Source organism: Pteronotus mesoamericanus, unplaced genomic scaffold, assembly GCF_021234165.1.
Source record: "Pteronotus mesoamericanus isolate MK-2021 breed Mesoamerican mustached bat unplaced genomic scaffold, CSHL_Meso_final contig_74, whole genome shotgun sequence".
NCBI classification, from domain to species: domain Eukaryota; kingdom Metazoa; phylum Chordata; class Mammalia; order Chiroptera; family Mormoopidae; genus Pteronotus; species Pteronotus mesoamericanus.
Window position 1 is genome coordinate 25,413,999 of NW_026555247.1, and position 144,179 is coordinate 25,558,177.

A 144,179-nucleotide genomic window follows, 5' to 3' on the forward strand; every position below is an offset into this window, starting at 1 on the left:
CATTGCTAGAAAAGAGATAGTCACTTCCCTTAATGAGAAAAATATGTGGGTAAACAACATATCTGTACCATATGTTGGATTTCCTTGACTCTTTTTATCTGAAGTCTTGGATTTTGGTGTATAATTTCATGGATGCATGGAGGTTTGTTAAACTCTGGTGCTTGTAAGGAATAGGCTCAGTCTGGCAAAATACCTCACATTATGGGGAAACTCTAAGGTGGTGAGAAGAAGGACAACAGGAGTCTCCTAGTGCCTGGGGAAAGAGGTAGAGCTGGGATCCTGGAACTTGAGTGGAGAATTGGAAGGAACCAACGTGGTTTCGGCATTCTCGTTAGCAGAGGCCAATGGTCTTCTACACTGAGCTTGGCCATGAACTCATTTCAGAGCTATGTCACTGTTAACTCCAGGCTCTCGAACATACTTGCCAAGTTATCTGGTTCTTATTTCCTGTTTGCTACAAGATCCTTTGCTGTTTTGTCACTGTAACTCTGAGCCATTTAAAACTGCGATTGGAAAGAAAAGAATGACATTTCAAGGCTTGTTGACACTGCCAGCTGAGGCAGCTACAGGGCAAAGACCTTAAATTCTTCTACAAATCTTTTAGTTCTCCCTCGGGAATGTCTAGCCAAGCTGCTGCTCTTGCTCTGAGAATTTACCTGGTCCCTGAGTTTGCACTGGGTTCTGCAGAAAATGACCTCTGCTGTTCCCTGGTGGCTGGTCATGAAACCAGGTCTGTGTCCTCCCAGATAATTTTCTGTCATCTCTAGTATTACTGGCTTCAAGTACAAAGCTAAGGACACTGGGCCTCCACCCTTACATGAAATTTAAAATGTGCACAGGAAAAATGACCCCTCATCAATTTGACTGTCCAGTTACATACCCGTCCATCCCACCCGCCGCCCCTGCCGAACACAGCTGCCAGTTTCAGAAATTTGTGACATATCTGAAGGGCTGTGTGAGCCCCATGCCCAGACCGAGACCCCTCTTGGAGGAATACTTCAAAGAGAACATCCTGCCCTCCATGGTTAGTAAGAGTATCTTCAGATTATTTGCTGCTAGTCATCGCTGAGGACCTATTTTCAGCCTCTAGGAAGTGGTTTATATCCCTTCTCTGACCAGGCTTCCCATTCTTCACAGGCTAGGAAGAAAAGCACCATGAGTATCCCTCTTTTGATTTCTTAATGTGGCAGCTAAGGATAAGAAAATTTATCTCAAGGATAAAATGTGTAGCTTTTTAGGATAATTCATGATAATGGAGATGGTGGGGGAAAAGTATCAAATGTCATGGTAATGCATTTTAAACCTCGTTCGAAATCTGTAGAGGGATGCCATTGGTGAGATGCCTTTTTGGGTAGGGTGGTCTTTGGCCACCTCAGGGTGGAAGGCCATCCACAGCAGACTCTGTGCAACCCGGTGCTCCCCAAACAATCCTGGCCCCAAAGGAGTCACCATTTTGGGCCCTTCTATCTCTTTGAAAGGCAGAAATTCTGAAAGACAGAATTTTGGGCATAAAATGATCTCCTAGATTTTGACTCGACATCACAGTAAGGAGGAAGGCATGATATGGACTCCATCACCAACATGTCAGAAGACCCAGCAGCAAGTTCGAACACCCCCTTACCCATATGGATCCTAATGCGATGGGAGGACTCCCGCTGCTGGCGGTGGCCAAAGGCTAATCTAGGCTTTAATAATCATTTTGGAAGGAATTCTGTTTTAAAAAATAATTTATTCAAATATTTTATGCCAAAATAATTCTAAAAAGTATTAGTTTCTATTAGTTGACCCCAAGCAAATGTTCATTTAACTACATGAACACAACTATTGCTTCATAGTTTTTTTTATTATAGACTTTTTTTTATTCACATGAATGTTAAAGAAACTACAACAGAGTTAAATACCATTTTTGATAACATGATTATATTCTTAATTACACTCAATATTAAACTGTAAAATATTTCCAGAGGAATACAATCTTCATTCATACAGCAGGCAAAGTACCAGAGCGGAAGGGGCCACGTGTAAGTCTGTCCAGTTTGCTATGAAAAGCAGGTTTGTAATAGCTGATGCTATCCTAGCTGTCGAAACATGATCCCCACTCCTAGGACAGGTCTTGTGTTTTCTGCCCACAAAGAATCGCTTCTTCAGAAGTAACAGACAGTCTTTGGAGCTGCCCTCTCCAAGTGTGCAACACTGAGATCACTTGGGACCGTCCACACATTTCCCACCCTGGTTGGCTAACAGCACTCCCAAAGCTCTCTCTGGGTTCAGTTGGCCTTTAAACACACAAAGACTCAAACTTTGGTTCCACCAAAAGATGCGACAAGCATTGACTGCTCTGGTTGGCTCCCCCCTCCCCCCACTAATGCATGGCCGCTACAGTCTATTTTACATGGTTGTCCATGCGGCTTTGAGGTCACTTGTCCCTGGGTTCTCCTGAACCTGATTTTGTATTTGATTCTCAAGCCCTTTCAATCACAGTCTTTATGTGGGTCAGAAGTGCTCAGTGGCAGGCTATATCTTACAGGAGAACAAGAGTAAGTGGTTCTGTGCACCTGCATAAGACAAAAAGTGCAGAATGACAAACTTGGCATGATAAAAGCAGGTAATTTAAAAAAAATTAAAGTAATATGCAGTATTGATATATCCTTAAGGGAAGACATTTTTAGTACAGTTTGGACCAAAAATTTTAACCAGTGACCATGAAATCATCTTCCTTTTTAACATACATTTGTTTATCTTAGGTTATGTATCTCCCTTGACATTGAGCCAAACTAGAACTACCAAATCCGAGTGTGATGGTTTGCTATGCCTTCTTTACAGTAAAGCCATCTTGTTGGGTTCTAGAAGCTCTGATTTGTTTTTGGGAAAACATCAAGACAACCTGTGGTGAAAGGGACAGGCAGAATTTCATGGCCCAGTGCCCTGCTTGCTTTGGATGGATGGCCCAAGTTAAATCTACTTTTTCCGTCCTGGGGTATTTAGAGCAACTGTCAAAGTAACCCTAGAAGTTTTGTGATTAAACACGAATAAAACCATTGGATTGGTTTTTAACTGCATTTTAGTAACTAATACTAGAAAATGTGATTAGGCCACAATTTCAGGCTATAAACAGAGGAGAGCAGATGAAATGTGGACCGCAGAGCTGGGCTCAAATCCTGCCACTTGCTAGCAGGGAAACTACAGACACCTTACTCATCTCTCTACATTCCAGTTTTCTCAGCAGTAGAATGGTGAAGGTAGCAGTACTCTCTCAATGGGTTGTTTTGAAGATTAAATAGGATAATTGACATAAAGTGCTTGGAACAGTGGGTACACATTGTCGTTCTCAATGGAAACTCTTCAAAGAATCTAGTCCTCTTATGTCTGACTACAGATGAGAGAAATGAATATTCCATTCCCCCCTCCGCCCCCTTATCTTTCATCTGTACAAAAAGAAGACACAGAATGTTCCATTGCAATTCCTCAACATCCTCTTAAGACCTTTGTTGTTATTTTTTGTAGCAATCATTCCAGAAGTAAAATAAAAACAACAAAAGTTGACCAAAGAAGTAGATATTGTCAGAACAGATTAAAAAAATCACATTTTCAAACTCTCCAGAAGGATATAAAGTAGTAATTGGTGATGAAGAAAATGCAGACAGAAGGAAATGTAGGTGGGTCATGCCCTTGAGCGTTATATATGATCTTGAGTAGGCTTTCATAAAAGCAGCCCCTTGGTGGGAAAGGAGAGAGGATATGGCAGGAGATCTGCATGCAAGAGTCAAAATTTTAGAGCTGGCAAAGACTTTGATCAGGGTTGGCCACCACATTTTATAGAGTGTGAGACTCAAAGAGATTAAATGATATTACTCAAGATAGCATAAGGAGGTAGAATCAGATTTAGAAGCTAGACTTTCTCAAAACCACCCCAATGATTCTAGTAAGAAAGAGCAGTGGCTTTAGAGTCATATATGCCTGGATTGAATCTTGGCTTTTTCACTGACAGCTAAGTGACCTCTCTCAGCCTCAGTGTTCTCATGCATGAACTAAGGAAAACAATAGCATCTACTTTATGGGGTTCTAAGGATAGAAAAACATAATGTGGCAAAGAGTTTAGTCTATTATCTGGTATAGTTAGTGCTCAATAAATTATAGTTATTATTATTTCCAGCTAGGTCAATAGGTTTCTGTGTGACTATGAATGAGCCATTTCCTGTGATTCACTTATTACTTATATAAAATTATTGAGTTCTCTGTGAAGCACATGGGTGTTTCAGCTAGGTACGTGGATGACATTTGCATAATGTTAAATGGTGCTTGGAAGAGAAAGAATGTAAAATAAAAATTAGTGTTAACATTTATTTGGGGTGCAGATTACACAGATTATACTGGGGTGTCTCTGCAGGACACAGAAATAACCAAGGTAAGGAAGACTCTCAGGAATAACTATGGTATTTAAAGCAGTCCCAGATGATAGAATAATACATACAAAATTTTGAAATATTTTTCAAGTCATTTCCATTGTTCCTGTGAGCTCACAATGAAACAAATATGCAGAGCAGTAGAATGTCTAATCTACTAGGGCTTGTTTTAGGAGGTAGTTTGAGGATAAATAAAATAAACTATACTTTACACAGCTGGTGGCTAAACAAATAGAATTCATTGCCCCAACGGGGACTAAGCCTAGGTTGAAGAAAGGCTTAGATACATCCACAGGTAATGGATCTTTAAGAAGTTATCATGGGAAAATTAAGAGTGTTCAGTGTATGTGCCTAAAATTTGAGGCTGGTATGGTTCAGAATAACAATCTGGCTTTTTTAATAGAATCACACTGTAAGTAATCTGGTCTAGGTGGGCCTTTATTTTGACTCAACATGGAATTTCTTATGTCCTGATGTAGTGCAAAAAAAGATTTGTAGAGCAGTGATATGTGGCAGTACTTGCTCAGCTTATTAAGTGGATTGCCTGTGGTTTTGAAAAGCTTCCTCCTCTTAATAGTCATATTGGAATCCACTGGGTGGCAAGAACACAGCACACTACCTTAAGGGTCACTCTTGCATAAGACATTAATGCATCAATCCCTAATTTGGAAACCTGTGGTCACTCAGCAAGACAGAATTTGTCTCTCTCCCTTGGCGTAATGATTTTTATTTTGTAATCTCTCTTGGGGTAATTCCTTCGCAGGCTCGGCATGTTGAGAATCAAATACTGCCTCTAACAATATGGTCGTGATTCTCTGCTTGGCTGATTTAGCTTACCATTTAAGTAACCACTAATCTTTTGAAAGCACCAGGGTCTACTTAGAGAAATCCCTGTTGTCTGCAAGGATGGAAACAAAAATCAGCATGGAGGAAGCATTAGTTACTAAACACAAATCAATCTTTTTTTCCACCTAGCTGTAGGCTTTGTCACCATCAGAGGCGTGGGTTCTGGGCAGTGAATCTTCATTTTGCAGGTGTAAGAGCAGCTCATGTCTGACAAGCAGGGAAGATGAGTTGGGGAAGTGAAAGAATTAACAAGAGAGTTTATTGAACTTCCTAAATATAAATCAAACTACATTCTAATGGACAAATCTCACAAACATCGAGTAAGAGAAGCCAAATAAGTGATTCATATGACTTTTAATCTTTTGTAGACTTTGCTGACTTTGTTATACTTCAATAAAAGTTTATTAACAAAAACACCCTAATAGAGTCTCTTTGATTTGAAAGAAAATTATTTTGACACTTTGGGTTTATCAGCATTAATTTGGGATGATTCTTGCTTTGTTTTCCTTGATATTACGGATTAAGATTTACTGGAGTCTGAATGTTTTAAAATTATTCACTTCATACCACTGGTGTAAACCTGTCAACTACAATGAGAAAGTGGCTGAAGTCAACTTCTGACTTGAGAAAAAGACTTGGCCCTGGCTGGGTGGCTCAACTGGTCACAGCAGTATCCCATACACTAAAAGCTTGTGGGTTTGATTCCCAGTCAGGGCACATACCTAGGTTTCAGGTTCAGTTCCCAACTGGGGTGCATACAAGAGGCAACTGATTGATGTTTCTCTCTCACATTGATGCTTCTGTTTCTCTCTCTCTCAAATCAATTAAAAAACACATCCTCGGGTGAGGATTAAAAATAAAAAGTCAGTTACATTTATTTTAAAAAAATACTTGAATCTATAGAATGGAGCCAAACTCACAGGCTTATCTGAGTATGACTTCATAGAGATAAAACAAAGTAAGTTACTATTTGACCATCTCAGTTGCAGAAACATCTGCTCACAGGAGACAGGAAGTACGTGCATTAGAAGAAAGTAGGCATTGGATCTAAAGTCAGGAGCCCTAGAATATCTTCCTGGCTTTGCAACATAGCCATAAAACATCACATCTCTTTTCTCTGTGCCTCAGCTCACTGTGCATAAAATTAAGAGAAAGCATATGAATGAGAGCATATCTTGGAAGACGTTTTGAGCTCCTGATGAAATATGTTATAATCATTATGATTTAAGACAAATACTAAAGATTATCACTAATACAGATGATGGCAAGAAGATTGTTATTTGCACATGGTAGAGAAGGCTTTTGTTATGCAGAAGAGAGGCATGAAAGAAAGAAAAGGAACTATGAGCCTACATTGTATGGAATTCTTTTTGCCAGTAATTCCACTGAGTTGAAAATAAGTTCCAGAGGGAAGAAGTGGGAAGATTCATTCTGATGGGAATGGTCAAAGTGACAAATGATCACAATCCTAGTTGGCCATGAACATTTACGAACACTATCTCTGACATTTGAGTTTTATCTTGATTTAGCAATTACATTTGATAAGTTATCCTAACATATTGTTACAGGAACAACAAAATCCTAGTTTTTGCATTCCTTCGATTCCAATAATTATGTATCTTCTTCTATATAATCAAAAAGTTGCTTTTGAAATGCTTAGTTATGTTCTGAATATAATCGTTTAATTTTCACTGTCTTCTTTTCCTTAGGAGTCCAGAGTATTTGTCTTTTAAGTTGTTGCCAGGGATGCGACCTTGAACCTGGCTTCAGCTGTACAGAAACTGTAATTGGCTTAGGGAAAGAATGAATTACTATTGCTAAAGCAGAAGCTCTCAAAGGCCTGTCGTGCCTCTAATTGTTCATATCCCCATCTATCATTAACTCATTCCAAGTCAGATTTCTGGAAGACTTTTTGGAAGCAAAAGCGAGAATAAGGAGATGAAACGCACCAGGCATGACCGCTGACGTTTCATTTGCTTTCAGAGGGCAGTAAACAGGGGTCAGGCAGAAACAGAAGAGTGGAAAACCTCAGAACAGAATGAAGATATTTCCTGTATACTGAATAGAGAATTTCCTTAGTTTTAGAAATTTTCCAAAGAATTTATAAGACCCACTTAGCTGTTCATTTAGGAAAGACTCTGTCCAGATACAATGAAGTTCATCAGTATGCTGGCTTAAACACAGGACACAAATTTACCAGTCCATTGGGCTATTTCAAATACATCAATAAAGAACACAGCCAAGCAAGTATGATGCAGGGAGTTCAGGGAAATCTCTTTCCTCTGGTGAACTCACCTTTTAGCTTTTGCTGAGGTGGGCACCAAGCTTTTCTTTCCTGATCAAGCTTGCTGCATAGGGGATCTGTAAGATAAAAACAAGCAAAACTCTCTAGGTTAAGCTAAATCTGGAGACAGATGTACAATGGAGATCTTTCATCATGCCTAACAATTCGAATACCAATGGATCCTCCCTGAGGAGAAAAGGTCTCCATCTGCTCAGCAGTGCAGAGCTTCTGGGATATAATATTCCTGAGGCCTATTAGAAAGCATGTCAAGGACAGAACAGGTGATCACATTGACTATTGCTATAGCTAGTCTCTTATGTTACTATATGACATTTCACTTACAGAAGTTTTCAAAATTGCATTTGGTAATACGGTATTCTTATTTATTATTTAGGTACGAAAACTAAGTTATGATATTATCACATACGTCCAAGGTCACAAAACAAGAATGTGATTACAAACTAGTTCAATGTAATCTTTCATTTAATTAGAGTGGTGAAATATGCTATCATTATAAATCACAAATAAGATTAACTAAACACAAATTATTACTCTGGGTAATTTCCCAATAACTACTAAGAAGCATCAGAAATAATTGCACTGAATGGAAAACATGACCCTTGAGAATTCTACCTGGATAAACTTGAAAGTACTTTTCACTACTGGGGCATTGAATGAAAGCCTATCACATTTGATATGCTACTTTTCATTAGAAAATTCAAATGGTTGAAATTGGACGACATACATTATTTAAATTTGCCTCGGCACTAACCCCAGTTAAGGTACTCTATCATTATGTTACTTACCTTCATCATTACAAAGTTTAAAGCACAGCTCTAAAGACTCAAATCTATATTTTACATTTAAAGAAATAACTATTCAGCCTTCTAGGATGTAACATGAAATATGGCTATTATGGAAAAGCAATGAGGGAAATAAAATTATTGTCATTCAATTAGGCAATGTTTTTGAATATTGTTATATACATTCCCCTCACTCCCACCATATTTATGTTTTGCTCTCCTGATCTACCGGTCCATAAATAGGAACTTTTATTAATAGAAGGAGCTACAAATCTATAACAGCACTAAGTGACTAAGATTAGCTGGACTGTTTTGCTGTAATAACTGGTCAGTTGAATCAAACGGTCTTTTTAATGGAAAACAAGGGACAAGACTAAAATAACCATCTCGCTATTTTTATATGCAACCACAACATGGATGCATCTGATAGGTGTATAGCTGATAAAGGGCCTGGATAGCAGGATTGAAATTAATGATTCATACAGTACCATAAAAAGTTCAGTGTCCTAATCTCATATTTTAGGACATGAGCTGAGATCAGCTAGATAACTATGACAAGAAGAGTTACATGGGGACCTACTCTAGTTACCTCTTCTTTTCACTCTAGGTCATGCTACACCTGCTATTAACACAGATACACTAATCTTCATTTTCCATTATGCTGCAATATGCCACAACACATGGATCACCTCTCTCTTTAGACGCATGATATAACAGAGACTTGAAAGGAATTCTGTTATTTAGGATAACAAGTAGAAATGATACAAACCTTGGGATAAAAAGAGTTACCTAATAAAATATATTTGTGCCACTCTCACATTTAGAAAAAGTCCTCAACATGAAGATTAGATGCTGTTAAATATTTATTAAGTGTCTGTTCTGTACCAAGCACTTTTTGTATAGGTCAGTCAACATCACCATGGGCTAGCTCATCAAAGCCAGTATACTACTCATCCTAACCAAAGAAAACTGCCTGAAAGGATGTGCTTTCAGATCTAAGTCAGAATGCCTTCTTCCTCCCTCCCTCCCTCCCTCTCTCCCTTCCTTCCTTCCTTCCTTCCTTCCTTTCTTCCTTCCTTCCTTCCGTCCTTCCTGCCTCCCTTCCTCCCTCTTTCCCTCCCTCCCTCCCTTTCTCCCTTCCTCTTATTTTTTTCCTGAAACAATAATGTAGCATTTCATTAAGATGGGAAGCTGAGAAAGAAAAAAGGACTCTGGGGGGGTGGAGGTGGAAAAGGACATTTCCAAGTGAGCATATTTGATCCCAAATCTCCAGACTGGAATTTACACCTGTGCCAAGAACTATCCCCACTCATATATTGACTAGTGCCTTTTTGTTGTTGTTGTTAAAACAAAATGAAATAAAAGCCAAACAAAATGAAGACAAAAAGCAAAGGCTGCAATCTCAAAAGCATGTATTTTTAATTCTAAGTCTTAAGTCATGAATGATAAATAAACAATATATCAGAACATGGCCCAATTGTAATGAGAGCTACCCTATTTCATTGATTCTAGGACGCACTTTTCCCTTTCACATTTTAATATCCCTGAAATTGGGTATTACAACTGATGGTGTTTTAGAACAATAGTTCTAAGCTTCCTTTCCTGTGATCCATCAAGTAATGTTGCCTCTTAAAATTGACAATGCCTAAGATTCCATAAAATGCAATATTGGATTTACAGAGACCTCAGCAAATATTCCCCGGCATGGGAGCTCAGGATCCTAGGAGCTTCACTTAAGCTAATTACTCCACATAAAGTTCCTATAATAGAACTTACAAAAGCTTTCTTTTCATTTTGATCAGCTTAAAAATCACCAAGACTGGCATGTACCAAAAACCCCCTTAAAGTTATAATGTAACTTCTAAAATACCCAGTTTAGTCTGTCAAAATATTGTGGTGTTACCAAAACTGATAACTTCTTAGTTTGTGCCAAGAGAGAGTTAGCCTGAGCTCAGACATTCAAGTGAGTCAACATCTTGAAAGTAGAAAGAGAAGAGGCTATAGAACTACAGAACAGGTAACTGCACTGTCCAGATGCATAGCAATAGGTCAATAATTGGTCCCAAGGTAGCCCAAGTCTGTTGGCTGCTGGAGAATCTTGAGACAGACTCCACAGAAGCTCAGACTTGCTTCTTGTCCACTAAACCAAAATTCCCTAGCAGCCCAGGGATCTTTTTCTAAAAATAGAAAACAAACAAGTAACTATTCTACCTACTTTTTAAAAATGCAAAACATATTTTAAAAATTCTCTGAGTTGAGACGATAGAAATCTGGGCCATTCCCATCCTAATGAACACTGGAGAGTCTCCAAGGAAGGGCCACGTCACTGAAGAGCTGTGCCCTTGCCTGAGGGGGAGTGTCCCTCCAGCACGAACAGAGACCTATCACTCCTTTCCCTGCAAGGAAGCATCAGGAAGTTGCAAGTGGCCTTTTATCACAAGTCCACATGAATGAAGCGTAAGTCCAAAATCCATTGATGAAACATTGTTTTGCCTGAGAATTTACAATTTTTTCTTTTTTCTTTTTATTAACTTTATGGAGGTAACATTGGTTAATAAAATTATATAGGTTCCAGGCATACAATTCTATAACACAATGATTTTCAACTGTTTTCCTCTCACGGTGCACATAAACTAATTACTAAAATTCTGCGGCACCCCAAAGATATGTATGTTTGCCAATCTGACAAAAAAATAGGTATAATTTTTATTCATTCACACTGGACAGCTATTGTGCTGGCTGTTGTCATTTTTAAACTTGGCTGTCTAAGGGAAAAGAGGTCAGTGCCCCTGACTAGTCAGGTACTGCAGGTTTAAAAAATTCTTGTGGCACAGTCGTTGAAAATCGCTGCTATAACACATCATCTGTACCTTGTATTGTGTGTTCACCGCCTCAGGTCAATTCTCCTTCCATCACTGTTTATCCTCCCTTTACCCTCTTCCATCTCCCCACCCACCTTCCCTCTGGTAATTACCATACTGTTGTGTGTCTATGAGGGTTTTTTTCTTAATCCCGTCACCTTTTTTACCCAGCTCCCCAATTCCCCTCCTGTCTGACAGCTGTCAGTCTGTTCTCTGTATCTATAAGTCTGCTTCTATTTTGTTTGTCAGTTTTTGTACATTAGATTCCACATACAAGTGAAACCATAAGGTATTTGTCTTTCTCTGACTGGCTTATTTTACTCAGCATAATATTCTCCAGGTAGAGATGTCCTACCTGTCAGAATGGCTGTCATCGTAAGTCAACAAACAAGTGCTGGTGAGGATATGGAGAAAAGGGAACCCTTGTGCACTGTTGGTGGGAATGCAGACTGGTGCACCACTGTGGAAAGCAGTATGGAGTACCTCAAAAAATTAACAATGGAACTGCCTTATGGCCCAGCAATTCCATTTCTGGGAATATATCTGAAGAAATCCGAAACACTAATTCAAAAGAATATAGGCACCTCTATGTTCATTAATGTACAATAGCCAAGACTTGGAAGCAGGCAAAGTGCCCATCAGCTGATGAGTGGATTAAAAAAAAAGCTGTGGTACATTTACTTGAGGCTTTTTAATGGAGAACTTTGAGCCCTTTTCCCTGGCTGCATGTAAGTGCAGCATTCTGGAAAAACAGCAGGGGGCACTTCAAGACTAGTCCATTCCCTCTGTGCGCTTCTTGATAGCGATCCAGCCAGTTCAGAGGATGTGAATCTGGGTCTAGCCATCATTTATCATGTGCTCTCTGTAGGAGCCTGTCCTCCGAGAACTATGACTGAAAAAGAGCATGTCTTCAGCAAACCTACCGTAGTAGCTTATATTGTACATACATGCACTTGCTTTAAAAAACTGTCAAATTAGCAATGAAAAAAGAAAGTTTATCAAGGAATCATACTGTAATAATCTCAGATCATATAATAAATCATATATTCCAGTCCTTGGAAAAACCGAGTCAAAAGGTTATACGGAATAAAATATCTTCACCATTTTTTTAAAAGTTGAGATATATTTGCCATATAACAACGTATATGTTTATGAAGTTTCTTCGCCTTTTTCTTAGTCCTAAGGGCTGGTTAATTTTGTTTTTAGAGCAGAGCACATTTTTCATAAAATCACAATTCACTTGTGAATGAGAAATCTGTGTCTCTATATTATACTAAGCAGTAGCATCTTCATGAACTCGCTAAATTCTGTAACTTTTGTATTTGGTTCATAGTGAGAGGACTATATTACTTTGCTTGTATAAATAAATTTGGTTTAGTAATGAAACATTTTAAGTATTTGGAAACCTAGGGCAGGAGTGGGGGCCTTTAACACAAACTGTTTTAAGTCCTATAAATCTCTAATTTTAAGCTATTTTTAAAGTTAGCTTGTGGTCATGTATACATGTTAAATATACATATGCTTTAAGTCTGACATTGAAATAAATGCACAGAATCAATCATTTGACACTACAGCCATCATAACTTTGCATTTAAAACACTGGAAAAGGAAGCAATGGTGCAGAAATTATAGTCAGTGGAGAATCTAAAAATGCAGGAGCCAAAGAAATTCATAAGTTTTCTTTTTACAGCAACGATACCCAAGATGTTTTGATATAATCTTTTGAATAAGAACACTGTAACAGCATATAAATGCATTGTGGGTCTATGGGAATCATTACAAAATATGATAATTTTAATATATTTCAATTCTCCATTATTGCAGGATAGAGTGGGTTTTTCTTTCGTCTAAAGGAAAAAAATGTCGATTCTGTAGGCAAATGACTATTCTGTAATATATGTTCTGTAAACTTTAAATATAAAATAATAAAATAATTTTGAGTGAATTGTTGGGTTCTCAGGGAGTAAAGCATGTAACCATATTTACAGATGAATTAGATCATTCAGCTAAAAATATTGAGAAAGTCAATAATTATGGTACTTAGCAACTTTTTGATAATCTTTATATATAATTTTCTGAAGGCATTTCCCCCAGGTACTTTTAGCAAATGAAACAAGCTGAATAAGGGATTAGATACATTTCTGTTCAAATAAACTTGAATCTGCTGCCTCAATTCTAAGGCAGATGGCATACAGTAAACACAGGTTCTTCCTGCACAAAAATATCTCTAGCCACCAGGACTTAAATAATTCTACTATTAAAGTACTACTTTGAGAAGGGATATTACTCATGTTGGCAGAGCATTTCATGACTTGCATGGGCATTTCATGTTTACCACACACTTACACCTTACTGTATCCCTCTCTGGGCACTAGGTTAGACCTTAAAACAGGTCTCTTTGGTTTAAGAACTGACACTTAATGAACTATAGGAAATGAGTGTCAAACTCAGGTTTGCAGATCTTAAAGCTCGTGTCTATTTGTTACAAGGACAGTACAGTAATATATAAGCTTCCTATAATTCAACAGTATGCCTTCCTTTAGTAATTTTGGTAGAAGTAACTTAACACATAAGAACATTTGAGGAACTCAGGACCAAACCATGGAAATTTGGAAAAGAATTAAGAGGACTTGCTCTATGAGAATATCAGAGTTGGGGCAGGGGACACCCGTGGGTAGTGATCCATTCAACAAATGTTTCCTGATAGCTATTTGCTGCTGGGACACAGTGCTGGGTGCTGGAGGCAGCAAGAAGCTCTTGTTATCTTATGGTAGGGGACACTAAAGAAGGAAAAGAAGCAGGAGGGACAAATCATCAAATCATGTCTATTTCACCAATTTTTATGTTGTTAGCCTAGATACACCTTTGTGGATTTCAGGACTTCTACCTAGAGGGCTAAGGGAAAAAATTCTAGCTCCTCCCAAAGAATTTAATTTGCAACAAGAACTAATTTACTATCTAGAGGAACATGAATTAATAACACTATGATAAAATATTTTTCAATACAGAATAATAAAAATGTTTAGTAATGCCAATTGGTATCTTCCATGCACAAACTATCTTAAAAGACATTACACATTTTTTTTTTCTTCCATCAGTACTCCCTATGTGTTACATGGGTGCAATATCATTTCTTCTTTTACTAAAGAAACCAAATGTCAAAGAAAATTAAGACACTTAAGTTACAGAACTAGCCTTGCACAGGGGTTCTGAAATAAATACTTAGGTTTTTTTTCCTTAATGTCCATTTTATTAGATTCATCACCACCTTGAAATCACAAATTTTTGGTTGCATGTGTGACAATTCTTGTTTTAACTGTCTGAAAACAATGTCCTGAATAAAATCAGTAAGGTCTTAAAATTTTATATCACTCTACCTCCAGCTCTGTATTTAATTTCTTCCTTTGGACAAGGAAATCAGTAAGTATATTCACAGTAAGTAATTACCAGTTCTCATTGTCAAAAGCTAAGAATAGTAGGCATATTTTTTTAACCACTGGGACTAGTAGTTGTCCATCAGTGAATCCTTTTGCTCCCAGTGAATTTGGGTGCCAAAAAGATCAAAACAAAAAATAAAACAGAACATGCATAAAGATCCTGTTGAAGAGGCATTTTATGCTGAGGTAGTTTTCGGAACTGAGAGCTGTGAACCAGCACTTGAGATCAAGGAAAACCTCAGCGGGGGTGTCAAGAGTGACAAGCGGCACTTTTAACAGAGCTCAGGGTGGAGAGAGAAACATGAAATCCAAGGTGGCTTTAAAAACGACCCTCAGCAATCTCCATTAGCACAAGCATGGTTTCTTCAATGCAGAAAGAAAAGATTAATAACCATTTTTGTTAAATAGTCCTGACAGAGAGCTAGCTAGCTACCTGCCTCTTTAGACAAGACAAGCTGGTATGCGAAGATAGATAGTTAATGGTATAAAGATAACACAGCCCAGCTCAGAAATGCCTAGCAACGCAAATGACAATAATCATGCTGTGCATAATGCTGAGGACCAGCGTATGACTTCATCCAGGTGATTAAAAATATCTTACAAATACTGAGCAGAAATCATTTCCCCATCATTCCCATGAAAAGGAGGAAGCTGGGGAGACTGCTTTAAAAGCACCAGTGAATCTGCATCTGCAGGGGGACAAAGGTCAAGAATCCAGGAACACAAGAAACAAAACAGAAAGAAAACCCACTACATTTATTTATCAGACATCTTCCTGTTTCCCTGTTTCTTATGAATAGATCTCAATGTCCACTTTTAGATGTGATTAAGATAGAGTAACACACTTCATTTGGAAATAATTCTTTCCTTTTCATCATCCTTCAAGTGAATTTAATTGATTAATCGTGTTTGCACTTAGTTCTCTTGACAGTGGAGGGCCTGGCTCAGGTCTGGGTAGTGAAAGGAGAGGGAAGTTGGGAGACAATGGCCCTTCGCTGGGTTTTTGGTGCCTCCGAGCACTGTGTGAAAGCTTACACGGTGGAAGATGACGCAGGTACCTGTGGTTCGCCCACAGAGACAATTTACACATCTGTCTATTAACACATGGTAGGTAGTTACATTCTGAGGAAACATACTGACACATCTGTTTATCCTGTGCCTAAGTAAATCTCTTGGTAATTAGCATCTAAACCAGTTGAGAAGTAGGTGGACCAAAGGCTTTCACGGCAAAAACATGAACAGTTTCAAAACAGGCCCATCCAGTTGCATTTATTTTTAAATAGAAATGCATCTTACAATTTGTAATTGTTGCACCATTTCTTCACGGTAGGCTAGTTCCCTTTTCATCTGATCCTGAAAATTATCTAGTAGGGGAGAGAAATAGAGAGAGAAATTAATTAATGTGCAAAATCTACTTCTAGCATATTTAGTAAAAATATTACTGTCAGTCCCATAGAAAACCCCTCCCCCTGCTTTTTTTTTTAAAGTAAATAACATGGTTGGTTGAAGAGATGTTTTCAAGATTCTAAGATTTAATCAGAGTAGACAGTAAACTCCAAGAGGGTAAGGTCTATATCTAATATTTCACGTATCTCATAGCCCATGTAGTATAATCCCTTGCATATCATCACTCTCAGGAATGGCTGGTGTGGTCGTGTTCTCTGACCTTTGCACACTTGAGCAAGTCACAATTATAGAGAGCTTCCCTGTCTTCGGAAGTCCAGAGGGAGTGAGGGGGTGAACCTCATACATAGAAAATGTGAAGCCGTGTACATGGAGTGCCTTCTGGGCGATCTAGTTGGGGCCCGGTGAGATGCGGCTGCCCGGCTTCACCGCAGCTCACTTCGTTCCTGAGCATGTTCATTGTGCTCTGGCCTGACCACCGGCCTGCACATTTTCTCCCCCGTATCAGCCTTATTTTATGGTCTTTCTTGGGCCTTGACTCTATGTGAGAAGCAGGGGGTGGGGGGCGAGTTTAAGAGGTATTGTTATGCAAACGGTCGTTGCCATTCTACACATTGATCATTTTTACTGCTTTTATAGAAAGAAATGACTTCCCAATGTATCTATCATGTTGTTGCATCTTCTAGATGTGACCTTTTAAAAAGTGTGGCCGTGGCTAACTGGCTCTTTCTGCTTTGAATGAGAAATTAACACCATTTCACATTGAACCTGTGGTGGACAGTCAGGTTAGCAATTTAAAGGAACACTGTCCTCATCTTTTCCCCTCCTCTTCAGCCAACTGGTGTGTGAGTCCTATACATTCTACCTCCATCCCCTTCTCTCTCTGCCATTGTTGCCTCCCAAAGCAGGAGTTTCCCAGCTGACCATCTGGCCTATCGTCCCTACTCCAAATCCCTCTCATTCTCCTGCTTAAAATCTCTGATGGCTTTCCATTGCTTTCAAGATAATAAATCCTTTACTACTCATGAGATGCTGGGTACTTAGACATTAAAAACATTGTTCTTTTTATTTTATTGACTTCTACCTTTCTATACTATTTGCATTCTGTCCCCCAACCCAACCTCAAACACATTATCTATCTGTCTGTCCGTCTAGCTATTATTTATTTATTTTTAAAGACTTTTAAAAGGACAGTTTTAGGTTCACAACAAAATTAAGAGCAAAGTACAGAAATTGCTCATCTACTCCTGCCCCCACACATACACAGACTCCCCAATTATCAATGTCACTCACCAGAGAGGTACATTTGTTATCAAGGATGGCTCTACATTGACACATCATAACCATCCGAAGTCCAGAGTCTACATTAGGGCTCATTTTTGGTGGTGTACCTTCTATGCGTTTGGACAAGAGTATATGACATGTATCCAGAATTGCAGCACCACTCAGAGAAATTTTACTGCTCTGAAATCCTCTGTGCTCTGCCTACTCATCTCTCTTCTCCACCCCACTTTTGGCAACCATTGGTCTTTTTATTGTCTCCATAGTTCTGCCTTTTATAATTTATTGTTTAAAAAGACTCAATGCCCACTTTCACCTGAGTTTGATGTGAAAGGCACTGTTCTACAGCTAGGTACGTGGTGTAATGCAACAGTTAAGGGAGAAGCCCTCATTCCCTTGAAGTGTTAAGGGGGAGGAAATGCTTGAGTGGAGCTGTGGGGAACAGCATTCCACACAATGAAATGGGAAGACGAATGGGGGACAGCAATTGGTTCAGCTGCCTGCAGCAAAGCAGGTAGAGGGAACTCCCTATATAGCCCATCACCTTCCAAACCCCCCTCCAGTCTCGACACATTGTTCTTCCAGCCCTTCCAGTTCTTCGTTGTGTTGTGTTTGCCACTGCTGTGGTCTTGCCTTTACACCAAACAGCTCCCTTTTCCATAAAGTTCAGCCTAAATGTCATCACTTCCAGAAAATTCTGATTTCCCTGCCCCTTCCTGCCAGAATTAGTCTTCTCTTGTACGGTGCTCTGTACATACCTCTGTTAATGTATCCACAATACATACTGTGATGAGTTGTTCTAGATCTGTCTCCCAGCTAACCAGTGAATTCTGGGAGGGCAGTAAGGTAACTTTTAGACACTTAAAGATTCCAAAGCCTACCTAAGTGCTTGGCACATGGCAGGGGCTAGTTAATGAACGAGGGGTGAAATGAGCACTGAAGTACCCCCCGAAGCCCTGGAGTCTGCCGTGGACAGTAATTACCCCCCTGTGGGGGCTCAGGTCTTTATGTGAACAGACAAGGGTGTGGAACAGTGTTTTCTCTAAGCTCTTTCTGGCTCTTGTGCTTAAAGATTTGGTGACAAGGTAAACTGCTTTGGTTGGGCTCTACGCACGCAGTTCTGTCTTTCCTGTCCTGGGCATGGGGAGTGGGTGATTTCTGCTTACACTGATACAATGTGTGGTGAGGCACTGTATGAGTGACAGGCACCCGTCCCACTGCCTCAGGATGCTGTTGCGGGTTGGGCACATGGGCACAGGCCACAGGGAACCAGCACTCTACAGACTGCCCTGGTTCCAATACCTTTGACCCTGTCCCCAGGCCCAAATGCTTCCAGGAAGAGCAGTATGTTTTCCAGACACCTGAGCACATCCCCAAAGCAGGTCTCCCTGTGAAGGGGAGAACTGTCCTCTGAGTCTCCACAGGTTAGTTTCCCGTGTCCCTCTAGGGTTCTGGGGTGTCTCTGAGCAGGGGGGTAAACTGAGGTGAATGAGGAAGGAGGGGGCCACCTGAAGCTGACCTGGCTGGGCCACCTCCCTGGAGCCGAAAAGAGGAGGAGGGCATTTCAGAGTGAGATGGTGAGAACTGATCCTTATTTAATTGATGCTCTTGCTTTATGAGGGCACACTTAATAGAATTATTTGATTTAAAATTAATAATTTAATTAAAAAAATGAAGACACTAAAGGGTGAGGGGAAAATGGTGAACATTTTATAAGATTGGGGTAGGAAAGGACATTAAAGACAAAAACCAAAAGGGAAAGATTGATATATTTGATTTAAAAAAATAAAACTTTGGTTGACAATAAACTACAAATTAAACTCTCAAAACACTATAGTCAAAATTTGAAAGTAATTGATACAAACAAAAGAATATTTATGGCATGACAAGGAATTAATGTTTTAGTTTATAAAGAGTTCCTGTAAATCAATAGGAAAATGGATACTTCAAAAAAACATAAGGAGAGAATATAATGAAATTTCATAAAAAATACAAGTGGATGATAGACATGTGAAAAGTGTTCCACATCTCTAGAAATGAAAGAAAAAGAAATAATATGAGGTACCATTTTTTTCCCATTTAACAAAAATTAAGAGATACATGGCGTACCAAGGACGGGAGTACAGGCTAGTGCAGCCTTTCTGGAAAGCAACTTGAAATTAAACAAGAGTTTTAAAAAGTTCATATTCTTTCACACAGCAGTTTTTTTAGAAGTTTATGTTAAGGAAATAAGCAAGGATACATGTAAAGATTGAGTTTTAATGTTGTCCATTATCTAACTTTAGATAAACTTTAATGTCCAACATGAATTCATTTCTGACTGCTGTGTAGTAATGCAAGAGGCTCACATTAAGTGAATACAAGAAGGCCAAAAAATGGTGTGTATAACATTTCATTTTGTTAAAGAAAAAGAATTGAACATGCATTCAAAAGGCTGAAGCTCCAAAATATTAACATTGGTTATCTCTAGGTGATGAAACTATAGGTGATTCTTTTTCTTCTCTTTGTAGTTCTGTATAGTTAAGATTTTCTGCAGCAGGCATGTACATACTTTTTGACATAAAGAATGTTAATTTGCAAATTAAAAAAACCTAAAAATTTTGCTATATTCGAAAGGCTGATGAAGGCACAATTTAACTGGAGATGAAAAAATCATTAAGCCAATTTCTCTAATGAGAATCACTTAAAACCCAACTATTTTTAGAAACCAATAGTGTAAAAGGAGGGAGCAGAGAAAAAGCGCTGTAGTGCAGCCTGCCGGCTGGCACAGGGACAAGGGCTGTGCTCTGTTCACACGCACAGTTTGAAAGCTAAAGGGTTTTCCAGACAACGATAAAAAAGCATCCAGCCTATATTCCTGGGACCCGAAATAAGAAAACCCATACAGTACATCTGGTTCACCTAGTAGATCCTACCCATTGAGCAGTAGATTTTGGGGCTCCTTTTGTTTTCATTGTCTTCATTTTGTTACCATTGCTTTTAAACAACTACTGAGACTTGTGATCTGTGCAGTTTGGGGAACTGCGTCCTCTTTCCTCCTTCAGAGGATGCTACAAAAAGGGGGAGGAAGGACGGAAACCGCTGACAATAGAATGAACCCAGTAATAGCCGCAGGTGAAAGTTAGGATAAGCATATTTAAGTAAATGAAGGGTAGTTTGTTTTTAGTATGAAGTAACCTTCTCAGAAACTTGGAAGAGTGATTCTTTATATGAATCTAAGATGATATCATTGTCAAAATCTACTACTTAAGTTTTACCTAAAGCCCAAGTCATGAGGCCATCCCTGTCATGACCAACTGGCCTTTGTACTCAGCTCTCTCCAGTGCCACGAATTTGTCATCAGACCTGCAAATCCAACGACTGAACCCTTGATCCCTCACTAATCTCCTTATACAACAGATTTCTGTGATCCAAGCTCATCCCTCATTGTCAGCTTTAATCTCTTTGAATATGATGCCAGAATTTCTATCAACCATTTACTGAGAGCATGTTCCATACCCACAATATGCCAGGTGTGTGTGGACAGCAACAGAACACCCTTTCCTGAACCTATTTACATGGCAGTGGGGTAGAAGAGGGCAGCATGTGTGAAACAATCAGAGAGAAGTCAACATAAAATAGCCACGGAACTAAGATAAACGAATAGGACTTCAGCAAAGAGTGTCTCCTGCAGAAGTGGGAAGGCTTCCTGGGGGTGGCGGAACTTGAACTGTGTCCCAAATGAAGAGGAACACCTGGACAAGGGGAGGTATTCCAGACTAGAGAAACCCAGCGTGCAGAGGTGGACAGCGAGGGGACCGTGCAGTCTGCGGGCTAACCACAGTTGGGCAGGGGGAGAAGTGGAAATAAGACTGGACAGGCAGGGGGGCCAATTATGGAGGCTTTTGAAAGTCACTCAGGGGTTGAATTAGATACAATATGATCAACAGTAGGGAATCACTATAGTTCTTGAACGGAAGACTTGGAGCCAAAGATAGAGTTTTAGGAAGACTGGGCCAATGGTAGCAAGCAGAAAGGGCTGGAGTGGGTGGGGGAGGTGAGGAGCCAGGGCACCCGAGGCAGTGACATAGGAGAGAGGGGGAGTGAGGGCCTTCTCCATTCATAACCTCATCCAGCAGCCCTTTACCGGGTCCCAGAGTCAGGGCTAGACTCCTAGGTTACGCTGGTGGCTGGTGGGAAGAGAATAAAATGAATGGAAAACTATAGCAAAGGGAAAATGCTGTAATAAAGAAAGGGTGTTGCAGGAGAAAAAAGGAAGAAGAGGCAAATTTGCTAGAGGAGGTGGGCACAATGCGGTGGCAAAAATGGCGTCTGGATTAACAGCTGCAAACATGGCCTGGCCAGTCACTAGCAGGGGAATTGGGATGGTGGCATGTTGGGGGCGGGGTCTCTAATCATTTACTCCTGTCCAACTAAATGGGACTATCATTGCAGGACATGTGACCAACTGTCCTACTGTCATCAGAAAATGACCTTGGTAAGGGTGAACTCTTCCTCTTCCATTTCCTCCGAACACTTATTTCCACGTTTCCAGCCAATTCTCAATTACATTTCTCCCACCTTTCCTTACAACGCCCTCCTACCTCTCTGCTCCTGTTCTACCCAGTTTGTCAACTAAATGCATTGCCTGGTCTCTGACCAAGTTCCAGTGCCTGTTCCAGCCTTGATAACCACAACCCAATAAATCTCTAGAAGTTCTGGCTTCTGATATCAGCTAGTTTACTGTAAAGTTCCCGCAGCATTCTAAGTATCAAACTTGATGTGGTAGCAACAGCTCGCATTACTATGGAGAAGTCACTGTGCTAAACACTTACACATTTCACTCACATAGTCCTCTCAGCAGCCCCATGAAGCAGGGAGTAGCATTGTTTGAGAGTTGGAAAGGAGCCTAAAGTTACTCAGTGGGAGGGTCCGTGTCCAAATCAGGAGCCCTTGCTACTAACCACTGTGTTTCTCTGACTCTGCCTGACTGGGAAATGCTTGCCTGGCGCTGCTGTTTTATCTCCTGCCCTTCTGTCCTCCTCCCTGTATTTCCCCATCAGTGTTTTGCAGAGTATTTATAGAGAGCAGCTCTGGATGCCTCCGTCCTGGCAAATGTAGAGACTTGCTTGTTCTTCCTTCACTTCTCAATTTTGGCCCCCTCCATATACAGAGACTTGCTCTTCTTCCTCCTTCCTCCTTCCTCTAATCTTTATCTTTACCTCTATTTAGCCCCTTAACCCTCAGAACTACAACAAGAATCCCAAGGGAAACTCAGAAATCTGGACTTATTTTTAGAAATGCTTTTCTAGAGCTCAGTGCTCATAATCTCTTCCTCCTCCTGCTTAGTTGTCCCCGCCATCATCACAGGTGACATAACCCCGCACTTACCCTGTGCTAGGGATGTGTGAGGCTCTTCATGTGAGTTCTCTCATTTACCATCTCATCATCCTATGGAACAGGAATTATCTGGCCCATTTTAGTTTCCAAGGGTCCGCAACCAGGGTGTTGCGGAGCTCCTTCCTGAAACCAGCGCAGTTGAATGACTTTGGAGCCTGGATTCCTAACGGTCACATGCAGCAGCTTAGCCCAGGTCCCCCATGTTCTAAGTGAACTGAATTTTAGGTGTTGCGACGGTGAGTGTGTGTCTACCTCCTAGTACAAAGCTCTGCAAAACTCTGGCCAATTTCCCTCTATGGTTTCTCCCCATGCAGCTTAATAAAGTTCTGTTTTCCCTTTTCCATCTAAGTAAATCTAAATCTGTCTGCCATCCTCACAGCCTCTCACATTTAGTTAACCAGCACGTAATGTGCATTTGCTATTTCACTGGTGTGAAATTAACTGCCTCTTTGTGGTGTGTCTAAACCACGCATTATTCAAACTTGGGCACACACACACACCACTTCCTTGGTCAGTGGAGTATACTGCAGATAAAAAAGAGGAAAAAATTTTGTTGTTGTTTAATTAAAGTGTCTCATATATGTAGGTTCATTTTAATTCAGATCAAAAGGCTCAATGACATGCCTGAGTCAAAACTATACCATTAATCTTAAAAAAAAACACTCCAGAAACATGTACATGTTGTATATAACAGAGAAGTTAATAAGGAACATGTATAAATGATTATAAATTAACTTGTTCAAATGATTCATTAGATTTTATTAATGGGATAAATTATGGCTACACTGGCTTCATGGAAGGTAGATGGGCACTTCAGGGATTCAATGGGACGTCAACCTCCTCTGCTGGGTCAGAAAGCAGGGATTTGTAAACTTAATAATCAGATAAACATCAGCTAACAGGGGAAACTAACCATTCAATATCTGCTCAATTCTGCAAGGAATGGTGGAGTCTCACAAGATACAGTTTTAGAAGCTAGAGAACCCTGGATCCTTTGGAGGCATCTGCTTTCTAAGGTTTCAAAGATATTTTTAATGTTTCTCTTTTTCTCAAAGCTCCAAATGTCATGATGTTCCCAATACACTGACAAAAGCTGTTGGCCACTCTCCTCCCTTCAATCTTATTTTAAGCCTCAGCAGAATTCTCCAAATTCAAAAGACTGAAGCACCATGAACTCCAAGCCTCCTGCGAGGATACTAAAGATCGTAAACTTGGCAGACTCTGTTGCTTCTTACAGTCCGAGGTCTTTCTATCATGCAACTGCTTTGCTTCTGCTGCGCTAAGTGTTCTAGTGGAGGTCAATGTGACATGTTACCAGGGACGGAGTGCCATTCAAAAATGCTGCTTGAGAGGGTGTGGCTTTCAGTTGTGCTGATGATGACATTGGAGAAGGCCTGGCAAAGGCAGACCTTCATGCTGACATTAAAATTGTTGCAATTACTAAAAAATCTTTTTCCAGATGCTGGTCTATGGCTCTAGCATAGGAATTGCCACTGTGCACTTTGCGATGCCCGGATTAATAAACAAGGGGCATGCTGACATTCTAAAAAAGTATTCCAGAAAAAATGGTATTAACTTTATATAATATAAAATATAAGTTTACATACTATTTTCTTTTCCAGTTTCTTTGGAGAGAGAGCTATGACTAAGGTTGAAAAAATAGTACTGTTGATGTATGTGTCAAAATGTGACCCAGACCGGGGCTGGTGAATTTTAGAAATCTGTTCGCCTAGGATTTCTAAATTCCAGGATTCCAGCAGTAGAGCCAATCATTTTCATGCTGTAATATCTCCTGCCGCCAAAGTTGGAGTGGAATTTTAACACTACAATGGATGGAGAATCTAAAACTACTAAAAACATACTAATTTCAATTAATAAAACAAATACCTGTAAGTGAATTGTTAAATGTTAAATCTTCATATTTATAAGTATTTCAAGCACCAAGAAGCTCTCCAACCAGCGCAATCTAAGAATAAAAATTAATTGTTCTTTTGTTTTTGTCTATCTTAGAAAATAAAAATACCTGAGTAATTCTTTTTAAAAAATATACAATCTAAATATTTCTGAATACTTAAATACATAGACACAATACATATACACAGATACACATATACCAGTACAATAAATACCAAAGGTTCTTCTAAGAAGATTCATCTGAGAGCTGATTCAAAGAATAAACAACAGACTAAAATTTCCTAATATTTAGACAGAGGTTGCAGGAAGACTGAGTGGTACTTTACACAGTCACTTAATACTCAGAAGCATATTCCTTAGCCTATTAATAGAAATGTTATCAAATATCACAATGCAATGAAATAAAAGTGATTTCTTACTGAATACTGGAAAAGATGTATTTCCCTTTAACACTTGGAATTCTTGTTCTAGTCGTCTTCGTAAATCTATTTGTTCGAATAAAACCTTCTGAAGTTCTTCTAATAAAGGAAAAGAGAAGAGTCATTTTACTAATCTTTACAAATAACTCTCCAGAGAACTGTTATATATGGCAATTTATTATTATAAGACGAAATATTTTACCAGTTTAAAAAGTGTTGCATGGACATAGGATAGATTTTGTGCAGAAATCCATGAATATAAATCAATGTAATATATTATTTTAAAGTATTATATTACAGTGTCATGTATTGATTGATAAGTATGCATTAATCTCAATTATATCCACCCAATGGTCCATATATTATTCATATGTTGCTTGTCAAGCTTAAAATATGGAGTAGAACAGAAATATCCTCCTGTTATCTCTATTGCCTTTTAAAGCTAAGTTCCACAGAGTTAAAACTTTTCTTACCTTTCCCCATATTTTCTACATCCTTTTTGAGTGAATGAGGTGAATTCGTTTCTTGCGTGTGTTCACCTTAAAACAAAAAGAAAGGAGGAAAAAATATTAGTTTCGTGGAGGGCTATTTTCCAAAGGTTTTTCTCTTCACTTTATTTTAATATCTACAAAAGAGCTCATTTTTTACTATAACTAAAGAGTGGAAGTTCTCAGAACTCAATGTCCTCGTTTGCTCGTGTACAACTCCCCAGAGGCATGGCGGGGAGCTAGAGAGAAGGAGGGCACAGTTTTTGGAGCCTGCGATGGCATCTCTGTGGCAGCAGATTCCTGAAGTTAGTCCTTCTCCCAGACCCCACTACTATCCCTCCTTTACAACAAAGATAATTGTTAGAGTGCGCAAGAGAGGAGGTTGAGCAGTCAACATTTCTGGAAGAAATCCGATCAGAGTCCCTCTCCTTTCAGAAGCGAAGAAGTCTGCTGATGACTATTGGAAGGCCCTCAAGACCGTGGAAGCAGGAGCCTTCCACCATCTTGAGCCGCCCAGATCTGGGGCAGTGAAACAGAAGTGGGAGGAGGCTTTAGTTGTCCTTGGGAGAGAATTTCTAAGCCTGGAATAATTTCCTAATAAATGATAGTTTGTTTGTTTTTAAAAACAACCTAAAACAGAGATATGCAATAGTTATATTACTTTTGATATTCACATGCTTGTTGATACTTTCTCAACTACTTGGCTTTAACCAGTAAAAACTATATGGTGGGTAAAGGTCAGATGGTTTTTCTTACCAGTTTTGCTTATGTGCTAACTGGAATGATGGCAAGCTCAGAAAATGTATTTATCTACACTTATAAGGTCAGTCTACATAATCCAGGAAACAAATTAACCAAAGAAATCCAATCATTCAGCTAGTCAGAATTTTTTTGTTTTCAAATTTCAATTTGCTATCTGCAACTAACTACACAATGTAATAAGCTCTCCAAAGAGGTGTGGTGCTACAGACAAAGGTGCTCTGAGCTTCCGTTGTTTCTAACGCCCTCCCCACCAAGTTAGCTCCGGTGGTGTCCCTGGAGCTGTTTGCATACTTGCCTACCTCACCCACTTGGTGGCATGCTACTTGGAGGCAGGGCTCTGTCACTCTTGCATGGCCAGTGCCTGGCAGTGTTGTACCCATAAGAGGTATTCAGTAAAGTGTTATCAGTTGTCACTGAAAGGAACCCTAGGAAGTTGTAAATTCTTATTCTTATTATAGTACAGGCCAGAATGTACCATGTCAATTCTTTCCTCAATGATTATTCATTTCCTTTCCATAGCAAGAAATAGAATGTAATGGCTCCAGGCACTTAGAGGAATACTGGGAGATTTCACTGTCAAGGTAAAAAGTCCTGCAAAGAGGAAGACAGAATTTCTCCCCAAAGCAGCGGAGAGACAGGGCAGTATCAAGGACAGACAGGAAAATCTTTAACATGAAATTATAAACTGTGACTCTGCACTCCACCCGGACATTGTTGGGAATATGTGTGTTCAGGTACGTGTGTGTGTACAGGTGTGTGTCTCTAAATACACATATATAAATATAATACATGCAAATATTCCTGCACATGTGCAGAGTTATGAGAAGTGCTTCGCTGCTCCCCATGAGCAGGACCAGAACATCTCTGGCATCCATGAGTCCTCAGTGGCAGGCACTTCCTCCACTACCCAGGTCATATTTGCACAGCCTCGTTTCCACCCTCACCCTGGACATGGCCTCTCTCTGTAGGCTTTTGAACATTCCTACTTTGGCTTTCTTCTCCATCTAATAAAATAATGGGAAAATATCTGTGAAGCATTGTAAATGTAGACCTCAGTGTAATTCCCATAAAATACTCTTATCCAGAAGAAGAGTAACATGAAGGTGGATAACATCATAAATATATAAACCAAAAATATTGGTATTTTGAAATGAAGATAAAGGCACACTATGTGCAGAATTGACTGTGTTTGCTCTAGTCTCAGGTAACTAATTAAACGCGTAGACGTTTCATACTCGTACAATACTGAGTCTGAACAAGAAAAACAAATGCACATACTTCTACATCCATTTACAGGGCATAATGAAAAGTTTATCATTCTCCTACTTCCCCCACCACTCAAAACTCAATTTTAATGAGACAGTTTGTTTCTGAATAGGCATCTCTAGAAGTCAAGTCCTTTTCACACTTTAGACCAGACTCTGCTGCAATGGTGTATTCTGTGGACTGTTTATCTTATATTACATTTCAATTAGATAATTAAATTTAAAAATTAAACTATGACATATTAAAATGCATTTCTTTTCCGCTTCACAATTAGAAGGCTTACAGAGGTATGAAACCATTAAACAAATAGCTAGTAAATGGAAACTACATTAACCATAGGCGAATCTACTGATGACATTAATAATAAGCTTTTCTTTTCATCAGCTTGTGGAGGTTTTAGTAATATTTTACATCTCTGTCTACTTCAAAGAGACATTTTACTCCAACTTCTGGGTAAAATCTGCCAATTTCGAGCTTAGATCCGAATGTTTCACATATAAAAGGTTTTTAAAAATAGTTAAATGTTAGGTAAATAAGGAGTGCAGACACTTCAGCTGCCTTTTTGTGTATCTGGACCGTTGCCTTTTGTATATTACTAATCTGTAAAAACCAGATTGTTAATGGTGGTTAAAAATGACCTCTGGGAGCCTGGATATGTTTGTTCACTATTACTGCTAATGTTTTCCATCTGGTTAACAAAAAAAAAAAAAAAAGAGGCAGTCTAATACTAGATTAAATAAATGAGATTTCATTGACAATGAGCTTCCAATTTTTATAAATATTCCATCAGGTTAAATGCATTTTACTTTTTTAAAATTAAAGAATGGCTTTGGGGACATCGAAAATTAAAATGCTTTTTTTTCTTCTTACTACTTTCCCCCTTCAAAAAAGTTACAAAAAGGCAGAGTGGAGGGGCACAGTGATCTTCATTGTGCAGAGTTACAGGAGAGAAAATTGTAACTTGGAAGGAACATCTTTCTTGGAAGCGTGGTAGAAATATATTTTAAGCCAGACCGTAAAAGAAAACAGTTGAGTGTCTTACAGTTGGAGAGTGATGGATAATTAGGGCCTGAAATGCTTCCGGGCACTGCTGGGACCAGAAGCTGCTGGGTGCTATGTGTCACAAGTGCACGTTCTCAGGTCCAGCTCAATGGGACCTGCCTCACCCACCGCCCCTCCTGCTCGCACTGGAGGGGAGAGGCAGCAACATGTCACAGCAGAGAAAATGCACCCCTGCCAAGTGTGGTAGAGGCCAGAGAACCAGGAGTCACATGGTTCCTGCTCCCCTGTCCCTCCAGGATCCTCCAGCACCAGGTGGTCCCACTTCCCAGGTGAATGTTCTACCACACCCTCGCTCCAGCCCTCACACAGCCATCAGAAACTGGAAGTACAAGAGGGATGGATGTGAGACTATGCCACAATGAAGCACATATGAGCAGTAAGTATCAGATGAGGAGACTGGGGTATCCAAAGCAGGGGAAACACGCCCCCCCTTCCCCACAGCCAATAGCTTCATTAGCACCATTTCTCAAAGCACAAGGGTAATTACTTTCTCTTAAATAACATGGTACACCTTTGTTCAAGAACCGGTAATGGCTCCCATGGTCTACACCATGGAATCTGCTCTCCATTTCTCCCTTCTAGCCTCTGGCTTCACATATAACCTTGTCCCTCTGGCTGAACTGAACTGTCTTTTTCTGTCACCAACCACAAACCCTTTACTCTAGCTGGATCTTTATTTCTCATTTCTGCTGGCTGTACCTTACATTGTTTCTCCTGCCTAAGGTGCCCACACCCCTCTGCTCCCAGTCCATCCAAAGTCGGAATGCCACCCCAGTCCTTTCGCTTCTGTGAAGCCTTTCCCGACTTCCGCAAATGCTGCTGATTCATTTTTTCCTGGGTTGAAGTTCTACATGCTGATCGTCTCTACTCTACCACTCTGTCCTGTGCCTGATTAACCTGGTGTTTTACAGCAAACACAAGTACAGTCCTGCCCTACAGGTAACCCCCATCACCTCTACCCCACGGAGGGGCACAAATACTTTCCACAAATACCCACTTGCACTTAATTCAATCTGGTTTGTGGAAGAAATGTACACAAATGCTGTTGTAAATCCTCCATTGTCATAAGGGGTTTTTAAGCACTAACTGATTCCTATGAATGAAAAAGCACACTTTCATCCATTTGTATATTCTAAGGCTTACTTTATATTTTCAGCCTATGGGAGAAGTGTGTGATGCTTCCATTTTTATTCCTATCTAACATTCTTAAATTTCTTTCAGAGATAAACAAAACCATAGAACTGAATTTTAACCAAGGTATGAACATATTAACATATATGTCTGTCATTGCCTCCAACAGAAAAAATAGCTGACATTTTTAGAGTTCATTTAATTTTAAGAGCCAAATGAGTAGGTCAGATTACCTGTTCCGTTGGTGGTCACGAGGCAGGAGGAAAAGCTGATTACGTGGGTATTACTGTTCTCAAGCTAAACTCAAATTCAATACAAAAGGTCATTTAAATGTTGTACTGGATGTGTATAGGATATACTAAAAATATAGTGTACAATATGAAATTTGGATGAAGAGTACAAATTTTGGCATTCATCCATCCCTTCTATGGAAATAACACTCTCTCTCTTTCCTTCTCCTTTCATCCCCCCCCCCCCCCCCGCCTTGGTCTCCTACTCCTTGTTTTGGCTGTTTCCCTATTAAATTCTCCCTTGAGCTTACAGCCAGCATTCAGAGGCACTGCCTTAGCCAGCAGCCCCAGGGGCTAGTAAATTGCTTATCCCTGAAAGGTCCTCTGTGTTCCCCGAGGACTGCTGTTGACAACACTTGATGGAAACATTTAGAGAAAATATTTCCTTTTATAGAAAGAAAGCATGCTATTTAATTGCACACTCAGGGATAAATTTAATCAATGAAACTGTTTTGGTTTGGGGCTGTGTCTGTATATGAGATACACATGTACTCTAACATTGGGATCCAGAATAAAAACTTTCAGTCAAGCATCCAGATGTTCCCATAGATGGTGGGGACTCATATGCTACCCATGTATCTGGTGCAGGCGAGCAGACCAGAAAGGAAAGGTACGATCTGCCAGTCATGCTGCAGTCCCCGCCCACAGTCCCCAGGCAGGGCCTTGTCCTGAGGGTCGGGCTGAGTTTCTGCTCCCTCCCCTCCCACAGCCTTTGTACAGGGACTGGTCTCTGTTGAAAGAGATTTCATTTATAATATTGAATTCCTAAATAAACTGTGAATTTTAATAATGAATCTTAGTTTTATAATCTGGCCTTCATTTAGACTTTCTGGTATTTTTCCTTTCTCTTTCCCTAACAATCTATCTTATAATTTGGATGGGGTCAAAGTTAACCTGCAGTTAATATAACTAGAACATTTCACAATAACCAAAATTCAGCACAACATATGGTTTAGAGAGGTTTTTAAGAACCCTTTGCATTAAGCATTTTAAAAAATCAATTATACTGAGAGCCAGGTTAAATAATTTTCTCCTCTATCAGTGGGACTTGGACTTCTGCTAATTCCTTGGCGTTAAATTGTACATTAAATTCTTCCCCTGTGACATTTGGCACTTTAGTGAGGTCACAGAACAGAAGAGAAAAAAAAAATCAATACCACTGGAGAGGATATGCTAGAGAATGAACTAACTAAATATTAACTCCATTAGTGAAAAGAAAAAAAAGGAACGAGAGCAAAATTAATACTGGTGGGGTTAGAGAGAACTAAAAATTACAGCAAACGTTACGGTTCATGGCCAAAATTTATTGCTATTGCATAAGCGTTGCTTCTTGAATAAGTATATAAATATCTTTGATTAGTTAATCTTGAGTTCATTTAGAATTCTCTTGAGTTTTAGAACTTCTGTTGTCAATCCATGCTATTTAATTTTTATTTTCTGGAGAATTTTCCATTGTCTTCCATTTCCTTGAGGTTCATATAAAATTTTGAAAATCATGAGTAAGAAGGGACATTTTTCATAAATAAAAAGAAACCAATATCTGAAATGTGGAGATTATGTAATCATGAATACATATATTGAAAGACCTCAAAATTCATTGTTCATAAAAATGTTAATAGTAGTTTAGTGGTGGGAGGTATTATCAAATTGTCCAGGTGGATAAGCTGAGGCACAAAGTAGTTAAAAAGCTAACCCAAAGTCAACTAGTGAGAGAATTAAAACTTAGAGATCTACTAGTCTGTGCTTTTTAGAATTTTTCTTCTCCTTTACCTTTATTTTTTTAAAAAAAATCATAAGCATGTTCTAAAATAGAATGGGATAATAAATCAGAGTGTCTCATCCGCTATATATTCATGAGAAGTGTAACTGCTTCTTACTCCTCTCAGAAATCCATCCGTAGCATATTAAGTACACTAGAGAATCATGCCAGTGAGAATCAAATTGATTTTAAAACTTCTATGTATATAACAAGATGCAGCGATGCTCAGAGTCCAATGGTGCTGGCATTTCTACAATAAAGGGGATTCAAATCAGGGATGACTCCACTTCACGTGTTTTCCTTGACCTGCAATAGCTTTGAGCTGTCTCACCAGCCTACCTGACTGCATTCAATTTCAAACCACTTAACTTTACTAAAGTGATTCAAAACAGATATGCAAAACTTACCCTGGGATTGCAAGAAAATGCTGCCATTTATATTTTTGAATAGGTAATATTTTGACTGAATTACCATTTACCTAATCCATATTATTTGGCTTTAAGCAATGGGTCTAATTTTAAGAAGACCTAGAGATAAAGTTCTACTGGCTTCTGGGGACTATGGGATGCTGAAAAAAACTTCGTGTTTGGTCCCTTTAATTATGCAGAAGTACAATATCTGCTGTGTGTAAGGTTAATAACCATTAACAGGGAGGTTTTTAAAAAATCATTTAAAATGTAATCTCTTCGAAATTGCTGAAAAGTAACAGTTACCAATAAGGCTGAAAGGTTGAAGAGAGGCTAAACTTAATTAAGATGATGAACTAAAAAAAAATCAACTGGAACTAAGTATGGTTGTTAAACTGATTTTATAGTAGGGATTGATAAAAGCAAGTACCTATCATTTAAAGATATGTCTATAACCTTACCTGTTTAGAGAAAGATGATAGGAATTTCTTCATAAACTACATTTATGATTGCCACGGGAGGGAAAACTTTATATAAAAATCAAAAATTGCATGCTGACTTATTAGTTTGAAAAGACATTTCATTCTTTTAAATTGTATTGCATATGTACCAGAATAAAATACTGATATTTTCCAATAACAATGATTCAATTGAACATTGGCTAAAGCACCCTTGGTCATATCAACCTTATTGGGTATTTTGTGTAGACCAGGATTATAGCGTTCATGTTGCATTACAGCTGATCTGTCCCCTTGTTTTGACTGGAAGCAACTTGAGAGCAGGGACTAGTATTGATTCTATCTCTGAATCACAGAGCTCAGCAGCGTACCTAGCACACAGTAAGCATTCTATAATATTTGGGGAGTAATTGAGTAAATAAACAAATGAATGCAGTTATGTACCCATGGAAGTTAACAGTTGTTACATGGAGAGAAATAACTCCATTCATAAACTGCGTGTTTGGATAAAGCAATCTGCTGCTACCACCCTAAAGCAACTAACCACAGTCTTCATAATATCTTTGGCTCCTCTGGATTTTTGACACTTAGCTAAACAAATGGATTTTTGGAGTCTGACCACAAGTAAATACATTAAACACAGGCCAACTGGGTGCCCACTCTGGGATTTCCTCCAGTGTGCATCCAACATGGAGACGATCAGCTAATCTTTGCTACAAGTAAGGACAGCTGAAGGCACACAAGTCACATAGCAACCCAAACTCCTTAACCATTTTTTAAAAAAATCCTCTTGAGAACATGTTTTTCATTGTTTTTAGAAAGAGAGGAAGGGAGAGAGGGGAAGGGTAAGCGAGAAACATCACCGTGAGAGAGAAACATCAACCGCTGCCTCCTGCACGTGCCCAGACTGGGGATCAAACCTGCAACCTAGGCATGTGCCCTGACCAGGAATCAAACCTGCAACCCTTCGGCTACATGATGACACTCCAACCAACTGATCCACAACAACCAGGGCTCCTTAACAATTTTTGGTGTTTACGCCATCATCTCTACATGTTCAGCAAAGAAACATGGGATGAAGTTCTTGTGACCCAAGATTCCAAGACAAATTTAACAAAAAATATTCTCCACCTGAACATATGTTCATTTCTATAATGTTTTCAGCTCTTTCATGCCCCACCTGTTTCCCATTTAATACTGGATATTAATACAATAACCTACTACCTACATACTTTCATGAATAATGTGAGAATAAAGTTGTAATATGGAAAATCAATATGGAACAAGCATCAATGGGAATTTGTATCAAATTAATTATTGTGACGAAGGGACTAGTAATACATCAATAATATGACTAGGTGTTATTTCCAACATAACTATTGACTGTACTGCCCTGAGCTCCAGGCACTGTGGAAATTTTATGTGAACACCAAACCTGACTCTATTTTCACTTCTTTCTTTTTGGCATTTGTATTCCTCTCTGAATATAAAACAATGGTGGTTTTTATCCACTCTGGCTATCATCCTTGAGGTTCTGATGACTTTTCAGGTTTTATTGAAGTTACTAAGCGTGGGGGAACCAAACCCCATTCAAGGCCAGGAGAAACTGGTTTTCAAGTGAAAACAGCCCAGCTATCCAAATGGGAAGCCAAGGAAGAACAGAAATTCACTTTCTAACAAATCTACAGAGACTATTAATATACACAAAATGAAAAGACTGTAACTCTGTGAAGGAATCAGTATGCTCTAATACATTTACATTTCTAATAGAAAGGCACAGTTGTTGAAATGTTAACTTAAAAATTTTATAAGAATTATAAATGCTAGCTGTTAGTGTAGGAAATTAAAGTTCCTTAAAAGAGATGATTTTGGATTGTGGAATTTGGATTTTCTCATTAAATCTATGGAAACCTTTAAATTGAACAATTTAAACATCAAATTATCCCATCGTTTTGTACAAATCATTGCTTGTTCTCGAAAAGCTATGTATATTTTATATCTTTTATAGAATATTTTACAAAATATTATTTTTATTTCTCTCAAAATTTGCACCCAAATAGAATAAGAGTTATGATGATTTCTGATTTAGCTAAATGAAGTATAAGGTCTGGTGCAAATTATTCTCTAAATGTGTATTTTATATTAAATACATGTATACTATAATCTGAACTTTAATATCACCAATAGCCAACTTCCAAATAAAAACCTCTGAATTTAGGCAGTCAAAAACCACCTTAAAATTTATGCATATAAAAAACAAAGTACTAATTTTAACAAGCAACATTAAGTTAAAACCTGTCTTAAGATTAGTGAATGAAAAGGGGGGCCCCTATACAGCCTCTGAATGGGTTGCATTGTTTAAAAAATACACAGTCACCGCTATATGCCAGTTTTCTTATGTTACAGGACTTTGAGCTTCATGGGGCCTCCTACAAAGTGAGGTCATACCTAAGATAAAAACCAAATAAAAATTTCCCCCAAAGTAAGTTATTGACAGTACCACTAGGATGCAACACTGCGTTCAAGCTCTCTGAGCTTTGTCTTATATTGGTAGGAAGGAATGAGAATTTTCTAAATGTTCACTGGTTGTACGACACAGACCTAGCAAAGGCTCCATCCTCTTCAGCTGTTGAAACAGCCAGTGTTAATTTGCATTCACCAGAGTACATATAGACTCCCATCTGTGGTTTCTAGGCATGGGAGAAATTGGGCTACTTCTAAATCTATTTTTAGCTCGAGAGAGCCACCAAATATCATTTGATCCAGGACTGAGGAATATTCCTAAAATTGTTTTTTCATATTCATGAATGTGCTATTAATTTCTACACATATCAAACAAACAAAAGCAATTGACTATCTAGAAATGTCTGGGAAATAGCTAGATATTACGGAACCAATCGAACAGAATTAGAAACCTTGTGTGTGTGTGCGTGTGTGCAAACCCATTAGAAATTCCTTGGTAACAATCCTTTCCATTTCAGGCCTCAATTTTGTGAGATATCACAGTAGGGAGGTGGAAGTTTCTGGGCAAATCCCACTGCCTTTGTGACTTTACATTGTACACTTTAGATTGTAACAGAAAAATCCATATTTAATAATTTTATCATATTTGACACTTAGACCAAATTTGTGAAAGGTAATTTCATGAATTTTCAAAGGGGCATAAAGCTTTAATGAGTGGAAGTGATGATAATAAAAACATTTAATACATTCTAACAAACTGGTAAAGCCAGAATGCACAAAAAGCCAACGTGTGTATTTTTGTTGACTTGGTGTGGCCACTAACCAATGATATACCACAAAATTATTCTTAGTAACTCAGCATTGTCAACTTAAATTGGATGTTGATCAATATTTATAGAATACATTCATGAAATAATTTAAAAATATGTGACAATATACAAAGCTTTCTTCCCATGATATAAAGCTATTTTCCCCCTTCAAAATAGATATCTCCTTTTAGCCATTTAAGATATTGAAAAGTTTCCTTTATGAGAAAATAAAAACAAAGGTTTGGAGACCTTTTTCATTGTACTTTGCTGTTATATAAGATCCCTTTAAGATCCTATTTTCTTTATTTCTGTTCCCCACACCACTCTTTCTCCCTCTCTCTCACTTCCTAGCTTGCTCTCTCTGTCTCATTTGACAGGCAAATTTGCAGACATTGCCGCAGGATAACAACCTCGTTTGACAGTCAATTAACCGTGAATAGTCAAAGCCAAGGCAGTTTGCATTACATAAATGGAAAATTAGATTCCTTTTTCCCAAGAAACAAAACCCTCTCCTTAAGACACTGCAATAGACAACTTAGTATCAAAACTTCTAATCACGTCTTTCCCAAACCCCTTGGAGACATTTAGCAATCAGTAAAAGGTGGTTTCATTTAATTTGTATAATGTAATTTTTGTAAATGTATTATACATTTTGTGTAGAGATCATTATCATGGAGATAATATAAATGTTGGCATAGATGTCATAAAACACCTTTAATGTCTTTCTGACAGATATTAAAAGCAATAAGCTGTGATCCTTTTTAATGGAAGGTTTCTAAGAGAACATTTCAATTATTGTCATTTTATGCTTTTCCAGCCTGTTTCATTGTGTAACCTGATATATTTCTGAATTTTCTTCTGAAATATGCCCAGCAATTAATAATCTTATTGCTATTAATGTCACTGCTTTCCCATTTGTGCTTTTCTTAGTTATATCTACTAGGAATTGTTTTTCATCTTTACCCTTGTACTAAATATTCACTCTTTTGATTATGAATTTCAGCCCCTCTGCCTGTCATCTGACTATTCATTCCTCCTATTTGTCCCAGCCTACCTGATCTGTCTCTCCAAAAATCTCCTCCAGAAGCGTCAGAGTCTGTGATGAAAAAGCTATGCTCCTTGCTCTTATCTAGAATCAAACAAAACACAAAATCTACAAGTGATCATACTGACAAGTGGGAAACAAAGACATCCAAGAATTTTAACATGTGTTTATGTGTTTGTGTATGAGCAGAGTGTTGGCATCACTTACATGTGAAGAGGAATGTTGAGATTGGGGCAACGACACTGTTATTTGGAAAATTGTCAGTGCTTGGAAACTATAAAAATGCTACCCAATACAATATAAACTGGAACATCCCACCTCCCCCCTCCCCCCAAAAAAATCCCCATTAAATTCAATGGATGAAAACCCACAGAATAGAGATGAGGGGCAGAAGATGCTGGGTATAAATCTCACAGAAATGGTTAAGTGCAGGAAAGAGAACCAGTAGTTTATTTTTCTTTTACCTGAAAAGTTGTCATCTTTTGCCGATAAAATAACTTGGTTATTTTCCTTAGTTTTCTGATTCTGTGTGGAGAAGAATTAGACACACAAATCAATGCCTGGATCAAACCATATGCTAATGTCAACAGTCAGCAGGAAGAAGCATCAATAAAAGTGACTCCACAGGGCCTCAGGAGACTTCATTTTTGATGATTATCTTCTTGAATAGTTGTTGTACTTAAATACATGTGGATCACTACATGCACCTACACTATCCTTTGAAAAGTAACCTGTTAATTAAATACACACCTACTATAGGCTCTGTAACTAAACACACCATGTTATTTATCAAATCCACACTACATTAGGGACAAAGACATGTCACTGAAGTCCTTGAGAGTGTTTGCTGTGCACACCTGAGTGAACATTGAGCCTTTTAAACTTAACTTCGGTCTTTAGGGGTTCCAGATACCACATTCATGTGGGTGGTGGAGGTTGGTTTGGGAGAAGCCGGTCTTGCTGAAAAGTCTATCTTTTGTTTTGCTGGACACAGTCTCTTACAGATGTGTCCATTCAGGGTAGAGAGCTCTGGGGTTCCAACCTTGATTAAAGCAGTCAAATACAACTGAGTTTAATGTGCGAAGTCAATGTATTTTGACTTTTTTTTGAAGTCATGGCAGGGAGAGGCAGCGAACTCTAGAGCAGGAAGGAGAAAGAATTACTCAGACTGCTCCAGTTTTGTGAGCCCACTGCTTCTGGGCGAACAATTGTGGGGAGGCAAAGGAGATTGGTGGGTTAGAGGGAGGATTTGGTCTTTTCCAACTTCTACTAGCAGCTAGCTTAACTATAGGAGGGCACGGAGGCCTCGAAGGGTTGGAAAGACTTTGTAAGAAAGAGACCAGAAACCGCATATTTATGGAGAACCACTGGCAGAAAAGAAGCCCTTCCAAACACATTGAATATTTCATTTCTGTGGGGAAATCTGGTGATTCATCTTTCCTGCGCATATGTAACCAATTCAGCCTAAAGGTGCATTTAAATAATAATAATTAGCTTGAAGGAGCCTAAAGGGGATATTTACATCTTTGTAGGAGGGCTGCTCCTCCAGTGATGGATGGTGGACCGGGCTGCCTGGACTGCTGCTGCTTCCGCCACCGCTCGCTTTCTGGGAGGCTAGGGGCGGGGGCGGGGGCGGGGGCAAGTCCGAGCCGCCGGGGTCACCCAGTTTCCCGTCCTCTGGCAGCAGCCTGGAGGAGTTCAGGGCCAGTGGGAAAGTGCCCGCGGCGGCCGGCGCGCGGTCCCGGCTGCTCCCCTTCTCAGACAGCCCTCGGCCCTGGAGAAACCGGGCGCCCCCGACTAAGGGGTCCCCTAGCAGGACCCCCGTCTCCTCGTCTTCGTCCTCTTCGTCGTCGGGGTCTCGATTTTCCTCCTCCTCCTCGCCGTCGGGGGGTTTGTGGCTCTCCACGTCCACCTCCTGCTCTTCTTCCTCGTCGTCCTCGTCCTCGGAGCTGTCCTCGCTGGGATAGCTGCAGCTGGTGCCCCCAGGGGACAGAAGGCCTCGGTGGTGTGGCTGCGGGGCCAGCGGGGGTGGCGGGGGCGGCGGGGGCGGCGGGGCCGGGTGATGGCGCTCAGAACCCTGCTCGTCGGGCTGCGGAGGCAGCAGCAGCAGCGGTGACGGCGGCTGCGGGGTATGATGGTGGTGGTGATGGTGCGGGTGGTGATGATGATGGTGGTGATGCGCTTGGGCCGAGTGTGGCGCTCCTGCTGATGCCCCGTGCAGCTTGGCCAGGCTCTCTGCGTCGTCCTTGCCACCCACCGGCCGGAAGGCGCTCGAATGATGGTAGCTGCCTCCGCCCGCCTTGCGCCCCTCCAGGAGGTGCGGATGGTGGGGCGCGGGCACTCGGGAGCCCGCGGGGCCTGCTCCAGCCGCTGCGGCCCCTGCGCCGGACACGCCGCCGGGGTCGGCTGGTGGCGTGGAGCCGGCGCTGCAGTCCCCGCCGCTGCCGCCCGGGGGCGACTCGAAGAGCGCTTCTCGAGCGCCCGCAGTCCCCGCAGGAGGCTGAGGGCCGGAGCCCGGGCCGTTGGCTACGACCGGCGGGGGCTGACCCGGCGGGGGCGCAGCATCAGCACTCCCACCCGCGCCACCGGGCTCGGACAGGTCTAGGAAGGCCTGGCGAAGCAGGGCCGGACTTTCTCCAAGCGCGCAGCCAAGTGCCGAAGGCGGCTGCGGCGGAGGCTGTAGGTAGGTGGGCACGGGAAGCCCACCTGGGGTCCGCGGAGGCCAGAACATGCAAAAGGGCGGGTAGAAGGCGTCCTTGCGGCCCGCCGGCCAGAAGAGGCCCGACAGGCCGGCCTTGGGCCCGGTGCCCGCTCCGCCCGCGCCGCCTAGGGCCTCGGCTGCGGCCCCCGTGTCCTCCTTCTTGTGGCACAAGCCAAAGGCAGCGGCTGCGGCCGGGAAGGTGTAAGGGTGCGGAAAGAGCCCCCCGCAGCCCGGGAACTTCTGCAGCACGCCCCCAAAAGAGCCCTTGCTGGGAACCGGGATGACAGGATAGCTGCGTGGGCCTTTGGAGCCGGCCGCCGCGCCCGCGCCCGCGCCGGCGCCAACGCCGGTGACGCAGCCGCCCCCGGCGCCGCCCCCTCCCGCTCCTGCGCCGCCCGAGGCCGCGGCCACCGAGAGGCTGGCGGCGGCGGCCGAAAGACTGGCTGCAGCCACGACGGCCGCCTCCTGCAGCGAGTCGTCCTCGTCGTCGAAGCGCGGCCGCTTGTGATGGGGGTGCGGCGCACCTGCCAGCTCCGCCAGGGGTGGTGGTGGAGGCGGCGGCGGTGGCGCCCCCAGCAGGTGTGGGCCCAGCAGTCCCCCGCCTCCAGCCACCGCGGCAGCCGCTGCCACGGCGGCTGCCTTGACCGAGCTGAGCGGATGGCAGGCGGGGTGCGCGCCCGGCTGAGGCAGCGCGCGCTTGCGGCTACCGCCGTTGAACATGGCCTTAACGTCCTCCCAGGCGAAGACTAGCTCGTCCTGGGGGCTCTTGTCTGTGAGCTTCAGATGACGACGCCACGAGTTGAAGTTGGCTGCGTCCGGCTGTGTGTACTTGGCGTCGGGCGTACGGTGCGAGTGGAAGATGAACTTGTTGGGCGAGAAGTACATGTTGCAGTAGCTGCATTTGATGCACTTGGCGCGGGAGCTGTTGTAGCGCGCAGGGATGAAGCTGCCGCGGCAGCCCCAAGCGCATTCGTGAGACACATCGAAGGCGAAGTTGTCCGGCAGCTTGGGCGGCCTGTTTTCGCCTAGGAACGACTTGCACAAGCGCTCGGCCTCACGTTTAGTGATCATGCCACAGCGGCGCGATGAGATGGGCATGGCCCCTGCGCGCCGCAGGATCTCCAGCTGCACCGGCGTACACTGCACGCACGTGATGCCAAGTGCTACGCGGCGGTTGTGGATCTCGTTGTAGCTGAAGTTCTTGAGGAGCGTGTTGGAGATCTGCGCCAGGCACAGGCGCTCCTGCCCGTCGATCACCAACGACACGATGGGAATGCCATAAAGGATCACCTGGCCCACCTGGTTGGGTTTGAGGTTGGCGTGGCCCGGGCGCTGCTGGCTCAGCGCATCGGGCTGGAAGGCGCTCGAGGGCGATGCCAGCAGGATGTCGTTGGGCCCCGGCAGCGGGCTGGAAGCCATCTCCTCCAGCTGGAAGCCCGGGCCGAGCCCTCGGGGTCTGCCTTGGAGACTGGAAGGGAAAGGAGAAAGCGTTGACAAGAGCCTATTCAGTATAAAACTGAGGGGTAGGTTGAGTCCCTAATTGAGGAATTACAATAACTTCCTTGCGTTGATGAATACATGATTATCACCAGGCAGAGCTGACCAAGTTTCAGACACAAGGAAGTCATCTCTCTTCATTTTCTTCCAGGCCACCCTTCCGAAATGCAGGGACTTGGAAGGACTTTTTCCCCCTCTGTTCTAAGCATCTGAAGTAAATTTGCTACCCCTGATGTATAGAAGCTGTTAGAATAAGTGGCAGGCCCGCTGGAAGTTAGTGAGTAACGAAGACAGTTGTAACTAGTACAGGCTACAAAAGTTATGAGAAACTGGGGCTTGGCCATTCAAACCCAAATTCAAAAATAGACCATTTGCATGAAAATTGATTTTGATTAAAAAATAAATCCAAACCTTTTAAAAAGTGATTCTTGTGGTGTTTGTGGTTCCTTGAGGGAAATTTGCTACTGGTTGAGACACATTATTAAAACGAAATCCCTCCCCCCTCATCTTTGTCATTAGATATTTTCATACTGTAATTAGATTTTTTGGGGAGAAAGATGGGGAAAGTGTACAAAGCTATGTGCGTGATTGCACCAAAATAAGGTGTCACACTTCCAATTTTTCAAAAAGCCACTTGCTGAACTGAGCGGTTCTGGTTCCAGATAAGTAGCTTAAACAGATGAAGTTATTGACTAGTAGATATTTAAAAACTGGGTTTTTTGTCATTTCCATGACAATGAACAAATAAATACAGGAGAGTGTGTTAAGTCCAGAACAGTGCAAAGAAACTAACAATTTTTCAGAACCATTATTGATGGGCTTAAACGGCAAACTTAGGTGTAAGGTGAACCACATTCTGTGACATATCTGTTTCTGATCTGTATAGATATCTCCATGTCTTCAAGGGGAATGTGCTCCACGGTGTCGATAATCTGTGTACTAGGTGATCTGTGGGCACATTGAAAGCGGAAGTTCTGGTTGGGCCTGCGGTAAAATTCCTGTCATTCTGAGATACCATCGTGAGGGAGAATATCCAGTAAATTGAAAATACAGAAAGATCAATGGAAAGAAACGTTTTTGACAACGCTGCAAAGTCAAAACAAGCAAAGTGGCTCGCCATTCCCTAGAAAGTAGACAGCGACCTTTCTCCGCCCAGCCCCACTCCAGATGTAGCGTGGGGCGCCGCGCCTAAGACCATCCTTCGCCCTGGAAAGTCCCTGACGCGGTGGCACGGCCCTCGCGGACAAGTGCACTGGAGTCTGTTACTACAGCAATTTCACAGGTTACAGCAGCTTACTCCCTCGCCCAAGTTGTCACATCCTTTACCTCTCTGCGCCCCTGCGACACCTATCCCACGCCTTTGCCCTTCTGCCCTCTGGATTCTCAGCTCTCATTACCTCCCGCGGCCTCCAGGAAGGCTGAGCAAACCTCGGCGCGATCAAACCAAACGAGAGCCTGGCTTGTCACTTGGGGTGGATGGGAGACAATATTTCTAAGGGACAGGGCGTTAAATGGCAGGTAAAGGCACGGTGATAGCGGGCCTGACACAACCAGCCCTAGCTTCTCCAAACGGTCCTTCAGTGCTCACTTCCCTCCCCACAAAAGATTCTGATTATCTTAACAAGACCCTGGATAATGGGAACACTCGCTTTGGGGCAATGGAGCGCTGCGGGCCTGGCCCTGGCGGAGGACTGGTTTTGCGTTACAAATCCTCATCCTTAGCAGCCGTATATTGAACAGAAGTGTCTGCACTTGCACCCCAAGCCTTCCCAGAAACTCCTGTCACAGCACAGACACAAATAAGAGGGTTTGGGATGGGGGATTTTTAAAAGAGAGTAAGGGGGAGAAGAGACAATTAAAAGTTAGTTGAGCTGCAAAAGGAAGCTGGAGAAGTTCCCTATCCTACTCACGAACCAGCGACCTCCAACATAACTCCCCCGGCTCCCAACCGATCGCCACCAAAACCGACCGCTGCCCGTTTTTTAACACGCAGAACCCCACCTCTGGGAATCTCAAACAGTGAACCCCGCGGGCTGTGTGGCGAGCTAGGGCCGGCCCATTCTGGCAGTACCTGGTGACCCCTCGGTGTCTTTACGAGTGTGGCTGCCGGCCCATCTTTCGAGGGCTCTCGGAAGCGAAGCATCCAAGCGGGTCCTCGAATCCAGATGGCGGGACTCGAGAGGGCTCCGCGTGAAGATCCTGGTGCTCGTTGGCGCTTAATGGCTCTCCAACCCCGGCCAGGGGAGAATGACAGCTTGGATTGCGGCGGGGCGTCCCCTGGACCGCAGAAAGTGTGGGCGCGCGGAAACCCGCGGCAGGCGAGCCCCAGGTGGAGCGCAGTCTGACAGCGCCTTTCTCTGTCTCTGAACTCGTGTCGGACGGAGGGGACGCCACCCAGCGGGCAAGGTGACGTCACCGTCTCCCTGACACTCCACATTAAAGGGCTGGCATGTTATGGGGAAGGAGGGGGAAGGCGAGGAGAGAGAGAGAGAGAGAGAGAGAGAGAGAGAGAGAGAGAGAGAGAGAGATCTAGGTATATTCCGAGCAGGCACGAAAGCTAACACCTAACCAACCCTCAACTGACAACAACCTCCCCAGCTCCGGAGCAAAAGGCACCCAAGGTTCCAGAGCCGCACATCTGATTTAGGAATGGAAAGCCGAATAGCCTGCCTGCATCCGGCGCCGTGGATCCTGGAGGTCCCAGATTCGAGAAGAGCGCCTCTAAAAGTGGCTACCCCTGCCCATTATTGTTGCCTTCCCTCAGTTCCTGGAGTCTCCCTCCTCCAGGAGGGACCCCTCCTGTCCACGGTGCACGTCAGTAGCTTCACTTGTATTTCTGAGAAATAGAAACTACAGTCAGGCAGAGAATAGAAGAGCTTCAGCACGTCATTTGAAACGCTGTGAAATGAGAAAGGGGGAGAAGTTCTGCATAGGGTGCCCAGTCTAAAAACTTGGGAGGAAGCATGGAGAGTGTCCTTACTTTCGAAGAGTTACTTTTTAGAGCAAGATACTGAGAATCAGTGCAGCACTCTCTATTTGAGAAAGTGTGCAATCCAATGAGGACCTCAGATGAGTGCATGTGTGCACAGGTCTATCAACTCCATTCAGAGTATTTCTCTAACCCGTGTTATGAGACCCATGCGAGCCGCCTCAGTAACAGGAAGAGGCGAGGCTGGAAGGCACCGAAGCCTCGAATCCTGACCCTCCCCGAAGCAAGTTACTGGTTTCCCCAGAAAAGTAAATTTCTCATAGAACTGCGTAGGAGCATGCCCCCCCCCCCCCGCAAAGGGACAACTAGCATGAGAAAGAACCATTCCCCATGGCTTTTCCCAAAGTGAGGTGCACCCTAGGTTATAACGAAGAATATAGTCCCTCCTAATTGGTCAGCTGTTAGGAGTAAAAAAATGACCATTCCTGTTTTATCAGAAAGGGAATAAGCTATCTATTCAGAGGACATTCTAAGAGGGGTATGCACAGAGGGATGGGAGTGGGGTGTCCTTTAAGCTTTTCCTTTACAATCCTAGCTGAATTTTCAATTGCTGCCTGCTGAAACACACAGGCTTCAAGGTGGACAGGCACATCGTGGAACTGATCAAACAACATCCACTCACCTGGAAACCCAGCCAGACTCCATCAAAGCATTCACAACAAACCATCACTAAATAAATACAGAGTGAAAGTTCAAAATCATAACATGTCATCAAAGGTCCATAAAACCAAGGAGAGCCAATCAAACAGCAAAGTGAGTAATACAGGATTTTTGGTTGTTTTAAATTCATATGCCAACACCAGTTTCAGAGTCACAAAAATTGTAGCATTTGTTTGGACATAAGTTTCAAATGGCAGCGAAATGATTTTTCATCCATCTCCTAGTTTCTAAAGGCATTAGCAGCACAAAATAGGCTCTGTCCTAAGGGGCTGAAGCCAACCCAGTGCTCCCTCCCCAGTGTCTGCCAAGCCTCCCGTCTGAAAAGGAAAGAAAACTGAAGTGTCCTGCCTGCCCAGCCCATTTTCCAGCAGAGTATCACTGCCGTTCACAGATTCCTTCCCCGGGAAGGCAGAAGGCCTCCACTCTTTGGGAGCTTCCCAGGCCAGACCTGTTTCCCCACCTTCCCTGACTCCCCTTTGGTTTGGGGCTCCACAAAGTGAGGTCCTAACTTGCTCACTGTTAATGGGGTCCAGGCTGCAAGAAGGAAAGCCTTATCCTCAAGGAAAGAAAGCCTGGAAATGGGGCTGATTTTAAGACTGAAAGGGCGAAGAAATGAAAGTCCTATCACTTCATTATAATGTACCCCAGGGAGGTGCCTGGTCGCTGCTGAGGAGGAAGCACCACGGGGTCTTCACTTTTTATCTGGATGTTCTCATCATTGCTCCCCAAAGCCTTCTCTTCCCCTTCGGAATCCCTACCTTTTTAATTTTTAAAACTGTCTTCCACAATATCTTTCTTTGAAAAGAGAAGTAGAATCAGTCTTTGCCTTTCCTCCCATCCCAGGTTACCTAGGAGTGAATCCACACCTGGCGGTACCTGTAGCCACCTGCTTCCCTGATCTTTCAACATTATAACATTTATAATATTTGGGGGTCTTACTGCCACAGAAACCTGTGACTTTAATGCAAAGAGTTTCACTGGAAAGAGAAATGTGTGATGGTAGGTTAAGTACTTTTACACAAATAATTATAAGGCTGACACAATACTCCCCCACCCCGCATGTGCCTGTTTGAGCCATCAGACCAATTCTATTTTTGGAAGATGCAGGGGGAGAACAGTTGCTCAAAGCCAGGCTCTGTGTTCCAGAGAATCCTCACTTTGACTTCTGGAGCTGGACTGCAGAATTTACAGGCTTTTTCTACGTTTTGAGTCTGTGAGCAACTTTCTGTCATCCACTGTCTTCTCGACCCTCTGCTTTCTCCTCAGTTTGAACGAGTCTCCTGATGGTCCTCTGCTGCCCTTCCATTTTCCTCTCCCGGACTAGGGGCGCCTGGCCCTGGCCAGTCCCTGGCCTGGCCGGTAGACCCTGGCAGGCTCTGGGAGGAGCCGGGGGTGGCGGAGGCGGCGCGTCCGGGAGGAGTTAATCAATGCTTTCCTATTCGAGCTGACATGCATTTTACACGTCGGGACTCTCCTCAGCCGGCTAATTGATTCAAATTGTTTTATTGGTTAAACTGGTGTCACCCGTTTGCATGATCTATCACCGCACGGAGGAGAGCATTTCCCCTCTCATCTCCGTTCCGGGCGGCTGCGGTTCACCCAGGCCAGGGACAGGTAAAGGAGCCCAGACACGGGATCCAAAGGAAAACCGCAGACCGAACTGGCCCCCTTGGAACTGGAGAGGCGACGCCTCCGTGCAGGCGCACGCGGCCGACGTGGCAGCTTGGATGGAGGTTTCCAGCTGTAGCTTTTAACAGTTGGTTGAAGCGAACCCACACCTGGCCCGGGAGCCCAGCACTTTGGAAGCAATCCACTTCAGAGCTACGGAGGCGGACTCTGCGCGCTCCAGCCCAAGGCCTCCGCAGGAGCAGGAGCTGGAGCAGGAGCTGTCCGTGGTGCCGAAGCGGATCCTTGGCTCGTACCGTGGTCAGGGCTCTCCCTGAGAAAAGCTCGCAGGCTGTAACCGTGGATGCCCTAGAGTCGACTCCAGGCTCCGCCATGGCCTTGTAGAATTAATAGGCAGTCAAGGGGGCGACACAGAAACACACCCCTTGTTTCTGCACTACCTCCCAGTACTGAACCACTCTCCACTCCCACTTCTGTTTTTCGTGGACCCTAAAGGAAGATAGAGGCCTTAATGCAAAGTCGTCACAACCAGAAACACCAGATATTCTCTCTCCCCGACTCCTAGACTGGGTACTGGAGAATCCATGACAGTTACAGATCAAAGGAACAGGCTTTATACCTCTCACTTGCCCCCTCTTACCCTAGTCCCAGCCTTAGGCAGAAATATTAATTACTGCTTCTGTGCCCCTGCCAGAGGTGTCCCTGACATTGCTGTTTTTGCACCAGGTAGGGCAAAAAAATGGCTTCCCTGTTAGTTCCAATTCTGACAAAGGAGACCTGCATGGCCCAGAAAGAAACCGGAAGGTTGGCAGGACTAGCAGGGATGGGAGAATTCTGGTGTGTCAGAAAGTACAGGAGATTTAGCCAGATGAAGCTGGGTGCCTATTTCCCCTCAACCACTTACTAGATGTAGAGCCTTGCTTTGCTAACTAGCCCCCATGATCTGCTTCTTCATCTGCAAAATGAGGCAACTGATTCATGGTCAACAGGGGTCTTGTGAGAATTAAATAAGAGGGTGTGTGTCAAGTGCTTGGCACACAGTAGTCATTTAATACAAGGTAGCTTTACAAGCACCTTCCTCAGAGAATGAAGAGAAGGACAAGATCTGTACTCTTGCAAGTTATCTCCAAAAGCTCTAGAATAAATGACATCAAAGACATTTTAGCTTAGTGGTGAGCAGAGAGGGAACCAAGTTCTTGGGAGGTGTATACAAGTGGCTAGAACCTCAGCTAGTGTTTGCTTAATCCATTTAAATAAGTTTATAATAAAAATGGCAAATGTAATGGTCATAATGATAATGATTGCTGATGGCCCTCAGTTCCCCTGGGAACCCCAAAGAGTGTTCTGCAGCCTGGCATGCCCAGCTCTGACTCCCTAGGTTCTCCTCCAGTGCCCTAGCTGGTGTCACATGAAGCAAACCAAGGATCAGGAGCAAACCAAAGACTCATCTATGATGGAAGTCATAAAACAAATGAGAAAAGCCTCTGAGTATTCTGAGGGTGGCTCCTAGTCTTTGAACCTCCTCAAAAGTATTGTCTATGAACAGGGACCATTTCCCCCTGGGCCAGAAAAGTACAATAAGAGCAGAAAACTGAAAATCTGAACCAGGAAAATGAACACATTTTGCGGGATCTATATCCCTGCCCTAGTGATTCCTTGAGTTTTCTCATCCACCAATGACTGTGGGAATCAGTAGTGTCCTTCTTACCCTTCAGACACACACCTTTGTAAAAAAAAAAATCAAATAAAGATGATGGAAGAAAGAAGCAAGACTTAATTATCCTTACTCAGAGGAAGCCACTCTCACAAGAAAACTTGCGCTTGGGTAAGAGGCAGAGGAGACGGTTACCCCACCAGTTCACAGAGGCCTGGACTAATGGAAACACTTGCTCTTAAATGTATGTCTATAAAACCAAGGATTCACATTTCTTCATAAGTTCTCACAAACTTGTAAACACAACAAGGTACATACATGTGCACATAGCTTGCATGAAGTAATAAAATCCAGACTGGAACATGAACTTGGTGTGCTTGGTGGTCACTTAGCAAATATCAGTTAACCAAGACAAAATTCAAAGGCATACAAAATACTGGAGGACACACATAAACCCCTAAACACATTAACGTGCATTGAAAAGAGACACTGGCACAAGGAATAGGCTCTCTCCCTTCTCTTCTTTCTCTCTTTCTGTGCTTGCATACACATATGTGCCCTCTACTTCCCTCCTCCCTATATTGGGAAGGAGGGGTCCTTTGAAATGGAGGTGGTCCCAGCTGGAAAACCCCAGAGCTCATTTAGATCACATCACTTCAGGCTTTTGTCTCTGCTCCTGAATAACCTAGGCTGCTACAACAAAAGGATAGGCATCTACATGGAGTTTTCATTGGCAAAGATGCGTCTCAAAGATACTGCTGCTGTAATAATAAATAATGAGGCAAGATGCTTGCCTTTTGATTGCCACTCCTAAAGAAGGGAGAGGAGAAAAGGGGAGAAAAGGAGAGAGAGAGAGTAAAGCAAGAAATAAGATTGTGAGAAAGAAAGCCAAGGCAAGTATTTGTGTGGATTTATGAAAAAGAGCCTTTACTTGTATGAAGACTCCAACTATCACCAAGAATAAGAAATGTGGTTTGGGGTTTTAAAAAAATAACTGGGTATTTTGTTTAAGAAGCAACTGAGGCTGAGGATTCAGAAAGGGTGTGGAGCAGGACTTTTAAAGCTCAGGGAGGGGAGGCAAAGAAGTTGGAGTAAGGGGAAGAGGACATAGATTTGTCCATTGACATGTCTCAAAAGAGAAAATGAGACAGATATACATTTAATATCTCCCTAGCTGACACTGGTGGAAGGAACATTGGTTTCATTTCCTGGGGAAATAAAGGCATTTTTTTCCTTTCCCTGTTCTGTTCTCTCCCACCCTCTTCCCATGTGAAAATTGTCTACTTTGCCATCAAGTTTGATCTTATCAGCTAATACACTGTTAAACTATCATGTGCTCTCTGACTGTCCAATATGCATCATGCCTTCAGCTTTTCTCCTGACTACAATCATTAACTCAGTGGTAACAAAAGGTGAAATTAGATATTAGGAAAATAAATCTCAGGGAATAGGGGGATAAAAATCTGAGTCACTGATTTTTTTCCCTGAAAAAAATAACAACCAGTGAATATCCAGAGGAATTTTTCTATTTTTTTGGTGTATTTAAAAGTACTTTTTAAACAAAAAAAGGCTTTTCTCCATGGGATTAGGGATTCAAAGTGAAAACATAACCGGTCTAAAGGCAATACCAATCCCAAACTTTTCTAAGATGCATTATGATATCATCGACAAACTCTTAATGTTGGCAAATAATTAAATTTTCCATCTTTTAGAACTGTGTAACCTTGGGTGTCTTAGAAACAAATTGTACAAACAAACCGCAGAGATGAGCACTGAGGGTTTCAGAGGAGATATAATGAACCAACTTTAATTACTAACTTGAAATTAAAAATGTAATATACAGATTTAAATTTATTTTCACCTAAATTGTGTATAAAATTATATGGCTTTTGCAGGCTAAGAAATGCTTTGTAACCAGCCATGCTACTAAAAAGTCTGAAGTAGTTTCCAAAACCGAGTTCCCAGACTCACACAGTAATAATGATACATTTATCATTACTGATGACCACCTACTGGGTAATTATTGCTTTGTTACTACTATTACAATCAAGAGATTTCTTTATTTACTGTTAACATTCACTTAAAACTGAATGTTAATGACTGTTCTGAATTCACCAAAGAGAGTTTTCTGTTATATTTCAGAACTACTTACGTTCTGGTTCAGAAATGGGAAACCATATTATAACAGAGTGGAAGGAAGGCTGGTTGAGCGCTAGGCTCTTTCTCTCGAGAATGAAAATGGCATTCTGAGGAAATCTGGAGCAAAATTTTCCAGCTCAGAGTTGCAAAAGGTTAACATAATGCAACCACTTGACTTGTGCTAATTATGTAAGTATTTTATTACAGGACATTCATTCATTATTGATACTTGTTTGCAGTAACTTCCTGCTTGGGGAGTTATATTTTATATGAGAAGTAAACAACCCATGGCTCCAGGGCTGGCCTCCCCCAGCCCCCTAGATCTGATTTCCTCCTACCCCTTTGTCTAGTTTCAGAGTTCTCTTTGGTTGTTATGTCCCTATTGAGGCAGAAGGACAATTTCCTAAAACCTTACCCTCTTTCCATTTCTCTCCCCCTTTCAGAACTTTCCAGTTCTTAAAAAGGCAAGAGCTTGGGTTTTGGAGAGTGGTGAGGTGAGGATGAGGTGGCTAAGAAAATAAACCTGGTTTTAGTGTTTCTTTTTATATCACATGAAAAGAAGAGAGAATTTTCATAAAAATCCAGGCTCCTTGAGGCTTGGTCACCAACTTTCCTCTTTGGGAGCAGCTCTCAGCTCCCATCTCAGAAAAGCCAGGCTAGCCTTTGGCATATCCAGAAGTCAGGAGCTGGTCATTAGGGAAGTGATTGTGGTGAAAGCTATCAGCCAATGGAAGGGCTCAGAAAGAGGCTCCTGGCTAAGTCAGAACCTAACCTCACTGCCAGTGGTTGTTGGTGAGGTTTCCAATGTCCTCTTCCCAGGACCTATTTCAAGTTGCTCAAGGAAGAGCTACAGGTTTGCTTGTGGGATGGCCTCAGTGAGCCCTTGTGAAAGATTGTGCTTGCTGCTTGGCTGAGGGGCCCTTAGAAGTTTCACTACAAAAATATGCACTGGCCATCTGAGGCTGGCTATCTGGTAAGAGACCAGTGTTTCTTAGAAGGACAAAATGGCACTGGCATAGGCCTCCAACCTGAGAGCAAGGGTTTCCTCTTAGGCTTTCTTCCAGGTTCTGAGACCCCCTTCTTAAGAGTGCCATTTCAGAGCTGGGGTGGACACAAGATGCCAGTGGTTACCATGTTGGAGACTCCTAGAGGAAGTCAGGAATTGGAGGTGATGGAGGGGCAGTGGGAGAGCATGGAGCACTGTGTGTGTGTGTGTGTGTGTGTGTGTAAATACCCTGTTCTTTTAAGGTTTTAGTGTGGGCAGATAGGGTAGAACCAGCTGGAAGCTGGAGTCTCAAAACTTTGGACTAGTTTGAAAAGAACGAAGTGGTGTGGCCTGGGATGGAGGGTGGCTTTGGGAAGGTTCTGCAAATTAGTTGAGATTTAGCAGGACTTGCCAGAGGCCTGGGTGGCACTGGCAGAGCTCAAAGTGCATGTTCATCCTGGGCCTCTACTGTCTGGCCTAGGACTTCTGCACTTTGAGTGGGGGTGCGGGGACGCTGGAGGACTAGAGGGTGACTAGGAGCCTGGAGGGCTCTGCGGAGATGAAGCCTGGGAGGAGGGGAGGGGAAAACTGCTGAGAGTGGTCCTGAACGGCGCTCTGGTGTAGGCCAGCACAACTCCCTCTCCACTGGGCGCCCAGCTCCCTTGCTGTTACCCCGCACCTAGGTGGACCCGCTCTTCATGATCTATGGAGGAATGCCGTTCCCAGCAAGGCTTCCTTAATGGTCCTTTAACAAACTCTTCGATCTCTCTTTGGCCGCCCTGGCTCTTGTCAGCCTCCTCCCTCTTCCTTTCTCCACTGCCTCCATCAGTTATTTATGACCAGCGTTAATTATTCACGAACAGAGAAAACTCCAGCTTTGGGAACTTTTCTAGGAGCGTTTGGGGGTTTCTTTCTTTCTCGCCTCCAGGTGGGTTTGAGTATTGGCGACTTACTGGGACTCTTGTTTGGCTGGATCCTGCTTTGAAGTGGAGAAAGGGAGCCGAATGGGTGGTTAGGCTGGGGTCAGAGCGGGGTGAGGGGGTCGGGGTTGTGTATGTGTGTGTACCCCCGTCCTAGTCATGTCTTGCTTCTGCAAGCCGGGTGTACACGTCTGGGACCCGGAAGTTACCAGGTGCGCTCGCGGGAGTCGCTGTCCGGGCGCGGAGGTGCTGAAACCGCGGCGCGGGCCCTCCGCAGCCAGCTGCTGGGAAGTGGGCACAAGCGGTGGCCGCAGTCCCAGCCAGGGTTGCCTCTTCCCGCAGCTTCTCCAAAAAGTCGCATTTGCTTCTCTCTCTCTCTCTTTTTATACCGTCCTCCTACCCCCAACCACCACACGCAAGTGACACCAGAACGCTGTAACCAAAGATTAATTGCCTTAATCAAATCGACCCACCCTCTGCAATTAATCTTTTAGCAACAAATTAGGCAATTTACCTCAACCTCTCGGGTCAGAGGAGGTAGGATGGGGTAGGGGGTGAACAGGGCTAGAGACTTTGACAAAACACACAAACGATGCGGGATGGGGACTTGAGACTGGGTGTGGGTTGAAGGCGTTAGGGGAGGGGAGGTGGAGGTGAGGGTCAGCTGCGGGGCTGTGCCGGGAGCCGGAAGTTCTTGGAGTCCCTTTCAACCCAGTTTTCTCCGAAGAAGGGGAGGCCGAGGGCGGAGGACAAGGCCACTTACCTGCCTGCGCCGCCCTGCCGGTCTTTGACCCTCCGCGCTCAGTACTCCCCGCCCGCCTGGCGCTGGGCGGCTCCGCCGCCTCTCTGCCTCCCGCGGCGCCTGCCACTTCCCCCGCGCGGGTCCGCCACCGCCGCCGCCCGCGGTCCTCCGCACTCCAGCGCACGGTCGGGTCTTCGGCCGCGACTGTCCCGCCCCGCCTCTTTCCCTCTCGGCTGTCCCCCGCAGCCTCCCAGCTCGCCCCACCCCCCTCCGGGGCAAGTTCGTAAGTTTGGGGTGAGGGTCGCTCTCCTCGCGACCAGCTTCTAGGCTTAGCTCGCTAGGATCCGCACCCGGCCCCCCCACCCCAAGCCCAGACCTAGGTCTCTGACGCCGCCTGTTGGTCAGGCAGGGCAGGGCAAGGCGAGGAGCGCAGCGCCAGCTCCAGACCCGCACTACGCACACGTCCACACCCAGCGGTCCAAACGTGAGAGAAAGGAGGCGAGGGTGGGAGGCCTAATAATTGGAGTGGGGCCAGGACAAGAGGGAGCTCTTTTCCTTGGGGGCGTGCAGCCCTACGTGGCAGCTTGGACTCCCTGCTAGTAGAAGGGCTATCCCAGGGAGCGCAGGCGCACCTCTCAGGTGCAGCCCCCGGGTACTAGACGGAGACCCGGCTCCCTACTTCAGAGCCCTGGGGATAGACTACTGGAGGTGAGGTCAGGTCGGGAGGGAGAAGTCCAAGGGGAGCGTTGGTCTTGAGCACCCATTGTGCGTCTCCAAAACACCATCGGGGAGGAAAGCTTATGGCTAAACTCACGCGGCTTAAAAGAAAAGTTAGCCTAATCCGTCTCATTATGAAGTGCCAGACGCGTGGAGGGGCAAGCGCCGGCCAGGGCTTCCGGTTTGAGTGCAGCGCCCCGGGCAGGGATGGTAGGGGATACTGGCCAAGTTCGGGAGGTCTGCGTGGTGGTATAAAAGGCAGCTTTTGAGGCTCCGGCCTGGGTCCTCGCTTAGCAACTTCCCAAGTGCAGGCAGCGCTCACTGGGCCACTTTACCCTTGGAACGTACTGGGAAGCCTGCGTCTAACCCCTGCTCCACCAGGACATCCGCGGAATGGAGGTTGTATCCCCCTCCTCATTCTCATCCTGTCTTTTTCACTGAAGGAATTGATGGACTATTCCTCTCCTACCCCCTCCTTCTCTAATAAACGCTTCTCATAGATTATTCGACGCAGAGAAGGAAGGCGGCTGCTTAAAAAACAAAAAGCCATAGCCCTAATGAGTTCAATTACAATGTGGTAAACACATTGCCTCTACGCTTTAATTAAGCCTGCTGCCCAATTTTAACTCATTAGTAATTCATTAAGAGAACAGCCCCGTGCTGGCGGGTGGAAGGCAAGGCAGACCGATTGTAAGCTGCGGAGTCCACACACTCGCTATCCGCCGCCAGCCCTAAGCGTTGTGTGTGAGCGAGGCAGGTTTGCCACCCAGCGACTTCAGTACCTAAGAATAACAGAGTCCCTTCTCCCAACTTGCACGCGGCTTTGACACTCCAGCCCGGGCGATGGCTTTTCCTGGCCGTAGTTCCTTTGGCTTGAAAGAACATTTGCAAACCTGTTGTGTGGGTGGGGAAGGTGTGGGGCTGGGCCACAGCTGGGGAGAAAGTCCCCGGATTTAACTCGCCTTTCGCCCTCAAGTTCAAATCTAGTTTCCCGGTTCAGCGCATCCTCCCTCCGCGGCTCACTCTGGACTCGTTTCTGGAGAAAATTCTAGGTCCAGACTTAGCGCCCAGCTCCGGCTACCTGCTGCAAGCTTCGGGACCTTCTGCTCTGGAGATGCTGCGATATAAATCAGACTGTGATTTTTTCGGGGTGGGGAGCTGGGAGTTTGGAGGTAGGGGCAGAAAAAGATGGTTGGCTAGAGAAGTGGTGATTTGAACGGGGGTCTGACCTCTTCTTTTTCCTCTTTCGATCTCTACTCTACTACATGGACACATTTGTAACTCTGTCAGTTGACACCAGCCGTCTTTAGAGAAAAGAAATGGAGGCAGAGCTGCAGATTGAATCACGCACAGGCAGTGAGAACCGTTATGGTCTTTCCCTTTAATAATCGAGGAAGAGAGTGCAAGCAGTTCAGCTCGAGTCTTTCCCTTTCTTCCAGTCTCCGTGTGGCGGGTTCTAGGAAGAAAGTCCTTGCGTGGGCTCTGAGCGTCCCATGGCTTAATTAGGAGGACACTCGTGCCAAGGCTTAAATAGGAATATAGTAGGTCCCCAAGTTTCAGCGCCGCGTTTCCAAAGAGAAGGGAGGGGCCAGTGTTAAGGGGTGAGGCTTTGGTTAAGGAAAGGACCTTTCGCTCCCCCTGTGCCCAGCCCTGGGCACATTCCTTTGCCAGGAGAAAGAGTTGGGCACCGCACCGCGGCCCACTGCGCCCCCTAGGTTAAAAAAACATCTTGCGGGGGGTAGTGGCTGGCTCGACTCCGCCTCCGGAAGGCGGGGGGAATACCTAACAATGCGGTGTGGACCCTTTGGCTCTACCCTCTGGACCTCGAGGAACCGCCGGAGGCCGTTTGCCCGCAGCTCCTCCTGAAACTCCTTCTCAGAGTTGTCAGTTGCCTCTGCAGACCCAAGCCGCTCCCTTCCCTCCCGCAAGCGGCACCTCCTCCTGGAAGCCGGTGAATGGACGGGATTTCCTCTCCGCCAAGGGAATTGGATCCCGCAGCCCAACCCCGTCGGCCCCAAGGAGCGCAGGGCATGCTGCCGGGCTTCTCCGACTCCTGCCTTGGTGCGCTTCAGAACCTTAGGAAGGAGGAGGAGGATGTCTTTACATTTCAGTCTATCCCCATCTCTCCCCGCCCGCAGCCTGGAGGCTGGAAATGCTGCGGTATCAGGTTGGGTACACCGAGGACGTGGGTCAAACCGGATTGCCTGGGCTCCCCAGAATCGGCTGGGGAGGCACCGTGGCCCAGCCTGCTCCCCGCGCTCGCTCCTTTAGTAATCCCGCTTGGACCTGTCAGAGGGGGGCGGGGGCTTCCTGGCGGGTGTGGCGCAAAGGGGCGCTGACCCAGCTCCTGGATCCGAGGCTCCCCCGAGAGCTTCGTGGGTGTTGCTTGCAGTTGATTTTGACGGCAACCGCGCTGGCCTCACCCTCCTCCCAAGATGGGCTCTGGGGCAACAGCGCCTCCGGCGCGCCGAGGACTCGCCGCTCGGAACTTGCCTAGAGAAGCCTCTCTCTCCAGCCTAGTGAAAGTATAAGCCCAGTGAAAATATTAAAATTGGATCGCTACCGCAGGCCACTCGGGCGCCTAAAGTGAAGGAGGGCAGCGATAGGGACCAGAAATACATGCCAGTTGACAGACTCTCAGGAAACCGGCTCTTTCTTGGGATTTCCGAGTCTGGAGTGCAGTCTGGCGTTTGCTGGAGAAGTCCAAGGCGCTCATAGACCAGGGCGTTTTTATCCACTCAGGGAAAAAAGTTGCCGGGGCCAACATTTCAGAGAGGTCCCTTGTGCCCCACGTTAATTACAACTGAGATAGATTATCTTCCTTCAGTTTTCCCTCCCCTAACTCAAGGACGGATATTATTTATTTCTGTTGACAGTGGGATAAATAAGTAGATCTTTGCATTGCTAAGAATTGACTGCAGAGGGAGGATCTCTTCTCTACACTAGCAGATGGAGGCCTCAGATCTGGCTCTGGGACAAGGCGACCTATCACTCAAGCTCCACCCTATTTTTTATTCCCCCCTGACCCCAGATATTGACAATTGAGGCCAATTTAGTGGGCACAGCTAGGGATTTGCCTGGTCAACTTAAGCCAGCCTTTTAGTTTCATGCAATTTGCCTTCCTTTTACTTCTTTTGTGAACTTTCATATCACCAGGGAAGATTCACCCTTAGATACTAGCTGTCTGTTAATATGTTAAAAATATTTTTAGCTTCCTTGAAAGGTGACTGTGGTGACAGGCGACTGCCCCGCCATTGGGGTCTGTGCATTGAGAGGGATGTGGAGTGGGAGGGAGTAGAAGAGAATCAACTCTTTGGAACTGTACAAAAGCAAAGATACCCATTTATTCACCCCAAATAAGCAGGCTAATAACAACTTACAAGCCTTAAAGTTTACAGGTTGACAAACTTAAGACCAAGCTGGGGAGTTCTTCAGGAAAAGCATCGGAATTATTTTTTTGTTTGTTTGTTTGTTTTCAAAGAGAGGAGAAGGGTGGGGAGAAAGAGAGGGAGAGAAACATCCGTGTGTAGGTTGCCTCTCATGCATCCCCTACTGGGGACCTGGCCCACAACCCAGGCTTGTGCCCTGACTGGGAATCAAACTGGCAACCCTTTGATTCTCAGGCTGGCACTTAATCCACTGAGTCACACCAGCCAGGAGAATACTCACTTTAGTAGTAAAACAAGAAGGGTATTCTGACTCATGTTTGAGATATTTCTTGAGGAGAAAGAAAACTGTGTCCATGGTTAAAATACTGTCCCTGTGCCAGGCACAGGTTCTAAATTCTTAGAACCCAGAGGCTAAGAATTTCACATACCTGTTTCTATTTAGTCCTTGTGTGATTCCCATGAGCTGGGTACTGTTATCCGCACTTTACAGATTACGAAAACTGAGGCCTGGACAGGATACCTTTTCTCAAGGCCACACAGAGAGTAAGTGGCAAAACCAGGTCTATTTGAATCCCAAATGAGCTCTTATTTTTCATGTGCCACCCCCTTTTGATCGTTTTAAGAATCTCATTAAGTGCGCATTAGTCCCATCTGACAGGTAATAAACCCAGAGTCCTTAGACTGTGGTTCTCAAATGTGAGTGTGGCCCCCTCCTAGAGGTTGTTCCCATCAGCCAGCCTGGAATGGGGCCCAGACCTGCAGCAGGTGATTCTGAATCTGCTACTCTGGGAGTATATTGTGAGGAACATGGCCATAGAGGTTGGTAGCTTGCTCAAGGTCATTAGGAGTGCTCTTAAATAGTAGCAGACCCCTGTTCTCCTTTCTTTTCCATCAAGGTCTCAGTGGAAGGTGATGGGTTGTTTATTAAAATCCTTAGCTAGAACCCAGAGGCTAGGATGGGGTGCGGAAGGAAGGCTGTAGCTATAGCAGCAGGTTGCACCTCTTCTTGACCTCCCACAAGCCACTGGCCTTGGCTTCATCCAAGTCTGTGTCCTGAACTTCCTTGAGATCACACACATCCAGCCTGCCTGGAGAGCCAGACTTGGGCACTCCAAGGAGCAACTCTGCCCTGCTGCTGAGACTCAGCAACGCATTCCGAAGGAAATACTGAATAGAGAGAAATGAACTACAGACACAAGCTTGTCTTCCTCCATCCACAAGAGTGTGGCTTGGAGGAGGGTGGGACACACAGTCAAAGAGGACAAACATCTGGACTGAACTGACACATACAATTTAAGAGAAACTCTGTATCAGGAGCTATAGGAATGTGCATCTGACCTGGGCCATCCTGAAAGGGTCTGAATTTCCCTCTAGGTGTATGAATTTCCCTCTGGGTGCCTGAAATGCACCCAGAACTACATGCATGGAATCAGACAGGCTCTGGCTCTACTAGACGCCAAAAAGTCTGTTGGTTGATGGCCCTTGTCTTCTTCTGTCACACTGAATTCTGTGAACATTTTAACAGAAGTCTTCTAGGAGCAATTCCCCTGTTTAACCTCTGTTTTTAGGCTCATGTATATGTTTATATACTAAGATTAAACCAAATCACTCTCTCAACCCTTGAAAAATGTCAAATCAGACAGTAGGAGATTCCTGTCTGCCAGTTCATTCCTGTGAGGTTATGGCAGAAACCAAAATATTTTAGACCCATAATCCAGCTTGGCTCTTAGGCATTTCAGAACTTCAGAAAGGCATTTCAAAGGATGGTCAGTAAATGTCTTTGTCTGTTCAGGCTGCTATAACAAAGCACCACAGACTGGGTAGCTTATAAACAATAGAAATTTATTTCTTATAGTTCTGAAGCTGGGCAAGATCAAGCTTCCAGCACAGTCAGGTGAGGGTCCTCTTCCTAGTTTATAGCTGGCACTTTTTTTGCTGTGTCCTCTGGTGATAGAAGGGGCTAGGGATCTCTCTGGAGTCTCTTTTATAAGGCACTAATTCCATTCATGAGGATTCTGCTTCCCAAAGACCCCACCTGCTAATACATCATGGTTGAGGGTTAGGATTTCAACATATAAATTTTGGGTGGATATAAACATTCAGACCAGAGCACTGTCACAACTGTGATATATCATATGTTAGCATTTTGCATGAAATAATTTGACACATATAGTTTTAATAGTGCATTGTTAACTCTAAATGGAGCCCTTATCTGCCCTGCCTTTTGGATGACATACATTCTGTATCTGGCTAGCCCAGCCACAGAAATGTATTTAATATAATGAAAATGCCACAGCTTTTCAGCACTCTCCCATTATTATATCATATGGTGTGAACTTATTTGAGAGTTGAGCTATTCCATTGCAATAAGGTACTGAAGGCAGCAGGGGAGGGGGAGTCGGGTGATATAGTTTCCATTTCTTTTTTCTTGCCCAGGAAGACAATAAATACCCCTCAGATTTTTTTTAAAGCTGGCTATAAGGAGGAAGTAGGAAGTGGAAAAAATTTACAGGATTTTACATAAGTCCAAAATGTTGGATGCAGGACCCAGGGGAAATTCTGGAATCAGAGGTTCTACTGAGGCCCCCTGTCCCTCAGAATAATTTGCCTGCCACTTTGCTAATACTTGAAATTCTACTAATGGTGATTTGTTTCTTTGGACATTTCTTTAAACTCAAGCAACCATTTATAAATTAGGAAGAATTAGTTTGTTAGATTTCCCCTGAGGTTATATATTTTGATTTGCTTGAAGCTGTAAAAGTGTGAAGATGCCAGGTACCCGGGACTGGGAATGAAATGGAACAATCTATAGGGAAGAGAGAGCAAAAGAAAAGTGCCCTAGAAGAAGAACCGCTAATTTTACAATTTCACCTAAAGTTCGTACTGCCCAGAACTGGGTGAGGTTATGTGAGTGTTCAAGGACCATGCCAGCAAGACCACTTATATTCTACGAGGGGAGAGAAGACTAGCATTATTGTTACAGAGGACAAGATGGGACAGCATTCAGCCAAGGCTAAGTGGTGTGGTTCAGAATAAAAACAGTATAGGGGTATTTTTATTTATTTATTTTTAGAAAGAAGGGAAGGGAAGGAGGAAGAAAGGGAGAGAAACATGGGTGTGTGAGAGAAACATCAATTGGTTGCCTCTCATATGCTCCTGTCTGGGGACCTGGCCTGCCATCCAGGCATGTGTCCTAACTGAGAATGGAATCTACAATGTTCCAGGTGTGCAGGACGACGCCCAACCGACGAGCCACACCAGTCAGGCCTTCTGGCCTACGTTAGTGGGAGGCTTGACCAACTTCAGAAAAAGACTGGGCCATCTGACCTGAACTCTTACCAGTGTGTGTGTGTGTGTGTGTGTGTGTGTGTGTGTGTGTGTGTGTGTTGAGATTTGGGGCCCTAACTGAGATAGTGATAACATGTTAGTTTGTGGGACATTTTTTTCTGATCCTCTCTATCACATTCCTTGGTAACCTTATGAAGAGAGTAGCTTTGTTCAGGTCCCACATTATGTAAAATTCTTCTGGTTTTCAAGGATAACTGCATTATCATTCACGGTTCAGTTCTATTTCACCCTCCTTCAATATGACTATTTCAGCTCTCTGCAATTTTTTCTTTTTCTGATCTTTTCCTGCATCTGGACTCTACCACTTGCTTTAGGATTTACATACTGCTATGATTTCTTGTGCTTTTGATGTATCTTAAACTGTGAACTGGAGTACAAGTATCTCAGTGGCCCAAGGCTGCCTCCTGGAGAGTGGGGAACAGATCACATCTATCTGTTATATATAAGCTTTTGGGTTAGTCTTTGATTATTTAACATGTTTAGGTCTTGTCTTCCCGACCTTTGAGGTTATCTTAGACTTTGGAATTCACAACAGCGCATAGCAAAGAGATGGTAGCACAAAGGATGGTCAGTAAATGCTTGCAGCCAGTTTGACTTCTCCAAGATACACATCCTAACATTTTTCTGTACTGCAATTTTATAATAGAGAAGAACTCCTTAAATGACAATGAGGAACTTGATGTGTGTGTTGAACACAACAGTAACCTAAGCGCCATGAGACTCTTCATAATAGCTTGGTGTCTTGGGTGTGGGCTCCATAATGTTTCCTAAGTGTCAGTGTTGGTTAACCCTGTTAGCATACCTACAGCATTCTCTGCAATGTCCTTGGAAGCTGATTCCTAGCACTGTATACTATCCAGCTATTTTGTGGTGTCCTACTCTCTTCCTACCCAACTAGTTCATCCTTCAGTAGCATTTCTAATCCTGATCTCTTTTAAAGTACCCTTATAGTGCCAGGGAACATGAACACAGGTGTGGTCATGTAATTTGCTCTGGCCAATCACATATGTGGAAATATGAGTAAAGATCACTTCTGTCTGGAAGCTGGAGGCTCTCCACCATGATCTCTCTTCTTTTTGTCAAGACACTGAAAATATTTGGAGCTCCTTCATCAGTCTGGGTTGAAAACAACATGAAATTGCCCTACAGTGGATATGTTTCATGAATGAGAAAACTTTGTTGAGGTTTCATGCATATGCCATAACATTGACCCATTTTAAGCATAAAATTCAATGAGTTTTTGTGTGTTTACAGTAGTGTGCAATCATCACCCTCATCTGGTTTTAAAACTTTTCCGTAATTCCCCAAAGATGCCTTTGCTCATTTATAGTTATTCAGCATTCCCAGCCCCGGGCAATCAATCACTAGTCTACTTCCTTCTTCTGTAAGTTTGCCTTTTTTGGACATTTCATATATTGAATCACATAATACATGGAGTTTTGTATCTGGACTTTTTCACTTAGTGTAATGTTTTTGAGGTTTATCCACGTTCCTTGGATCATTTAAAATAAAAATCTAATCTTGAAATTTATTGGACAACATAAGTAGCATAAGTTCAGACCAAGACCTTGTGTGAGGGCCAGCTCACAGATATAGAATCTGATAAGAATTTTTTCCCCACCCAATGCTAAGGCTGAACTAGACAAGTTTCCTTGTTGATTGTTTCTGAGCAGCAGATTTATTTGTCCTCTGTCCTGTTACAGAATGTGATCCTACCTGTATGTTGGGGCTCCCTGTTTAGACCGCTTTCCTTACATCCAGTGTCGCCATCAAAGGGGGAACTCAGGGTCTTTGGGTTTCAGAAGAGACCCTTAGGGCAAGGGCAACTGTGGCGCTCATTTCGCCCCCAGAATTCTGCTTTCATTTTGTCTTTGATAGCTTTGTGTTTCTTATAATTGTGCCAGTTCAGTAGTACACTTAAAAATATAAGTTTTACATTTTATCTAGTATTTTAGGTGTTTCCATGGAAAGGGACCTTCAGGATACTTTGTCTCCCACACTGGCAGAAATGGGAGGCTGGCAAGTATTGCTTACAGGAGTCATTTGCACAGCTGCTTGGACCTTGGATAGGTGGATAGCAAGGGGAAATCATTTACATTCTGAGCAGAAGGCCATCCCAGTTCCTGCCTGCTATTTCCCCGCTGTCCTCACTTACTTACGTAGTCTCACTGGGAGTCTCATTTGTGGGTCCATGGTTTTAGCAGTAGTCTGCAGCCACACCTTCATATGACTTCCCTATATACACCTTGGCTACTCCTTTGCCCTTCCGGTGGGTTAGTAAAAGCAGTCATTTCTTAGAATGCATTGGAATTTCCAAGGTCTCTGACCTGCTTCATATACATCAGTATTGATAATTTGGGTGGAAATGTCAGAAATCAGAGACACTGAGGCCCAGAGAGGTGAGGTGACTTGCTCAGTTTCACCGAGAGTTGAACTTGAGCCCAGACTCACGGACACTCCAGGGCAACACTTGTTCACCACCCACTCTGCCCCTCGTTGGTAACTAAGGAAAACGGAGTGGGAGGTGTAGCATTGGTGCATTCATTGACTTAAGAAATCAGGTTTTCAGAGAGAATGTGAATTTTCTTTATCTTCGATTTCTCAGTCTCCATTGCCCCTTCTTATATGACAGTAGCAGTTGAGAAAAACAAACAAACAAATGAAAAACTGCTGCTCAATGCTTCTGTTTTTAAACAATATGAATCATTTGGAAGGGAAATTTCTGGCTTCTCAGCAGGTTAGAGCTGGCTGGCTGGTTCAACCCTTTAAGTGGAGGAGAGGGAAGGAGGAGCCCAGAGTATCAATCCCAGTTTATCACCCCTCCTCAATGAGTTTCTTGCCCGATTTTGGGGGAAGGATAATGTTATTAATGTCCTTTTCAGCAATTTGGAAAAAAAAAATAGACAAGCATGGCTTAGAGGGAAATCCTCGGTGATGGAAAATATCATTATAAACAAGCTCCTGGTGTTCACTCTGTCATTTCCAAGCGTTCTGATGAGTTTCATTGGAGCCCTGCACTGTATGGAGTTGGCTGAAGCCCACGAGCGTGCATGTGTGTGTTTGTGTGTGTGAGTGTGTTGGTGATGGAGGAGGGAAAGGCAGGCAGGTGTCATTTAGTCACCTGCATTTGAAACCGAGAGGAGCCCCAGACAGAATCTGCAGATTGGCGCCTGGTGCAGTTACCAGCCACTGCCTTCAAATCGCCTCCGGCTGTGTCTGCAGAACGCCAAAACAATGCACCGAAGAGTAACAAAACCCAGCCAGGATGGTCATCTGAGTCTTGGAGACAAACAATCACAACAGCAGGAGAAATCGCAACAGAAAAAACCAGCTGCTGGACCAAGTTCAATAGTTAATACAGGAGGGAAAAAAAATAAATGTAGTGAGAATTTCATTTTATTTCTGGCTCTTATTATTATATTTTTAAGGAATATTGCAGGGAAAATCCAATTCTTTGCTATTAAAAAGGGTGCTTGCATAAGTATGAAAAATCCAAGGCAATATCCCAATCCCTTTCTTCATCTGAAAAAAACTTTCTCCTTAGGGTCTTATTTGCATGTAGGTAGATTCGAAATAGTTGAAGTGGTGCACATCTGATTGGATGGAATTCGAGGCCTTCCCTGGAGCTGTAAAAGGAAAAGCCGGCCCAGAGATATGATGAAGTGTTCTTCAGGCGACAAAAATTTGAAACTGCTGCTCTGAGCACTCGCAGGAGAACCGAGCAGCAGCTTTCAAGGCCACACCACCCAGGCAGTGCCGGATCAGCACTTTCTCCTGTCTTATAGACATAAGAAATGCACGAATGAATGTAGGTGCAGCCATGAAAACCACAATGAATAACTTCAGCGCTTGCCAAATCTCGAGACCTGATTTTGTGTGCACTGGACTCCCTTGTTAATAATAGCAGGACAAAAAGCAAGAGGCAGGGATGTACCCAGTTAAATCCCAGGCTGTCACTCATGCTGTAGATGCCCTGACTGTATCTCTTGGGCATTAACTTTTCTAGTACATGCCCCCGGCTTCCAACTGCAGGCATCTGTGACTCTCCTTGCAGGCCGGAAGTGTTGGGGACTTCCTGTCCTTGGGTGCAGCCCCCCAGAGAAAGACTGATGGAACTAGGTGTATTTCCTGCTTAACCTGCCCCTCAGGTAGCATGTTCTACACTGTCTGCCAGCACGACTGAGCTTTGCTCACAATAGTCACCTGGTTGGTGACTTACCCTTTGTCACCTTCCTTCTCTTCTCTGTTGGACTTTCCTATTTCCCTCTGGTGCTTCCTGAGATCATCTCCCAGATAAAACATTTGTGCTCACATCCTTATCTCAGAGTCTATTTCTGGGGAAATCTAACCAAGGCACAGGGGAAAGGTTCTGTTAACTGAGAGTTCTTTGTGACATCAGATTGTTTGTCCTACTGATTTGGCCATAACTCAAAACATATTATAGCCAAGAGTGCAGACTCACCCTGCTTCAGCGATGTGATTCATGGAAGAAGAAATAGAGGCTCAGGTCACGCAACTCAGTGGTTGTAGAAATGAGACTAGAAGCTAGTGGTCCTGGCCCACAGGCTGCTGCTCCCCTGGGCCCTGCAGCTCCCCACCTTGGCATCCTTTTCCTCCCATGTTTGACAGAGTGTCCTTTGTGCCCGGTTGCAGCTTGAGAAAGCACTGATTTCCTCCTTTTTCTACCAGGCAGGACTTTAAGTCAGTATTACTATCTTTTAGTTTTTTGTTTTTTTCCAAATTACTGTGAGTCACATTTTGTTAGATTGGCAGATCATCATGTGATTCCATCTTTCTTTCATTCATTTGCAAATATTTATTGAGGACAGAGTTGGGCACCACGCATCGTGTTAGGTATAGGAGTTACCTCGGGGCGTCATAGTTCCTGCCCTCACAGAGTGCACAGTCTGTGGGGAAGAGGAAACAGAGGAGCAGAAAATTACAATATGGACAGAAAAGGGCAATGCTGAGTGCTCTGAAAACACAGAGAAGGGGGCATATAACCCATCCCAGGGGTTCTTAGGAAGTCTTCCAGGAGGAAGTGACATGTAAGCTGAGACCAGAAGTTAATCTAGGAGACACCAGAAGGGCAAGCATTCCAGGCAAAAAGAAGGGCTTATTGGAAGGCTTGTAGGAAAGAGCACATGGCCTGTTAAAGGGACTGGAAGAGGTTCAGCCTGGCTGAAGCTTAGAATGAGGTTGAACAGATGGGGCTGGAGAGGCAGGCAGGGCCCCGCGTCACCAGGGGCCTTCATAAGGTGTGTAAAGAAACTGGATAATATCTGGAGGACAATAAAGTGTCACGAGGTGCTTTAAGCAGAGGAGCAACATGACCCTAATTTCATCTTAGAAAGACTGCCTTGACCTCTGTGCAGAGTAGATTGGAGGGGTGCACGTTAGGAGGCAGGGAGAGTGCTTTGTCAATATTGACCGTGGGCTGAGGGAACTATGGGAGAATAACTAGTGGGGAGACTCAGGGAGGCTTCGGAAGGTATTGGGGAGGTTGGTGTTAGAGAGCAAGCCCATCTCTAGCTTGGGCAGTTGGGTGGACAGTGGGGCTGTAGATGTGTCAGTTTTGTGGCTAACGTGAAGCTAAGGTCCATAGGGATCCAGAAGAAATAATAGAAGGAAGTCCACTGCCTGTCAGTCTAGTTTGGAGAGAGAGGATTAACACATGAAACACAGAGTTAGGAAAAAATTAAGCACTAAGATTCAGAACACCAAAGTCGTGGAAGAACAGAGAAGAGAGAGAAATATGTTTGTGTTCTATTACGTGAACTTCCAAACACTTACAAAAGGACAGAACACAGTGTAATGGATCCCCATGTGTTCCTTGCCTACCTTCAAGATTTACTGCTCAAGGCCAGTCTTATTTTTATCTAAACCTCTAGTCCCCCCGACCCCAGTTTTTTTAAGCAATACAGCCATCGTAGCATTTTGTCTATAATTATTTTAGGGACTATCTCCAAAATATAAGAACTTTTTAGAGAAAACATGACCATACCTAAAAAAACTGAATAACAGTTCTTTAATATCATCAAATATTCAGCCAGTGTTCATCTTTTCTTGGTATGTAGGTATTTTTACATATATGTAAATACATATATTTGGTATAAATCAATATCTAAATAATGTCCATATGCTGCATTGGATTTGTTTGTCTTTTAACTTAAAAAAATAGATTTTATATTTTAGAACAGTTTTAGGTTCACAGCAAAGTTGACAGGAAGATACAGTAATTTCCCACAAATCCCCTGCCTCTATATATACATAGCCTCCTCCTTTATTAAGATCCCCCCATTTAGCGGTACATCCCCAAAAGTGGTACATTTGTTACAATTGATGAAGCCGCATTAATACATCATAATCACTCAAAGACCACAGTTTACAGTAGGGTTCACTCTTGGTCTTGCACATTCTATGGGTTCGGACAAGTATACAATGGCATATATCCATCCTCATAATATCATACAAAGTAGTTTCACTGTCCTAAAAATCCTGTCCTATACTTATTTATTCTTTTCTCCCACCACCCACTGGCAACCACTATCTTTTTACTGTCTCCATAGTTTGCCTTTTGCAGATGTCATGTAGTTAGAATCACAATATGTAGCCTTTTAAGGCTAGCTTCTTTTACTTAGTAATATTCATTTAAGTTTCTTCTATGTCTATACACTGCTTGATAGCACATTTTTCAGTGCTGAATGATATTCCATTGTTTTGATGTACCACAGTTTATTCATCTATTCACCTCCTGAAGGGCATCTTGGCTGATTCCAAGTTTTAGTAATCATAAACAGAATGGTTTATAAACATGTGGATATTATGTTTTCAACCCCTTTGGGTAAATACTAAGGAGTGTGATTGCTGAAAATTCTTTACCTTTTTGTCTACCACAGATTGCCCTTTTATCTCTCTTTTTATACTTAAAATTTGTTGAAGAAACCAGGTTGGTTGTCCTACAGAACTTCTCAGTTTGGGTTTTCTAACTGTAGCCCTGTGGTGTTATTTAACGTGTTTCCTCTATCTGATACATTTCCTATTATTTTGTCATTAAATCTAGAGGTGTGATCAGATAAAATTGCTTTTTTCCTTTTTTTTTTTTTTAAATCAGAGGACTTCACGGGGTTGTTGTGTTCCTCCAGGATCCTTTTCATCAAGGAGTTCTGAAGATGGAGCGTTGTAAAGTTAGTGCGGGCAATCCTTTTGTGTGGTTTGGGTAGGGGTGATGCTCCTAAGGTCTTAAACTCATGCTGGGTAGGTGGCTATTGACTTTAACTATGCATAAAACCAGTGGCCAGTAGATGTGTGTGCCCGTGTCCATGTGTTTGCTCTCTAGGATGAGATAATAATGTAGAGTTTAGATTGTAGCTTAACCAGAGTATCCTAAATTATCTGGTTTCTCAAGGAAATGGGACCTACTGATAAAAAATAAAACATTCTCATATTGACAGCAAAGACTATGTGATAATTATTGCTATAATAAGCAATTGTGTCCACACAGACCCAGAAAACAGCATTTCGGCTGATGTTACTGTGGAAAGAACTTTCATTTTCTAACCATCTCCCTCTTTAGTTTTCCATCTCTACGTGGCAATTACATTAGCTGTTGTATTTAATACGTAGGATATTTGTTCTTAGACTTTTATGACTACTGCTAATTAACTGTACAGTCTTTTATTAGTGTTTGAAGTTCTAATTACTGCAGTACCAGGAAGTTTTAATATTGTTTAGAACGCATTGTTTCTTTATTGATTCCCAGGTTTTCTAACTCAAGTGATGAGTCTCAGTGAGTTAGCATTTATTAAAAGAGGATACCCAAGTTTAAACCGCTTCTCCTTTGTTACTGAACAAAGGGGTAGAGAAATGATTCCTTGGAACGGAGGTTGCTGTCGAATAGCTGGCAGCACATCCCATGCCAGTGGCTGGCTTTCAAACAGTTGAGGGAGTTTTTGTGATTGGCAAAGAAATACCAATGTAATACACCCCACCTGCTCCCAAAAAGCGTGTCTTCCTCCTCTCCTGCTTATAGCCCACACTCACTGCCCTGCCTTGGCTCCACATGTTTTCTCCATGAGAATGTTTCCTTTTCTTCCTAGCCACACTTGACCACTTTCTCAGGTCTTGCTCAGATATCAGTTTCTCCATGAAGCCTTCTCCAGCTCCCAGCTCCTCAAAGCTCTCTAATCTAAACCTCCATTTAGCATGTACATTTATCTTGCCCCATTCATCAGTGGCCTCTTACATGTTACTAGCATGCCCCCAACTGGAATGTAAATTCCAGGAGGGTCAACAGCACCTCATGATGCTGAAAAAGGAGGACAATTGTCATCCAACCCTAGGAGGAAGAGGGGGATTCAATAAGAAGACTCAGGAGATGGCAGTCGGGTGCATCATGCATGCTCAGTAAATGCTGGCTGTTGTAATATGCCTAGGAAATGCTCCCAACTTCGCTCCCTTTCTTACCCTCCTCCCTACAACTTAAGCCCCTTTCTTCAGCTATCATACATGCCATTCAGCCTCAGAGAAATAGCTCATTGGACTCTAGGGCTTTCCTTTCAGTACCAGGAATACCACTTAGACAGAAGGCAGTGAGGCACAGGAACTTGGAAGTCCCTGGTTCGGAGCTTACTTTCCATCACGCCTGCTGCCTTTGCTGGTCTTACTCTTTACCAAGTGCAGAGCCAAGGGGTGAGGATTTCTGTCTGCCCCGTTGGGACATAGGGGGTGAATGAGTTAACATTTACAAAGTGCTTTGAGCTCCTTGGAGAAAAGGCACAATCTAAGTATTCTCATTAGTGCATGAATAATAGATAAGCATAAAGCACTTTGCAAATATGAAGTTCTTTAGCAATGCTAAATAATACCTCCACCAATCTACCTGTGAGTGGAGGGGCCAGTTCTTGAAACTCTGATGGCTCTAGTCGTGTCTGTCACTAATGCAAAGCAGGATTACAGGCAAAATCATTTTCCCATTCTGGGTCTCAAGAACAGAGGCGTCAGAATGGATAATGTCAAAGGCAGCTCATTTAATTCAGTGATGTTTACCTTATGTATATGTGTACATGTAAAATATATATTTGTTTCATGTGCATACAATTTTCATTCATATAACTGGTAATATTCTGTAGATCTCATTCGGGTTTGTGCTTTTTTCACTTCACACTGTCTTCTCAAGAGTGGTCCATGTTTCTATGTATCTGCTTCCTTTGCCTCTAAAGGCTGTATAATATTCCATGGGGTGGGTCCATCCTGTTTCATCACTCATCTTTGCCCCCTAGTGGAAAACTTGAAGGTCTCCAACTGCACACATTTTTGCCACTGCTGAGGAGCCTGGGTGGGAATTTCTCTAGGATACAAATTCAAGAGAAAGGTTGCTGAGTTATCAGATAGATACTTTGCATAAATAAGTACCACCAAAAAGTCTCTCTGGCAACGTCGCACTAGTGAAGAAGTCTCTCCAGAAAGACTGTAACAGTCTATGCTGCCAGTAATTGTTCACATGTAGCTGGAAACTGGCTCTTGAGGATGCTTAACTTGCTCAAGCTTGCAGAAGCAATGAAAGTGAGTTGGGATTTCAAGAACCCAAATCCAGGTCTTCTGATTCCAGAGCCTTTACATTTTCCAGGGAGTCACTCTATACGTCTGCGGATCATAATACTGAACACTTAGTAAGATTTCTTGGGGCTTTTATTATTTAGAGAATTCCTGAAATGGTTCTGCTGGTATTAATGGCAAGTGGCAGGCAGAAGAAACAGTGAAAGTAGATGGTACCTCCAGTCCTATTATCTGATTCAACCTGGTCTGGGTTGCTTTGGCTACGTTACTACATGCTATTGCATTTTGTTCAGGCAGTATTTGAAAAACAAGAGGAAGTCCTGTGTATCTAAACTCCTGCCCTCTTGCCTACCTCCTAACGGCCAGAATGGTGTTCCTCCTGGTTTGTTTGACTTAAACATAAATGAGAAATCATAATATCAGAGAGTACTCATCTAGTTCACCCTTCTCATTTTGTAGATGGGGAGAGGGAGGCCCAGAAAGGAGAAACCACATGGCTGAGGTCACACAGCTAGAGGTCACCTGAAAACTAGCCCACTTTCCTTTCCACTTCCTTGCACGCAACAACTTTCCACTTCCTATTCAGGAATTCACACTTAGAGTCTCAACAACCTGTGATGTGTGTGCTATGAACAGTGGTAAACAGTGGTTTAACAACCACTTTTTTGGGGGAAAACAATACAAACCGTGTGTATTGCATTTGCCAATTTCTATAGTGTAAATACTCCCACATGGCCATTTCAAGCTGCCAAATGATGCCACTGAATGTGGAGTTGGGCAACATGGGCCACAGCAGGCCGAACGAGGCATTATCACCTTACAGACCCAACAGACATTAATATCTACAAGAGCAGGGGTAATAGTAAAACCTGGTAAAATGATTAAGAAGTGATGAGCTTTGAGTATTTATTATTTTGTTTTCAGTATAGTTGGATTGTAAGTTTACATAATTTAATGTCTAACAATGGCTGTTTTTGACACTAACCCATGAAATTCTTGAAAGCTGAACACTCAGCCCTCCTGAGCCCACGTGACCCAACGCCGGCTGACCATTGGCTGTAAGTTAATGAAGCCAGCTACTTGCTGTGGCAACCTGTCTTCCTAGTTTATAAATTTGTCTTGACTTTTGAATACTCTTTGGTGAAAACATGACATGAATATAGTGAAAGAAAAAAGGCAGAGGATATGAGTTATTCTGGAGGTAAATTTTTGGATAGCTGAAGGCTTGGCTTTTTAAGCTCCTGAACGATGAAAGTTTTATCTCTGATAGATGGACTACTAACAGAGTCCTGTCTCTCCCTTCCCTACTTCATTATACACGAGGTGTTATAGCTTAGTACTCTTTTTTATTGACAACTGGGGGCATGCGGAGATACGGAAAGCTATTTTTTCCCTAGGATACGTGACCCCAGACTGCTGTGTTATTGGGGCTTGCTTTCTGAGGATTTTTTTCTCACTCAATATCCTGAGCTATGACTTCCAATTGTCAGTGTGTGTCTCTAGCTTCTCCCTCCTCTTTCTAATTCACTAGAGATACAGAGAGCCAAACTGATTAGCGTCATATTAGAAATGTCATTAAGCAGTTGGATTACAGTCCTGATGTGTAAAACACGTAAATTTTAGTGTGTGTATCTTGCAATATTTATTTTGGCTGCTCAGAAGCCTTTTGGCTTAACTTTTGGTTCTTGTACAATCTCTGGAGAGGTGGTATTCCCAGATTACTCTGTTCCAGATCTGTGAGTATTGCTACAATTACATCGTTACTATACATAGGTATATACTATCTCACTGTGCATGTATTCCATTAGAGAAGAAAGGAACTTTCATCTCTGGGCCGGGCAATATGTCAGATACAAAGTAGGGAAGTCCTGGCCTGTAGTTTGAGGGAACCCACAGGGCTGTTGGAATAGGTGAGCTTTGTTAAGAAGAGTGAGACTCCAGATGGTGAAGTTTGGGGCATGTCTCCTTGCTCTGAAGGGGACGTTTGGCCTCTTGCAGCACAGGCTGGGGCCACGAAGGGGAAGTGGATCAAGTGTCTGAGTTTCCCCTGCCTGGAGCAGCGGCAGTCCCTCCACACACCTGCCCATCCCTGGCAGTGCTGCATGCTGGGGCTGGGAAGGGGCGTGGACTGTACTCAGCCAGCTGGCACTGCCCTGCAGCCAAGCCCCCTGCTCCCTTTCCCCAGTGTACCCATTCATTTGCAGATACCTGAGAAAGAGGCAACACAAGGTAATTGTCCCTCTGCTTTCAAAGAGGAAGTGGTTATCCACACTTTTACCCTCTTCCCTAACTGCAGGAAAGGCAGCCTCAGGAGCTGATGGAGACGAGCCTTTTCTGTGCAAAAGGGGCCCCCACCCCGTTCCCAGTATTTCCCTCCCAAAGGACCTGTCTCTCATCATTTTGGACCCAGAAAGCCTTTGGGAATCCTCAAGGGCCTCTCCCTCATTATGCTTCCTTTGTTAAGCCCTTATTAACTTCTTGCAGGAGATTCATTCGAGGGGCCCTGGAACAGAAGCAGGATCCAGGACTGAGGGTGCCTGTGGAGGGCAAGGGTGGTGGGTGGGGGACAGTGAGCTTGTCCAAGCGCGCACTTCCTTTCCGGTGCTGGCCCCGGGCTCGCTGCTGTTGACATCACCTGGGCAGCTTGTATGAAGTCTCTGGAGCTGGGGTCACCCCACCTAGGGCAGCGGGGAGCCCAGGAGCCAGGGCTTGCTCGCCACTCCGCCCCCACCCACAGGCCTAATTAACAAGTTGGGTCCTTTCCAGCCCCTTGACCTGGCCCCCAGCTCCCACGCTCTCGTGGGGCCCAGCTCCACTGGGGGCGGGCAGACAGTCTTACTTTAAGCAGCCTATTGATCCTCACATGGTCATGTGCCCCTCTTGGGGGAGCACTCTCATGTTTTAAGTGCATGCAGTTACTCTCTTGACTGGCTTGTAAACAGGTTTTAATGGGGCTATTAGTGTAAGAGGACAGGAAACTTTCAAAAACAGTCTCTTAAATATTCATGAGGATGTTAAATCTGGCGCTTAATCACCAGTGTTTGCACACAGCTAAGGGGGAGAGAGGACAGCTGACAGGCTGCCTTCACTCTGCGCAATTGACAGGACATTAATAAACGCTCTTACAGGCATGATTAATGGCCAAGGGAGTGGGGTATTTTCTCTTTTTTTTTAAAACAAACAGAGCCCCTCTTCTTCAGGGACTCCTGTTCTAAGGAGAGTGTCCACGTGGGGGTGGGAGTGGGACTCAGAGGGAGCTGGAGGCCGGAGGGGTGTCAGGGGTTGGACAAATTATTTCCTTTCAGACAGAGTTAACTGGAATCCGCTCCCCGCTCCCCTGCCCCCGCCCCTGGACACACACATATCTGGCTATTTATTTCCCAGAGCACAGTTTCCTCAGGGGAAACTTTCTAAAAACTTAAACAGGGAATCTCCAGAGCATTCCCTACCTGGAGAATTCTTAACTCAGCCTTGGCTGGGCCATGAGGGAAGCACCAGGACCCTCCTAGCAGGGGCTCCCCGGAGGGTCCCTCCCTATTGCCTCCTCGATAGCTGAGCTCACTGCTTTCAGACCTGAGGTAGACACAGATGAAGAAGGTGGTCTGTGGCTCAGGGGCTCCTGGGAGCTATCCCTGCTCCTCCCCGGCCCCCCTTTCTGCATGTGCATTTTAATTCTTGGAGCGGCTTCTTTTGCTTAGTTCTCTCTGTAAATCTGATGTAGAATCCCCATTGAAAATGTATGGGAAGCGTGCTCTTTAACTAGTAAATGATCGGCCGTGTTCAACTTCTCAAATGGTCCTTGGAGACTGTCTACATACAGCTTCTTCCCTCCTCCTGCTGGATAAAAGAAACGGAGGTGCAGAGAGGTGGAACAACTTGTCCAAGGTCACAGGCTGGGGAAGTGGCAGAGTCCGGACTGGATCCCAGGGACTCTGAGTCCTAGCCCAGTCCCACTCCAGCATGACGAGACCTCCCTGGGGAGAGTCTGAGAACAAACACTCCCCCACGACCCCCAAGTCCCCTTGTAAGAGCTGCATGCTGCAGCGCCCGTTAGCCTCAAGTTTGGCAAGACCTGTGCTGCTAGAACCAGGTGAAGCACGGAGGACTCTGGAAAACATCACAGTAATGTGGCTGGTGGGGAACCCCTGCCTCATTATCTGAGACCAACTCAGAAATTCAAAACTGTTTCCTCCCCGTAAGTGCCAGCTGGGATTTTTGGTTGACAAGTTCCACTTAGATATGAGTCCAAGGTAACCTACCTTCTATGTGTAACATCAGAAATCCATAAAAATCTGTTTTTCATGAGCTAGAAAAACTCTACTAAGCTTTATAATGGTAGATCAGAGCAAAGAACTTTTAACATCTTCCATAAAACCCTTCCCAGCCCCCAGCTCTTGCTGCCAACATTTCACATGTTTCTGTGAAGTCCTTCCTGGGCATAGGCTACCAAATTAGGGGCGAGGTGGGGAGGGTCAACACAAAGATGGATGATAGGTATCCTTGTCCCCGAGTATTCTTCGTCTAGTTAACGATTAAACTTTGGGGTCATGTCAGAAGGCTGAAGGCAGTACCAGGCTGAGCTCTTTGCAAATACCACTTTTATTGTCTTATACTCTTGCTCAGTAATGGAGGTGGCTTCTGCTCTGTGTGGGTCTGACCCAGGAGAGGCTTCTCTGCACAGGCAGTTTTAGCTTCCCCTCCAAGCCAAGCACACCCTTGTCTTTCCAGCCAGAGGACTAGGGGACATTCTACCGGCCACATGGATATGATTCTTAATCATAGATTGGTTCAGAGAATCAGTGCAACATGGTGTGTGCGTGTGTGTGTGTGTGTGTGTGTGTGTGTGTGTGTGTGTAATGCCAACCAGGAATAACAAGTAAGTCTCTCTTGCTAAACAGTTAGCATTAATGACTTCCATAAGAGCCAATCTATTGATTTTTTTTAAAAACAAAACTCCACTTGTCTCTTTCATTTGGATATATAGCTGGTAGGTGCTGTTGGTAAAGCAACCGATTTGAGAAATAATTTCCTTTTCACAATTAGAGTAAATGTATTTTGACAGTTTTTACCAATAGTGGCTGCAGTGTTTGGTGCCAAGTCAAAACACAGATGCTACTTTAAACCCTGGCTGAGTTGGACACTGTTTTCTCCGTGGAAAGCTGGTTGTCAGTTGTGTGAAGTACAGGGAAGAATTCTATGTCTTGTTAAGTCATTGAACTGACACCAAATGTTGGACATTGCAACATTTATTTCATAGAACACAACTTTGGATTGACATTGTGCCTCTTATACAAAAATCTCTTATTCTGTAACATTTTTCTATTGCTTGTTTAATCAGCCAAATGTAGTCGAATTCAGCATGGCTCACTGAAAACACTTGGGTTAAGATGTAAGGAATATAGGCTCTATTTCCAATAGTTCTCCTAAATCATTGGATCTATTAGGCAAACCTCACTCTCCTCACTTGTAAAATGGGCACAGTAAAACCTGTCATATCAATCTGTTGTTTCAAGTGATACAATGTATAATCTTTTGTAGCATTTAACCAAATTGTACTTTAGACATTTTTTTGTGTAGTTATTTGGACTATAAGCTCCGTGAGCATTGCTTTATTTACCCCATGTCCTCAGTGCCCTGACAAAGTGCTTGTCCCATGGTAGACCCAGAAAGATAACACAATAAATGCATGTATGCACACCAAACATCGGCATGATTCCAAGGTTAAGTGGAGAGATGAGGTATATCTCCTGAGTCCGATTTTTTTTTGCTCGTAACTTAGAAACTCATCTTGAACTAGTTTAAATATTAAACAAACTTATTGAACGCTGTAACCTAACTATACAAAGGGCAAGACTGGAGTTGGCCTCAGCTTCTCCATTTCTCTCTGTGCTTTCCCCCTGTCCTTGTGTCTCTCATTCTGATCTGACTTAACTCTTGAATGCAGACAGATTTTTCCATGGGGGGAGAGAACATGGATATGGGGAGCCCTAGATTCACAACTTTTTAGTGTTTCCTGCCAGGAAAACCCCAGGGAGGGATTAGATGGATACTTCCGTGGGTCATAAGCCTATCCCTCGTCACTGTTGCTGCTGTCCTTACTGTGGCCAAGAGGATGGAGACACTGCTAGTCCATCTTAGTGGATAACCCTGCTGAGGATTGGCTTTGTTGCCTGAAGGATGGGGCTGGCATCTTGGTTTGGGGAGAGTCCTGAGCCTGGGAGTTAGAGACAATTGTCACTATACAGTGTGAATTCTTCTAATGACCAAGACTTGAGCCCTGATTTTCTTCTGGCTCCTGGCAGAGCTCAAGTTCATCAGCAACCCCAGCACAGAGGTGGCTTTCCTGGTGCACGTAGCGGGCAGCCAGCCTCTTGGAATTCACTGGAAGGAGCCATTCTTTGGGTTAGGGCAAGAGCCCTCAGGAATCCATATAAAGAGTCAGCCTTATAACTTACAGTGTCAATAGACATCAACACTAACCCAAACATTGTTCTCCCTTATTCCTAAGGTGGAGACTTTGGGCATAAAAAGGATGCTTCCTGGTGGCATTAATTGGATTAATAAGCGAGGTACGGAACATGACATATTTCCGCCCATCTACTATAGCCCAGTTAAATGCCGCTTCTCTGAAGCATTCCACTCTCTACCCATGAGGACTAATAAAGTTCTATTTATAGAAGTATTATGAGGACTTAGTGAGATAATCTATATAAACCATTTAGAACGGCACTAGCCACATTGTAAACATTCAATAAATTTTAGCTATTATTATTGCGATAGGACAAGAGAGAGAATCTAAGTATAGAGGCTATCAAAAACAGATTTCACATTAAGCCCTGGGTTTGTACACATTATTTTACTTGGTCCACGTAATTTTTGCTTCAAGAATTTGCCCATGAACAAACCATACAGTGGGACTTGGGGGTCCCAAATCACTACTGGGGTGGGGTTATTGCATGCATGGCCATTTTTTTTTTTTAAAACATGGGTTTCTAATTGAAATTCAATTAGTGGTTCTAACATTTTGTGCTTAAGGCTTACTGGTAGAGCTCATTGAAAATGTGGTTTTCCTCAGTCTCCTCCTGAGAGGTTCTGACTCGTAGGTCTGAAGAGAGGCCCAGGAATTCCCATTTTAAACCACATCTTTAGTGATTTGCTTGCAGGTGGTGTCATGGACCATGACTTGAGAAACACGGAGCCAGGGATGAGAAAATGGGCAGCAGTTACTCTGCGCTGGGACTTCCCAAAGTCCCCAAGTGCCCTCAGTAGGGAGAGAACTCCAGCATGTTTCCCTAGTGTGCCCACCAACTGGTCACCTAAGTGTGAAGCACCTACTGGGCCAGTGACAGGGTCACAGCTCTGTCAGGCCCCACACTCAGCACGCACTCACCCATTTGAAAGAGGGAATGGCAGTGAGTGAAGGCCTGGGGTGCCCAAAGTCCCGCAGAATGAGTGCCTTTGTGGGCCTTGTGGTGGACACTCCCCCCGGGCCCTTGTCCTCCTGCATAAGATATTCCCAGGAAGGTTCAGGAATAGATTTTGAACGGTCAGATGCAACCCCGAAGATCCTGCCCTTTGGGCAGGAGTTGGCGTGTATTAAGGCAGCCTGTCAGAGGAACATGCATTACCCACTCTTATGCTTTTGTATTAAGCATTATGTCTCATCTTTACCGTCAGATTAATGGAGATTAGTGGTTCCACTTAAGAGTTTAAACATTGTGCTGACCCACATTGTCAGAGCCATCACAACGTGGCGATATATGTTCAAGGGCTGGACCAGTTGGTAGTCGAGTGGGGGAGGGGGAGGTCTACATTTTCAAGAAGTGATTTCATTAATTGTCTTGTGTAAGAAAGCTGGGGTGCCTTTTTTATACATAATGCATGCACGGCACTCCCCCTACTTTCCAAACACTTTAATGCCCAGCAGCCCAGTCTGGTGACGCTCCTCTGCTAAGAGGACATTTGATAATCATGGTCACTCATGCTCGCCTCCTCTTGGCTTCTGTGGGTGGCGTTTAGTCCCTGAAGTCTCAAATGGTTTCATTCATGTCTTTTATCCATGTGGAGCATAAAAATAAATCTCTCAAAAGCTCTTAGAAACCCACCGCCCTTCATGTAGGAGGAAAAAAGGAGAATAGCTGTTAATTAATAAACTTAAACCATCTCCACAGGAGCACGTAGCTGTGATCCAGAGAACACATGAACCAAACCCAGCCTCTCTGTCAGGTCACTTACTTTTTATTCATTGGACCGATTCAGTAACTGAAAATTCTATGTCTCGGTTCAGGCTGCTGTAACAAAACACAATAGACTGATGGCTTAAATAGTAGACATTTATTTTACATAGCTATGAAGACTGCAAAGTCCAAGATCAAGGCAGTGGCAGATTCAGTGTCAGGCGAGGACTCTGTTCCTGGTTTGCAGGTAGAGCTGTCTCCTTGTTCTGTTCTCACATGGCCTTTCTTGGTGCAGGCACATGAGAATGGGGATGGGGAGAAAGATCTTTCTCTTCCTCTTTTTATAAGGGTATCAATCCCATAATGAGGGCCCCAGGCTCATGACCTCATCTCATCCTAATCATTTCCCAAAGGCCGTAGGCTTCCATCACATTGGGGATTTGAATTTCCACATATGAATTGGGGAAGGGGACACAATTTAGTCCCTAGAACTCTGTGGCTATTAAAAAGTTGAAGTAGAAGTCACATATGAATTTTACTTTAAAGTGAAGTGTCTCTTTCTTAATATGCGTACTCAGGGCTGGTAGGCTACTCTTTGGCATATCCTCAAAGTAGAAGAACTTGGTTGGAAACATTTAAAACTTATTTGGAACCCAATCTGGCAGATAAATGAGTGATTAAGCTAGACAAGGGCATGTTTGTCTAAAGTGGCCACAAGACAATGTGACTGATTTTGTTGTGCGGCCAGCTGGAGCCAGAGGCTACCAAGAAAGGAAGCCCCCAAATGCTCAGCCTAATAGTGGCATCAACAGAAAAAAAGATTAGTACGGGGCAGAAGGGATCAGGATTTGGAGGAGGGAGGTGTGTGCTTAAGTTGAAAAGGCTCTGACCATCCCCTCTCCCAAATCACTGGTTTTAACTGTCAAACTGAAGTCCTGGAAGATGAGCATGCATTTTATATTCAGGAATATTTGTTCCAAGAAATTTCCTCCTTACATTTCCTGTCAAGTGAAAACTTTGTGTTTAAATCTTCCTTCATGGTTAAAGATGTTCTTGGGCAGATGCTGATGGGTCTTGGGGGGTCTTGTGGGGTGACCAGTGGGCATGATTCTGGGGTCAGTTGGCCGGGAGGAAAATCTTATGCATAGTTTTGCTCTAAGGCATGTGATTTGAACATTCTTTCTCTTTCTTTTTCATAGTCTGAGGAGTTCTGAAAATCCAGGTGACCTTTGGTTGAAAAATTCGGACACTAAAGTGGCTCAAGAACTGGTCCAGGCTGGGCTTCGTTCCCCATCCTCATCCCATTCTGGGCCCTCCTGGGAGAGCAGACCATTCTCCACCCCCCTTCTGACCACCTGAGGGTCCAGCTCCCAAGAGGATGCTTCCTGACCCACTGTAGCTGGGGAGTCAGGGCGTTTCCAGCCCTAGGTGATACGGCTGCGTCTAGATGTGCTTAACAAATTGCCTGTTCACTCAATTACATTTTATTTAATCATCTGTAATCATATAAATTATGCCTGATGGTAGTAAATGTTCATGTCAGTTCCTAATTACAGATTGATTAATTGGCCGGGGTGATATGTATTACTACTTATATAAGAATATATGAAGATGATGATAAATTAGGGCTGGTGATACTGAGCCCAGGAACATGGAACATTTCCAATTACATCCTACTTTTTGGGGGTGGGGGAACCATCTCCCCTTCCCTGTCTCATCTTTGTCAGATGTCTCCAGGAGGCATCTTGTTGGTTGCTTTTGGCAACATCTGAGTCAAGAAATATTTATTATTATTTAGTTAGTGTGTATGTGTCCGTGACATTTTTACCATGCCATGCTTTTCCTTTTTGGCTCTTGGCAGAGATGAATAATGACAAGCTCATTAAGTTAAGTTGGGCTCATTATAACCTGCTGGGCTCAGGAAGTTCCCAAGGTTGGAATTGGCCTGGAGAGCGGGAATCCAGAGAACCAAGAGGTGAGGAGTTTTATCAGTGTCTATGAAATGATTCCCTATTAGGTGATTTCATATTTGTGTTTCCTTGAAAGTTGGAGTGTCTCATGGTCCAGATGTACCTTATAGTTTTTCTCTAGTGACATTAGACATTGGTGGATGTCTTTAAGGCAACTTGTGCAGGATGTAAAATTATAAGCCCTCAGTTTTTGAAAATATAATTTAATTAGAATGTAGCCAGCTTCCATAACTCTTGCTTCTGCTCCCACTCATACCTGGGACTAAAGATGAGGCAACATGGGGTAAGACATGTGAGGAGGTGGGAGGGAGAATCTCCAGAAGTGGACCATGGCTTTAGAGAAGGGTGTTGAGACTTCATCCCAGGTTCTTTGCCTCCTATGAAGAAATGGGCAAAGAAGCCTGTGGGTGTCACATGCTTGAAGACACAGCATCCCAAGGTGTTGCTGCTGGAGAAGACTATCAGTAGGCCTCTCTCCTTTATGAATGAGATACAATAGCATCTCCTTCCATTTACTTTATTAGCTGAAGTTTCCCAATGGACTTTTTCTTAGGCCCCATTGGCCAAGATTGGCTCAAATGTTCACCCTAAATCAATCATGTCAAAGGGACTGAGACAACTGTGATTGGCCTCCAGGGGTGTCCAAACTTTTGGTGTCTCTGTGCCACACTGGAAGAAGAGTTGTCTTGGGCCACACATTAAATACATTGCCACATGTAATCACACACAAAAAAATCTCATAATGTCTTAAGTAAATTTACGATTTTGTGTTGGGAAGCATTCACAGCCATCCTGGGCTGCATGTAGCCTGCAGACCACAGGTGGGACACACCTGGTTAGACCAATCATGATTGACTCTTTGGTGGCCCCGGGAAGGAGGGTCATCTTTCCTGAATATATGGCCTGGTAGAGGGTGACACTTGAACAAAATTGAGGCTCTCTCAGCCACCAAGAAGTAAGTGTGTGTGGGGGGGGTGTGTCCCTGAGAGAGAATGAGAGAGACAGAGATTGGGAACAATTGGTTTGTTGACTGGACAGCGAGCAGTGTCTGCTTTGGGAAAATCACATGAAGACCCTGAAATGCAGGAACTATGAATATCCCAGATCAGATAGACAGGAATGAAGGTTCAAATGCCTCTGAAGAAAAACACAATCAAGAAGGCGTGTCCTCCAAATGACTTGGCTTTTATTCAGTTCTCATTTTGCTCTTTGTAATAACACCTGGCAGTTACAGATGACTCTCAACTTTATTCTGCGTATCACTTGGGGGTGTCAAGTGGTTGACCTATTAAAGAAGTCATGCTAGTGTGTTTGCGATCTAGATAGGGTGTGTGCAGGGTACTGTTAGTAGTCTACCCAGCATTCATTCCCTCTACTCCTCCTTTCAAACTGAGCCCTGATAGACACAAACCCCAGCTTTGGAGGAAAATCTTCATGATTCTGAGCCACTGGAAACTGGCAGCCCCCTGGCAGTGGTTACAGGTCCAAGGATGGACAAGGTGATGACAGGCCCAATCAGACAGAAGGCAAGGGCTGGAGTCATATTGAGGGAAGAAGTTCTTCATTCTCTCCTGCTGGGTGGAAACAAGGAAGCATGTAGCCTTGGCTGCCATGGGCAGCCACGTGGTGAACATGAGGGGAACAAATGTTACGCTGAATGAGACAGAGCTGAGAGAGGGAAAGAAATGAGGGCCTCAGTGACATCACTGAGCCATACCTGGAACTACCTCCTTTGACTTTGCTAAGTAAGGTGACAACTTTCCTTATGACTTAAGGCAATGAGAATTGAGATTTCTGGTTACTTGCAGCTGAAAGCATTCTTCTTACTGAAACAGGCATCCGTTATTATTTCTTTTTACAAATGAAGAAACTGAACAAGAGAAAGTAAGTGAACTGTCTCAGGTTCTGTAGCCAAGAGAGTGAAGGAAGAATAGAAGCCCAGTCTTTGACCCTGAGATGGCTTGTTTCATTCCATCTAATTACATCCTATGACAAGGACTACTTCTTAGTGATCAAAGCGATCTTGAGTTGATCTGGGGAGGTTGTGAGAAAGGGTAAATTGTTTCCTAGGAGCCCCAGTAAGGTCAGCCTGAGAAATCTAATTCCTCCTGGGTTGACTGCTGGCTGCCATCTGGACAGATAATTATTACCCTGCCCTGTCTTTGTTTAACTGGCTCTGTAGTGGGAACAATGGATTCCAGTGAATTGTGCTGGTAAACAATATCTTCTGCTTCCTAGGGGAAACTTACAAAACAAAGGATGAACGCCCACACCCCCAAGAGGGAAGGAACAGAATGGAGAAGGGAATAGACTCAGGAGCCATGGCAACAGGCACCTCTGAGGTTGGTCATGGGGAAAGGTCAGGCTCATGCAGAACCTGCACTGTTGGAAAGAGGATGAAGGGATTAGTCAAAGAACGTACGTGAAGGACCCATGGACGTGGACAATGGTGTGAGGACTGACTATGGAAGTCAGGGGTGGGCTGGGTGGAGGAAGGTGAGGGGGACAAAGTTGGGACAACTGTAATAGCATAAACAATAAAAAAATACTGACCTAAAAACAAAAACAAACAAACAAAAAGAACCAGCATCCAGGGGCATTGCCAGCCCCTGTCCAGAGAGGCCATACCACTCCATCCCTGACATTCCATCAGTTCCAGATGGGAACTTGCTGGTAGATTCCCTGTCACAGAGATGTCGATCTGTGATGCAACCTGACCACAGCCTGGGTGTGTCCATGGGGGGGCTCTGGAGCAGAAGCAGCTCCTCGGAGCTGTCCTACATTGGGCTGAAATAGCCTGGCCTTCATAGCCTTGCCTTCATTAGTGGATCAGGATGTCCCTGGAAGGCCTGACTTTGGGCAAGGCAGCTCTCTGCAGCTGAGGCAAGCCTGACGGGGCGGGTGGCCTCGGGCTGCCTGTTGACCTCACTCCTGGCGGCTGGGGCCACCAGTCCTTCTTGAAGAGGGATCCGGGTGGTGCGTCTCTGTGCCCTTCACATCTGTATCCTCCTCACAATGCCCAGCATTGAGACCCTACCATCCTTGAATTCTTCTCTGGAGATCAATAGCTCCTCTTTCTTGTCCATTCCTGAGGGTGCCACAGGAGCAGGGGCAGCTCAAACAGAGAGACTCTTGCAGCATCTTGGTCCGTGTTCATACCAACTGTGAGCCCAGGTGGTGTGGGGAATGGTCTGAAACTAACAGCCACACCTTAAGGCTTAGGGACCCCCTCTCAGCTCCAGAAGGAGGGCCTGTCAGTGGGGAGGCAGGTCTGGCCTTTTAAGGATGGATCGTAAGCATGAGGGCAGGCTAGCCCAGCCTGTGATGTGAGTCAGCTGCGGAGCCTGACTTTGCCTCTTTTCCTCCATCTGTAAAACTCACATTATATCTCCTTTTCTGTTGCTTGTATAACACTCTGGGGAAGATGAATATAGTAACTAACGTGAAAACAAAAATTTAAAAGGTCTACAGAATGATAGGATAGTGCTACTATCATGTTTGTCATTAGTAGAAGTGGCTTATGGACTGGGTATAAGCCACACGCCGCATACCATGGCCCCATCCTAGAAAAGGCAAATGCAAAATAAAAAGCACTTGACTCAGGGCAAATGGCCTTTACCCTGTGCACTAATTCTCCCTGGAGAAGAACCCTATGCCTTCTTCCCTAGAAGGCCCAGAACAAATCTCACCTCTCCATGTGCATTCATTCCTGGGGCGTAAACAGCATGTGCAAAGGCCCTGAGGCAGGCCGTTTCCTGGCAGATTTAAGGTATAACAGGAAGACCAGAGGCTGGGGCAAGGTGGGGGAGGATGGTAGATAGGAGATGATTAGAGAGAGAGAGTGGGGACAGGAGGAGCATGGCACATATCAAAAAAGGCCTTGCAGCAGTAGCAAGGACCCTGGCTTTTGCTCTGAGTGATGTGAGGAGCAGAGCTCTGAGCTGAGGGGCGACATGCTCTGACTTGGGTTTCAAAGGATCCCTCTGGCTGACGAGTGAAGAGACTATAGAAGGCAAAGGGTGGAAGCAGGGAGGTCAGTAAGGGTCTGTGGGAATAACCCAGGCAAGAAGTGAGGGTGGCTTGGACCAGGGTGGTGGCCGTAGGGGTGGTGGGAAGTGGCTGGGTTCTGGAAGCACCTGGCAGTAATACTGGTAAGAGTTAATGACAAATGAACAAACTGGTCCAGAGAATGATTTGGATCAAAAAGGAGTGATCCGCCTAAAGCTGTACAGCTAAGTAAGTGGCAGACCAGGACCTGAAAAGCCTGGAATAATCCTGACTTCTGTGCCTGAACCATGCTTTCCTGTGGCTAGGATGTGCCTGTCAGCTCCTGGGTGTGTGCGTGTGCGCGTGTGTGGGACCCTGACGGCGTGTGAATGTGTGCTTGTGCTGGTGTGCGTAGGAGCTAGGTGACCCGGGCCGGGGCAAGTGGAAGCAGCAGGACAGGGGAGCTGCAGGTCACTGGCTGCCTCCCACCCCTGAATAAGTGACCATTTTGTGCCTGTCCCCACGTCCATCCTGCTCATGCCTCCTGGCACCTTCCGAGCCCAGCTCCTTGCAAGCCCGGTCCTGTTGATCCCTGGGTCCAGGTTAATCTGGCTCTCACGAAGCAGCCCTTCCCCCTCTGCTCTGACAAAGGAGAGGGAAGATTGAACCCTTAGGGCATCATTCTGACTCCTCTTTTTTTTTTTAAACATCTAATTGTCTAGGTCCAAGTCCCACCTGACCAGCCCTGTGACTGGGCATCTCTTTGCGGCTTGGAGCCGGGGTGGCAGCTGGGGCGGCAGGAGGGCATGGCTCACAGAAGACAGTGGGCAAGAATGATCTGGCGATGCGTCTTTGTATGTCCCCAGAAGGGAATGGACACTCAGTGATCACTCGTGAGAAACACGTATGACACTAGAAAGGAACAGGAAAAGGCATTCCTGCTAGAAATTGAAAAGACCACGCTGGGCCATCCCCGAGGCCCAGGATTTCTCCTCGTGGTCTTACGGGTGGGCCCCCCGGTGCTGCGCCAGCGAGCTGCGGCGGCTGGTTCGGGCAGTGCTTCCTGTGGTTGGCTGTCCGAGACATGCGGTCCAGGAATGAGCCAGGCCTTTGGTGGGTGCTCTCGTATTTTAGCATGATCTTTATCTTTGGAGGGTCAAAGGCACAAAGACCCAAATGTCAGTTCCCTGTTATTGTCCACCTGTCAGAATGGACAGCACCCTTCCCTTGTTTGCCCCAAACCAGTGCTTCCTAACAAGGCTCATTACAATCATCTGGAGCACTTTTAAAAGTCAATTTTACTTAACATAAAAAATGTAAAAGCTATGCAGTAACAAACCTTTCCCATCCTCCATCAGCACATTTCTCCCCACGGTGTTACCACTGCTGGTGCTTCCATGGTACCCTCTTGGAGGGTCTCATAAAAACACATATTAATACAGACTCTTATTTTTTTCACCCAGTTTTGGTACAAAATACAGCATATGCTATATACATTGTTCCACAGTTCATTTTTTTCACATAGCGTATTCTGGATATTTTTATATCCGCATATGGAGACTTTCACATTCACTTTCTAGTTGCATGGGGTAAAGGTATGGGAGCCCTTCAAGCAATTCACTTTTAGAAAACTCCCCAGATGATTCTACTGTAGGCAGAACTCCAAACTAGTTGTCTAACCTGCATAAATCATAAACCAGGATGGTGTTTGGGATGGCCCAAACAACCGAAAGTCATTTTTTCACAGTTCTGGAAGCTGGAAGTCTATGATCAGGATGCCAGCATGGTCACGTTCTGGTGAGGACTCTCTTCCCGACTTGAAGAGAACCACCTCCTCCACCATTGTGTGTTCACATGGTCTTTCCTTGATGTGTGCTCAGGGAGAGTGAGAGAGAAGGAGAAAGATCTTTCTCTCTTCCTCTTTTTATAAGGCCCCGCTATTATGGCCTCATTTAACCTTAATAATGACCTAAAAATTTTATCTCCAAATACAGTCACATAGGGTTTCAACATGTGAATTTTGAGATGACACAATTCAGTCCATAGAAAATGTCATGCAACAGAGCATTCAGTGAAGCACAAAAGCTGTCATTAGAGAGCGTGGGAGACAAACATGCCAAATGCAAGTTAGTAAGTGGAGAGAAAGAAGAGCTTGCCCAGTGCTGACATGGTAAGGACTACCTTCCTGGAAAAGGAAGCTCTTGAGGACTTAGTGGAAGAGCAGAAAGAGTAGAGGTCCATGTGGGAGGCAAAGACACCCAATGAGGAAGCGCCATATGTGCAGATACCAGGGAGACGGGTACGACAATAGCAGTGTGATTGCCAGAGGTGTCATCTCGTGCTGGGCTACGTATGGAAGGGAGAATGCAGCAGAGGTTACAGGGGAGGCCAGGCCCTGGAAGGAGTGTTGGGGAGAGCAGGTCCAGCTGCCAGCAGGGGAGGGAGTCCTGTTGGATGTGGAGGCAAGGGTCACTGAAAAGTCAAGGAGGTCCTGTGTCAGAAGCTGAATGACTGGCCAGCAGAGTGCATGAGGGGAGAAGGGGCAGCAGCGTCAGAAGGGTCAGGCAGGGAGGATGGCAGGTGTGGAAGGCAGCAGCAACAACAGGCTGGGGCCAGACTGCACACACCGAAAGATTTGATCTTGATCTCATGGGTCATTTTAGGGAAAGGATGAATAGATGGTCAGCTCATAAAAAGGAGGCCTTGTCCACGCCTTGGCTTGCCGCCCTGCTAACACCGCTTTGTTGATGTAGCAATGACTGATTCTGCTGAAAAAGGAATCTTGTGCAATGGCTGAATGCTTATCCAATCATCAGTTAGTCATTTAACCAAGCATTTGTCATAGGCTCTAAGGCTCCCTAAGTTGGAAAAGCCTGAGAGTCACTAACCTTGCACCACCCACTGAAGCCTGTTCTTCCCTCAGAGGTTAAACAGAAATCTGTATTTGAATCTCTGTAGAAGTATTTCTTTTTTAAAAAAAAATTATTTTATTTATTTATTTTTTAGAGAGACGGGAAGAGAGGGCGAGAAACATCGACATGAGAGAGAAACATCAATTGCTTGCCTCTTGCACACCCCCAACCAGGGACTGGGCTCGCAACCCAGGCATGTGCCCTGACAGGGAATCGAACCAGCAGCCTTTGGCTTTGCAGGAGGACATTCAACCAACTGAGCCACACCAGTCAGGGCTCTGTAAAAATATTTCTAATTACACTTGACATGGTTTTTAAAAAGTGGTGTTGGTTGAAGGGTTAAAAAGTGGGTAGTGTTGCAGGGTTTGTTGGGGGAACAGATGCCTGGATGGTTAGACCCCATCCTATTATAGACCATGGCAGGTGTCCACACAGAAGCAACACGGGTGCTACAGAATAGCAGGAGGCAGACTTCCCAGGTCACGGGAGTAGCTCTCTACACAGCCACATCATGGGCTGAGTTTATAATTTTTTTAAATGTTATAAGCATGGCACCTTGAGTTCCCCCTGCCAATCTTATTCGGTTTCCTGGCTCTATCTCCAAGAGGCTAGCCTCAGAAAGGTCAGGAATTGAAGGGCAAAGACCCACTGACATGGCAGGGAACGCCCTCCCAGCAATACTATGTTAATACTGGAGCTCTTTTTTTAATTGAGCTATAATTGACATATAACATTATATTAGTTTCAGGTGTACCATGTAATGATTTGATATTAGTATATTTTGTGAAATGATTACCACAATTAAGTTTAGTTAACATCCATTACCACACAGTTACAATTTTTTTTCTTGTGATGAAAACTTTTAAGACCTACTCTCTTAGCAACTTTCAAATGTTCAGTACAGCATTGTTAACTATAGTCATCATGCTGTATGTACATTACATATCCAGGACTAATATATGTTATAACTGGAAGTTTGTACCTTGAATCCCCTGCTTTAAGGTTTTGATTCCTCTCAAAAGCACTCAGCCCAGAAGACTTTACAACCCAGAAAGAATGAATTCATCAGCAACTTTCCTTGTAGGAAGACAGGACAGGTGAATGTGCTTTTCCTCTTCCAGTTTTTGGTGGCTGCCAGCATCCTTGGCTTGTGGCCCCATCACTCCAATCTCTGCCTCCATCTTCACATGGCCTCCTCTGTGTCTATCTGCAGTCTTCCTCTGCTTCTCTCTTATAAGGATACCTGCAATTGCATTTAGGGCCCACTGCATAATCCAGGATAACCTCTCCATCTTGAAACCCTTAACTCAGTCACATCGTTTGCCTTATAGAGTAGTAGTCACAGGTCCCAGGGACTGGGAAGGGATGGGGGGGGGTGGTGAGAGGAATTTTTTAACCTACCATATCGGGTAGGAAAGTGTGCAGTATTTTGTTGTGAAAGCCTGAGCAGACAAATACACCTTTTAGCCTCTTTCTGTCTAACAAATTGCTATCTCAGGACAGAATGTTTTGTTAAAAGCTTTTTCTTGCTATTAACATAACTTTATTACAGTATGTTGTTATAATTGTTCTATTTCATTGTTAGTAAATTGTGTAAATCTCTTTCTGTGTCTATACTTTATCACAGGTATGTATGTGTAAGAAACAAATGATATAAATAGGGTTCGGTATTGTCCATGGTTTCAGGCATCCACTGAGAGATACATTATCTCCCAAGAATGCAGCTTGCTGGATGATTACAAACTGAGCACACTCCTGTGACCAGTGTTTGGGTCAAGAAAGAGCACCTCCCTAGCATTTTGACAGCCTTCTCTTTGCCCCTTTCCAACCTCTCTGCCAGACCCCAGGGAAGCCACCATCCCGACTATTAAGCCTAGATCCACCTTGCCTGGTTTTGTGCTTTCTGTAAATAGAATCACATGGCATGCACTCCTTTTGTCTGGCTTCTTTTGCTCAGCATCTTGTTTGTGAAATTCACCTCTATTGTTGTGTGTGGTTGTAGATTATTCATTCTCATTGCTGTCCAAAAGTCCACTGCGGGAATACGCCGCAATGTATTTATTTGTTCATTGTACTGCTGATGGGCATTTGGGGAGTTATCTGGTTTTAGCTATTACAAGTGGTACTGCTATGAATATTATAGCACAGGTCTTTTGGTAAACACATGTGTTTCTATAGGGTCTGTGCCTCAGAGTGGAATTACTGAGTGACAGGAGATTCATATGCTTTCGTGGCTACCATGGAACAGTTTTCCAAAGCAACTGAACTTTTTTGCACTCTTACCAGATATGTATGAGAAGAGTTATTTTTTATTCTCCTTTATGCCTCTGGCATAAAAGGATGAGATGATATAGGGTATTCAAGAACTGCTCTCTGAATGAGTAAAGAAATAAGAGTTTTCTTGGTGTTCAGGTGTTAGTGGACCCAAGGGTACATGGGAGAATGAAATAGTTGGGGTTCATCAGAAACTTACCCTCCTTAGTGTCAGAATGTTCAGGAACCCTCCTTTAGCTGTTGACAACATGATCTTTTATGTTTAAGTCCTGGCTGAGGAGTCTCTTGTCCCATTGCTAACTCCGGGGTTTCCTGATTGCTACATTAAACATTTGCAATGGAAGTTCATTGAAGTCAAGATTCTAAGTCCCAGGAAAACAATGGAAAAAAGAATGGGATCCTAGGCTGGGCTGGGAGAATGTTACAAGGGGTGGGTACTCTCACAGGGTCAGATTCAAAATTGGAGTCTTCCCATCAACGATGGGCATCTTAGCTTTGGAAGGCTCTAGCAAAGACTGGATTCTCAGCAACTGGGGATGTGTTTGAGAAGTTCCTGTTCTGCGTGGGGTGCTTGGTCAGTTCCTCTTCCCACTGCAAGATTCTGAGATTCTGCAAAGAGAACCTGATGATCCAACATGGGTTTTTTTAGGAGACTGAGATGTGGCATAATAAATAGATAAGCAAGAAATGGAGTGAGGAAATGGATTTGGAGGATGTGGTGATTATGAACCAAAGAAGTGAGATGTTGGGAGCATGGATTCCAGGGACAAAAGCCTGGATTGAACTAAGGAGGAGATATTAGCCTTGGGAGTCAAAGCCAGAAGTGGGAGAATTCGGTCGAATACCGCTCTCCCTAGAGATTTTGGCAAGTTCCATTGGCTGGTGCTTGGTCTTGGGGGCTTAGAAGCAACTCTGCCTGAGGCAGAGGATTGGACCAGATGATCTCTCAAGATTCCTTCTCTCCTGATGATTCTGGGAAGACATTTCTCATTGTCTTGACAGTCCTGAAATGTCTTTCCTTAATGGGGAATTTATCTGCTGGATTCAATTTAACTGTTGCATTGTATTTTGTACATATACCTGCCCTGGGGCAATGGTTACATTTTAAATAAATCAAATAAATCAATAAATATGATACGCCTCACTTTAATCATTACATAATGCAAAAAATTATGATAATGCCACATTAAGTTGCAAATTAAGACATGCAAAAGTAAGGAAATGTGGAAATGAATGTTCTCCCAGCAACATTAACTCCCCTGCCTTGTGATGTGGTATAATAAAGTCTATATTTATATCTGCCTACCTAGCAGTCTCCCATTCAGCACGGGACAATGTGGGGGATTATTGCCATTAAGAACCTTAACTTTTGTGTCTGATGGCTTGTTGTAAATGTGCCATCTTAAATGAAGCATTAGCCTGTCTCCTGCCAGGAAGATAGAAGGGTGCAGCGGCGGGAGCACAGGCTTTGAGCAAGGATGCCAAGCGGCTATGTAACCTGCCCAATTTATCCGCTTCTTTGGACTTCGGTTTTTTCAATTGTAATGGGCAGTTTTTAAATGCAGATTAAAACCCCTAAGTGCTGCATCTAGACCTTTGCCCTCTCCATGCCCCACACCAGCATCAACCTTTTGTGTTATTGTGTTTCATTTATGATTTCACTTTCAAGTAAATGGTTCTGTTGTTCAATGACTTCCCAGTCATGGCTCTAGTCCTAGTTTTACGGATGAGAAAGATCAGGGAGGAGAAGTCTTGCACCCAAGATCACACAGCTGGTTACATACAAGGAGCCCTTCACCCCAGGCCACGACTCCCTCCCAGGCCAGCAGCCTTCCATTAACTTTGTCCTTGCCCCCAAATGAAAGCTGCCTTCTGGCTAGTGCCTGGCTCCAGGCTGGCGCTGGATGCAGACGGGCAGGCTGGCTGCGTGCATGCCAGGTAGAGCAGCAAGGGCTGATGGGAGTATCAGAGGTGATGGAGTGAGGTGGACACAAATTCTGACCTCACCACCTGCTGCCCTGCAAACTTGAATGATTTTGAATCTGTTTCTTCTGTAAAATGGTGGAAGAGTATCTAACTCTCTAGGGTCCAAAGGAACAATCTCTGTAGAATGTCTGTCAGTGTCCAGCTCCTTGCAGGCCCTAAAGAAATATTAGCTGAGTTTTGAAAACATGCTTTGATTTGAAGAATGACTATGTTTCCCCAATGTCCCTTGAGCTGTCTCAAGATATCACTATTGAAATTCCTTCAAGTGGTATATTATAATAGATTTAGCATTCTTCTTTCCCACCAAATAATCTTACCTCTCTTTTTACTTGCAGACAACCTCAAAGAGAATCACACTTAAAGTCCCCAGCACTTTCAATGGCTCTCTACTACCTATGGGATTAAATAAAAACACTTTACTCTTCACACTTTGCCTGTCTACAAGCCAGGGCAATCCCCTAGGCTCTCAACATGCCTTGGTTGTTGCACCGATCTGCGTTGCCCGTCCTGCTCCCTCCTCCTGGGACAGCCCTCCTCCCTCTCTTCTTTCTTGCACTCCTTTCTATGAAACTGCCCTGTCTCTGCTTATCAAAACCCAGCATGCCGTTCAAGGCCCAGCCTCCTCTATGAAACTTTCTGATTGCCTTCAGAATAATGTACCACCCTCCGGCTTCTCCCCCCAAAGCTCCTTTTATGCTTCCTGAATGCTGTTGCTTTATCCTCCCTTGTTAGGCAGTGCATTCCTGCACCAGGAGGTCCATTGTTTCTCGAGAACGGGGATGACATCCTGTTTATCTTGATTGCTCTTGCGATGATGGTGCATACAGAACCTTCCAGGCAGGATAAATAGTGACTTGAACTAGAACTGAGCGTTACTAGGTCTCTGATCCTTCTATATCACGGGAGAGGCTGGGGTGGGAGGAATGTGCTGGGTGTATGAGGAAGAGGACTAGGCAGCGGGACAAGGAGAGGTTCTTAAAAGCCAAAACAAATGTTGAAGCCCAAGTTTTTGGGCACCACAGTTTTGCCAAAGGTAGGATCTGCACAAGTGGAACCAAGAGCCTCACCAAAATCAACTGGGGTCTGGGAGAAAAGATGCTGGTTGTGTTGTTTACTGCTTCATTACTTCTCTGCGATCTTTTGGAAACCCACCAATGTCATTACCCAAGCCTCCCACCAGGGCGTGGAGTTTTCGCGTTCCAGGGCTGGCATTATTCGGGCTCAAACTGGGAAAAACGTAATTTGTTTTTCCTGTTTGTTTTACTCAAAAAACTACTGAATGGGGTTCATAACCACACTTGGGCTGCACTCCAAGGAGCCTCATGTGCATAGACCCTGCTTCCTGAAAAGGCGGCGGGGGTGCAGACCTGGGGGGTGACTTCCTGCTTCTTATAAGAATCATGGAGAAGGGCAGGAAGTTCACAGCAACACCAAGAAATGAGGCTTTTGGAGGGCAAAGTCAGGGCTGAAGGTGACAACAAAGAAATATAAGATATACAATCTGTTCTGCAGGAACTTACGCTGAGCTGGGACTTGGTTACTCAGCTCTGTAACAGGGACTTATTGGGTGCCAGTTGTGTGCCCTAAAATATATTAGGAAAAAATAGTTTTGGCCAAGTTATGCTGGTATTCAGTCTCCAGTGCTGCCAGCCACCCTCTTGGGTGGTTTTTGCCCTTTTGTCTAGTTCCCAGTACCCAGGAGGCCTTCCCTTGTGTGTGATCCAGGCTGTAGACCAACCATGTACACACCTTCATGGGAGTGAGAGCTGCTGTGTCCCCTTTTCACATCACTTTCAGCTCCATACAGATCTCCTTTGGGGATGACCACAAATATTGATGACCCAGTCTGGGTCATTCATTATGCGAGGAACTTATTCTGCTTTAATTATGAAATATCTCAAAATTTCAGGAAAGGGCAGAGCAGAAAAGCTTTGTACCTAGCCAGAATTAGCCCATGTTAGCACTCGGCACATTGGTTTCAGATCTTTCTTTTGTGAGAAAGAGATCAGAACCTCACAGGTACAGTCCTCTGTTGGGCAGAGCCGCCTGGGTTGTCATCAGATTCCTCTTCCAGGCCTATGACTCTTCTGGTGGCCTCCCCCAGGGCCAGAGCTTTTGGGTGGGTCCCAGGAGATCAAGGTGGACCCTGGGGAGCCCCAGCATCAACACCTCCTCCCGCCAGCCGCTTGTACCATTCCACTAGTTTTACCAAAGAGATCTGAGGCCAAACACCTTTGCTGCCATGATGCGGCTCAGGGGTCCCGCTGCTGTGCTGTTTGTGGGGTGCCCGAGAGACGAGGCTGAGCTGTCGGAATGAGAGAGGCGGAGAGGGAGCAGGGGAGAGCAGGAGTATCAGAATGAGTGATGTGCAATGTTCAGGGGTCAGCGCATTACAAAATGATTCTCGTTAATTATTTAGAGCCGCCATCTATTGCATGGCAGGTGTGGACAGCCAGGAAGGGATGTCTGCCTTTCTCTCTGAGTCACCGAGAGAGGAAATGGCAGGGCGGCCTTGGGTCAGTTCTACATGGTGAGTCTGGGGGTAATCCCGTTGTGGGGGTCCCTGGAAAGGGTGGGAGAAGGCTGAGCAGGACTCGCCCTCTTTGAGACCGCCGGTGTTCAATGCCATGGTGGTACTACTGTCTCTTGGGCTCTGTGTAGACAGAAGCCAAAGAGAAAAATCACTCCGATAATACAATCTAAAACAAGATAATGCCCAGGCAGCCTAAAGCCATGTGTGGGTAGAATAGGCAGAAAGGTGGTAAGAAACAAAGACTATATCTGGAAATATATTCCCTCAGCTTGCAAAGGAATAAGTTTTCCTTCCTCTCCAGCTCTCCCCTTTTTGTGAAATATCCTCCTGTCTCCCACGCCAAGTCTCGCTGTTCCTTCTTGGCTCAGTGTGGGCTGGGCTGCCCCGGCGTGACCTGCTTGCCTGAGGATGGCTGCCCCCTCCGGCACTAGACGCCTGGCTGGGCAGCTCGGCCCTGGGCTTCAACGGTGTCCTCCGGCCGCTCCAGGTTCACAAGGGTCTTCTCGTCTCCCTATTGCCAAGCTAGGCACACTGGTTGCCGAGGGAGTGTTTTTTGTTCGTTGTTTGTTTGTTTGTTTCTTGATTTGAATGAGATTACTGTCAGAAAAGGACCAGAGAAACAGACACAGAGGAGAACATAGAACTGAAAATGTCTAAGTACAAAAAAGCAATCCTGGACTCAAGGCAGCCGAGCTGAGTGGTCAGCAGTATAGCCTGGAGGCGAGTGTACTGGGGCCGGACCCTGCCCTGCCCAGAAAGAGTGGCATCACTTGGGCAGGTCTACTGATCTTGCCCAGCCTCAGTTTTTCCATCAGTGAAATGGGACTACAACTAGTAGCTACTGTGAGGATGGGTTCACATTCCCGCGTACATCTGAAAAAGGGGACAAGTTGTGAATGAACCCTGCGGGTGACCTGGGGACTTACACATAATTCTGACATCACAGAAATGCCCAAAACACACTCCTTTGTCTTCTAACTCCCGAAACAGCACTTGCTCGCCGGGGCAGGGAGACTCTGTCTATTCACAGTTCTTCACCTGCGCAAACGCTCGTGGGCTGCTCGGCCAGTGGTTTCAGCAGTGGCGATGGAGACATCATTGCTTATTTGGAGTGGTTTCCCTTCTCACCCCAGTATTTCTAATCTTCCTTCCTGGATGTGGTACCTCTGGCGAGGGCACCGAGCATGCTCTCACCAACCTGCGTACTGTCCTTCCCTGTTTCTATTCTAATTCTGGGTTCGACTCCCAGGCTGCCACAAGGGATGCCCAAGTGTGGTTCTGGCACATTCCAGTCTTCAGATTCACTGGGAAGAGATGAATGAGTTGTATGAGAGCATCGAATCCTGTGCCAGGTGGTAGGGTTCCTGTGTGAGGAGGGATGCGGAGAAGAAGGGTGAAGTTGAGCCTGTGGGAGTGGGAAGACATGTGAGACAGCCCCAGAAACAGCACACACATGCTGTGTGACCATGGGTCACCGGCTCCCCCTCTCTGGGCTTCAGTGACCTGATCACTGAAATAAGGAGATAGTCTAAACTTGAATGTTAGCTCAGTTCTAAAAATCTAATGGCTGTAAGACTTCTGGGATGGAGAGGTGCTTAAGATTTGTCCCCAGATGAGGAGGTTTGGAATGGAGGAGTAGAGAGCTGATGGACACAGTCTTGAGGTCCCTACTCAGCAACTCCCGGGCTGCCCCCTGGCTGGCCTCCTCATCATGACTGCAGGCTCCTCCCGGTTCCAGGCTGCCTCCCCACATTGGCCATAGTGCTTTCTGCCTCCTTCTTTCCCTTTTCTGAGCCTAGGCTGTTCCAGCGTTTATAATTGGTTCTCTGCCTCGCTCAGATACCACCGCGTTGAGCTCAGCCAATTTCCCTCCCTCTCCAAGCATCTCTTTCATCCCTCTGCTGTTGGACCTGCCTCCCCCTCACCACTGCTTTCTCTCTCCCAGAACCTTGACTCCCGCTCATCCATCTTCCAGGAGCGCGGCTGGTCCTGGCGCTCCCCTTCCAGTGCATCCAGGGGCCAGGTGCTGTCGGGATGCACACATGGAGAGAATGAGATGCGCCCCCCTCCCTGGGTACAGGGAGGATAATGATCTGAGCGCTTCCCTCCCAGGGCATGATGAGAATCAGTGAGTTAATGCCCATAAAGTATTATAATTACTCCATGGAGTCATCTGATGGAGCGACGAGGAACTGGGCATCTGGCTCTAATTTACTTAGAGCTGGAGAATTCAGGCAGAAGCAGCAGCCTCAGTACTTTTTTTTCCTTTTTGTACCAACAATTCACCCCAATGCAGAGCAGTGTTTCCAAGCTGAGATGGACACCGCTTCATGAGAGGTAAACACACCAAAGTCTTGATTCATGAGACCTAGGTCTGGAGTGGTCATTCCAGATATTCATGTTGTCCCCACACCCCACCACCTTTGACAGATCAGGAAGCAGGTTCTGAGCCCTTCAGTGACAGCATCTCTACCACCAGTTGGTTGGCAGGGAGTTAGGAGAAGAAACTTCATCTCTTTATTCCCAACCCTGCGCTGTTTTCTTTCTCCCCTCCTTTCTCCCTCCCTCCTCTGCCCCATCCTCCCTCCCTCCCTCTCTCCCTCTTTTTTCCATCCTTTTTTCCTTCCACACGTGTTTGTTTATGGTACGACCCCACGCTGGACATGACCCCAGGTTTCCTCTTTGGGGGTCCAGCCATCAGGGAAAGGATAAGAAATTGCCAACCTAGAACTCAGTCACATGGAGCCAGGAGGCTCCGTTAGCAGAGTCCCACAGCCCCTGCCCCCACTGTACCCAGCAGCCACCTCTCCACCCAGCTCCCTCCAGCATCTGGCCCTGCCTGGTGCTGCTTTTTCCTCTACCAACCTTTTGGCATCTCTGGGCCACACAGGAAGAAGAAGAGTTGTCTTGGACCACACTTTAAATACATTGTGACACGTAATCACAAAACAATCTCATAATGTTTTAAATAAATTTGTGATTTTGTGTTGGGCCGCAGGCTGGACACCCCCGTTGCACCTGTGGCCCATGTTCTCCTTCCTTCCACAAATCACTTCCTCCTGCTTAGCCACAGAGACACAGCCTTGTCCTTTCCAAAACCTTCCCGAACCATGCCCCAGCTTCCCCCAACACTCGCAGAGAAGCACTTCGTCCTGAACCCTGTTGACACGGCTCCATGCCCTCCAGCTGTGCACAGTCTCCATCCCGCAGGCTCCTTGGGCTCACCAACATTTGGATTTGTGCTGTGGACAGACATGTCCTTTTACCCTTGCTTCCTATGTCTAACTTCTCAAGGCTGGCACCAAACCTCTTCCCCTGGTTCTCCTGGCTCATCAGAGTCTGTTCTCTCCTTTTCCACTGTCTTCCCAGCCATCTCATCCCCACAGCGGAGCCCCGGCCTCTGGCCGTGTTGTTTCTATTGGACCTGTGGGCCCTGTGTCAACGAATGGCTGTCTCTGGGACGGGACACCGGGACGGCTGCTCTGAGCCTGCTCAGTGTCTACCTCCCCTGGAACCCCGCCCCTTCCACAGTGAACCCGAGAGTTACAAATACTGTTGCAGGCCCTGCAGGTGTCTCTCCCCCAGGCTGCTTCAAGCACCCCGGCTTTGTCCCTTTTAAACATGGAGTAAGCCTTATCCCTGTCTTTGGAGTATAACACCTTGAAGAGAGAGACCATGATTACGATAGAATCTCAATAAACCTCATTAAATATTTGTCCATGAATTGATTTGCTGATGTTGCTGGGCTGTTTTTCTCACTTCTGGACTTTGGTGTTGAGCTCATTGTCCATATTAGACAGTCGAGGTCATGGGTTTTTGTCCAGCCCAGACTCAGAGGTGGAAACGTCACGGACTCTGGTTCCAAGAGAGGTGAGCCAAAAGGATCACTAGAAAAAAGGCTTTTGGCACCACCCAGACTGCGTGGACAGACTTGAGTTAATGCCTGTGAATAGTCGACTCTTGTAGCAAATGCGTAATTCCAGTCCTGCAGTAACTCTGATACAAGGAAGGGTCATTTGTAATGTACATGAGCCTTGTGCTTCCTGGGGACTCTCATTCTGCTAAAATATCGAACACACTTATAAACATAAGCACCCTCTCTCTCACTGGCAGGTGTAGTGACTGGAAGAGAAAACAGCTATTTCCAGTTCAAATGAAGAAGGGTTTATCATTGATCACAGAAATGAAAACATGACTTCAATGAATGAAAAGCATCGTCCCTACTTTATGGAATTTGCCCAAATTCCCTCCATCACCTCGCTGCCCTCTGCTCCCTCTCCTACTTCTCTGTCTTATTCTATATGATCATGGGAAACAGTTCCATGGGATTCATACTGGCTGCAATGCTCAGTGACAAGAGGAACCTGCAGATTTATCCAGAAAGATTATACATACGCACAGATCCACCAACAGTGGAAAGTAGATCTTCAAAGACAGAATCCTGGGGCCCAGAAGGGCTTGAATGGACAAGGCCTTTCTCTAAGACGGTCTGATCTCTTCAAGGCCAGGCTTATCGCTAAATAAACTGCTGGCTGGAATGAAAGTCTTCCTGCCACCCTTGACAGAGGTCACTGGTGGGCAGGCCTCTGCCCAGAAGGACAGCTGCCTCCAGCTCCCTGGCCACGGGCTGCCCTTCCTCTGGTTTTCTCCACTAGCCCATCAACTGGGCAGGAAGGGCTTGTGCCCCGTTCTCTGGCCACCCCTACCCCAGCACTGGGGAGAGACGGCGGTCTGCTCTGGGAGCCCTGAGCCACATCCAGCTTCCTGTCTCTTTTTCTTTTGTTAAAGCCAAATGAAACAATGTAATTAGCTTGTTACAATTAAAGTGACTCGACTGGATAAATTGTAATCACCCAGAATCAAGTCAGGCATCCCTGCAGGTCCAGGACATCGCAGCTGAGCTGCCTCATTTGCATAATTAAAATATACAAATGATAATGGATTTTGTACTCAATTTCCAGCGGCTGTGAATTTGAGAAACTCTGAAATTAGAATAACAGAGATGAAGCCCGCCTTGAGGTAATGGGGATGACAAGTTTTGACAGTAGGGGTGTTTATAACACTAGTTTCTCGCTACAAAATAAATAAGTACAAAAAAGATTAGAGAATGATATTAGTTAATAGTTCCACGGGCAGTGGGAAGTGGAGATAGACTATGATTACCTCTGTGAATTTACACTGCTTTTTTTTTTTTCTTCCCTCTGACAAGCTCTCGTCTAACCTTAGGGGATACCTTCCCCCTGATTATGAGAAATTGAGAATGAATTAAATGCATAAAAAGGGCTGTCACAGATCGACTCACCAAAGGAAAAGAAGAGGAATGAAATTAGTCTTGCTGTTCTTGCTTCCAGCGAGGGGTGGATTGAAGGCAAAGTGTACTGAAGGAGGCAGAGAGGGCGAAAGCGTTGGGAAGGGCTAGGATCGTCCGGGAAGAAAGGGGAGCAGAAGGCAGAAACCAGGGGTGCAGGCAGAACTGAACAGTGGGTGAGCCAGACTACAAAGTTACTTATGGAGTGAGATTTGAGATTCTTAGAATATACTCTGCAGAGGGGACCAACATATACCTTCCATATAAACACTGTGTTCTCTGCCAATTCACTGAGTTCCAACATGTGAATAAGGTTATTCCTTTCCATCTTGCAAATTCCACAAGGACAAGAACTGTATTTGGCCTACTCATCTGGTATTCTCAGGACCTAGCACATAGTCGGTCCTTAATGACTATTTAATAAATGAATAAATGAATGGATAGAGACTGAGGACAACATAAGAGTATTGGAAAGGGACGGGTAAAGACCTGAAGCCTCAAAGCACCTACTTTCCCATCTGTCTTGGAGCCGGCAGGGCCCTGGGAAGCAGAGGGCCCTTCCAGAAGGGCTGCCGGGTGCCAGAGCCTGCCTCTCTGGGGCTGGCTTGCTTTCATCTTGTGGTCAGTTGTTGCAGTGGAAGCCAGATGGATCCCCTTGACCAGGAACAGGTCAGGGAGAGCAGCAGGCATCCTGGTGTTTGGGCAAGAAATCCAGACCCAAGGCTCTGGGCCTCTGCCATTCCTGGGTCTCAGCACAGGGCCTGTGCAATGCAGCAAGGAGGGAAACTGCCTGTCCCAACAAAGCCGTTGACTGATGCACCTTCCCCACCTCACTGGGAAGGGTGTGCAGAGTGGGACAATCAGAGATTTGACCGATCAGCCAATCCATTGTATGGTCACAGGCTTGAGCAAGGAGATGTGCCGGGGTGCTGGGGGCTGCTGGCTGAAGTCCAAAGCTGGAGGAGGAAGGGTGTGCAGGTAGGCAGCCCCTCTGGCAGGGGCTCCTGGGAATGAGTATTCCCGGGCGCCCATGAACTGAACACTGATTTTGGGAAAAGTGTGAGTCCCCTTATATAGGAAAGAGAGGAAGGAATGGTCAACATTTATCTTCCAAAGGGCGTTCCTCACCCTGGCCTTCCAGTAAGACAGTAAGTAGCAATCTGTGTCTTCTCTTGAGGGTCCTGGTTCCGGGGGAGGGGTGGCAGGTGGGGGCACCTGCCTAATTCCAGGTTCCAAGGAACAACAGAACAAGATGTCACAGTTCCAAGATGCAAGTCTCCTGGGAGGGTATACACCAACGGAAAGGGCTGGCAACCCCAGGTTTCACGTTAGTGATGGCGGAGGCCAGCCGTGTCCCTGTGGGCCAGGACAGGCTGGGGGGAAACCCCTGGGTATGCCCTGGGTGTCGCCGTCCTATGGGCATCAGCAGTTTCACCAAGGGCTGTCCATTGGTTCATCCAGTCTTGGTTTCTGTCTCTGAAAGAGGGCATTTGACAGACATCACATTAGAGGTTCAACAACTTTGGACATGCCCCCAAACTTCCTTTTAATTAATGCTTAGGAATTTTCCATAAATTTATCCAAATCCTTTTAGAAACCACTTGAATTATGGTCTGCTGCTTCATCTTATCATTTCTACCTCTTGTAGGTGGTTTTATTAATCTGGAACTTCTTTTAAAATTAGGAGGCAGGGGGTGGTTGAATTCTACCGTTTGGGATGTGAGAACGGGGCTGTTTTCATGCTTCTCATAACTTTCTCCCATAATCTCAGCTCTCAAGTCTCCTAATCCCAGCATTTGAGAAGCCCTCTCAGCCTTCCCCCTTACTCCTGGGCCACAGGGCACAGGGTATTTCACAGAGGCTGGGGAAGCTGGCCTTGCAGTCAGGATGTGGCGAAGCCTAGAAATCTGCTCTTGGATGTGGGAGGCCCCTCACTCAGGCCCAGAGGGACTGCCTTGCCCTGCTGGGCTGATCAGACCTCAGGGAAGCTGTATAGAGATGTTGGTCTTGAACTTGGTGACATGCGCCGTCCTGTTGGAGGCTTGGCGTGACTACTCAGGTAGAGGACCTGGTTATTCCTCCCAGGCATGCAGTGCCTTGGAGAGAAGGGCCTGCCAAGGATGTGTTGGGTGAACAATTCCCATGCATGGCCCACTGAGAGAAGTGGAAACAGCAGATGCTCCCCTAGGCTCACTTACTTCACAACCTCCTTCTAATAGGCTCATTCTTCCCCATCGAACTGGAGGGCAGTGGTGGCTGTGCATCTATAGCTTCAAGTACAGTACTGGACAGATAGTGTTGTTCATTACAGACTTTACTTGTTGAATGAACGAATGCATATGGGTGGTAGCTATGGGACTGTGAAGAAAGAAAGGAGTGAAGTGAGGAGGAAGACCTTGAGGGATATTTGCACTCAGATGTCAGATGGAGAAAGAAGCGCTGCAGGGAAACCTCCCTGAGCAGCGGAGGCCAGCAAAGCTCCAAGTCGCTGGTGCCCAAGGAGGGCTGGGCGGGGCTGGGCCACCCTGCCAGCGCTGGACTTTCTGCACAAAGAATGTGATGCACTCTCCTCCTTCTCAAATGGGTCCATTTTGGGTCAGGGGATTGTCCAGGTATTCTATTTTTTCAGTTCCCCATGAGGAAGACCAGATCAGCACCCATGTCCCCACTTGGAATACTTTGGGGCACCCTTTTCTTGGGGCAGAAAAATGCCACCAGGGCTTCTCATGGATTCTCTGGGCACGTGGACTCGGAGGCGTAAAGCTGTGCTCTGGGGCAGCTCCGGCCTTTGGGTGTGTCCCTCCCAGAGGCATCTACATTGTACATGGAACCTCTGGGCAGCCAGTTTGAGCCCTTCTCTGTTAGAGGATTAATTTTTAATGGGTTTCATAGCATGGCAGATAAATCAGTGAGGGAGAGACAAGGAATGGCAATGCCTGATGAATATCGATTGGGCCATTCAAAAGGGCAACCTTGCCAAACGGGGGAGAGCCACCCAGCAGAGTCAGATCAGCTGTGCTGAGTGACTGGGGGCACCCGTGGCTCCTCCCTCTCATCAGTGGCTGAAAAATTTCTCCAGCTTGTTGGCCACCAATGCCAAGAATTGCACCACTCTTTGGGTAAGTGCCATGCCTTCTGCGAATACTCACATACCTTTGAGACAGGATAAGGAAACTCTTACTGATGCATAATCCCTAAAAAATCAAATAGTTGTGTAGGCATTTCCCAAAGGACCTGAGAGAGAAGGGGAGGATTGAGTCAGGGGGACCCTGAAGATTTTCCTGGGCTTGGCTGTGTCAGGGAACCCAGAAGGCAGTGTCTCAAACAGAAGAACAAACAATTTGGGGAGGTACTTAAGGTTTTAGGGGCAGGCGTACCTGAGGAATGGTATGCTATATTTTTTCCATGTTAGTTTTACTTAAAGATATGATGAAAAACATTTTTCATTAAGCTATATTTTCATGGAGGAGAGCAAACAATTGGCCTTGTAATGTCTCCTTGCTGTGTCTCACCTGTTTCTGCTATAAGTGAGACTTTCTTCAGTGATGGAGAAAGAACTAGCCTCAGGACAAAAGCTCTGGGTTCAAGACTTTCTTTCTTTTTTTTTAAAAAAGATTTTATTTATTTATTTTTAGAGAGAGGGGAAGGGAGGGAGAAAGAGAGGGAGATAAACATTGATGTGCTAGAGACACATTGATTGGTTACCTCTCGCACGCCCTCAACTGGGGACCTGACCCAAAACCCAGGCATATGCCCTGATTAAGAATCTAACTGGCAACACTTGAGTTCACAGGCCAGCACTCAACCCACTGAGCCACACCAGCCAGGGCTGGGTTCAAATCTTGATTCCAAGTGTAACCAGCAGGGGTACAACAATAATGGACAAATTGTGCAGTAGCCAATTAAACAGCATACAATTAAGGGCTGAATTTTGCAGCATAGATTGTAACACAAGGGGGTTTGACAGCCTCTGAGGATCCTGCTAGCTCTAACAAGCCATGACTATGCAAATGATTTATTGTAGTTAATATGACATGGTGTCAAGACTTGCTTGTGCATGCCAAATTTCTAAACGAGCATGCCACTGTCCCCTGGAAAGTCCCCTGGTTTTCCATGATGGGGTCTTCAGGCAAAGCATTTCAGAAAGTTCTCTTTGCAGATACCCTTTAGGATCTGTGAACCTCGAACAAACATTCATTTCATTAGCAACAGTTGTAACTCACAGTTGGTGCTGGGGGTGGGGGCGGCCATGGGAGGGCTGGGGATCAGGAAAGGCCAGCTACAGGCACCTCTGGGCATCGTTGTGGATTTGTGCGGGTGTTTTTTTAAAGGCTTCTTTCTCACCTGCTTTCCTTATCAGGTGGAATTTACCTTCCCCCGTTCGGCAGTTCCCTGATATTGCTGAACGAATGATATTCCTCACGGCTCAAGGTTTGGCCATGACGTTCCCTCTGACCAGACCCAGGGGGACTTGTCAACGCCTCTTTCCAGGGATGGGAGCCCACCCTCCGGGGTCCTGGTTGTACAAGAGGGCTGGAACAATGGTTCTCACTGGGTGGGGGACACGTGGGATCCCACAGAAGGGGGAGGGACTTACTCCCCCACCCGCATGCCATTCCCTGTACCCAGAGAGGGTTTGGCTCATGCTGTGAGACCCTGAAGAGGAACTTTAACATCAAAGACCTTGCCATTCCCAGATTCCCAGACCGATTCCCAGAGGGGAATCAACTGGGCAGCCAGCAAGATCTCCTATTGTGTTTCGAATCAGTCTGCTGGTGTGGAACTTCCATGAACAAATGCATTTCCTTCTCATTTCTAGGCTGGTAGATTGGTGTCTGGAATTGGAAGTGACTTTGAGAGATTATCTAAGCCAATTTATCTCCTTATGGATAAAGACACTGGTCCAGAGGGGTTAAGTCTCACCAAGATATTAAAGCTTGTTAGTGACAGAACCAAGTGTATAAATATGAACACCCTAACCAGACTGTAAGCTCCCTGAGAGCAGGTGCCACATACTCTCCTGTATCCTCATAACATGTAGCAGACCTGTAGGCATGTACTAAATGCTAAGGAAAACCCTAACAACCTATAGATAAAGTTCTCAAACTTGAGCAGACATCAGAATCACCTTGTGAAAACAGATAGCCAGGCCCTTCCCCCTGGCAATCTCTGGGTCAGTAGATCTGAATGAGGCTCTGAGAATTCCCATTTCTAACAAGTTCCAAGTGATGCTGATGCTGCTGGTCCGGGGACCACACTCGGAGAACCGCCGATGTATGTACTTTATGGATTTACCCATTTCCATATAATGTGAAACTCTTCATTCCCAGGAAGCCTACTTTATTAGACAGTAAGTGGCTACGTGAGAAATCCCAGACTTAAAAGATACTAGTTTAAAAGTATTTAAAGTGAATAATTACCTTCGGGGTGGTCTAGGTAGAAAGATTAAATAAATTAAGTGGAGTCAATAGGAGTTTAAGCATCATTTGTTAAAGCAGTACTGTTAGTATTTCTTTTCCTAGTGGAAATTCTCTTCTTGTCACATAATCCTAATTAATTATTGTATAAAGACCTGAAAACTTAAATGCACGAGGGAGTAATAATCTTATGTTTCATTAACCAGCAGCTTCGAGAGCCAGAACCAAGTATGTAGAAAGAGCACGAACAACATGCAGTGAGCGGGAGCTCCTTCCCCGCCGGCCTGAGGCCTGCCCTGTGCTTCCATTTGTCACTGAACGTGTTAGCGGGAACACACGCTTACACTCTTAAATATATTGCCTCTGTTCAATAGGATCTTATTGGAGTTAGCCAATCAATATGAATTTTAGGAGTATTTATCATTGATTTTGCAACATGCTTTGTAATTACTGAATCAATATAAAATTCTCAACTCATTAGGAGATTAGCTTTTAAAAAATCATTTATGTTGTGTTTAACCAAAGGCATTGAAGTAACAAAAAAAACCCCAAAAAACCCCACCCACTTGTTTAATTACTTGCTTTAAAAATGAACCAATGCTGTGGACCAAAACTCACTCTCCTGGATGGTCAGAGGGCACTTGCTTTGCGCCTCGTCTTTGACAGGACCTCAACACATTGGTTGCATTGTAGAGGCCAAACCATACTCTAGGACTGTCCATCTGAAGAAAAAAACAAACACCGCCCTCACCCCAGCCCCTAAGCCATTCCTTAGGCCAGATAAATATCACCCCTGGTTTACTAGTTTAATTTGGCGGCTTTGAATTTTGTATTTCACTAGTTGTCTGTGTGAGAAGCCCTCTCCTTTGGACAGAGTGTATAGCCTTTGGTCCACTAAGAGAGAATGAATATTTGGGCACTGAATACACACATGATGGATTAAATTCTGATGCAGATGTTTGGTCGTGGTTGGGCAGGTGTTTGTCCACTTTGTAAATGAAGAAATGAAGTCCTGCAGGATGAAACAGTCAGCCCCAGGTCACCTTACATGTGTGCAGCGGAGATGGATCTAGAACACAGGTTTCCCTGTTGGAATAAAAGCTGAGCAGACAGTCCTCTGAGGGGTACAGCTGTCACTCACAGAGCACATCCCTGCCGGAGACTCTGCTTTAGACATTCACTGAGACCTTAGAGCTCCAAGGAGCCCCTCTTAGCCCCTCCCAGAGGGGCCTGGGTGCCCAGGCTGTTCTGGCTCCAGCTGACAGCTGCCACCTGCATTTCCAGGGCTGGAGGCTCAGCTCTGAGGAGTTCTGAAGGTGTTTCTTCTGCCACCAGGTTTGCATCATCTTGGTTACCATCCCTGGGAGCCATGGTAGTAGCAATGAACCCTTCCTTGTGTACTGAGCCTAAGAGTTAAAAAAACATTTTTTTAACTCTTGATTTCAGAGGGGGGTGAGGGGGGGAGAGAGAGAGAGAGACATTGGTTTGTTGTTCCACTTATTAATGCACCCACTGGCTGATTCTTGTATGTGCCCTGACCAGGGATCAAACCCACAACCTTGGTGTATTTGATGATGCTCTAAGCAACTGAGCTACCTGGCCAGGGCCTGAACCTATGAGTGTACACAGTGCGTCCAAGCGCAAAATCCTACTTGATTCTCACCACCACCCTATGAGATGGGTTAATCCATTTTACAGATGAAGACTAGTAAAGCTTCTGGAGTTAGGTGGATTGCTAGTCATGAGTAAATGACTGGAAATACATTTTCCTCCCCTCCACTACATCACCAAGCCATCTTCCTGGGAGAGGAAAGAGCCCTAAACACTGAACAAGGAGGCCGGGCTCTGGAATTCACTCAGTGGGCCCTTCACTTCTTTGGGTCTCAGTTCCCATCTTGGGGAGGTGGGGAGGGATCTTCTGCTCTTCTCTTCTGGTGCAATTGATTTCCAACAGCCAGCACATATTTATTGGGTTCTGCATTGACTATTGGGGGCGACTTGTTGCACGAGAGGTCCCATGAAGCAGACCTATTCTCTGGCTTCAAGGACCGTATTCTGAGTTGAAAACAACATTCACCCAAGAACACTCTCTTAAGATCAAGCTTCCTTCTTGTCCTTTCAGACTTACATGAGTTCTAGTTGGTTCACTTGCAAACACAGCATATTCATGCAATTATAGTTTCAGCCCTTAAACTTCCTATCCTCTGTGGCCACAGTCTGAACCTTAAGACTCACATCTTCCGCGCCCATCATCTCCTATGTACTCGCACCATCCCTCACGTTTCTAGGGGGCTGGCAATGTGGCCACGTGGGAGTTTCTAGAGTTCGGATGATTCCATGCAACTACTCTCTTCTGTTGGATGAACCAGTAAAAATACTTGCAGTGGTCCAGCGTTCGATCCCCTCCCTGTCAGAAGGTGTCCTTATTTTGAGGGGGCATTAGCCTATGGCTTCAGCCTGTAGAGCTGTCATGGCCAGAAGCCCCAGAAATGCTGCCTAGTTGGTGGCCCTTACCCTTGTCCTTTGGGAAGGGCCTGGAATGAAAATGACAGTAACACTTACATACATCTGCAGGGTGCTTTATAGTGTCTAAAATTTTTTCACCAGCATGGTCTCAGCTGCTCCTCCGAGCAATCTTTTGGGTTGGCTGGACAAGTCACAACACTGCCATTTTATAGGAAGCTTCCTCAGTCCCACGTCTGAGTTAGGCGTTCCTCCCATAATACCTGCCCATCTCTTGTACAACGCTTAGCAACATGCACTGAAATTGCCTGTTGGCTTGGCTACTTCCCTCCGCAGGATGAGAACTTTGTTACAGCAGGAACTTTGTGCCACTGGGTCCCTGTTGCATCCCTGGTGGTTTGCACAGTACCTGGTATAGTGCGGGGACTCAGTAAATGTTTGTTGAGTGAAGTATGGATGGAAGGGAGGGTGAATGGATGGGCGATGAATGAATGGATGAGTAAGTGAATACAAGCAGGTCCACTCAGCCTGGCCTACAGCCCATAGGTTGCTCAGCAGTGCAGTGGCCACTGTATGTCAGAGGGGGCCTGGCCAGCTGGTGTGTGCAAGGTGCCATGGACCCTGTGGGGCAGGTGGTGGTGGAGAGGCTATTGTGCAGAACTGGACAAAATGGTGATGCTGGTGTTTTCATTTGGTCCCAGGGCTTGCCCTCATCATTCCAATGGGTTGTCCATTGCCCCATGTGACCCAAGTCCTTCCCCAGGACACCAGTTTCATTCTTTGAAATGCCACACAAACATACTAGGTTCCAGCTCACTACATGGCCCAGGTGGCTGAGTAAAGAAAGGAGGTGATCGAGGAGGTCACCCACCCAAAGGTGCAAATGGCTAATGAGGTTTGGAGGTGTTACCCTTGGGGAATTTCAGTCACCTACAGGCGAGGTGGGCCCTGAGTGAGGGGGCACATAAGCTAACTGCTGGGCTCTGCTGCTCCTCTGGAAAGAAGGGCCCTTTGGCTGCCATCCCAGGACTTCTGTTAATAAATCAGAGTTTTCTGCCACCAGCTGCCTGGTGTCTTGTTCCGGTACCACGAGTGCAGTTGCCAAATTGTCAGTGTGCTGAGCTGGAGGTGGCACTAGGGCTCGTATAATTAACCCTCATTGCACCCCACCCTGAAGTTCACCCAGAGAAACCATGCTCCAAGATGGCCCACGTGGCAGGAGGGCCTTCCTGCCCTCACCAGGGAGGGTGGGTTAACCAGGGAAAGGCGGTGACAGACTGGGGAGGGAGCAGATGTTCCCCAGGATGGGGGTTAGGGATGCTGGGCTGCAGCCAGTGGGAACTGGCTCCGTCTCTGTATAAATGGCCTTGCTTTGGATGGGCATCCTCGGAATTTAAGTAGTAAAGCATGCCTTTGGAACTTTGAACTCTTCCTTCCATGCTTCTCAACTCATTTTGCCTGACAACAGCTTTTAAAATTATTATTGAGAAGAAAATGTAATGAGGAAATTTTTAAAAAATGACCTTTGATCACAAAGATTTTCCTATTTGCATATTACCATAGAGCTCCAGTGCAGATGTGTATTTATTATTTTTTGTAGTTGATACTCAAGCTGTTCTCACCATTTTACATATCCTTGTCATGCTTATTATTATTATATTATTATTATTGAGATGAAGGAACAGGTACAGGGCAGGGAAGGTCTCTGTCCACCTGCAGAGGCTGGTCCAGGCCTGGGCCCCCTAACTCGGCCCTGAGTGCTCTTACTGGAGACACATACAGGCAAGGCCGGTGTTGGATGTTTTAGAGGCAGAGGGATGGACAAAAGGACCTCATGGGAACTCGTGGGTCACCGGCCGTATCTTATTCTGGACTTAACATGGGACCATCACGGCAGCAGTGCTCAGTGTCTGGTTGGCATCCTCACTGGACAGCACAGCCCTTGAGTGTGTTGGGGTGACACATTCTACACTGTTGGGTGGAGAGATTCAAGCTCAACCTTTCCATTGTACAGATGAGGAAATTGAAGCTCTGTGACATGAAGCAACTTCCTTTCTTCTTCTAAGAAGGGTGTTCCCTCGTGAATTGCATGGTTTGCAAGGGTCCATGCAACCACAGAGAAAAATCAATGGTTCACATTAAGGAGTCAGGTGTGACATTTAAGTTAAGTCGCAGCACATGAATATATATTTTTTGACTCACAGAAACAGCAGTTTCATACGGTTCAACCTGTTATTTGTGGAAGTGAGACATATGTGAGGAGAACTCCCAGAAAATAAACAAAAACATTGAGAAAACAATTCAGAAGGATTATTGAAAAGCTGCCATAAGGCATTCATCATTTCGAAAATTTCCGCTTACTTTGAAGGAAATAGGAGTTTTGTTCAGACCTGCGCTCCAATGTATGAAAAGCAGTTATCATAGTACCTGCCACAGAGTAGGTGGCCAGTGAATTATTTTTTACATTTTTATTTCTTTCTTTAAAATTGAATTTGTTGGGGTGACATTGTTAATAAAATTATACGGGCTTCAGGGGTACAGTTCTATAACACATTATTTGTATATGGTATTGTGTGTTCACCACCCCAAGTGAAAGTTTTTTTAAACGCGTAAATAGTCAGATTGTTTATTTCTGGTTAGCTGTCGACTCAGTTAGGGTTCCATTTCGCTGTCTATAATGGAGCCTGAATATGGTGGTTTAAAGAAGCAAGGGTTTTAGTTTTCTCACATGAAAAATAGACCAGGGAGAGGTTATCCAGAGCTAATGTAGCTGTTCAAGAAACGCAGGAGGAATCAGACTCTTTCTTTCCACTCCACCATCCTTACCATGTGGCCCCTGTCCTCATGATCTCAAGATGGCTGCTCTTGCCCAAGAGATTAGGGCCAAATTTCTGGTAAGGACTTTTACAAATTGCAAAAGGTACTGTGTACCAGCAAAATCTTTCTCTCTCTCTCTCTTTTTTTTTTTATCAGAAAAACAGTAAGTTTTCTAGATTCCTACCCACTAGTCCCCTGCTTGCAATTCTGTGGTCAGAAGTGAGTCCCATGGTCACCCTTAGCTGCAAGAGCGTTTGAAGAGTAGCAGCACTGACTAAACTGGGGTCCACTGGTCAGAAAGGAGGAGACGCATATTAGTAGAAAATGTGTTTTGTCTTTCTGAGCTGTTTTAAAATGGGACATGATTATTTAGATAAACAAGTTGAGGTTCTAATTTGGGAATCTCTGAGTATAGGTTCTATGTTCACTTATGCATTCATTTATTTAATCATAGAACATCCATTATGTGTCGGGTGCTGGCCATGAGATAGGAGTGCGGAGGGGAGCAAAGACATCTGTCCTCGAGGGGCTCAAATGCACAGATGTGGGATGATAAGGTCCCCTGGGCAGTGAGAGATGACAAGTCCAGGCAAGCAGTGCAAAATAGCGTATGCAAAAGCCAGGAGGAAGAAGAGAGCGTGAGGAAACGAAAAGAAGACCTGTGGTCAGGAGCAGAATTATCAAGGCAGCGAGGGGCTGTAAGAGGCCGGGGAAGGAAAAGAGCTGGATCAGCAGGTCTAAGTTGGCCAAACCAGGCTCTGGCGCACACTGCAGGTCTCTGTGGGGTGTGGGGCACAGAGTGGTAGCCTAGGCCAATGTGGAATATTTAAATCTTGCCTAAATGGAACATCTTCAATGTGGTGCCTCTGGACACTCAGTTACCAAATACGTTTCCTCTGCCCATGTGGAGCTAGAAGTGACTTGTGAGATCTGGGCCAGCGGTCTCATTTTACAGAAGGGTAAACTGAGGCTCAGAGAGCCCAAATGACTTGTCTCTGACTGTTCCTCCAGTTAAGGGCAACATTTTGACCAAATCTGCAGCCTGCTGACTTTTGACCTTCTCTCAGACACATGGCATGTTTACAAGCGCTTAATTTCCCACTGTCCAATTGGGGCCTGATTGTAGTCTGATGACATGGGTCTAGTGGGATTGCTTACCCCGATGTTATACATGAGGAGACTGGGGCTAAGAAGGACAAAGGGCCGGAGTTGGGCGCTAACTTCCTGAGGCTCAGGCCCAGGCCTTTTCTGCCCCTCGCTGCCCTTCTGTGGAACAGATCAGCATTCTACCTGGTGGTGTGGTTGGAAAAATGGCGCTGTCTCCTCCGAGGTGAGATGCGGCCCAAATGCCACTAACCAGTGCCACTTTTCTGATGGGTATGGATGAGTGAGAAGGATTTCACTCCATAATAATGACTAGTATCATTCTCACCTGAGTTCTGAGTCCCAGGAAGACAAGGAGGGACTGCTGAGTTCCACGTGTCCTAACTGCTCTGACACTCTGTATCAATTGTGATGATCCGGCCGTGCTCGGCCACTCCTCGTCCAGGGACGACTCTGAAAATGAGGAGAAACCATTAGCGAGTTGACAGAGCGTAGAGCTGTGGGCGGTGATGAACTGGCTACCAAATGACCTCAATGCAAACAGACACCCTATCGATTGACCTTTTGGAGAGAGAAATGGATGTCCTGGCTGTCTCAGGGTTAGTGAGGCTGGGCTGGGATGAGAGTGATTCCTAATCAAGACAGATTCCATTCGGGGTTCATCTCCCTGCTCCTCGGGTTCACCTTGAGGACACCAAGAGAGCGGGCCACTTCCACGGGGCGCCTGGGTGTTGTGCAGAGTGTCCGATGGCCTGTGGAAACAGGGAAAATGGGTCAAGTATGGCGAGCTCCTTCTCCCTCCCCTTTCCCAGTCTGTCTTTCCGGCTGTCATCCTCTACTACTCTCCTGCTCCTGCTGATGCTTGACCTTGTCTCCAGGGTCTGACGCCCAGGCCAGGGCTTCAGGAGCAACATTCTTCTGTCTGTCCTTCCCCAACAAGGAGTCCTGCTCTCAGCCCTATAAGGAGCGTGCCACACTCACCCTGCCACACCACGAATACTTGCGGTGACTTCCTCGGAGCACTGGCTTCTTTTGAAGAGGCAGTCATGTCTTCCCCAGGGTTTGAGAAATTGGCCTGTGGGAATCCTAAAGTCTTACCACTTTTTGTCAGGTGAAAATCAAAAAAAGTTAATAGAAATGAATTCTGAACCTGAGAGGGACTCTCTCAGCGCCAAGAAAAACTGCACAGGCCAGGGCTCCATTTGCTCTTGAGCTGACAATAGCATCAGCATAAAGCAGTGCTGTTTTGAAGGAGGGAAAACTGGAGAGCATGCAACAACATGAATCTCAGGTAAGGACCTTTAGGCTACTTGGATTCGGGATAGCAGGAGCGATCTGGAGTCTTTGGCAGCCCCTGAAATGATACTGTCAGAGGGATGTGAATGACCATGAACCTGACTACCTCCCAAGAGGTGCCGGCCATGACGCGGCTCATGGACAAAGGACAAGGGCCCCACTCCTGCTCTCACTGCCACTGCCCTGGCCAGGGCAGAGCCACTGTCTGCCTTGGGAAAGGTTCAGGAACTCCAAGAAAGGTTGTTTCCAAAGAAGAGAGATAATGATGTCCCAGCCTCCTAGTGCGGAATGGGGTCAAGGTGATATTTCCTGCCCTTGAAGGTCTTGATATTGAAGGTAATTCCCTATTGGAAATAATAAGTGGAGTGACAGACAGCCTGTGAGAAAAAATGTAACCCAGCCCTTGGTGGCAAGAGGGGTATGATCATAATCCTGATGGCTTCCATTTGTTGAATTCCTTAGGTAGACATGGGGTAGAACTCTTGCAGAGAATTCTCTTACTGCATCTTTACAACTCCACCAAGTAGGCACTATTTATTACTTCTATTTTGCCAAAGAGAAAACCAAGGTACAAAGAGATGAAATAACTTGCCGGATTTTCACACAGCCATTTGCGGTGGAGACAGGAGTCAAAATCTGTTCCCCTGACTCCACCCCACTGTGCTTACACAGGGGACAGGAGGCCCGGTTCTGGTCTGAGCTCCTCACCTGTTCTGTGAATTTTACCTTACAAGTCCTCAGATTCTTTATCTGCACAGTGCTGGGGATAAGGTAACTTAGCCATATGTAGGGAGGTGAGGGGTGGGGTTCCCCTCAGCTGGGAAGAAGGCCTCTGGGTCCCACAGCTAGTTCTAAACACAGTTCTTTTAGACTTGCTGTGTGGGGTTGCTGCTGGTCTGGTCCAGGACCCTTAGAAGCCTGGATTATTGGTCCAGCTTTGTAAATACATATTAAGGGAGCTTTAATAACACATAATATTGACCAGAGAGACCTGTAGAGCTATTTGTGTGTAAATCCATATTCAGTACAATATTGATCCATATCAGCTGGCCCAAACCATGTTAATTTGAATGTGAAGATTAAAAACATTTTGCAAAAGTTGTTGCAAAGTGTAAAGGAGTTGATATTCAATTTCTAACAGCCTAACATGCTTCTCTTTCCTTTTGATGTCTCCTTTCAGCAACTTAGCCGGTTTCTTTTTCAGTTGTCTTCTCCCTGCTTCTCTCTCTCTCTTTTTAATGGTAGCTGTATGGTTTATTAAGCTGTGCCTTAGTTCAGGTGCCGGGGGTTGCCCATGGTGCTCTTGAAGTACAAAGCTTGGATGTTCTGTCAGTTCTTTTTGAGCAGTGACACCAGGAAATTGACAGCTGAGTGGATGTTGTGTGCAAGCTCATCATCTGTCATCTTCACATGGCCAACAGCCACTGCCAGACATAGCACTTTCTTCACCTGGAACTTAATTGTGGATTTCACTTCATCAACTTTGGCCACCATGTTCTCATTGTGGGTCAACAAGGAAGGGAACTTGCCAGCCTTATTCAGGCCGGGGTCCAGGATTTGCGGGGTCTGCTTGATCAGAGGTTCTGAAACCAAAAAGGCATAATACTTCTTGGCCAGCTTCATGACCAATTTCTTATTCTTGCTGAGTTTCTTCAGTGCCTCAGTGTCCATGTGGGGGATGTCCACAGCCTTGGCTGCTGGCCCCCCAGAACACACATGGAGAACTTGGGGCAGAGAATGGACTAAGCCTGACAGTTCCTGAGAAGCATTTCTCCTTCTGAGCGTCATAGTTCTTCAAGCTGATCTGCAGCTCCACTGTCTCCAAAAATTTCTGGTGCTTGTGCTGGTTCCCATGCAGGACTGCCTGCACCACCTCGTAGAGGGTGTCGCAGGAGACTTTGCTGCTCATGATTCATAGCACCACAAAAAATGGAAAAGAGGTTCCTGCCTCTCCTTCAATGGCCGTTGGTAGCACACCTGTGCTGAGTCCCTAGATGGCCACTTGGTGCCGAAGCACTCTCTTCCTCAGCGGTTGGGGGTGCTGCTGAGTGATGGCCTACGGCGGAGCCCCTCTCCAGACTTTGCCCTCCGCTGAAGAGGACAAACCTTGTTCAAGGTTGAATCCACTCCTGAGGACAGCCAATGACGGGCCCATGTGGGCGTGTGAAGGGCTTTTCCAGCTTCATCGCTCCTGTGGTGGGCCGGAAGCCTTTGCGAAGAGAGCTGCGTGGCTCAGCTCCTCACTGGGCCCTGATAGGAGTCTTCTTTCATAGGCATTGAGCCTGATCACAAATCTCTGTGTCTGAGTTTTCTGGAGACCTTGACCTGAGACACCACTCAAACTGGGGAAACATCCTTGATTCTCTTCTTCCCCTTCTGCTATTTTAAAAACACAACTTTATTGAAGTATTATTCACATACCATACAATCCACCCATTTGAAATGTACAACTCAATGTTCTTTATATTCACAGGGTTGTGTAACCATTGACACAATTGATTTTAGAATATTCTTATCAGTCCATGGGAAACCACATACCTTAGAGTCACTGTCCCCCCATCCCTGCATCTCATTTAATCCTAGACAACTACTAATCTACGCTCTGTATCTATTTAGTACATTTCATATGACTTGAATCATAGCCTGTGTGGTCTTTTGTGATTGGCTTCTTTTAGTTCATATAATGTTGTCAAGGTTCATCCATGTGGTACCACGAATCAGTACTTTGTTATTTTTCAATGGCTGAATAACAGTCCCTTGTATAGATATACCACATTTTATTTATCTGTTCATTGTGTTGTTTCTACCTTTGGGCTATTGCGAATAATGTGACAGTGAGCTTCTTTACTCAGTCTACCAACTCAAATGCCAATCTCTTCCAGAGACATCCAGAATTAATGTTTTAGCAGCGCTCTGGATACCCCTTAGGCCAGTCAACTTGACATACAGAATTGATCATCACACAGGCTTAGGGCAATAATGCTAGACATTCCCAACTGGGCAGATGAGCCCACCTGTGGAGGGTCTGTCTCAGCTGGGGATGGTCCAAGAACAAAAGGTTCTGGGAAATGGGGTAGGTCTGCTTCCTTAGCAGCCCTTCAAATCTTTGAAAGCAGCTTTCGTACCACCCCGCAGTGCCCTCTCCCCTCAGGTGTCATTTCTCCGGGTTAACGTCTTCATCTATTCTTCTATGGTTTTCAGGACTGTCACCATTCTGGTCACTCTCCTCTGAGGAGTATGAGTTTGTCTTGAAATACTGAGTTTATACTTAATGGAGTTCAAGTTTATGATTAATTACATTGACAGCCTTATTATCTTCATATCAATTTAATCCAAAAGTTTTTTTTTCCTATCCATGAAATGGCTCTTTTACTAAGCCTCTTACCATTTCCTTGAAAATAAATAAATATTTTTGTTATATCTATTCATTTCCATTTTGTTAGTTTTGATACCTAAATCATACCATTTAATGTACCCATTCCCCCTGATCAACAGGAGAGTCTGAAAAGACAGGGTCAAGGAAAGAATCCTGTGACCTAACACTATCTATATCTGTATCTAATCTATATCTATATCTAATCTATATCTATATCTATATCTAATCTATATATATCTATATATAGCTATATCATCTATGTTTATATCTAATCTCTACCTCCTGGGTGATGCAGACCCGGTAAACACCCTTCCTAGGGCAGTTGATCCCTGAGCCAAGGGTTCAGCCAGCATAGGGCCAATCAGGCCACACCTGTCCAGATCTACAGGTACTTTTCCCTAGAGACTTGTCAGGTGCTTTGCCCTAACATAGGAGCCGATGAGCAAAGCTGCCTAGACCTATTATTGTTGAGTTCATGTCAAATTCTTATAATCACAGCTTTGTCTCTTCTCAGTGTGCATAACTCACTTTATAAAAACAAACTTTTAACTTTACATAGTTTTCGATTTAAGAGAAGTTATGAAGGCAGTTTGGAGAGTTCCTGCATACCCCACACCCAGGTCCCCATATTGTGAACATCTTACACAAATACAGGTCCTTTGTCACAACTAAGGAACCAACACAGGTATATTACTATTAACCAAATATCATAGTTTCTCAGGATTTCACAAGTTTTATCTTCATGTCCTTTTTCTGTTCCAGAATCCCATCGAAACCATCACATTATTATTGTTTGTCATGTGTCTTTAGGAGCTCTGGTAGTTCCTCAGACTTTTCTTTTTTCTGGTGACCTTGACAGGTTTAAGGGGTACTGGTCAGAGATTTTTATGGAATGACCCTCAACTTGAACTTGTCAAACGCTTGTCTCATGGTTAGCCTGGGGCATGAATTTGGGGGAGGAGGACTACAGTGGGGAGGAGGGCTGACTGATAAGCGCTGCCTTGGCAGGGGGAAGTGTGGGGCCAAGAAAGATCTCACAGGTTTGGTGGCACATAGGGCCGTTTGTCCATAACCTTTGTCTAGCTCTCTTTGACCTTGAAGGGCTTTCAAATTACTTCCTCTTTGGCTTTGCTTAAAACCTTGTGCTAACTGCATACTAGGTAATTATCTGGGACCCAAAGTGGGATGAACTTCCAACTAAGAAACATTCGGTACCAGCCACACCATCACTTTTTGCCTCAAGTTGGACCCAGGAATGCCTCTCAGTAACCATAGCATAAACAATAAAAAAATTAAAAACAATAATATTCACCAACATTTTCTCATAAGGAAAAAAAAAAAGAGAGAGAGAGAGAGAAAATAAACAAGGCAGGGAGCTCCCAGCCAGCCCTGAGGGTAATTCAGGTTCTCCAGGTAAGTGAGCATTACATATGGCCCAAAGGCTATAAACCACCCTAACAGGCATAATGACTTCCGCACCTCCACCTGAAGGGGCTCATTGCAATAAGGTAACAGCTCTTGCAGATGCCTCTAGCTTTAACTATGGGAACACTTGCTTTATAGCACTACCTGAATGATCTACATCCTGCTCTTGTCAATGGCAATTTCAGAAGTGATTTGGCTTATGTCTTTTGCGTATGTGTGTCTACAAAGTGCCCTGAAAACCTTTGGCACTGAGAACACTTGAGGGGGGATGAGTCACAGCTGCGGAGCTGGTGGTGGGTAGAGACGGGCCCTGAATTAGTTATTGTTAAGAGAGAACTCTCAGAAGTTCACACTAATAATCACAGGGACAAGACTAACTCCCATTCTGCATTCATTTGCTCATTTACTTGTTCCCCCTCCCTCCCTCCCTCCCTTACTCCCTCCTTTCCTTCCTTCCTTTCCAAACCCTTATTGAGCACACTACTGTATATTAGGGATACAAAGGAAAAAGGAGACAGGCCTGTCTTATAAGACCTCCTAGGTGAGAGAGGGAGGCAGATACAATGGGCGTGCTGGAGCGAGCTTCTGCTGGACAATTAGCTGGATATTCAAGAATATTTGCATGTTTACCCCATCGAAGTCAGCAAATGCTGTAAATCAGGGCTTCTTCTTCTTCTTTTTCTTCTTCTTCTTCTTTTTTTTTTTAAATAAAAACCACCTTGGAGAGCCAGTTTAGCCTCACCTTGGAGAGCCAGTTTATCGTCACACAACTGTGAGATGAACATAATTAAGCCAATTATACTACATAAACAGAAAGCAAACAACCAGGCAGCCCATGCATTTCATGGGCTCAACACCTATCCCACCTATTTTAAATCCCCGCTCTACCACTGAGCTGTGTGACCATGGGTAAGTTACTCAACCTCCCTGAGTCTCCATTCTCCTGCCCTTAAAGTAGATATAATAGTATCTTCCTCACAGGGATGCAGTGAGGATTAAATGAGGTAGGATGTATGTGGCATGTGTGGGGATAATGAGAAGGCTGGTTTGACTGCCATGAAGGTCCACAGAGGAGAGAATAAGCATGAAACTAGAGAAATCAGCTGGATCAGGTGGTTGCACTTGAACCTAGCGGAAGGTTAGCCAGGGAAAGCTTTTGGGCAGGGGTGATATGATGATGGAGGGGTTTCTGTTGGACCCAGGTAGAAATCAGACTATTTCACATTTTTATAGATCCAAAGGGGATGACATGCCCAATCTGAGCCGACAACACCAACCAACGGCTAGTCACCCCACCAGCCCCTATTCACACAATGTTATCACTTCACTTGGTTGACTTCTGTCTCAGCACTGGCCTAGAAGCTCCTGGAAGGTTCAGACTTCTCTGCTCTCCTCAGTGCCTGGCACAGGTGAACACATAGGACGCATTGCAAACCCCTGCCTCAGGGTGCCCAGCTGCTAGGAATTGCCCAGGGCCAATCACCTTCTTTCCATGGGCTCTTCTTAGGCAAAGGTCACAGTTTGTCCATGGGAACTTCCCCTGGTGGACTTATGTGAGTCAAGTTTCCTGCAAAGGTTTGTTGTCAAAGGAATACACTTAGGTGAGCTGTGTCTTTCCCAGGCTGTGGCAGGGTTTATCATTAGACGTCAGGCATGCTGCTGTCTGAACAAAGTCTGTGCTCAATGAGCAAGAGGAAGGGAATGGCTGTGGCATGGGCAACAAAAAACATCTATCATCCCACTTGCCCGCCACCCATTTCATCCCACCTTTTGGCTCACTAGCTGGAGATGTGGGTGTTTAGTTGGTGGGTGTACTTCATTCTTGTAAAGACCTTGGTGGAATATTACCTGGAAGTCAACCTGCTCTCACTTCTGAGCCTGTGAAGAGCTTGGGCAGCCAGTGAACGAGCTTCTGAGAATAAGATCAGGAAAGAGACTGGGGAGTAGGGGGAGCATTACCCCTATAGGGGGTTTGGTGGAGAGGAAATATCTGTCCTGCAGCCAGGACTGTGTTCTGAACCCTAGTAAGCCCCTCCCCCACCCCCAGCAGGCATTCTCTTGTGCACAAGAAAGAACTGAATAACTGCCATTGAGTCAACTTGATTTACAACTCTCCCCCATCTCTCATTTCATCCTTACAACAATGCTTTTTGAGACAGGGTAGCTAGTCTGTTCTCACTTAACAGTTGTAGTCAGTAAGGAACAAGCCAGTTAAGTGACTTGCCTAAGACTACACAGGTCTTTTGAATCCAAGCCCACTGGTGCTTCTCTCAGCGTATCTCCAGTTTTTGGAAAAGCAACCCGAAGCATGTGTCCTCCAGATGGTGGATAATAGCAAAATTGTCTTTCATTGAAATACCTTGCTCAGCATGCAAGACTCAGCTCAGGTAACTTTTCCTCCAGGAAGACTTCCTTGACCACTTCTCTAATTATAGTTGACTCTTGTTGAACAATGTGGGGGGTTAGAGGCATTGGCCTCCTGTGCTGTGAAAAACCTATGTGTAACTACAGTAGGCCCTCTTCATACTCTGATTCCCAACCTTGGAGTCGATCCTTAAACAATGGGAGTTTGAATGGTCAATTGAATAGAGGTCAATTCATAATGGACTCACGCAGTTCAAACCCTCATGTTAAAGGGTTAGTTTGTATTAGTTGTTCTGCCAATTTAGGGCTGGCCTCTTTGCAGTGTACTTTATCCATTTACATGCCTGTCTTTTTCATTAATTCTTGAGGGCAAGAACAGTAAAAATTGAAACAATTATGTAATTAAAAAAGAATTCTACTCCACCATGTTCCAAAAAGGATTTATGGGAAAAAAGTACCAAAAAAAAAAAAAAAAAAAGTAAATGAGAAAATTTGGTTTCTGGATGATATTCTGGATGGTTAATAGTCAAAATGAAGTTAATACCCCCAAAAGGGGTGTACCCTTGAGCTATGGTTAGTCTCTGGGGTACCTGGTAGGCAATGCAAAGAAGGAAACATGATGGGTTACAGAATATACCATGTTTATCAAGTCAGTCACAGTGAAGAACAAGGTTTCCTAGCTCTGAGGCCAGAAACTTTCCTGGTGGGTGCTCTTGAAGAAGAAGCCATGTAATTTGATAGACAATTATCTCAGTCACATCTTTTCCATAAAACCATGGAGATGAATCTTGAATGGCCCTGACTGGTAGCTGATGGCCAATACCTCAATTCACCCCAGATAAGTGTGTTTCCACAATGACACCAAAACAAGTGTCCATACACCCAGATCTCTGAAGATCCTGCTCAGTCTAGGTCAATGTTATGGTGTATTTGAAAGAGTCCTTAGCCTGGCCTTTTTGAGGCCTATAAACTCCTAACATTGCATGCAAAATTTTGAGTGTATGTTTATGAGTATTTTTGTGGGTGAGAGCCCATAACTCCCCCCTTGCAGATTCAGAACCACTAAAGCAGAGAAATGGCTAGACCGCATGCATTTCACATAACTAGATAGCATTTGTGCTTGAGCACATTGGCGGAGCTGCTTAAGAGGCTCCTCTAAGTTTCAAGCTTTTGATCCTACCCATTAAGCTTTTGATCTATATCATTTGGCCAGGAGTTTGGGGCTATCCTATTTGATGAGTTCTTAGAATCAGGTATTTGATGCTGCAGGTTAAGGTGGCCAATTGAACGGGGCTGGAGTTTACATGTTCTGATGAAAGTGGAGTTGCCCAATGAGCCTGCATGTTTGAATTGAAGACCAGAGCTGGAACATGGCCAAGTGTTAATGGAACGAATAAATAGAAAGGGCAACATCCAATTAAAAGTGAGAAGGGCCAAAACAACCAAGCAGCCGTCCATGCCATAGACCATGGAGCACCGCGGACTCCATCAACACCTAACACAAGGCAGGAGCCAGCAGGAGAGGGAATGGGAGATGGAGGCTGGGAAAAGAAACGATCTCCTGATCCATGTTGCCTTTAATCAGATTGATTAATAAGAGTCAGTAAGTAAACTCTAATCAAAATATGTCCTGAGCCCCGAAGAACTCTCATGCTCTTCCCGTATTTTATTTTTGGATTAATTGTTTTCTGAATAGAGATGCAAAAGGAGCCATTAGCCAAATGAGGCTGGTAAGATCATTAGGTGTTATTTACAGATAGAGCAAGGGGCAGAAGAAATTGTCCACTGGGCCCTGGGTGTGCCTAGCAAGACATTCTTTTGTGATCAGTGTCACTATTATTATAGTTGCAAAGGGACGCCTCCTCTGCGGTGAGGTGGAATTCCCTGTTTCAGTAATCGCTGGTTACAGGAACTTTAAAAAAGTCAGTAATTTCCAATACGCAGCACTCAGGGGGACTGTATCTCATGCAAACCATAGATTTTTCAATCAGTCAATCAGTCAGCAGATATGTATTGATTGCCTACTACGTGCAAAGATGGTTCACGAGGAGTAGCAGACGGCAAGTCCGGCCCAGTCTCCATGAAGCTTTTTACAGACATAGAGTGAGGAGCTTTGCTTCCCTAACTAATGTGCCCTCAGGCTGCCCGGAGACCTTGGTAAAATGCAGGTTCTGATTCAGGGGATCTGAGGTGCAGTCTGAGATTCTGCGTTGCTCATGAGCTGGAACATGGACCACACATTGAGTAGCCTGGTGGAAGGCTGCAGACTGGCCTGAATGAGGAGCTGGGAGGCATGGTTCTCAGCACAGCTCTGACCCTAATCTTCTGTGTGACCTTGTCCAAATCACTTTGCTCTGAGCCTCGGCTTTCTTTTAAGTAAAATAAGGGGGTCTCTGTGGGCGGGTGGTATGCTGCAGAACACCACTGCCATGACTGCAGATGGAAGGTGCTCTCTGGAGCTGTGCAGGGCCAGCCTGCCCAAATGTGTGCAGAGTTCCCGAGGGGGCTGGGTTCAACACTGGATCTCAACCTGGTGTGCCATGATCATCTGGGGAGTTTTAAAAGATACCAATACCTGAGCGCCCTCCTTAGTGATCCGAGACAAAGGTTTCCAGGATAGGGCTGCGGCAGGGGCATTGTTTTATAAAGCTCCTCAGGAGATTAGGAGGTGATTCTTCAAGTCCCTCCCAGCTCAAGGTCCCGATTCTCTCTGTGACTCTCAGACTATGCCCATAGACACTTAACTCTAGACTACCAGAGAAGAGAAAGATTATGCAAAGTGAGGAGTCCAGGGGTTTTCCTGGAGGAATTTAATAGGTTTAAACAGAGTGACCACGAAGGAGAAGTCTTTCCAGGAAGAGCCACATGGACCAAGGTGCGGAGAGGAAACAGTCATGGAGGCTTCTGTTCATGTAACACATTTCTGTCTGGGCTGGTGATGGGCACCGATCTATGAACTTCTGTCTCTTGGGAGAGACAAACAAACGACCATGTCCATGAATGTATCATCATGATAATAGCAAGGGCTTAGAAGGAAAAAAGAAAAGGTATTACAACAGAGGCCCTGATTTCCAAACACCTTTCTGTCGTGGGTGCTTTATATCTGAGGCCTTAGAGTCTTCGGGATCCAGCTCCATTGTGCCCTGAAAACATGGAGTGAGGGTTGGGGAAGGGAGTGGGCAAGGGCCTTCTGAGAAGTCCTGGGCTTATACCCAGCTGGGCCAGCTCTGTGTTCGTCCTGAGGAATGGGCCACCCCCGGGACTCCATGATCACATCTTAATGAGAAGGGGGTGCCTGAGTTTCACCCTCACTTGTCCTGGATTAGATGGTCCTTGGTGTGTGGCATTAATCTTCAGCATTTGAGCTTGAGCGTATAGTGGAAGCTATTTATTTAAGTGGCTCCTCTAAATCTGAAATGCATTCCGACTTTCCCTTTCCTTGTCAGTCTCGTGTTTCACTCAAAGTTGTCCATTTCTAGCCTCATCGTCCTCCTGTCCGTTAGACCTCAGTCTGGAGATGGTGGCCCATGAATCCTAGGGGAGTGACCTGGGGCCGGGAATGTGTGTTCTCTCTCCTGCGCCTGGCGTGGGCTCCACTCCACCTAAACCCAGCTCTCTATGGGCACTTTAACTAAAGTGGTTCCTGCCGGTTTCCGAGCAAAGGTGGCCTTCCAAATCCATCTGCACAGTGTGATTGATAGCACTGCCGAGACAGGAGACAAAGCAACCCTCTCTGGTTTTTGTATTAATGCTGGGTTATCTCCCACAGTATTGATTTTTTGTTTGGCTTTTGAAATTTCTCTTCTCTGTTTCTGAGCCGTTTCTATAAAAATGAAAAAGGAGGTGAGGGATGATGGCACCTGGGCTGACAAGCTTTGTTGACTTGCAGTATTAGCTGCTGTTTTCCATTAGGTCTTTCTGAGCCTGTCACCTACCTCTTCTGGGCAGAAATATATTTAAAATGTGGTGCAAATAGGTCCATGCGTGTCACTTGTAAGGGACTGCCATCTAGTTTAGTCACTGAATTTAATCTTCCCATTCTTAAGCATTTGGGTCCCCTTCAAAGGGGCAGCAAGGATTTGGGTGGACCCCAGCCTCTCTTTCTCAGCTCTGCCCTTTCCTCTTTAAAGAGCTCATTTACTGCATAATGGTGAGGCGGGGAGGCTGGTCTTGGGCACTCTGCCTCTATCTCTGTTCTGCTTTCCCCTCACGCATGTTCTATTCTTCTCTCTCTTCTCACCCCTTCCTGCTCTGAGAGTTGCCCACAGAATCGGGAGTAAATGACTTAGAACAGCTTGGAGAGGGCTCCTTGCCCATGAGATTTTGCCTTTCTGGGGACTTAAATGAAGGCTTCAGGGTGCTGAACTCTAGATAGTGGAATTTCATCCATCTTGCTGAGGGAGGAAGGGTGGGAATGCAGTTTTCCTGAAACCTGGGCGTTACTGCCTAAGAGCCTGTGCATCATTCAGATTGAAGGCACATTGGGCCAATGCAAGTAGTATGGTTGAAGCTGACATCCTAGAGCCATCCATCCATCCATCCATCCATCCATCCATCCATCCATCCATTCACTCAATAAGTATTTTAAGTGCATGAAGGATCTGCTTGTTTTCAGTGTTATGCTGGGCCCACAACTCTACTTTGTCAGGTACAAAGAATAGAGCCTGTTACATACAGTAGGCTCACAATATATGCTGGTCTACCATCATCCCTGCCTCATCCCTCAGTGTGGTTTAATGTGCAAGTTGGGTCCCTTTCTTACTCATAAATCTCCAATGACTCCCCATTTTCTACAAAATAAATTCAGAATGGCTTTGAATGGCACACAGTTCCTTTGATGATTTGGTCCCTGTCAACCTATTCAACTTCATCTTCTGCAATCCTCCCTGTATGAGTATTCTCAAGAGAAATAGATCTGTTAAGGGGTGTGTGTGTGTGTGTGTGTGTGTGTGTGTGTGTGTGTCTGTGTGTGTGTGTACACATATGTATGAAGAGCTTTATTATAAAGAATGGGCTCATGTGAAAGGCTGGAGACCTAGGCCAGCTAATGGTGCAGATGAGGTCTGAAGGCAGTAGGCAGTTGTTGGAGAGTTCTCTCTTGCTTGGAGAATTCTGTTCTATTCAGGCCTTCAACTGATTGGATGCGGCCCACCTATAGCAGGGAAGATAATTTGCTTTACCCAAAGTGTACCAATTTAAATGTTAATTATATCCCAAACACACTCCAAGTTGACATACAAAATTAACTATCACATCTTTTTTGCCTTTTATGCTCTGATTATACTATACCTCTTTTTAGCTTCCAAACATGGCACCCTGTCTTCCTCTGGGCCTTTGCATATGCTTTTCCCTCTACCTGGCACACCATCCCCCATCTTGTCTGCTCAGCACATACTTTTTCACCAAGCCAGTCTCATCTGAGAAGTTCTCTCTCTCTCTTCTGCTCATCTCTTCTCTGACTCAGAGGCAGACTTGGGTGCTTTTGTGTCACTGTTCCCACTCTATTTTGTACTTGACTTTGTTACATTACTTATCATACCGTAAATGTTGGTTGGCATATCTTCCTCCCCACTGGGGAGGCAAAATTTACCTTATAATTTTTGTCCTACTCAGGCCTTGTGATGAGTGCTGGGGAATGTTTCTTAGGCACCAGAGCCTTAACCAATGATCTTACAATCACCCTAACACCTCATTTTATTCATTTATAAAGTGGTGGATTGGACTAGTAGGACAGTAACCACTAATTACTTGCCATGATAGTCATTCTCTGCTTATTTCATAGTCACAGAGCTTTGAGCTGAGCCCATGGCTAAAATGTAGTAAAACTACATTTCCCAGAAGCCCACGCAACTAGGGGTAGCCATGTGACTATACCAGGGCCAATAGGATATGAATGGAGGGTCCTCAGCACCTTCTAGGAGACTTACTTCTCTGTCACTTCCTCTGCCTAGCTGCCAGGAATCAAACGCCACCACCTCAGACCATGAAGATATGAGGTGGAGGCCTGGAAGCCATCTGCAAATGGATGAGTATGGATGCCCCATGTTCCCTCTGCTGGCTTCATCTCATTATCCTGGTTAAATCACTGTTTTTGGAGACTTTGTTACCTGCAGTCGAACCTAATGCTCAGGATACATCTTGAGGGGTGCTTTCCAAACTCTTCAAGGAACTCAGCAAAGGGGGTCCAAAGACAGGGGGCATAGCGCTCCTCACTCACTCCTGTCCCAACCCTATCGCACCTGCTCCACCTTTGTGTATTCGATACATTGACTTAGAATTTGTGTGAAGATGGAAGGACTCGAAGCTTTCCGAAGTCCCATCTTGTTCTGACATTTTAGACTCTGTCCATACAGAAAGGCAAATAAACAAGGGAGCGATTCCATAAGGAAGAGCAGGGTTTCTCCATTACGTACGCAGAGATAAACATGGACATGAGGCCCAGAGGCCTTTCCTCACAGTGGAATGTCAGGCACTGTGGTGGGTGCTGGGGCAAATATTTCTGTCATCTTTGTCTATGACTGGAGGCTGCCTGAGCAGTGTCCTCCCCAGCCCCTGCCCACCCCATCTTATTCATCCCAGAGCTAGGCGGCGTATTCAGGAGACATTAACTCAATCTGCAGAATGAACATGGCCATGAATGAGCACCTGCTGACCACTCCACCCTAACTTTTGTATACTAAATGCTCTCACCAGGTGTCTTGAAAGAGTTTCTGGTGGCTTTGCTGTGTGGCTTCATTTCTTCCCAGTTTTACCCCAGGAGTCTCTGTGGTGAGCTGGAGAGTCTGCCCAGCATCACATACATTGCTGAGACCACTGGGTACATAGCCTGCGGTGCCCATGCTTGTGTGGTGCCTGCGTGCACATCATGTGATCTTTCCCTCCCGGGCTTGCATCGTCCTGCCCAGGAATTCACCCAGGTGGCCTAGAAGGGTGCCTGTCATGGAAGGCAATATAATGGCCCCAGGTTTTATCAAGAACTATTATTAGCCCTGCTTTACAGACGGGAAAGCTGAAGCACAGAGAGGTTCAGTAACTTGCCTATGTCTCCCAGCCTGAAAGCGACTGTCCTGCTCCAGTTCTTAACCTTATATATCTGCTGATCCAGTGAGTGTGGACGTGCATTGCAAGCTGCAGACACGACCCTTGCACAAGGCCTCGCTGCTGTTATTACTTGTCTCCCAGAGAGATGGTGGCAGTTGGCACCTCTCTCTATGAGCTGATACTCACTTCATCTTCCTAGGTCCCATCCATGCAGCCTGGACACAGTGAGTGTGCGAGCTAGTGTGTGTATGCGCATATATGTGTGTGCACACCCATCCGTGTGAAGCTGCCCTGCCCCAGCTGCCTCCAGCCTTGGAGGCAGCTGCCATTTCTGATGAAGGAAACCCTGCACTTTGCCCCCATCTTGCAGTCTATCATTTTTCCAGCTAGGCACCTGTCACCAGCACTCAGGGAGCGAGTGTCATCTGGGCCTGAAGGATGGCTCGGCTGGCCTGGAGCTCTGGCAAAGGCGAAGACTATGCCCTGGAGGTGGGGCAGGGCAGGCTCTGCCCAGTTGTCCCAGTGATGTCGGGGTGGCCCCAGGAGCCAGGCCCTTGTCCCTACTCCCACCCTGGGGCTCTGCATCCTGCCTGCCAGGTCAGTATGAGGGAGGCAGGCCCATTCCATGGGGGTAGGGAGTCAGACCCCGCTTGCTCTGACCTGGGATCAGCCTCCATTAGTCATTCTCTCTGCCATCTTTTCTGTTGCAGCCTCAGCCTTTCAGTGCCGGGGGAGAGAGGATGTGAGGCAGGTGAGGAAGGTCAGCCTCCAGGGCCTTCCGGGTCAGAGGCATGGGTGAAACGGAGGTGAGGCCCCGGTTTAGGACTAGGGAGCAGGGCCTGTCTTAAGCAGTTTCCTAGAGAGGCAGCACCTGAGGCCAGGCACATGGATGTCCCAGTAGCTGGGAAACTTCACTTCTTTGTGCCTCAGTTTCCTCATCCACGAAGGGAGAATGTCAATAGGCCCAGCTTTATGGATGTTGTGAAGGTTAAATGACTTAGAAGAAAGGGGCTTGGCCTTAGTTAGGATTCAATAAGTGATGCTATCATCATCATTGTTACTCTGGTTAAGGGCTTGCCTTAAATCCACCAAGGGACCTTGAACTAGGGGTCTCATCTCTCTAGGTCTCAGCCCAATTATCAGGCTGAATCGGCAGCCAACCTCTCTGGGTCATTACTGAATAAGGGGAACAGCGATTCTTTCCCATAAGCCCAGCAACAGAGATGGTCCTACATAAAAAGCAGGCAGGAGATGAGGAGGCACTGGTCCCTCGATGACCTGAAAGGCCCTGCAACTTCTGCACGAGGAGGCGGTTTGCGTCTGGAACCCCCATCCTTTTCCATGACGGCCCAAATCAGCCCCACCTGTAACCTGTCCTCCGAGGAGTTTGCTTGCAGCCAGTGAGAAATTGGGGTAATGCCCCCAGGGTTCGCCTTGCTCTCGGCACAGCATTTTCAAAGGGCATCTGGAAAAATCTTCAAGGCCTAATGGAATGGCATATAAACGGTGGCATTTCAGGCACTGTGGCAGGTGGGGCTTCGATTCAGTTACACGTTTCAAGAGGAAGAGCCCACTCAGTGTTCCCACGATTATACCTTATAGGCAGCCAGTCTGGAGGAGGGCCCCTGCTTAGCTGCTTGGATATGTGACTCAAATATGCCAGATCATCTGATTTGCCCTAAACCTTGTTCTGGGTTAAACTTGGCACCAACTGCCGGTGCACGTGCACCTGCATGTGCGTGCATGCAACCTAACCCGCAGCTTGAGAGGCCCTTGGAAAACATCGCCTTAGTGCCTGCCACTTTAAAGAGAAGGAAACTGAGGACAGGGACAGTGAGATTTCTCCAAAGCCACACAACAGTTGAAGGAAGGCCGGCCAGAACCAAGGTCTACTTATTCCTGCAAATCTCACACCCTTTCTAGGACGTCAAGTTCCTCATTTCATAAATGAGAAAACAGCAGCTCAGGAAGGTGCAGTGACTCACCTAAGGCCACAAAGCTGGGGCATTATCCGCCCTTCCCCATTCATGTTTACCCAAAGACCCCAGTTTTTTCTGAGGAAGACACTGCATATTGGCTGGCAGTGAGGAATCCTAGGTAAACGGCCGCCATTAGTCAGAGAAGCTGACTCTGTGTTTCATCTGTCTCTGAGGTTGTGTTCCCTTATTTCCTTCTGGAGCCAAGCATCCTGGCCAGTAGATCCCCTGCAATGCAGATGTGGCTACGGCCCTCTGCCCGCCTCCCTGGTGAGACCTGGCTCCCCTAGCCCACCCAGCCCGCCCAGCCTGCAGTGCACGCCCAGCCTCCAGCCCCTGACTCACCTTCAGCTGCAACGTGGGCCAGGCCCTGCCATTGACAATGGCCCTAGGCTGTGCACTGGGTACATTCATGGTGGATTATTTTAATTCTCCAATTACTCTATGAGGGGATTGATATTATTGTTCTTAATTTACAAATGTAAGAATCAACGCTTACAGAGTCTAAAGCAACCTGCCCAATTCATGATGTGAATGGATGTTAGGAGGTGGTATGACAAGGATTCCAATTGGTTCTAGAGCCCAGGCTATTAATGACCTTCAAGTACAGATGGCAGGTTGGGAGCCCAGCCCAAGATAGCGTTGCAGCCACTCAGCAGCCTCCTTGTCCCAAGGCCTGGCAGACACTCAGTGGTGCTGCTCTCCCCACTTCTGACCTCCTGGAACACTGACACCTAAATCCACTGGACGCTGGCTGGTGTTGCCCTGCTGGTCTCCCACGTGGACCTTGAATAACTGCTGGCCAAGGGCAGAGCCCACGTTTGCCCTAATTGTCAGCTGATCATGGAATTCAAGATTCAGAAGAGCCCTTTGGAACGATCTACTCTAAACACGTTCATTTTGTTTTCTTTTTTATAAATAACTTGCATCATATTTTTCTTCAAAAGTGCTAGTGTGCATTAGAGAAAACTTAGAAAACAGAGCAAGGAAAAACAAAGACAAAAACAAAAAACTACTCATAATCCCATTTGCTCCAGAGATAAGTATGATGAATATTTTGGTCTGTATTCTTTCTACCTTTTAAAATAATGAAATATTTCACATGACATAATAAAAGTACAAGGGGCAATATAGTGGACACCCCCATTGTGTGACAAATGTTTTATTTACTATTCTTTTTAAAAAATTAAATATTACTGTAAATGGAAGCCTGTTTTGTTCCAAAGCCCCTGGCCTCTCTCATCCCTTTCTCTTCCAGAGATAAGTCTTATCCTGACCTCAGAGAGCGTCTTCCCTACCCAGTTTTTATCCTTTGCTACATTCTTCACCCATAACAATGCAGTATTGCTTTGTGTTAAACTTTACATCAATGCCATCTTCCAGCACATAGAGCTCTGCAAATTTCTGCTTTTCTCAGCATCATACTTTTGAGATTCAATGTCACATGTCAATCCTATGTTGTTACATGTAGATCTAGAGAGTTAGTTTTCATTGCTGTATAGGATTCCATTGTATGATTACTACCCTGTACTAGAGCAGTTCTATACAATAGTAGTATATACTCTAGTGCTATATGGGATACTATGCTACGTTACTGTGCTGTGTTTTTCTAATCTACTATTCATGGTCATTTAAGTTGTTTCCCATGTTTGATCATAAATAATACTACAAGGAACATACTTGTCTATGTCTCCTATATAGTGAAAGGGAGTTTCTGAGTCGCAGAGTATGAACAGGCCCAACTTCACTAGTTATTGTCAAATTGTTCTCCAAAATAGCCGCACCAATTTACATTCTTATCTGCAGCGTGTATGCACTTCCATGATGACACATCTTTGACAAAACTAGGCATTATCAGGATTTTTAATATTTTTCCAATCTGATAGGTATAAATTACTATCTCACTCTCATTTTTAATTGACATTTCTCTGATCTTTAGTGAGATTGACTATCTCACAAGTTTATCAGTCATTCTCTTTTGTGAATTAGGTTTCATCCACTTTGGCCATCCTTCTCCTGGGTTGTTTTTGTTTTTCAAATAGATTTGTGAACTCTCTTTAGGTATTCTGACTGCTCTTATATTTTTCATCACGACAGTTGTAGATACATTCTTCCAGTCTGTGGCATCGTTTTTCAATTTGATTAGGGCGTGTGTTTGCTTTAAGGTAGGCCCATTTGTCAGGTGTTTCCTTTATGGCTTTCACTCTTCACGTTTTTTTAAGGAAATTCATCTAACCTGATGCCATACACCTATATTTCTACATTTTTTTGAGTTTTTAGAGTTTTGCTATTTTATATTTAGGTCATTAATCCACATGGAAGTTACTTTTCTATATAAGACAGAAATGTTATTTTCTTCCATGTGCATAGCAATTGTCCCAGTATCATTTCAACTCTTCGATGTTACATACGACAAAGCTGAGGTCCAGAGAGGTGGAGTGACTTGCCCAAGGTCACATGATGACTCAGTGGTGGGACTGTGACAGGGAATAGGTTTTCTTAACTCCCAGTTTGGCGTGCCAGTGCGACCCTCCTAACTGTGCTACACTGATTTGCCTTGGACTATTTTCTACCCTTCTCATCCAGAGATGTACGAATACGATGATAAGTCTCTTGAAAGTTGAGATTCTGTCCTATCCTCCTGTCCCCTTTATGTACTTATCACAAAACTGAATATTTAGTAGGCACTTAGAAAGACCATGCTGAATAAATAAATCACTGAATTCAACAGATTGATTCCAAATAATGAGTCCTTTTAAATTCAGCTCTTTTTCCATCTTGCATAGGTTTCTATATTTTGACATATCCATTCATTCAGTCAACATTCCCTAAGCACTGACTATGTGCCAGGCACTCTGGTGCTGGAGATTAAAAGAGGAGCAACATGTGTGCTCTGTTCTTAAGGAATATAGTGGGAGAGACTGAAAAGTAAAGCAACAATTGTACGACTGTGCTATTAAACACTATATGATAGGAGATTGGAGGGGGATAATATCCGGCCAAAAACCAGGAAGGCTTCCTGAAAGAGGAAAAATTTGAGCTGCGTCTTTAAGGCTAAGGAGTAGTGATCTATTTGGGAAGGGGAGAGAAGAGTGCAACACTCCAAAGTGACATGGTGGGCAAAGGCAGACACATCTGTCCACAATTCACTATGACTGGAGCATAAAATTAGGCTGCAGAATCACCTTTATTCATTTTTAAGACTTCAAAGCCCCTGTTTCTTAGGTGACTCTAGCCTAACTCAGATTTGACCACAGTCTAATATGACACCCCAGAATACTGCCTGCCTTGCCACGGATTAAACCAACTGGCTTTAGGAACCTCACTTCATAATTTTCTATCATCTAAAGTAGGCTTCAACTTCTTGTTGACAGGTGTGGTTTTCACTTTGTTTCTTGACTGTAAATCGACATTCCCCTTCTTACCATCATTTCTGTTGCCAATGCTATTATTATGGGCCTTTCTCATGCAGCCTGAATAACATATGAGACACCAGCCTGGAGTGACAGTGCGCCTGACAAAAACAGAAATAGCCTAGCTCATATTATTTGCAAAAGAATTATCCCCTGGAGGTGATTTTTAATTTGGGGGTTTGCTGCAAAATGGAAACCTGACCAAGGCTGCTTTGCAACCCAAATGCTTGTTTTGCCAATCAATTATCAAAATGAGACTTGCTGGGTACTGTAGCAAGTCTTTCTGGGCTCTCTCCTTTAATGGGTCAAGTCCAAGTTGCCTCTATTATTGGGAAAAGCTGGGGGCAACTGAGCAGTTTAATTTGCTGATCAGGGGAGTGGGGGGAGGGAAGACAGGGAAAAAGGTTCTCACATCCAGATAAAGAAAAGCACAAAAGGTGGGTGGAAAGGGCCTAAATTAGAGCTGGCTATGTCAGCTGGGTGGCAAGAAGGCAGAGCGTGGTGTGCTGGTGGTTTGTTTGTAAGGGATTAATAATTCAGCTCCAGAAATAAGGTTAGGGCTTACACACAGCAGAAGCAAACTTGCAGAAAGGTTAATTAGGATCTACCAAGTACTGGTAAGTGGCATTTATGCTATTTTGGTATTTTTTGAGACTTGAGGGAAAAAGAAAAGAGATAGAGACAGGAGCAGAATTGGATGTGGAAATCTGGGGAGGCCTTTTCTGAGCATCAGAATTTCATGAAATTGTTCTCCTGGCCCCAGCAGGGAAGGGGATCGGCTCAGAGCCTTGATGGGCTTGAAAAATGAATTTCTGTGATGCCTCCATTGTAAGCCTTGCACGTGCTATTTAAACTTGACATGTCATAAATCCAATAGCAGCAAACAAGATGGCACTGGCTTGCTGTCCACTTTTATTTGTGTGGATGCAGGAGATGATGCTGGCATGTCAAAGTGACAGGCACTGCAGGCTGCTTGGTTAAGGGAAGTGAGGGCTGAGCCTGTGACCCTAAGAAGCAGGGACTCAGGGTTGGGGACCACTGTATGAATTGGGGCACTTAGTCTCCTGTGTCCCAATGGCATCCAAGGACTTGAGCTTAAGATCAGGACATGTCCCTCGCTCCCAGAATAACCCTGACTGCAGGGGGATTAGGGTGTGTATTTCTGAGCTGTAATAAAACTTCCCAGTTTCCATTTACAGCAGTCCCCCCTTATCCACAGGGATATACTCCAAGGCCTCCTTTAGATGCCTGAAACCATGGATAGTACCGAACCTTGTATATACTATGTTTTTTTCTATATATACATAACTATGATAAAGTTTAATTTATAAATTAGGCACAGTAAGCGACTAACAACAATTATACAATATACTGCAATAAAAGTTATGTGACTGTGGCCTCTCTCTCCCTCTGATGCATGACCTGGTAGCTGAGATTGCTACTAAGTGGCTAATGCCCGTAGTCTGCACAGCGCGGATGTGCTGGACAAAGGGATGATTTGTGTCCTGGGGGGGACAGAGCTGGACAGCATGAGGTTTCAGCGCAGCACTTAGATCAGTGTGAAATGTAAAACTTAGGAATTGTTTAGTTCTGGAATTTTCCACTTAATATTTTCAGGTCACAGTTAACCGTGGGTAACTGAAACTGCAGATAAGGAGGGGGGACTACTCTATGTATAATCAACTGTCTCTTACTAGGCCAGAGCTCCTTGGGGACAGGACCCCATCTTGTTCACGTCTCAGTGCATTTTCTACTGCATTTTCCTACTTCTTTCCTTTATCTTCAGCATGAGGCCTTGGTACATTTAGGCCATGTGTGTTAAATAGAAAGACAGACCATATAATTTCATTTATGTATGGAATCTAAAAAACAAAGTAAATGAACAAACAAAAAAAGAAACAAACTTGTAGATATAGAGAACATTGTGACGGCTGCCAGAGGGGAGGAAGGGCGAGGGGATGAGTGAAAAGAGTGAAGGGATTAAGAAGACAAATTGCCAGTTAAATAAACAGTCATGGGGATGGAAAATACAGCGTAGGGAAGATATAGTCAATAATATTGTAAATATGGTGTCCGATGGGTCCTAGACTTTTTGGGGTGATCACTTCATAACTTGTATAAATAAATGTCTAACCACTATGTCGTATACCTGGAAGTAATAAAATATTGAATATCAACTGTAATTTGAAAAAGAAATGTGCTGAAGAGATAGGTTTACTCCTTTGCCAGCACATTCCATGGGGTAAATGTCTTCAGTCTGTACTACATCAAGCAGCCGTTTACGTGCAGTGACATGAAGATTTGATGAGTTCTAAAAGATGTTTTGGGTCCAACCATTTCATTCATGGCCTCCTTGACTTCTTGCACTTCCACCATTGTTTCAACATCCAGTGCATTTTAAGAGTTTCCATTTCATTGGTGCCTCTTCATTTTGTCAATAACTCACAAAAATGTCTTGTTTTGGAATCTAAGGACTGTCAATTGGTTCTAGGTTTTGTATTAGGCAGAACATTCTATTGTTAGCATTAGCAACATTCTTCTAAGGAAGAGTCCAGCTCTGAAGACAAGTTCCTAAGATCTTCTTTTTCCTTTTTCTCTCCTCCCCTTTGTAATGAGGGTGCACCAAGAAGTCACTTCTCAGACAGGTGCCACGTTCAAAGATCAACTCTGCTGGTCTTGAGAGTGTCAGTTATATATACACTCTTGCTCTTGAAAGCATGCTTTCTTTGGGACTGAATTTTAATAGATTTAGGGCAACTCTTTATTCAAGCCAGTTCTCCTTGAAACACAAAGATTAATGGCAGGAAGAGACCCTCAGTGCATTCTCCTACTTCAGTGTCGGACTTCATTAAACCATCTGAAGGCTTCAAGATTCCTTGGGAAGATACTCCAGTCTTCTGGGCTTCTGTCTCCTGTGGCTTCAGACCCCTGTTCATCTGTGTCGATCTGATTTTCTAATTACTTATTTTCCAGCTGAAAAGTGAGCCCAAAGGTTTTTCTCTATGTTTCAAACTGTTTTACTTTTCTTCCTTCTCTGGTGTGTCTGACCAAGGTGCAGAAGAAAGAGGTTACTGTGATAGACCGAGGTCTGTGGGGCATGGAAGGTAATACCCACATAAAAGGGGTCACGTAGAGAAAATCCCAAGTTTGAGAGCCTGGGTCCCTGTTCTGTCCTCCCCACAGTATCCCAGAAGCCTCTCTTGCCTTGTCCCCCTCTCTCAGCCCAGAGATATCAAAAGCTGGAAGAGCTCTAAGCCCTTGGATTGGCATTTCAGGCTTGAGTGAAAGGGGCAGAGACTATGCAGCTTGGGCCTCAACCAGAGTTTCCTGAAATGGAAGGTGTGCCTCTTCTCTTCCTATTACACTATGAGCAAAGGAGCCGGGTAGACCTGGGTTTGGGTCCCAGCTTGGACACTTAGTAAGCATGCTACACCAACGCTCATGCTTAGTTTCCTCATCCATGAAATGGGAATAGCAACTTCTAATTTACAGCATGTGGTGAGATTATGTATAAAGCATATGGGTGTTGGCGAAGAGCACAATCGGGCCACCAGAGTGTAAATCTTTGTTCTGTTACTTACTCATTTTGAGAACTTGGGAAAATCACTTACCTCCTGTATGTGGTAGTTTTTTCTTCTGAAAAATGAGCTGTGGAAGCTAAGCAGGGTCGGGCCTGGTTAGTACTTGGAGGGGAGGCTGCCTGGGAATACCGGGTGCTGTAGGCTTTCGTTTATGGCCATACCACCCTGAACACACCCAATCTCATCAGATTTCATCTGAAAAATTGGCTAAAAATGGTGCCTATCTCATCTGGTTGTCGAGAGGTGGGGTGGTGGTAAAGGGCGTTGCCTCTGAAATTAGGCTACCTGTGTCTGAATCTCAGCTCTGTCATGTGCTAGCTGTGTGACCTTGGGCAATTCACTCAACCTCTCTGTGCCTCCCTCCCAACATCTTTCAAATGGGAATCACAATAGTGCCCATTCGTTGGACTGTTGTAAGGATTAAGTGAATTAACCTCGCCAAAGCACATAGAGAGTGGCCTGGCATCTTAAAGTGCTATGCAAGTGGTAGAAATTGGTATTGACAAAATTATGTGAGATGATACATGAAAAGTCCCTAGAACAGTGTCTGGTACATGCTGAACATTCAATAACTATTTGCTAGGGTACCTGGAACAAAAGGTGGGTCTTTAATATATATTAGTTTTCTTTTTCCCCTGTTCTTAGTGTTCTCACTTATCCAACCCATGCACAGCATCAGGCCAGGTGGGCGAGTAGAGGAACCCTGAAGCCCCAGTCTCTGGAAGCATGAGGGATGAGCTTATCTGTGGGCTGAAAAGGCCACACATTCCAACAGTGCTCTTTTGGCTAAAACACCACAAGGAAACTAAGTAGAAGTCCCACCCTAAGCATTCTTATTTTTGGTCAGTATGCTGTGGGGAAGCAAAGGAAACAGGCTAAATTAAAACAGCATTTATAAATATTGTACTAATGATGAATAAATGATTCCTCAAAGTTGCTTGGCAAATTATTCCAAGATGCACAGAGACCTGGCAGAATGATTGTAAACTAGTTAATAGGTGACACGGCAACTTGTGAAGGAGGGTTCAGAGCAGCGCTCTCGCCATTAGTCATGCCTCTACACATCCAAGCATAATTTAAGAAAAAGGGAAATTTACTTCTCAGCTCTTAATAAAGTATTCATGTTACCTTCATGTGAAATGTTACCAAAATTATTTAGTGACTTATTGATTCACTTAGGCTTTATGTTACTCTTGGTATTCTTTTTTATTTAAACTGGTAGCAAAGTTAACTAAGGCAGCATGGCCTTCGATTTCAACAGTTCCTTTCTCTGGAAAATTCTCAGGGTCTCAGAAAGCTTGCCGGGGGCTGGCAGAGGGGTGGAAGGATTGGAGAAGGGCCTGGGGCTGCCCTGAAAGGTAGAACGTAAGGGGCCCAAGGGTGGACATGCATGTCCTGGAAGACTGTCATGGATCTGTGCATGGTCATCTTCTGGTCCAAACCCCAAAAGACTCACTGAAGCCCCCACAGCGGAAGGGTTGCAGAGTCTTAGAACTACTATGTCATGCTAAAGTCCTGTCTGGTGTCTCTCCTGGCACAAGGCACCCTGCAATGGGCCAACAGAGATCTGTTCTTTAACAGTGGAAACGAGGTATTAAGTACTTACTGTGTGCATGGCACTGAACTAACACTTGTGCCAAGTGAGAATTAGGCTCAGGTACCTGAAATGAAAAACCCAAATAGGGGTGGCTGAAATGAAATGGTGGTTACAACAAGAAGTCTGAGTGCAGGTGGTTAACCAACCTGTGGTCCCATGATTTCCTTGGTCTTTCCCTCATGACTGCAACATGGCTGCAGCTCCAGCCTTCACCTGCATTCTTAGCAGGAGGAAGGACAAAAGTAGAAGAAAGGGGGCAAGACCTGTATTAGGCAGGCAAATATTTCCCAGAACACCCCCTGGGGCTTCCATTTCAATCTCATTGGACAGAACTGTATTCTCCAGCAATCTTTAACTACAGGGAGGCTGGGAAAGGTAGTTTACTTAGCTGATTTTAATAGACCCTCAACAAAATGGGGATTCTGTTAGAAATGAAGGGGAGACCAGATATTAGGTTGGCATTGACAGCCTTTGCCATGCCTGAATTATTTTACTTATTTCTCACAATCCTACGAGATAGATACTATTATTATTCCCATTTTATGGATGAGAAAACTGAGGCCAGAGATTACCTAAGGTGCCCAAGGAACAGAGTTGGGGCTCAAGCCCAGGACTACGTGACATCAAAGGCCTTGCTCTAAACCACTGTGTTATCCTACCTTGCTGGCAGGAAATCCTTTCCTTCTCTGAATCTGACAACAGCTTCCTACAGCCTCAAACTCCCTATGGGGAGATAGGGGGTAGGAGACATTCCAAAGCAGAGGGAATAAGTAGAGCAAAGGCAGCTTTCCTCAACACCAGCACAGTGGTTTGCACAGCAGGGCCTCATGGGACGTTTGATATAAGAAGAGGCAAGGGGAGGACGAGACGTGGAATTCCACGGGGAGAGGAATATTACAGACACCTAGCAGCCAGCATGAGCCTTGAGCAGAAGTGAAGTTGGTGCTCTTCGTCTCCAGGACCTTCAGCCTCCTGTTCCTGTCTGGGACCGTTTCCTCTTCCATGGACTCCGGCCTTCCTTTGATTGCCCACTGCCCTGTGTACTGTCTCTACTTTATGAAATCCCTATTCAAGAAAACACCCTCTATCAGTTAGCTTGCATCTTAACATGACTTTATAGAGAATTATGGAATGATGATGAAGGTCATGTGATTCACTCCCACCCCCTTACTTTGCAGAGGAGACTGAAGCCCTGAAGAAGTGAATCCCCCCATTTTATATAGAAGTCAGCGGCAGATGGGAAAGGAAGCCCAGGATGGGTGACTCCTGTCTAATGTGCGTGTGCATGTGTTCATGTGCATATATGTACACTGTGGGTATGCACATCCACATGTGTACACACATGTATTTGCTGTTTGCATTTTGAGTCTTATTTCACACAGTGTAATCAAAGGCTTTGTCTTTTGTTAAGGAATAGAGACTTTGGGAAATATATGGGGAAAAATTGGTGGCTGAGAAACAGTCCTGAAACCTTAACATATGGGTGGATATCTGTGTTACCAAATCAGAGCTTGGGGTCAAACTTGTCTCTTGACAATTAGGGAAAAGGAGACAGACAGAGCAACAACCCAAGAGAAGATGGAGCGCTCTGGAGCCAAATGAAGCCAGGTCAGCCTGCTGGGGGAACCTGTTGACAGGAGGTAAAGAAATCCCCACTCAGAGCCGCCTGCTCTCGTGGAAGCAGTGAGTCCCCAGTCAGGGACAAGCACCCAGGGCAGTTCAGCTTCGCCTTGGCTGCGACAGGTCAGGATGGGCTCAGATCTGCAGCACAGAGCCCGACACGCCTGCCTCCGCAGGGGCCTGGCCTTGCTGCTGATGGGATGCAGGCTGCTTGGTTAAGGGTAGGCCAAGGATTCTGCCCTAAGGATTTTCCTTTGGGGTTTTATAAATCAGCCAGCAAGACAGCCACTTTCTTGCTGAGATGTCATATTCAAGGCCCAGCCCAGGATCAATTGCTGGCTGACTTTGATTCCTGTCACGAAGCCTGGGCCTGTCCTGCCATAAACTGGGACACTGGCAAAGCTTGGTTTTTGATGCTTTCCATTCAGCCATTCTTTCTTTTTCTGGCCTTGCTTCTGCTCCCCTGGCAACCTTTTTCCATGTTAAGGGGTTCACCGATGATTGTTTTACCTTCGGGTATTTGAACAAAAGCGATTTGATATCTGGCAGAGAATATCCTGCAATTTGGCTATGCTGCCATAAGGGGGCGGTAATTCCACTGACCAGGTACCGGAATGGTAATGTTAGGGGTGAAAACAGTCACAGTGTTTTGTTGGACTCTGTATTCTTTTTTTTTAAATCCTGAATTTGTTACCAATATTTTAACATTAGGAGACTGTACATAAAAATCTTTACTTGGGGCTTCCTTTGAAATATCAGGACATTTGGCAACGTTCCCTCAGGCCTAAGGCAGCTAAGTTCAGGTAGTGGCTTCAGGCAGGGTATGCAGTCTCTTGTCCCCACTGTCCTCATCTGGCTGGCATTAAAAGTACCTGTCTGCTTCCCAAAGCTCTTGGTTTAAGCTTTAGACATTGTCTAGAGTTAGAGATGAGCATTAATTTCAAAAAATTAAATTGCATGGATCAAAAAATGAAAACAACTGCATTTTAGTGTCAATAAGCAAACTCAACATTCACATATGATACCTTAGGATCAACTTTTAGATTTTAGACAAAATCTAAGATATCTTTCTTAAACCTGCCCTAAGCTTGAACCAATGCCAGTTTCCAGAATATACCACACCTTCTCTTACCTCTAGGATAACCAACCATCTTGGATTGCCTGGAACTAAGGGGTTTTCTGGAACGTGAAACTTTCAGTGCACATACCAGGAAAATCCTGGGAAAACCACCCTTAAGATCACAGCTTAGACAAGACTGTCCTCACTTCCCAAGTCTGTACCAGGGCCCCCATTTCCCCTAGCCCCGCACTCCCCACCTGGGATAGTTTACCTAATCAGGGGCCCTGATTTTCAAGACATAGAATGATATAAGTGGTCTTTTTGACCCTGTTTTAACCTGAGACTTGGTGGCTTCTTGAGAGACATTGAATAGTCAGTAGAAGGGCTGAGGACTTACTCCAGGGACAGCTCTGACCACTGCTTACTCTTGCATGGCCACAGTCATTGAGGGGGGGCACTTAATCTCTCCCACGTCCAGGTTTCCATTCATGCACCAGGCTTCCCAATCTGAGTGCCTTGAATGTGTTCTGGGTTGCAGAGCTGTTGATCCCCTCACCCCTCCAGGACCGGCAGGCAAGATCCCCCGATTAGGTATTTCTGGCCTCTAGGAGTCTCCCCCCTTTACCTCAGTACCCTTCACAGTCTCATGTTCTGTCTGCCTTGAAAAAAAGCAAGGAGGCTCTGTCTTATACCACACTCACGTGATACCAGGTATAGTGTGGCTGTGTGCGCTGGGACCTGGAGTCTGGAGACCAGGGCCCCGGTCCTGGCTCTGCCTTCTGCTGGCAGGAGCACCTCGGGCCCTCCTATTTCTTATCCATTAGATAAGAATTCCCACATTCCACACAAATTACCAATGCTGGTAATAAAATTTATATTATTTCTGTCTAATATGGACCATTCTATATTGAGGCAGACTTCTCTCAGTCAACACGTGACAAGCATTTTGGGGAGGGTGTTCTCTGGTCCAAACATGATAGTTCCAGGAATGCAATGGTGAGCAGAATTTGTCTTGGTTTTTGCCCTTATGGAGCCTACAGTCTAGCTCTTTCTTAGCCTTATATCAGGACATAGGAGACCTCCATTTGCTCCCATTGCCCTTCTACTTATGAGCTTGCCCCTGAAATGGGGTAATAATGCTGCTTTGCTGGGTGAAGGGCTGGAATCTCCTGACCTCAAGTTCAGTTTTGAGAGCACACAGTGCCTGGCATTCTGTCTTTCACAATCTCCCCCGCCACCGCCCCCTCAGCACACACACAGGCAGATGAAGAGAGGACAGAAGTTGACTGAGGAAACGTCGACTGTCTGGGTGTGAGTGCATCCCCGCATCCCAGAATTCTGTCTTTTAAAAAAAATTTTATTGAATTTATTGGGGTGACATTGGTTAATAAAGTTATATAGGTTTCAAGTGTACAGCTCTATAATACATCACCTGTATATTGTATTGTGTGTTCACCACCCCAAGTCAAGTCTCTTTGCATCACCATTAGGATGCTACTTTTTGATATCTGGTTGTGTTTTTGACACCTCACCGTCATCTCAACTCTCCCCCTCCTGGTAGTCTGCTCTGTGTCACTGCCCAATGGCTCCTTTCTGGGCCAAGGGGCATCCCCCTGATGAAAAAGGAAGCATTTGTCTCCATCATCCATGACTCCAACAGAGAAACATTGTAAGCCTCTCTCCAGGGAGAATTCGGCTGCAGAATCTTTTGTTGAACGAAGCACCTTTCACGTAAAGAAACTGCGGCAAGATAAAATGACACGTTGCTAATGATGTATTTTATGGACTGCCATCTGTCTCTGGAAAGGTCAGAGAAAAATGGCAACTTGGTTGCAGGTGATTGGGTGCTGGCGGTGGCTGGGGGACAAATGGCTCTCATCAGAACATGACAAGGAGCCTCGGTGACATCATATAAATGCCCTAATTGGGAAGTGGTCAATTGAGTGGGCCTGACTTCTGAATTTGATGTGTCAATAAACAAGCTCAAGGTGAGATGCTGGATCAATACTGCAGGACAAGAACCATCCGGCAAATTTACTGCAAAGTAATTGGGTGCAAAATGACTCAACTCAACCTTCACACTGCGGAAAAGCAAACAAACGGTTGGCCCACCGGCAAACGGTTCCTAGTGTCAGCGGCTGCTTAGAGCGCTCACTGCCTGCTAATGGCCTGGGGAAAGGGAACCCTGGAAAGGAGAGAAAGCCCAGCACTCTTTATGGGGATGCTGATTGCAGCATAAAGAGTCTCACAGTTGGCTGCTGTGATCCAGGTGCTTCTACCAGGACTGCATAACCTTTAATAATACAATTATAATTATTGTATATCCATTTGTTAACTCTGGATTTCAAAATGAATAAGATGTGGAGGAAATCTTTCTATCTCTACCTCTACTTCTATCTCTCTCTCTATACCTACATGTCTATGGCAATCTCTCTATCTCTATATGTCTATGGCTCTATCATTTATCTATCTGTATATCTATCTATCTATCTATCTATCTATCTATCTATCTATCTATCTGCCTGTCTCTATGTGTCTGTGGCTGTCTCTCCATATATCTCTATCTATCTCCTATTGGTGGTAGCTTGTTCTCTCCATCCCTGGATACAGGGAAAAGGAAATAAAAAGTCTCAAGTGCATTAATTTCAGGTTGTCTTGGCTTGGAGGTGGGAGCTGGGAGTAAGAAGGGCCTGACCCTGTGGTGAGAAAGGTGTCCCCTCTCTGAAGACCCCTGCTGTACCATCTAGGTATGTGGACTTCAGAGAAGGTTGAGTCAAGTGTGCTGGACCTGCCTCAGACCAGCTCAACTAGAGGTAATTGTTAAATAGCCAGGAATTTTGTGAGCTGGTAGCTTGCAGTTGGCCATGGTGGGAATATTCACACCATGAACACCAGCAGAGGCTCTGCATCAAGTCCTTTGAGAGTCACATGCTACCACACCCCTGGGGAGAGGAACAGGAAGTATAGGATCCAGACAAAGAAGGTGAGTCCAGGACTGCGCTATACCCTCTGAAGGTGCACTGGTGCCGGATAGTTAAACTTCTGTCTGAGAGTAGGTGTTGGGTGAGTCAGAGAGGCAGCTGAGGACAGCAGGGAGCCAGTGGCTAAGGAAGAAATGCCATCCATGTTTTGAGCACCTTTTTTTCAAAGTGGCCCAAGTTAGGAGGGACTGGTTGGGATAGTAAAAGGAGCACTGGACTGGGCATTAGTAGGCTTTGTCCTTTACTGAGTAAGCAGAATAGGACAAGTCCAGAGCCAATAGCCTGCTGGTGTGCCCTATAGGGCCCTGTAGGTTGTAATTTGTTGAAATACTTGAGTACTGGTCACCCAGACCCTTGAGTGCCCTGTCCATACCTCTGTCCCACTCCCCCTTGAGACCGCTTCATCCTGCCATCTCCTCACAGCCCAACAGCCTAAGGACTAACCCCTGGTGCACCTTGGGGCCTTGGGGACCCTGCTTCTATGTCAGGCCAGCTTCTATCCTGATGGGCCAGTGCCCTGCCCTATTCTGGGGCACAGTGCAGGACGATTTGAGGAGTCAGGGGACACCATCTACACTGTTGAGCTCACTCAGGTGTCCCTCCATGGGGGCAGAAAGGGCAAGATGCCATATTACCACCATCAAACCACTGGGAGAGATGGGGGCTGCTGGCTGTGGTGAACAGAGTGTCCAGGGCAGGAGGAGGTGGGAGGCCTGAGCTCCTGGGGGAGAGGCGGGTGGGTCAGTGCCCGTAGCTGACAGTCTGAGTTGACATTGGTTTCACCACTCACTGATGCTGTGTGGCCTGAGGCAAGGCACCCAACACTCTCTGGTCTCAGTGGCCTCGTCTGTGAAATGAGGTTACTGAGGACCTATGGGCCAGTTCACAGAGGGTGCTCAGAACATTATCTGGCCCTTACGTGGCAAGCTTTCGAGACAGCTCTTGTGCCTCATTCATTGCTTCTATTATTTGATGCAAACCTCGAAGCAACTGTGTGAGAGTAGATTTTATCACCAATAATCCCATTTTGATCATCTGAAGACTGAGGCTGAGAGGTCTGATGACTTGCCCTTGGTCTCATGGCCCATCAGTGCTGGAGCCATCTGGAACTGAGGCTGTTTCCTTCGTGCCCAGCATGTTCTCCATTGTTATGCTGATTTGCAGGTGCCAGGAGGCATGAGGGGAGATGCAGGCTTCAGGGAAAGGAGGGCGGGGGGGACAAGAGGAGGTGACCTGAGACCAGAGACGCTACTCCATTGACCTCTGTTGAACATCGGTCCTAGCTCCCTGCTTTCCAAGATCAGAGATGGCAGGGCAAAAAAGCCAGATGGGAAAAGCAGAAGCCAGTTGTTATCCCTCTGCTTATGTAAATTGTTTAACACAGGGCATGACATTTATTTGGTAAGAACTCAATAACTGATAGCTTTTGTCACCATCGTCATCTTCTTACTGTTGTTATTATTTTACATTGTTGAATTTATGTAAGAGTAAGAGAGAAGCTAAGTTACAATTATAATCACACAGTATGGGCAAGTGCAGGGGGCCAGGGAGCAGACAGAGAGTTCTGTAGGATTGGAGAAGCAATGCATTAAGCAGAGGTTGACA

The 144,179-nt window shown here is 44.9% G+C and overlaps 1 protein-coding gene and 1 pseudogene across 1 annotated transcript; both read right to left on the bottom strand.

The window, feature by feature from the left end:
* Positions 1 to 1,941: 1,941 nt before the first annotated feature.
* SKOR2 (SKI family transcriptional corepressor 2) lies at positions 1,942 to 41,529 on the bottom strand. Its single transcript, XM_054583863.1, has 8 exons — positions 38,494 to 41,529; positions 37,436 to 37,496; positions 36,981 to 37,055; positions 25,505 to 25,570; positions 25,032 to 25,130; positions 15,931 to 15,998; positions 7,545 to 7,610; positions 1,942 to 2,555 (listed from the first exon to the last, which is right to left on the bottom strand). The coding sequence occupies exons 1-7, from the start codon at positions 41,089 to 41,091 to the stop codon at positions 7,548 to 7,550; spliced, it is 3,030 nt and encodes a 1,009-aa protein (XP_054439838.1). The 5' UTR covers positions 41,092 to 41,529; the 3' UTR covers positions 1,942 to 2,555; positions 7,545 to 7,547.
* A 71,880-nt stretch (positions 41,530 to 113,409) lies between these two features.
* LOC129078834 (60S ribosomal protein L10a-like) lies at positions 113,410 to 114,049 on the bottom strand (annotated as a pseudogene).
* Between the last annotated feature and the right edge of the window lie 30,130 nt (positions 114,050 to 144,179).

Excerpts from the sequence above, each read along its gene's own strand:
- SKOR2 (XM_054583863.1), bottom strand. The coding sequence starts at position 41,091 with ATGGCTTCCAGCCCGCTGCCGGGGCCCAACGACATCCTGCTGGCATCG. Across the intron at positions 25,131-25,504 it reads TGTAGAAAATATGGGGAAAG|AAGAACTTCAGAAGGTTTTA; the intron begins GTAAGAAAAGTT and ends TTCCTTTATTAG. Across the intron at positions 15,999-25,031 it reads TACATCTTTTCCAGTATTCA|ATAATTTTCAGGATCAGATG; the intron begins GTAAGAAATCAC and ends CTCCCCTACTAG.